Source organism: Drosophila tropicalis, unplaced genomic scaffold (genome assembly GCF_018151085.1).
Source record: "Drosophila tropicalis isolate 14030-0801.00 unplaced genomic scaffold, ASM1815108v1 contig_1187, whole genome shotgun sequence".
Taxonomy (NCBI): Eukaryota; Metazoa; Arthropoda; class Insecta; order Diptera; family Drosophilidae; genus Drosophila; species Drosophila tropicalis.
Window position 1 is genome coordinate 23,743 of NW_027172559.1, and position 144,179 is coordinate 167,921.

Here is a 144,179-nt window from a genome sequence, read left to right on the forward strand (position 1 = left end):
TTGGTATTATTTCTGTGTATTTTCCTAGTAAATGCAGAAATATGAAGTTTGATTTTTCTTTTGTTTATTTTTTATATGTGGATCAACTTTTTTTTTGTTCGTTTTTTTGTTTTTTTTATGCTTTGCAATTAATTTTAATTGTAGTCAATTAGTACTAGTAGTTGTTTTTCCTTTACTTTGTTTGTTGGTTTTTGTTATAATTTAATTGCATTAAATGTAATATTAATATTACAAGATTTTAAATTCCTATATATGTACGTTAAATTTATATATGTATGTTTGTATATATACAAAATTATGTTACAGTAGTTCGAGTGGAGTTTTAAATTTCACCGGAAAGTTGTAAACTTTTTTTGTGTGGTAGGTAGATCCACGTGAAGGGGGGTGAAGGGGCTTAATGGATGGGTGGGGATTTGTGGAATAAGAAGAAAAGTATGTATGCATTTTCAGGTGGCAATCGGACACGTCTCTTTCTGTTAGTGGCAGCATTCAACATTTTTGCTCCATATTTTGTCTGCACTTTATTTTTTGCTTCTCTTTTTTTATTTATTTTTTTTGTTTTTGCTTGTTTCGGTTAGTTAGTTTAGCGGAGAATGGGGGAGAGGAAGGGAATATTTTTTAGTTTAGTTTGACTTAAGTGCTAAAGTTAATGTCATATTTATACAGGGTGGCTCTTTTTTTTTCTTCTTTTTGTTTTTTTCTGTTTAAGTGTAGCAAGTTTTATAAACTCTTTTTTTTCTTAATTTTTTTATTACTTTACTTTAGTAGCTTAAATGTTATATATCGCATACACATATACACATGTATTTGTTTGTATATATATATTTTATACGATTTATGTTAATTCTTTTTATTTGATTTTCATAGTTGGTTCAGTTTGACAAATGTTTTAGTTTGTTTCAGGGAAAAGTTTGTTTGAAAAGTCTGTGAAACAAAATTAAGTAGAAAATAAGAGAAGCTCTTTTGAGCAATAATTAGAGATGACAAAATTCACTACTAAATAAATAACTGGAAAAACTTCCTTTGCAACACATTGAGAACTAAGAACCCGAGCAACTGTTGCATCTGAAAATTTTATGAAACATTTTGGAATCTTTGTTGATATTTTTTTTCCTAATGAAATTGAAGTGAAATTCCTGAAACAATTTACTTTACAATTTTAAAAAAATTAATGTAACCAATAAAAATAAATAAATAGAAAGAATTTTTGTCCGAATATAATATTTTTTCAATTCAATTTTATATGAAATATATCGAATATAAACTACACAAAAACAAGGTGAAAAATAATTAATTTTTTAAAGGAAAACTAAACATTTTAAATTCATTTCAGAATGTTGTTTAACGTGATTAAAAATCTTCTAAATTGTTAAACCCTTTTAAGTTGAGCGACATTGCGACTTCAATGTGTTTGTTAAGGCGATTATAAAAGAAAAATAATTTAAAATTATAAGAAAGTTTATAAAATACCACTAATTTTTTACCATTTCCATTTGCAGAGTAGAGAAATATCTTGTGAAGAAGACAATGTAAAATGATAACTCTATATTATAGAGTTATTTTACGATTTTTTTATGAAAGTTACGGGAATGGGAAACTTAGCAATATGTTTCTGATTTAATTCGAAGAATACTTTTGATGTTGCATCAGGGAAAAAGATTCACTAGATCTTACACCAATAACTTAATACTAAATTGGCTCTATTTAAGTCATTGTTTAAACACTAAAAACTCACACAGACACACATTATTACCATATAATATACTTACATACATTGGATTGGAGAAATGCACATTTAAATTACATACACATTAATTTTTTGTTTTTTTAACTACAACTTAGGGTAATTACTTTTTTGAGTTCTCTATGTTTCTTATAATACAAGTTTCGTTTCATCTATTTTTTCAGATGTTCTGACACCACCACCACCACCACCGGGACCAGCACCACTGCCCATCGCCACCACAGAAAGGACATTCTCTGAGGATGTTGAGGCTGCCCCTATTGTTGCTGCCACGGATCCTGCTGCGGCTGCATCCTGCTGCTGCTGTTTGACTTTCGTCTTATCCTGCACGTACATCGCGGCCAAGGCATTGAAACGTGGACCCCAATTTTGTAAATAGTTAAAGTCTTGATTCTCATCATCGGTGCCTGTGGAAATTGAGAACTTTGTATTAGTAAAAGGGGCTAATCTAGGGGAAGCGAAAACGATATTGGTTCATTTACCCACCTGATGCCAATGAGCTGAGCGATTCCGCTATGCTGCCGCTTCCCTCAAAGGTGAAGTTTCTTAGGTCATCGAAGGGCGGAGCATTCACATCTTTATCCATGCGCACTTTACGCTCCTCCATCAGATAGGCCACATTCAACGCTTGACCCGGTGGCAGCAATGTCATCACAGGGTCTACAATTTATGCTTAAATTAACATCATTTTCAATTTCATCGATAGACTTGACTCACATATAATGGGCATCTTGCAGGTGGCTATATCGGGGGGCATGGATCCACCACCTTGTGCACTGATTGGTATTTGTAATGGAGTTATGTCGAATGCAGTCATATCATCTTCACCGCCACCCTCATCCTCATAGCTGATGACAGTTTCACGTACATCCTTCTCGGGGCCGGAGCGTTTCTTCTTTTTGGTCGTTTTGCGTTTCCGATTGTACAGAACGAAAATCAGGGCAAGGACTGCAACAGAAAATATAAATATATGCAATTTAGTATTTTATTGAGTGACCTTTTGGACTTGGTGTGATAAATTGATAACTAAATCGAGGTCAATTTAAAGCTATACAGTGAGTTAAACCTTTTCTTTCTTTTCTTTTTGCTACATATTTGGGTTACACTCAATAAATAAATAAATTTATACTACCTCTGCGCCCTATAACTTGTGCTACTAAGCAATAATAATAATATGTACTAATTTAAAGGGCAAATTTTCTAACCCATTTTCCTCACTTTTCAATAAATAAGTTTTGTTATTTTAGATTTCGCTTCCTGGAATATCATTTAGATAGTCATTCTCGAATTTCCATTTGGATAATTTCATCTAATTTGCCTTGAACCATTGTTACAATAGATATGGCCAACCACTCCACTCCACCTTCAACCACTTAAACGCTAATGGAAGCCAACACGAGCCTATTAAACTGAACCTGTGCTCTGCGCTCCTTAAAAAGAAAACAAAAAAGAACAACGTACAAAAAATTGCGTAAATAAATATCTATGGATATGGGGAGGAGAGGAAGCCGATGGAGCCACTGTGGGAAGTGCGGAGCCCTGAAGTCTGTTAACTGTCAGAGAAGGAGCTCTGTAACAACAGCAGTTGAAACAAAAACAGAAACAACTCCATTTACATTTAATGAAGGTAATTAAATAAAAAGAAAAATGTTTTTAGGCCAAGAAAGCTGAGAAGAATAAAAGAAAGAGAAAAGAGCAGCGATAGGAGAACAGCGATCAAGTTACCTAAAACAAAATATTTAAGTTAATAATAGACAAGGAAACTTCACTTGCATTTTATTAATGAACTTAACTAGACCAAAAGGCAATGTTGAGTGAAAGCTAGCCTCCCCCCTCCATTGACTTTTTCAGGCAGGCAGCTGGCATTTATAGAAACTAATGAATCCGCTTAAGCCAAAAAACCAAACCAACAAAAAAAAAAAAAAAAAGGAAAAAAACTCGCAGAGAGAACTTAAAAGCCAAAGTCATTTGCAGCAACTGTGAGACAGAAGAGTTTTAATTATTTTTACTTAGCCATGTTTGCTAGGGCCAAAGTTAATATTCCTGTCAACTGAAGCGCAAATGATAAAATGCAAGTCTACTTCCTGTTTTTTTCCCCATCTTTTCCTTTGGCTCAACTTGTTTACACGAAAAACAGAAGGAGAAATAGAGAGCAAGAGAGATAGAAAGAGACCGAGTAAAAGTATAGGAGGAAGAGACCAACTGAAAGCCCCCAGAATATGTTGGAAAAGCATAAAACTTATTAATAACTTTATGCTACTTAAGTAAACTAAAGTCCTCGGCAAAGGCTACAAAAAGAAGAGAAAGAGAGAGCGTCAGAGAAAGACTAAAAAAAAATTCTCAAGTCGAAGTCGAACAAGCAACTGAAACTTAACAACTTTTACGACTAGACAACACTTGAAATGCACATTTCGAATAGGGCAGAGAACCAGACTAAAAATGGCTATGTGTATGTGGCCTGGTCTCTGTTTTTGGCCCCGGGTAATCCGCTTACTTCCTCATCGTCCCCCTTCTTGTGACTCATACTGAATGTTTTTCTTATGTAAGTATCTATGTATGTGTCTCCATGGCCACTTCATGGCAACTTCTCCTACACTGCGCGTCTCAATTCTTGTTGCGAAAGTTTAATGCAACAATTACAAAACTACAAGTACAAAGAAAAAAAAAAAACCTATAACTACTACTAACTACACCGAGACGTGGTTGTAACAAAGTAAAGTTCTATCTCTCCGCCCTCAGCCGTCCGCCAACGGGTAATAGAAACAAAACCAAACCAAAAATACTTCATTATCAGTTCTTTTTGCCCGTATCCCGCCCTTTGAGACACAACGAGGTTAACCCCGGACACATTGTAAAGTGCATTAAATTTGTCTTTTGCAGGCCAAACGAAAAGTTTTTAAATTATCCCTGGCCACAAGGTTCTTCTCTTTGTTGTTTTTGGTTGCTCGTTTTATTAATGGGCCAAAAGTATTTCGTTTGTTCTGGCCAACAAGTGCAAATTAAAAGTACAAAATTTGCAACAATTTCAACAAATATTTGGCAACCTGAGGTTGACGATAATAAAAATAATGAGAAATTGTTAGTAAATTCTTTCATCTAGGTATTACCAACTTTTCTTAACATTTTTTGGCTTTCTGTAATGATTTCTATAAGTCTTATTAAGTTTCTCCCCTGCTTTGGTCATGAGATCTTTTTTATAAAGTTTAGCCATTTTTATTTGAAATTTAAAAATACATATTTCCCTTTAAATTAAACTAGGATTTTTCTTGCCATGGCCATTTCTGCTATTCATCCATCAAGCTTTAATCAACATGGCCCTAAGTGAGTGTGTACAAAAAACTCATACCCCCAGCCCGTCCCCATTATTCTTCACCCTCGGCTGCTTAATATTTTCAGGGGGGGCCAACATAATGCTTTCTTTCTCGTTTTTTTTTGTTTTTATTTTCTTAACTAACCTACATATTACCAAACAACTACAAAATTTTCTGGTAGCAAGAACAAAAGCCATGGTCCTTTTAGTTAGCTTTTGTTTACACTTAACTATAAACTTGACTATTTTTTTTCTTTTTTTTTTTGAGACTCGTGTTTTTTTTTTGTTCTTTGCTGCTTACTGAACTTGATGACCGAAGAGGTCAGGTCAGTAGATGCGGGAGAAGCAGGGGAAAGAAGAGAGAAGTTTTCACTGCTATTTTTGTTTGGCTTATATATATGTATATAATTTTTTTTTGGTTTTTGTTGTTGTTGATGTACCACTTGAAATTTTATGCTAAAATACAGTTCAGCGATTCTAAGATTACAAAGGCAACAAAATGAGAGAGAAAGAGAGAGAGTGAGAGAGAGATAGAGAGTAGGAGGCAAAAGCGTTGACTGTAAATAATGTTAGATAATTATTTAGTTTCATTTTTTTGTTAGCTGCTGCTGCTGTTGTTGTTGTTGCCACTTTAAGACCACAACAATTCCTGTCAGATTTTATGTTTTGTCTGCTGCGCAAACAGAACAAAGAAGACAACTGTGAGATTTTGATAGAACGACGCTTAGATATCCTTGTGCCTATTGCATCCTATATGTGTCTTCCTAATCAGAAATCTTTAAAACTAAACTTGCACTATTTATGGCATTTGGAAAACCTCTTAGAGCAAGTTTAAATCTAGTTAAATATGAAGAGATTTTCTCTATTTTCATTTGTAATTTGTTAGTCTAGAATAGAAGGAAATGATTTGACAATCCTCATCACGGGTTTCATAGTTTAATGACTTTAAACAAACTAATGTATATTTATATATATTTAATTACACCTTACTTAGTAAGTAATGATTTTATAGTCTAAGAAGTGCTGCTAAATTTAAATTCCATTCTTCATCCTAAGCCATTATTGTTCATAATCCTGTTTGCTTCTAAAAATTATTAACATCTGTTTTTATTGGTAGCCCTAATCAAAATCTGGAAGGAGAAGGTGCTGCTATTACATTTAACAAGCCTTTTTCAAAAATTATAATTAAAGAGCTTTTTAGGTGAAATGGATTTAATCCTAACTGAAGTGAATATAAAAGAAAGAGTTGAAAGATTTAAGAAAAAAAAACTGATTACAAACATCTTCTCGTAATTGGATAACTCCGCAAATAATCTACCCTTAATCCAGGGTATAGATATGGTTCTTTCACTTCATAAAATGGAAAAGAAGAATTGTCTGTGCTTTTATTTATTGCGCCTATTTTGCGGTTTAGCAATTTTATGGGCATTTTCTGCTGCTTTTGTTTTCCTTCTCTCCTCTTATTGCCACATCTCACCCTATATCTGTGCCATTTGCCAGAGGCAACTGTGTGTAATTAGCTAGCTTAACAGCAACTAATTAGCTTAAGGTTTACTTTTTACTTAGGCAACTTTAAGCCAACACTCGCGTTTTCGACGCATTTTTTCTTTTTATAGATAAATCAACGTCCAAAAATAAATTGCCTAAAAATGAAAGTGACAAAAGGAAAAAAAAAATGCAAAATGGTTTGCGCTAATTGAAAATCCTTTCAAAATCCTCTAGACTAAAGTGCGTGTGGTACATACAACATGAGATGAAAGGACAGTAAGAGAATGGAAAATAGGGAGCCAGAGAAAGAGAGCAAAACGCATTTGCATTGAACAACAACAAAAAGAAATATCTATCCAAATGGCCAAAGCCACTTAACAACTCGTTTGGGTAAAATCCATTAAGTGGCCTCTCTGAAAATATCTGTCCAACGCGAAATAGTTGAAAATGCATGAAAAGTCTCTGTTGGGTTCTGTTTTTGTCAATTTTTTCCCCTCAGCATTTCGATTTGCCTTCTTGTAAAATGTTGGACAGTTTTGTTTAGATTTAGCCATATTAAATGGGCATGACAGAAATCTTTTGGAGAATTTTGGCTTTATTTATAAAAGCGGTTTCATGGTTAAGTGGCTTTGAGCCATTTTTCCATAGAAATGATGGGAAACTTTCAATTGAAATCTTTACAACCAAGTAATCTATGTAATTTCGGTGTAATTTCTTAATAAATGAGGAATAATTTCATGTACATAAGTACTAGCATTTCTCAATATTCAATAAACGTTTTAGATTTTAGATAGCAAAATGTTTTATTTATACTTTTTGAATTTAATAAGGAACAAGACGGAGAATGTGTAAATATATACTTGTGTAGCGTGGAAGCCATCACCACTATGTTAAAGGAATATCAGAGGGAATGCCTTCAAAGCATTATAATTATAATATAAAATAATAAATAAATAACAATTTCCTTCGCTAGTATCACTAATGAGAAATTTTCAACCTGTTTTTGTATATCCTTTCTATCCATTCCTTTTTTCTATATGTGTATTTATGTATTGGTTTAAAACAATCGAAGGCATTTTGTTTAAACATTTTGGGGGCAAATGTTTTAACAAACTTGCCTTTAATCGATAAGCCTCATTATTCGTCGCTGTGGATTTCGCGTTAACGTATTGCAGCACTTAACCGCTAACAACAAACTTTAAACTTATGCAAAAATGTATTGTGATAAATTTTGTTTAATTCTTGGCCACTAAATATTTTCTTGTCAGTGCTGTTGTTGTTTTTGTATGTTTTACCATTTGCGCAATTTTCAACAAATTGGCCTTGTCTGGGTGTGAAAAACAAGAAGCTAGCAAAGCAAACAAAGAAGAATTGTATCCACTTTATGTTGTTCAAAATTCATGTGAGAGCCCGGAACACCGAATGGCATTCTGGACCGCGGAACGAGCCACCACTAACTCTTACATAGTTACATATGTATGCACATTTGTGTGAGTGTTTATGTTGTGTCTGGGCGGTGGGAGTGGTACCTCCTGTAAATTGCATTTACATGTAAAAACAGTTGGCGAAAACATGGTGAAAACGTGGTGAAAGAAAAGAATTTGTGCGCTTTGAGCTTAAGCCGCTTAATGGACACATACACACACACACACATAAGTGTAAGGGGGGTTGCCAGACTTTATATCCATATATGTATCCATCTATGTTGTACTCACTCAATATGATAATCAGGCAAACGAATATTGCTCCAAGTGCACCCATGCTTAGCTTCAAACGTTGCCCCTCCTGGACTAGCTCACAGTTTTCGCCCCAATATCCCTCGGGGCAAATGCATCGATAACGCAACCGCGGCTCCAGATTGATGCATGTGGCCCCATTCAGGCATGGCATATCCAGACATTCATTTCGATCAACACAGCCCTTGGAATCGGTTGACATAATGCGTCCTTCGCTGCAACTGAAATGAGATGGATGAACGATAGAAAACTTGTTAGCTACTTGGTTCTCATTTTCATCACATCACACTTTTTTCATATCAAAATGAATGAAGTTAAACGTTAAGAGAGAAACCGTAGAATGATGCTCGTGTAAAGAATTAAATTTTAGTAAAGTTAATTAGTTTAGTTAAGTTAAATTTGGTGAGTTTTATATAAAGACTAGAAAACTGTTTTTTCAAATAACTAACAACACTTTCCAACTTGCATCGCTTAGATCAGCGACTCGATTACTCAAATATTTTGCAAAGGAAGGAAAGAACAAGTATAAAAGTATATCCGTTATTCAGAAAGCAGCAAAATATTTAACAATCATAATAGTTTCGGTTATCAGTTTCAGTTTTTTACATCATGGCATCGTTAAGTTAATCACGTTGACCTCGACATGGTTACATTTCTGCATTTAGTCGATTGATTTATCAGTTCGATTCATTATTCTCTAATTTTCCGGTTCCTGTTACGTCTTTAATACGTTTAAAATGAAGGGAAAAAGGAAAATGTGCAAACATACTTTTCCTATTCACCTTCATTCATATTTGGGTCAATATTCGTATTCGAATTGAGTCGACGCCAAGTGACACAAATTCCAGAAGCCCGTCGGCAGCTTCTTCATCTTCTACTTATAATAAAATTCAAATTGAGGCTAAAGTAAGCATAATTTATGACACGTCGACACCTGAAGGAGGTTTGGGTAGACCAGGAGCAGAACTCAACAGAAGAAGGAGCAGCAGCAGCAGCGGCCCAGACCAAGAATATCTGTGTCACTATTTAAATTTATAAAAATAAAAATGGGAAAAAAAATAATACGAACGAAAAGAAAACCAACGACTCTCGAACACGTGTTACCAGAAGGTATAAGAGAAATGACAGAACCAAGCTAACCTTCCCACTCGTTCCACCCATTTTGCTTTATAATGGCTCTAGCAAATGGAGCGAGAAGCTCCTCACAGTGTGGGGGCTTCTGGTACCTAGATGACATGATGCAGAGATTGGGTGTCCTGCTGCTGCTGCTGCCACTACTGATGCTGCTTCTGCTGCTGTCGTCTGTGGCTCAAATGGAGTCACTTGGCAAAACTAATGATGTGGAAAATGTGTCTGAGTGTGAGTAAGTGTAGATATGTGGAGGTATGTAGTGCAAATGGCACCAGCAGAAACTGTGTCTAGGATCAAGAGTCATGGATGACAATTGATATTATTTGTTTTGCATTTCCCTCACTTTCCACCCTACCCTAACGGTACTCGCCAGCTTTGCATAGTCAATTTGTTGATGTCCATGAAGTCACTTTACCCTCATTGTGTTTAGCATTATTTAGTTTTGAAAATAAAAATATATGTTTTGCTTTCCACTTACGTGCACTCATATTCATTCCATAAATCAACACAATCGAACGGATCTGGACAGATGACATTGGAGCATGGCCTATTCGATGGACAATTACGCTCCAAATTTCTAGCCATTGTGGCCTGACCCCATTGGGTGCCATTCATGGCCGGCGGTAAAGGCAAATGTTTGCCGTCCAATCTGAAAATTTTCAATAGAAAAAGTGATTACATTGAAGTGACCATTTATAACTAGGATAAAGCACAGTTATTTAAAAGGCAATTATTATCCGAAACTATCCTTAACTGGCTTAAATATGTATAATTTAAGGAATTTTTTATCAAGCTACTAATGCAAACTCACAAAACTTATAATTAATTTAAGAAAAACCGGTAAAACTTTGAATTTGATTTTTTTGTGGCTTAAAGCATTTACTCGGTTTACTTCTCATTGCTTACCTGATATCGTCGAGACAGCTTTTTTGGAAATCCGATTGCACCTCAAACGTTTTGACGCCCGTATACTCTGCCTTGCCTCCAGCATAAACGCCCTCCTGCTTATCAATGCTCAACCATTGATGGCCTACGTAGTGAAAGGATTCATTGTAACGACGTGACTCGCCTCCATCAAGCTCCATGAGAGCAGCTGAACCATAGCGACTAATGCGTATCACGTGCCATTGCCCATCATTGACAGAAATGGATGTCAAGCCAAGAAGTTGCTCTTCATTTCTCAACGAATTCAGATTATAGCGAAATTGCAGATGTCCTCGTCTAAGCTCCAATATGGCATATTCCCGTTGATGTTGATCACTGACGCGAAATAGTTCACCACTCTGTTCGCGGGTACGAAAACGTAGCTGTAGCTGAGTACTAAATCGATCCGGTTCGAAACTTAGAGCAAATTTCACATAGCTCTGTGGCTTGAAAGTTGTTGGAATGGTGGGAACATTGCAGCCTGGACCCATCCAGCCAGGTTGACAATGACATTTGGCTTGCACCATACTTGCCACACAATTGCCGTGCTCCCAACAGCGTGCCGTATGCTCTGTTTTCAGGCAGACCTCGTCCGTTTGTGGACACGAGGGATAACTGTTTCGGGCTAGGGCAGGAAAGGCCAAATCATAATGCTCTGAATTGTGAATCAAGTTTCGAATGCATCCATCGAAACCTTTAGAAGTGAAGGCGTACTGCCAATTGTATAAAGTCTGATCGAAATATTGTCTATACAAGCCGCCCAATTGTAATGGTTGATTCACATTCAAAGTCTCCGCAAATGGTGGTATCTGACCCCGTGCCTGACAGGCATTGTCATCGAACTCTGGCGAACTTCCATCTTCCATTTCAGAGATCATGGCCGAGCGGCAAAAGTCCACCACCATGCGAACATTTTCCGTATCCCAGAAAATATCCAAACGATGCCAGACGCCATCGTCAAGAGTTTTCTTCGTCTTCACACGCAGCTCCAAAGTACCAGATCCGAAATCGATCAGTAATCTGGGATAGCCCTGTTCTAATTCAATGGCTATAAAGTCACTTAATATTGAATCTTTGATTTTGGGTGGCACAATGGGTCCATTGTATAAGATCAACCCATCAGCCTGTCGAGTAATAAACTCAAGACTTAAGTGGGATTCGGTACAGAGTTCCAGTGGAGGATACCAGGCCCATCCATTGCCGCGAAAACTTCGCGTCGACTGCTGACACCGTGGGCCATTGTAACCCACGGGGCAAGCGACACACTTGGGACCATTACGAGTCTCGACACAGCGACCTCCATTGTAGCAATAGTGTGAGCGACAATTGTAGGAGTTATTGTCTTGAGTTGTTGTGAAATTTCTCGCACGACAAGTGCACTGGGCACTGATCTCGATGCGAACACCCACCAGAGCGGTGCGATTCACACTCACCGTGTAGGGACGTTTGCCCAATTCACTGCGAGAAGTGCAAGAGCTCAAACCGCATTTACCTTTGCCCTCCTGTAGGCATTCGTTGATATTGACCATGGTTATATTGAGGCCCACATCCTGTTCAATCTCCTCACGATGCATTTGAACTATGCCATTCAGTCGCACTGCCTTAAAGTAGGGCTGCTGATGGGCAGATCTTGCCGCAAAATGAACATCAGTTATCGGATGGGGTAAGTCTTTGGTCAACTGCACACTAAATACATCAACATTCTCGCGATCGGTGTACAATAGCTCAGCTAATTTATTTCGAAACCTTTCAAGTTTAGAAAGTTCCACTTCGCCTTTTAAAGGATTCCATGTTCTCACGAAATCCTCATCGGTTATGTGAGCCAATCGCATGGATCCAGCTTGCTGCACTGCCTCAGCCGTAATATCTCTTACCGTGACACTCAAATTGGCCGGTATATCTTCCTGATCGTGCTCACGATCATAGACCTTAAATCTTAATTTGTAATTTCCACGCCGTGTGCCAGCGCGCATTGTTAGTATACCCGTATCCGTATCTAATTTGAAACGTTGATGCTCTTGAGCCTCCCAATAATATTTCTTATCTGGGACATCCCAATCATCAGGATCATTCACATATACCCGCCCTATCGGAGTATCCTGCGATTGTCCTTGATAGTTGTAGACCAAAACCGATTTGCTACCCGCCTGCATTTTATTATCATTCACATCACCAATGGTTAGTATTAGAGTGCTCGTTCCCGTCATAGCTGGAGCACCATTATCCTTGATTTCAATAGGTATGGCAAAGGTTTTCTTGGCCTCACGATCATAGGGTCGAAGTGACGATATAATAGCGACACCATTGCCACCGTCACCTCCTGTAAGGACATTGAGAAAAAGATATTCAATGAATATATGGTACACCAATTTAATTAAATATTCACTAAATTAAACCGAACTGGTATTTGAATTATCGAATGTGAAGATTTATGACTTTTTTTGATAAAAGGATTATATTTTTGTATTATAATAAAAGTAAATAATTCATTGTTCATGCTGATTTTTCAATAAAAAACCCTTTATGAATATTCCATTTTATCAATTAATATATATTAGGTATTAATAAATGCTTTATTCTGTTTTAATCAAAGCAAATTTCATTGCCACTTTATGCTTTACAACATAATAGACACGCATATTGAAGCATTTTTTTTTGCCATGGCTAATTTTGCTACCCATTATCCAGAGTAAAAGGGGATATTAAACTTCATATTGCAACATTGAATTAGCTGAACATGCCAGAATCGCATAATTTATGTTTTATTTAAGCTTAGTATAACAAAGAAGTTAAATTGTAGTCAAAGCCACTAATTGTGACTATAATTTGACCAATTTGAAGCTTGAAGCTTCTAAAAAAAATCTATGAAATATTATTCTTCACTAGAGAGAAACTAAAGCTTTGTTCTTAATGGGTAAGGATGTTTGTTTGTTTTTGATAACAGATATTATTAAGAATTCTGATTATGATGAAAGGATCTGATTTGTTAAAGGATATTCTGCCATCGACTCTCGTTTTTTTTTTTTGTTGGGTAAATACGACAAATGCACTCTTTCACATAATTAATCATCGAATGGGTAATTTCAAAGCCAACTGCATAACAAATATAAATAAATGCATGTACATGCATCCATCTTATTGCCGCCTAGGGCAACATGCACAAAAAAGCAACGAGAACAACTGGAAAAGTGCATTTGAATATTATAGCGATATATGTGAAAACGAATGTGAATAGTAGCATTAAATGTAGCAGCATATTAAATGCATTAGCTTGATTAAAAATTTATCTTTTATAGTGCATTAAATGACAAACAGCCTCGTATGTGTGCTGCGGATAATGCTAAAATGTTTTTTAAATACTAATTACGCATATCATTTAAGTAATTATGCAAATTAATATCGTTCATTTTGTATCATTATGTAGATTTTTCTTTTTTGTTGTCGCTTTGGCATTCATATATTATTTATTTAGTTACCGAAAAATAATTTAATCGGCTTTTTTTTTTTTTTGGGTTCTCAAATCAATTATTTGTTTCGCACCCAGGCAGAGGCGTTTAGCAAATATTCATTTTTATGTCCTTTAGATACTTGAAACCAAAAGCACGCGCCATAAGAAAAACAACAATGAAAACGAAGGAGAAAAACGAAAAAAGAAAAACAAAAACAAATCAATGAGCAAAAAAATGTGCCCTGAAATTCAAACAGGCCAAGCATTGAAAATTGAAAAAATTGAGAGAAGTGAGCTCTAGCCAATGATTTCTAAATGCTCTTTATTGACTTAAAATTTTATATTTATGTAAATAAAAAATAAATGTTCGTAGAAGCATTTTTAAAATTCGGCACTCCTTTCCTTATTTATACATAACAATTTTGAGTGCAATGTATCTCCTAGTTTCTAATTTACCATCTCGATTGACTTACTACAGAAATTTTTGAAAATCAGTTGCAGAAGACTCTCTCTTGTATCAATAAGTTAGGAAATTTAGGATTTCTTTTACCGAAAACAATTCCTATATTTAACTTATCTTGTCTGTTACAAACATTCAGCAAGTTTGATTATACCCGACTATCCTATAGGATAGAAAGTACAATCAAAAGTAAAGGAATAGAGAAGGGGAAACAAACTCTCCTGTCAATGTCAGTCGATGGCATTCAAGTGACACCTCGAATTTTCTTTCATTTACTGGGGTATATATTTTTTTTTTTTTTTGCTAAGAATCTCTTTTATCCAATTTTTTTGTTCGTCTGTTTGGGTACGTTTCAAATAACTTTCATGGAATGGCTACAAAAAAGATGGTACACAGCCTGGACTGATGAAGAGGAAAGCACAAAAATCGACAAAGCAAAATGAAAACAAAAGGCCCAAAAGATGGTCAGACTCGATTGTTCTATGGTTTGCTGTTGGGTTTCGTTTATTTTTTTTCTCCTTTTTTTGGAGTGAGTAACTAACCAACTCCGTGGCACAAACAATGCTGATGATGCTGATTGTCTGGGAAGCATAATTCAATCACCATTACTATGCAAACATCGCTTTGCTTTCGGTTTTAGCGTTTGATTTTGATTGTGCGGCATTGGCGTCGACTGAATGAATGAAATGGTTGAGTTAGTGGCTGAAAGTTACGAGAAAACGGTTCATCACTTTTTGCTGGCTCTAGTAGGAAATTTGCGCAAATTGCATTTCGGCTTGGTTGGCTAACAAAATTGCACTAGATTAGTTGGCAGACTTTTAGTTATGAATGCAAATTTTCTTTCATAAAATGAAAAAAGAAAAATGAAAATAGTTATCGACAATCAAAGTTCAATCGAAAACTTTGCTATTAAGTGCAGATTTCCTATTTACTAGGTACACTTCATCAGACTTTTTGACAATTGCCTTTGGTAAATTCAGTTGCAGGTAAAACTAAAGCTATTATCAGGCAAGAATGCAAACACTCAACACAGACAGAACTGCCAAGAATTGATGCAAAGCTGATTATGTTGTGTATCTAGACATTCAATTTGCAAAAGGGCTCTCCTACGACATGGAAGTCCATACAGTCCTATTCAGTATTAACCATAAGTTGCTTTGGGTTGCAGGTCAAACAAAAAAGCAACGAAACGCATCAAAGCTACGAATAAAATTGGCAGCTAGTTTCCGTTTTTAATGAATGGTTGGGAAATGAAAAAGTGATAGACAATGTAACCTGATTGTTAACTTGAAGAAAGGGATGAAACAGAGTAAGTTTAGTTTACCAAAATAAGGTATAAATTTTCTTCTTAAAGAATGGCTAGGACCAACTTAAGTTTTTAATGTTTGATGCTTAATAAATGAGAGGTATTTACTACAAAACAAAAAAAGTTTGTGAAATTTATTTAGCACTTCTCAATTTTGACTTACTTCGATCGTAATCCACTTTAAAACCAGTTCGTATCTCTTCGCTTGCTAGAGGATCTAATCGAAACGTAAATGGGCCGGCGTTTCCACGCTGTCGATCATCCAAATCTTTGGCTGCTATTTCAATTATTTTTCTTCCCTCGACATTCTCGGGCAAAGTGGGTCGATAATCCTGGGCAAATGTCGGAGCGTTGTCATTCACATCCTTGACAATGACCGTTAGAGTGGCAGTTGCTGTGCGTGCCACTGGATTGCCATCATCGATGGCCAGTATTTGCACATGATGTCGATCCAAAGTTTCTCGATCCAATGGCCTTTGAATGCTTACAGCTCCCTTATTACTAATGGCGAATTGCCGTTGCCGATTTGTGGCACGAACAATTTTATAGTTGACCTTGGAGTGACCACCCTGATCGGCATCTGTGGCACGAAATTGTTCCAGAATTGTGCCAACTTTGGTGTCCTCATAAATGGAGACTTCGATGTGATCACGCTCAAAGCGTGGAACATTATCGTTGATATCTCTCAGTTTGACAACCACCCAGGAGTAGGCCACATGATATTTGTCACTACTATCATCTTCGCCCTTATCGTTCACTTGAATGCGAAAACGGAAACCACTGCTTTGCAATGGATCCTCGTAATCGAGTGGCTGAATGATCTTCAGTGATCCGGTGCCATCGGCATTGCGGACCATGGCAAATTTATCGGCCCCGAAACCACTATTTGGCACAACTTTATATTGAAATGTATTCGTCTCATCCTCATCTTGAACTGTTACAGTCAAAATAGGTGTCTCGGGTATGAAAGTGCCATTCGTTTCATCCACCTCGGTGAACCATTCATCTTTGGTGAATTGTGGTGGCATATCATTGAGATCCCTCACTCGTATTGAGGCGGTGCCAGTGCCTGGAAAAGAAATTGGCAATGTTTAGTTTTGCCTATCAACTTTCGTGCTATTTATTTACTCACCCTTTAGTCCACCACCATCCATGGCCACCACCTGGATGGAGTAGTCCGGGGTACGCTCTCTATCCAAACAGCAAACAGCCGTCTTAATGACACCCGTTTCGGGCTCAATTTCAAAGATGGGCGCACCCGTCTCCTCCTCGATGACATTCTTCTCAATGGAATAGATTAGTTTCGCATTGGTGCTCTCGTTGGGATCGTCATAGTCGATGGCCGACATTGTCATCACTGGACTGCCGGCAGTGCCATTCTCGGTGACATTACCAAAGTATATGCCCTGCGGAAACTGTGGGGCATTGTCATTGATGTCCTTGAGATTAACTTGAATGTCTGCATAGCCGACAAGTCCTTCACCGCCCTCATCCTGGGCGAATACGGTAAAACGCCATTGCGGTCGTCCATTCGGTTGATCACGGTCCAAGGGCTAAAGGAGCAAACGGAACATAGAGAAAGAGGGAGAGAGGTTGTTGGTAAGGCGTTGCTTGATTTGCAAATTATTTGTTACAGGAAACTGTAACTGGCTTTTGCTGATTGGCCCTTCTGCTGTATATTACATTCTAACATTACATGCCACACAAACAAAAGCCATCAATTGCAATGTGTTTTGCTTGTGGGCTGAAAATTATCTTGAATTATGACCCAGATTGCTTTGTATTCTCCTTTTGTCAACTGATGGCAAGGCAATAAAGTAATAAAGTATGGAAAACTTTTCATTGCAATAAAATTCCATTAAAATTATCTTTTTTTAATATTTGGTTTAATTTTTGCTTATAAGAAACTTTGTTCAATAATGACTCAATGCATTGGGCTTTTCTTGTTTTCCTTCAATATAAAAATTAAAAATTTAGTCAAGACGTTTCTTATTTCAAATGAATTACTCTGAGTGCCTTTATTCTACATATCACAGCATCGACTAAGTTAACAGCAGCTGCTAACTACAATTGGATTTCTTCTGGGCTTATTCAAATTATTTAAAAATGGACAAAGTTATTATCCATTAAATTTTGCTGATTAACTACACCCAAAGAACAAGTGCTGATTTGAACGACAACAACAAGTATTATAATTTGATGTATTATTGCAAAATTTTTTAAATGAATAATATGATTTTTTGTCTGATTGATATAATCTTCTTCACGTGATTTGTGCTAGAGTATTCAATGCTTCTTTAACTGTTTGTTAAGTGTAGAAAAGTTGTTAAAGGTTTTACCTATGTAAGTTATCATGGCTATTGAACAGATTGAGCGTTGATCCGTGTTACCACTTTTATTTAAACATTCAGTTTGATTACCTTGACCAGAAATGTAATTGCAATGCTGCACATAAACACACTCACGCATACACACACTGTGATATACATTTACTGTTTCAACCACATTTCAATTCGATTGCTGAAATTCGTTCAGCTTGAAATGGCATTCGCTCAATTAAAGCCAAAAAAAAAAAAAAATAAAAACCAGAGGAAACCAGAAAAAATTGATGGTAGAAAAATCATTTAGCTGCCACGTGACACGCAAAGCAATTGCAATTACAAAATTAAATACCATTCTCCAACTAAAACTAACTAAACTAAAACAACAACAAATTTTAACTCTTTATCCTTCCCCAACCATACAAACTCTTCTCACTCGTGCCCACCATTTTTCTATCGGATCATGGCTTCCTTTCAGTTTTATGCGAACGGACCAACCACGCGCCCAATAACGAACGACGAATGTCATTTACATGTGGTTGGTCGGTTGTAGAGCGTCAAAACCACAAATGCCACATGCTGCCACACCCACTCACACCCTCCCTCCACTCATTTCACCGCCCATTTTCCTGTTCTGACAATAATAAAACAAATAAAGCAAGCCGCCAGCAGCATCGATAGCGGTAGGGTCGGGGGGGCAGCAACATTTGAACATTTTATGCAGAATGCGGCGCCAGGGCTACCACTTTGACTCCGCGTTGTTTTTATGGACTTTGTCTGAAATTAATTGGAGTCTATGTAGCTGACATTCCAACGGTGACAGCAGCTTGTATATGCTGTGTATTTCTCGCTCGTCGTTTTTTTATATCTGCATCTAAATGTCGTTCGCCTGTGTGTGGTTTGACACAGTTTTAAATTAATCATACGCCACCGAAAAATGCCAGCGAAAAGCTTTACACAATTGACACAAAACACCCAAGAGGAAGGACACTCCCCCACCACACCACTCATCCCTTTAACTGCCTTGTCCACCAGTGAGCAATCAAAAATATTCATCGAGTGTTAAAATATTGAAAACATTTTTCCAAGCTTCTCCGGTTTATGGTGGGAAAACGACACAAAAACAAAAAAAAAACTGAAAATACGTGAGCAACTGTGATGTTTCATGTGAAAATATTTCTCTTTCGAAAATTGCTCACTCGGCTCGGTAAGAAAAAAAAACTCTGCACAAAATATACTAAAAGAGCTACAATGAAAGAGATATCATTTCATGGTTTGTGCTACATTTTAAATACAAAAGTGAATACAAAAAATTTAAAGCGAGAATTATTAGGCAAAATAATATTAAGTCTTCTAGGTTATTAAAAGAAAGTATTTTGAAAGCCAAAACGTTTACAAAGTGTTGTGGTTTTTATTCATTGACCGGATCGGATCAATCAATCTTTATTTAGGTAGTCCTAATTTTATGTCTGTGTACCTGAAAAATAAACCGTAAAGCTTTTTTACAAAAAAAAAAAGGTAATATAGGACATATGCTAAGCTAACAATTCAATAAAGACATAAAAATCTCTTTATCCCTTTTACAAATAGTTACTAGACCACAATTCCTGTGCTGCGGACTGGGGCAACTCTATGACCATTCCATTAAAATCATAAAATATCTGACAGAGTGCAAGAACTCTTTCTCGTAAAATGACTCTTCAGCCATCAGACGCCCCCCAACGAGGTATTCCTGTCATCGTTTTCATCTTTTTTCATGTATGTACGTATGTGTGTGTGTGTGTTTGTTTTTTTGTAGCTGTTCACTCGTCACACAGTATAAACTGCACCATTGTGTGCATAAACTGTGGCTCAATTGTAAACTGCCAACGTTTATCCCCCATTGGCAATCATCTCTGTACCCAGCATCTCCACTACCCCCTGACAGGAATTACTCTGCATTTTTTTCGTGCCCCTTTCTCCTATCTTCACCCTCATGATGTCAAGCCATTTGCACGCTCACCTTTGGGGGCCATGTCAGCATCAGAATTTAACTTTTTTCTCTCCACAGTTTTCTTTTTTTATATTCTTTAATGGCATTCATTACGCCATTGCCCATTTTACGGCAAACAAAAAAATATGAGAAAACCCGATGACAATAATATCAAGTTTGAATTAAAAAAAACTTACCTTCAGTACAAAAATATCGCCCGTGGTGCGATTTATATCAAATTTACTATTTGCTGGATTATCTGGGTCAATACCCTGACCAGTAAGGAAATATACAATATTTATTGGTCTATCTACATCGCCATCAGTGGCAGTAACCTGCAAGAAAAAGAGAGGGAGAGTGAGCATTAGAGAAGGAAAACAAAATGTTACCAAAATATCCAAAATAGCACAAACCAAAAAAAAAAAAAAAAAAAAAAATTCAAGAAGTTTTCTTTCTTGGCTGGAAACAAACCTTTGGCTTATACAGTCCAAAGAGTCTATAAATCAAATATGGAAATGAGCCAGATGAGAGAAGAGAGCACAACCAACAACTAAAAAAGCTTTAAATGTCCAATAAAAGGCAAGTTGAACGGTTGAAAAATAGCAACGGAAAACAGAAAGGACTGGGGCCAAGGGAGTCTGTAGAGTGTTGTATAGGTCGCAAATCTGGACAATGGGCGTGGCTTCTTTTTGTGGTTTGTGTTGTAAATTTATTCTTTGATTTTTGTATTTTCGTTCACTGCTCTCGCCAACAACAATCAGAGTCGGGGTCTTAAAACTGCCTTAAAGTCTCGACTGTGGAATTACCTATGTCGCGGCTTATACCTTCATTATAATATTAACATTGTGACTCTTTCCATAACTGAACATCTTCCTCACTAAAGTATTTGTCCTTCATCTTTGCTATTTCTTATTACCCTCATACGATTTCATTTATAAATCCTTCTTTTTACAACTATCCTTATCGACCCTGCACTTTTTTTATCCTTGTCTACAGGGTATTAAAAGAGAAATGCTAATATTACTGAGATTTATGTAATTATTCAATCGGATTTGGGTTCTTTATTTTTATTTTATTATGTTTCTTATTTTCCTTCTTTTTTTTTTGCGGTTGGAAAATTAAATCTGTATTTAGGGCGAAATTCTTGTAAGGTTATTTCTTTTTTTTTTTTGATATATTTTATTTTGGGTAGAACAATAAGCAAATTGGTGGCTAGTTTTTATTTTTGTTTGATTAAAAAAACGGAATTGAAAACCAACATCAAAATAAATCCATTGAAATTGAATTTAAATGCAAATTGATATGATATTAGAATAGAATGGATAGAAAATTAATTTTTACAATTGGAAAATTTAAATAGAATAATAATTGAAAGAAAATCATCAAATAGTAGATTACTTAATGTGCAAGTGTTATTTATTTTTCTTGAAGAATGGAACCATTTTATTTAAAACTCTTCAATATTTTTCCAATTTTTCGTTTCGTATTCTCTGCATAAAACCTTTGTGCATAGTAAATAAGCTTACTATTGTGTGCTTGCATTTGCTATTGCCACAATTCTCCAGGAAGACAATGATGATGACGATGCTGAAGACGATTTTGTTACAAGAAGTATCATCGACAAAACTTCTGTTCATACATGATGCACAACATAAGTCTCTTCCTTTTAGGGAGTTCCTTTCAATTTACTCCTTTTACAATGTATCGCAAAAATAATCTTCTTTTAACAAGTGCAACGAAATGTAGACTATGCTAATTCTGTTTCTACAATCTGATGGAATAGACAAACAGAACGAGTCATCAAACACTTGTCGTGCCAATTAAAAGCAATTATTGCATTGTATACTTTATCTACCCCTTGTGCTCTTCCTTTTTTTCCCAGTTCGTATTCCTCTTTAGATTTGTGTCTCAACTCTGCGTGTTTTTTTTTTTTTTCATTTTTCGTTTCTGTGTGTCATGACAAACTGAATAAACAGAAAAGCTGGAGGGACAACACTCCCGATTTCTATACCCACATTTATGTATGTATATTTCCTTGTTGAACAAAAGTTTAGTCGACAATTACAATGCATGCAAACCCAGTGATGGGCGATTTCCTTGATGGCTCCTCCCATTCCATTCCATCCCATTCCGCACAGTAACGTCATGTGTTAAGTGCCTGCCATCGCAACTCCTCCTCCGCACTCATTCACAATGCAACAATTTACGTTAAATGTTCAACACAATTTGATATGACAAAAGAGTTGTCTACGTGCTGTCATTGCGGGCCATTATTATTGCCCCGGTTTTTCGTGGGAAGGACTCACTCACTGCAAGCCATTGTCCTTTCAATAGCGGCTCACACGCATACTAATGCACACAAGCACACACACACACATCCACAGAGTACAGTCAACAATTTAAAAGCCTTTTTGGCTTTATCTCCATCATTTTTTTTCTCACCCATTTCATGGTTAGCAAAAATATTTGCATTTCATTTTGGTGAGTAAGAAGAAAGGAAAAAATTAACCAAAAAAAATTGCATTTTTCAACCCGCTTCCAGGGAAACGATAAAAAAAGGTGTCGAAGACAGACGATTCTCGATTATTATTGGTAAAACGCAATGGCAATAAAAGGATCCTGGCGCCTGCCGTCTCCACAATGGAAATATATGTACATCTTCTTACTTGAGCATAAATGTGTAATTAAAAATTCAGCGATTGTTGTTGCTCTCCTCTTCGTGGCGCAGGTTCCAACACCCGTTGAGCTGTGCAATTTTAATTTATATTGCACAACAGCAACAAAGCAAACGCAACACAAAATAAAAGGAACAAGTTGGTAGAACAAAACTTTCGCATACTCTAAATAAAGAGAGGGCCTATGCGAATTCTTAAAGTAAATATAGATCAAATCAGAGTTAATTAAGTGGAACCTGACCCTGATACAATTGGCAACAGAAATATTTTGTAATAAACTGATAGAACAGAAAGAACATCGATCAATTGTTTATAATCTGCTGTAAACTATCAACCTAACTAAATTTTACAGGCACGTGGATCCTCGTTGTTCAGATTTTCTTATCGGCAATGTCCTTAAATGAAGTTTCACTTATCTTATCTTTGAAACTTTAGGAAAACTACAAATCTTTATTCTTGCTTTTACAATTTTGGTGTAAATTTTGGTCTATGCTTGTCTTTTAACTTCTGTAGAGTCAAAAGAGTATTACCATATTTTCTTTTAGTAACAATATTTGCACATTTTTTCTCTTCTCTTCTTTTATGGTTAATAAATTATGGCTTTAAATAAAACTCAATATAGTGGTAAGTCTGTGTGGATATGTATGTATTCGAATCGAAAATATCTTTACACATACATATATACCGATATCCTGATGTATGTATGTATATATGAACGTATGTACGTGCATGCAGTTCGTCCTTGCCCCGACTATCACGTTATTAATATTGAATGAGTATTTATTTTGTATTTACGCCTGAATTGTTCGACTTGCTGAACTTTTCTGCATAAATCGTAGGCATCGCACAAAGAGGGCTGAACATTTTCTTCGTGTTTTTCATATACATGAAGAGCATGTAAAGCACGTAAATATATATTGGTTTTTAATGCAAATTTTAAATTGCAACTTGTTGTTCTTTTTCTTTTTTATGATATTGTTGCTGTTTCTGTCAAGATTTTAAATTTTGTAAGAGTCAAAGATAATGAATGTTCAGATCGTCTTAAAATTTAATTGGCAAAGAAGTAATGCTTACCTGTAAAATGCGTTTGGGCAAGTTTCGATCGTCTTCCTCAGTGATTTGTGTGCGATATGTTTGACGATCGAATACCGGTGGATTATCGTTAACATCGCGTACATTGATCACAACGGTGGTGTAGTTATTCTTACGATTTCGCGTTGCCTCCAAGCGTAACTCGTACTGTAAGCAAAAGATCAGATTAGAAAGATCAATTATTTATATACATAAAGGAGGGCTTAGCTTAATAGTACTCGATCGATAAATTTGTTAGATTCCAAAAACAAACACCTAATAAGCCTGGAATAAGGAAATTATCTCAAGATCTTAACTTATTTTCTTCGTAATCTTGGTGAAAAGGTTATTTAGCTTTTTCAAAGTGAACGAGATGGACTTTTAGGCCAAACTACCAGCTACTTGACGACATATAATTCTCAATCCATTTTGATTTCCGTAAATTCAATGCAAACTAAGAGATTTTTGCGACTTTATGGCTTTGACATTTCAAGCATATTTAATTCAGTTGCCGATCCGAGCAGTTACAGAAGGCGAACCAGAAAAAACAAAAGCTAAATCGCATGAATGGAGGCCAAAAAGTTTTTCCAACGTATAAATGTACGTATATACATATACATATACATATACATATACATACTTATTCATATATATATTCTGGTTGCTTTTTTTCATGTTTTCGTTTTTCCTTTTTTTGTTTTTGTTCGTATTTTGTTGTTGCTCTGTGGCAACACATGTTTTTTCATGCTGTGGTTAGGTATTTGTTGCATGTTGTTTGTGGGTGGGGGCAGCTTGACAGGCAGACAACACGGATTTCCAACGGACTGTCAGCAGCTCCTAAAAGGGGGGCACAGGGCGAAGGTCCTGGTCTTGATGGGTGGGTGGCTGGGCAGCAAGAGGGTTAGAAAGAGATAGATAGAGAAGGAGCTATATGTCTATTTTGTGCGTGTGCAGCAATCACGTTAAAAATGCGCAATGGGAAATGTAACGACAGCTGTAGCTCAGCTCACATGGTGGATTTTCTTTCTCTCAGTTTCTTGTTCTGAATTTTTTGATTAATTTTTTTTTTTTTCGTTGTTTGTCTGTCAAAAGTTTTTGTGTTTTGAGAGAAAAGTTTTGCATAGTTTTGCATATATAAATTATGCAGGCAACAAACAAAATGTTGAAGAAAAAAGAACCTAATGCAACTCAAGCTAGGGCTAGTTTTACTATGTATGTATAACAATCTGGGATGTTCTTTTTACTACTTACCCTTGGCCGCGTTTCATAGTCTAGTGGTTGGGCCACATAGATGATGCCGGTTGTATTCTGTACGCCAAAGGCATTTCCTATGTTACCGCCTGTGATCTGGTATCGAATATTCGTCGCTGTAAGGCAAAAAGAAACAAATAATAAGAGTTAATGAAAAATATTCCAAGATACACTAACAAAATTGAAATAAAACTTTACACTTTTGTATAATTTATGACATGAAACAGGTCTATTCAATAAACCCTTTTACTGGGTTTACGATTTAAAATCCATTTTCTTTAACGCATTTTATTTCCCTCCATCAAATATTACTCACATAAGATCAAATGGTTTTAAAGTTCATATATGAAAGTCAAAAGGAGAAGGCAACATCATTAACTTCATTAAAATTACATTTTTTCCCCATCCAAAAGAGTGAAAAGTAGTCTAAAAGCCAGGGCGTGGCCTGTGTCGTTCTTATATAATTTACTTACGCGAAAAAAAAAATGTTAAATTTCCTTTTATGTAAAAGTGTTAAGAGTAAATACAAGAGACAGAAGGATGGTGAGAGGGGCAATCCTTTTCACATGTGGGCCCATTATGTGGGTGGATGGTAGCAGCTGATGCTGACAAAATGAAGTAAAACGGAGTCTTGAAATGATGTTGCTGTTTGTGTTTGGTGCATTTGTGCGGAAATGTGAAAAGACAAACATTAGCGTAAATTAGCGGGGCGTAAATCGCTTAACCTGTTCAACGCAGCTCAACTCACTCACAGAAGTCACGGAATTAGGTGAAATGTATGTGTGTGTGTGTGAGTGTGTTAACTTTACAGCTTTCTGCTCAATTAACAGAAGGGAAGACTTAAATCAAAAGTTTATAAAAGATTTAAAGACGAATACTTAGTCAAATGCCCCCAAGGATAACAGAAAAAGTTAAGCTAGCCCAGGCAGTTAATTGAATTAAATAACTTACCAACTGAAGGCACAGTTTTAAGTCAACAAAATCAAAGAGCTAATTTTTCAATCAAAAGAATACTGATTAAAAATTTGCAAGAAATAGTAATTTCAGGGGTCAGAGGTGAGTAAAAAAATGTAAATTGTCTTGAGATAACAAGGTTACTTTTTTGAAATTTGTATAATTTTGGACAAGGTCAGAGACATCCAAAAGCAAGTTTTTGGCTAACATTGGCCAATACATTTAAATTTTCAATCAATTTATATATTTTGTATATGTCGGATAGTGTTGGTTAAGTGACTTGTAAGTTAAAGCCTACTAGTTAGTTTCAATTGATTGACATGTGTGTCAGTTGTAGCCCTGGAATAAAGGTTAACCTTTACAGCGGATACAGGGTAAATGTTTACTATTACTACTCGAGATTTCAGTGTTGAAAAGTGGAAATATCGGGTAAAGCTAGATTTCAGTGTTGTCAAACGCTATTTTTTATTTGGCGCACTGTTTGACTGCCCTGGTAGCCAAATATTTTAATCTAAACTCTAAAGTCGAGGAATATTCGGCTGCTCTGGCAGCCGAATATTGTATTCTAAACTATATTTGTTCTATAAAATCAAGAAATATTGTAAACTCAACAATATTTTCGTTTGTTGAGAATAGTGCGAACAAAAGATTCAAAATGCCCGCGTATTCGAGTGTCCAAAATTCGGCATTTGGCAACACCATCTCAAAATTGAACAACTTTTTTTAGCCGGAAACAGCTACTTTTAGCTATAGTCCCGCCAAAAATATTAATTTTCTTTTGTTAATTACTCAAAAACTACGAAATAAATCGCCAAGGCGCACCTGAGGTCGTGCTCATGGAATTTTTCTCTTTCGTTTGATACCAAAATTATGTAGTTTAAGCGCGTGTTGGGCCCGAGTAGTAATAGTAAACATTTACCGAAATATGAAAGTGTAAAACATGAGTGAACCAACAATATTGCTAACGTCCCGACATACATATGTATACAACTGAATCAATTTTGGAGCATTAAATATAGGAGTGAAATTTGAATTCAAGCTTTAATTCCGGGAAATTTAAAAAGTAGGATTATCTAACGACATTTTCATTAACACACAATACACAAGGCCCATTTGGGTAAAGGAAATTTCGCCTGCCTTTGGTACCTGGGAATCTACTTATTTTAGTGAGTTTCGAAAAGTGTATAAAGTGTGTTGAATATTATGTGAAACGTTGAATTTTGCCAATGTTTTACATCTTTGTACTTGGACTCATTTTCGATAAACTAAACTAGAAACTTTATTCAATCCCATTAAATTAAACTTTTGTACTCTTCTCGCCTTGTTTGCTGGGGTGTGTTAAATGGTCCCAATGGTCCTTCTCATTCCTTGCTATGTCTTTCGACAATGATATTTATAATTTACGATGTCATGACGCCATTTTTAAATCACTGATAATGATAATAAATTAATATACAAACACCATGGGGAACTCTGGGTAGGAGAGCACCCTAAGAGACCTCTAAATGAACACACACATGGGACTAAAAGCCAGAGCAGTAAACATTTTCTCTTCTCCCACTCCCACTCTCACTCACTCTCATTGTCTTTCGCCTAGATGATGTTTTTCCTTATGTACTTATTTAGCATGAAAAGTCAGTTTAAAAGTGAAATAAAACCATGGAGAAGGAAAAGAAGAAACAACAACAAAAAACAAAGAAAAGAAAACAAAAACGTTTTTCCCGAGCTTTAAGTGTTTTTGTTGTAGGCAAAAAGGTTTCACTTATTGTTGTTCTGCTATAAGGTTATAAAAGTAATCTATAAATAAAGAAATGAGGTGGAATGCATATGAAACTCATTAGATGATGAGTTAAGCTTTAAGGTTAGACTAATTTATGATAGACATTATTACATAAATCAACATGTTTTTGAGTTGTTTGTTTATTTTAAGAAATTACAATGCGCTAGACTCTAATTTTATGGCATCACTAGGCCAATAACTTAGCCATATGATCGGGTGAGATTTTTATATAGGTAATGAATGAATTCTAAATATGAAACTTCATCAATTTAAAGAGGAATTATCAGCGAGGTGGTTCTAAAAATTTCATACTAAAATTTTATGTTAGTTTTAATTGTGTGGGGTCTTTTAAAATGGTAATTAGTCATGACTAAATCTTTTGGGTAGCGACCTAAGCTGGTTGATTCTATGACTACTTCTGCTTTGAACATACGTACATGTAAGAACAGGGTATAAGGAACTCTAGGTAGCCGTTTTTTGTCGCTACCAAAAATGATTGCCTGCTTTTAGGCTTGCACTCTGCAAAGCAATCTTTCTCGGAAAATGTTTAAAACCATCATTTGTCGCACACATGGCGACCGTGACAAGAGCGAAAACAACAAAGTACACACACTGGCATACACATATCGTACATAAATAATTTTTTTTCTCATAAATTTGATATGTAGAAAAAGTTTTTACAGCATTTCTCTCTCAATTCCAAGCCATTTGCTTCAAAAGATGAAGAAAGTATGGAGGGAATAAGGAAAAACAAAATCACATAAAAAAGATTGTGTCTCCTGACCCTCGACGATGCTTGCGACAGAGACTTCAATTCATATTCGATGTGCATTTCATTCTGTTTGTATCTTTCGTTTCGTTTCCTTTTTGGTTTTGCCTTCCTTTCCAATTCGGGTTAATGCTCATTTCTTGTCGTCGCGACGGCGTCAACAAGGAGCTTTCAGTCGTCGTCATTCTTCCTCTGTCATTCTTCAAAGGAGCTGTTGCTGTTTTGCCTATATTGATGAGCAGGGGAAAGACGAGTCCTGGCGAAATTTGTTAAACGTTTTCAATGAGATTTTGAATGTTGCCCGTTCTGCTTGTAGTTTTTCTGTTCCCCTTTCCATTGCCAATGCCTCAACCTCTCCTTATCCTCTTTATATTAACAATAATATTTTTTTTCTTCTTTGGGGAATCAATACTAAACGAAATGTTGCTGCTCGTTTTGCTTGTGTTTGTCTTTGTATTTTATGGATTTATTCATAGAGCCTTTATTTGTTAATATTTCGTAAATATTTGCCCTACATGGCCCATATGCGTAATAATATTTGACAGAGAGCCAGATATAGACAGACAGGCAGAGAGAGTGAGCGAGGCAGACAGATAGAGCATTAAAATAAATAAACGTTTATTATGGCCAACAACGAAGAAAAACGAAAAGAATTACGCACAATATGTATATATACTTATTCGATCCATGTTTTTAATATTTATATAGGCATAAATTCCACATATATAAGGAAATTGCCAAAACCAATTTACAAAATGTTTATGTTTTGACATTGTGTGTGTGTGTGTGTGTGGTGCGCGAATACGCGGAGTATTCGCACATCAAAAAGTCATTGATGGAAACATTTCTATATTTCGCTTGAGTTGTGCTCCATTCCATTGGAATGATTTGTCAAAAATTACAATTGCTATAAATGTATATATTATATACCTACATTGTGTGCTCTTTTGTTCCATCTATTACATTCGATATATGTATGTAGGTATGTATTCCCAACTATTGTGTAAATAAATGACAACAAATCATCATCCCCAAAACTAAATAAAACCAACAAATGTATATGTATAATCTGCATTCAGCTGAGATCCAAAGAAATGTTTCTTAAGTCTCTTATCTCATTTCATCTAACATTTACTATGATGCCCTTTTTCTTTTCCTCTTTAGAATTTTGATTTAAAAATGTAAACATGATACCTAATATTACTTTTTCAGTTTAACTACTTAGACAGACTTAAATACTTAGACAATTAACTGATAGAAATAAGTCCTCCAAAATGGCTAATTTTCTATTCGAAAATCATGCATAACTCAATCTAAATAGCTTGTATTTTTAATATGTTTTTATTTGCAAAATATAAAATTTTTAGAAAGCCACATTTAACTTTTACTTTATACACAAATTTTAAAGCTTTAAACTAAGGAGAAGGATAAAATATTACTTGAATTTTTGTAGATCATTTACCTGCAGATTTAAGAGTCTAAAAATACATTATTGATGGGGCCCTTTAAATTCGCGTAAGCGTAACCATCCTGTTACCTCAAAAAGATACTTTATGGCCTTTCTTTGCCCAGCAGATGGGAAAAATATTTATATCTTTGAAATGTTAATCGCTAGAACGTTGAGCGCCATAACTAAGCCTCATCAAACACAGATGCTCTGCAGCATCATTCTGGGCCATTTGACTACATCCCCTTTCCCTACTGTATATTCATCCCACCCAGGGGAATTACAATTAAAGACACACTCAATTAAATCAATTGCCAAATTATACCAATATAGATAAATCGTATTTGAATTGTTCCATTCCGACAAAGAATATAAATTGGCTTTAATCGCTGGGCATATTGTATGATTCAGTTTTATTGTCAATGATGTTTGAATAAAAGTTTTGTGTTATTTTGTTCGTTTAGTTTCTACTCACACTCATTGTGATCCTTGGCGTTGACAGTGAGCACGGATGTTTGCAAATCGGCACTTTCATCGATTTCAGTCTCGTATAGAAATCTATCGAAATATGGCGGCGAATCGTTTTTGTCAGCAATACCAATGCGTACAAATTTTGTAACTGCAAATAAAAACAAATCAAGCAATAATACATTTAGATAGAAGTATATGTACATACATATGTGTATACATTGAGTAAATGAAATACCCATAACCAGGCATTAATTATACGAAAATTTATTGATTGACAAATTGGCTGCGTGCCACCATTCCCAGCGCTTGCGAGTCATAAAGCTTTCCTTTTTTATGCCCAAAACGTGGCAAGCATATAAAACATTTCACAAGTATCCTGCAAATATCCCCATTCACTCTCTCTAATGAGCATAATTAAATTGTCAAAAAAAGAGAGAGGGAGAGAAAAAATAAAAATAAACACTTAAAAAAGTTTTTATTGGTGCAAGCAAACACAAGTTTTAGAAACTGAAATCTGAGAGCTGAACACTGCAAGTGAAGTTGGAGATTTTGGTTTGGTTTTACACTTTAGTCCTGCTAATGTCTTCGGTAAAACAAAAACTTTTCTTTGCTTAGAGTTGTGCACCAAAACCCAAAACAAAAACGAAAACAAAAACTATAGAGCGTGAGTTAATGAACGAATTTCAAGGTAAATATAAAACTTTGAGTAATGTTCAAGGAATGGAAGCAGGTGGAATACAGAGCTGATGAGGTTTAGAAACTAGGTGAGAAAAATCGATTATGCAACTTTTATATAAAATATTAACAAAAGAATTTCAAAGTAAACTTAAGCATACTTTTCTAATTGATCACATAAAAACTGAGCACTTTCAAAATAAATGAAGCAAGTAAGTCGACTCGTCGACTCGGGTATACCATACACCAGGTGAAACAAATTTTTTTAAATTTCGAAAACCAAATGTACATATGTATGTCTATTAAATTGTTTTTACATGTTTCATAGTATGTGCTATCTCGCTCACTCTACGAACACACGAGCACTCTAGCGCCGCTACTAGCCAACGGCCAATTCTGGCCTTGTGGACCGCGTAGTAAAATACGTTCATACGCATATTTTGCATGTTTCTAGTCCGATTTCAATAAAATTTGGTAGTTTTGTAGAAATAGATAAGATTAATTAGTCTGCCGAATTTGAATGCGATAGTCAAAAAACTACAGGAGAAAATCGGTTTTTTCTTAATTATGGAGGCGGAAGTGGGCGTGGCAAAATATGAAAATATATATACTCTGCGCGAATACTAAGCCAGTATACATACTAAATTTGGTGACTTTAGCTTTGTTTGTTTTTGATAAAATCAGTTTTGTTTGATTTGCGGGGGCGGAAGTGGGCGTGGCAAAATTTTTAAATAGCCAGTTTCTGCGCGTCTATTAAACTAGTCTGCACACCAAATTTGATGTCGGTAGCTGTCATAGTTTTTAAGAAAATCAGTTTTATGTAAATTCCGGGGGCGGAAGGGGGCGTGGCAAAAAGTTTAAACAATTAGTTTCTGCGCGCCAACTAAACGAGTATATAAACCAAATTTGATGTCTCTAGCTGTTATACTTTTTAAGAAAAACAGTTTTATGTGATTCCTGGGGGCGTAAGGGGGCGTGGCCGAAATTCCAATTAACTCTGAACATGTGCATACTACACGAGTATACATACCAAATTTGGTGGCTCTAGCTCTTATAGTCTCCGAGATCTGCGTGTTCATACGGACGGACGGACGGACGGACGGACGGACGGACGGACGGACGGACGGACGGACGGACGGACGGACAGACGGACATGGCTAGATCGACTCGGCTATTCATCCTGATCAAGAATATATATACTTTATAGGGTCGGAGAAGCTTCCTTCTGCCTGTTACATACATTTTGGCGACTTTAATATACCATTTCACCCTATGGGTGTATGGTATAAAAAGAATTACAATCTCAATGTCAGTAGTTTTGTAAATGAGGGAACTTTACCCTCACCAACCCAAGAAAATAAACAAATTTAAATTCTCAAGCAATATTTTTTCTTAAATGCCTGGTTTCCATTTTTCTTTTTTCGTACAGAATACAAAATGTTGCACTTAAAAGCATTTTAAGACTGCCATAATTTTGTTTTGCTCTCTCACATATTCCAATCCTCACCCCTGGAGAATTTTTTGGTGCAAAACAAAAAACGCTTCGTTTTAAATTTCATTCCAAGCGACATGGAGAAGCAATAATCTGTTTTCCCTTCATATTATAATATGTAGACGCAGAAGAAAAGAACGAACCAAAATGTTCTTTGACACAACGAACTTTGAATACACTAAAATGGACTAGCTAGCAAATGGTGCTTCTCTTTTTAAATAAAACACATACATATATATCTGTGAATGAGTTGTTTGCTAAACATATGTATGTATGTACATAAATTCATCCGAGGCGACTTTCTCAAATAAACTTCTAGTTACAGCATCTCGCAAATTTCATATTACCCTTTGCTAGTGTATTAAAATGTTGTAAAAATGTCTGGCACTCACATGGCGTATACATCATATTTTGTTTGATGGCAACAGTTTGCCAGTTTTTGTGCATATAAAGTAAAGTAAGGGGCGCGAAATAACTAGGAATTGGGAGGAAGTAAGGCATTATTGAATGCATTTTGGCCCCCTTCTTCTACCATTCCGTTTTCTGTCTTCCACTTGTGAACTCTCTTCCTGTAACCAACATTTTTAATGCAATTTTGCTAAAGTTTCTTTTTAGATTTCACATCACTTCACTTGCTGGTTTTATAATTTATTTATGCCATTTAATAAAAACACAAAATATGTTGTGAAAATTGTCAAGGGCTCTCGATTCGGCTGACTCTGCAGGCATCCATGCAAGCAACCAGCCAGATGGTTAGGAAACCAGCCATCTGCACTTTAACAACTATTTTCAAATGTTTGCTTGTTTGGTCATCATAAAAGTTATTTTTTGATTGACTTTTGGTGATGCAATCAAACTTTACACATATGCGAGGGTCAATCGGTATGTAAAATAAAATTGTTCGGGTCCATATGGCACAATGGGGGAAAACTGCTAACATAATGTGAAGAATAGTTTCAGGAGCTCGTAACAACTGAATTCAAAAGCTGCTCAATTATATTAAATTAGAAAGCTCATATCAAAATATACTTTACTTAACAGCAATGAAATGAAACACAAAGTAGCAAAAAGTAAATAAATAAAATGAATAATCAAAATGTTAACACAAAACTAAAATTAAAACCGTGAATGTAAGCTTTGCTATTAATGAAACAACCCTTGTTTATGTGAAACGTTTAGGGTGAAATGAATTTTAATCAACTCGTCAGTTAGTTAAGACAAACTTGAAATCTTTTTTGTTCGACTTTGTTTATAAATACTTTATGATTAAAATAGAAAGAGAATAGCAAAAAAAGGAGGTGAAATCATTTCCTTTTATTTTCAATTTAGTCTTAACTAAACAGGCCTGCAAAGAAAATGAGCAGAGAAGGAGAAATAAAAATAAATAAATACTTAACAGCAGTAAACACACTCACACACGCACTCGTCTTTGCTTTTCAACCGTTTGCTCATGCTTCTTTAGCTGGTGTTTTTTTTTTTTTTTTTTTTTTGTCTTTCAAGTTGGTCCTTATGCTGGCAAGGTCCTTTACTTTACTCCTACTTACACAAGTGTGTGTAGCTCTACAATATACTAAATAAATACGCAGCAGGTAAACTTACAGTGGGCAAACAGCAAGTGAAATTGCATTTTTCCTCTTTTTCTTTTTCACCCCGTTTTATTTCTTTTTATTTTCTTGGGGGAGGATAAATGTTGATGATGTTTTTTTTTTTTTTTTGGTTTTTTGGGCTCTTTAGCAGTAACTTGACTTAATTTTTTGGCACTCTGGCAGGGAAATTGCAGGAGACTTGCAAAGGAAACGACTATTTTGATACCCAAAAGTTGCTATTAGAAAATTAAGTCATGTGGGAAAAACATCAACCAAAGTATAAAGGAAATTTTCTTGGCGCTCAGCTTAACTAACGACTAACCTGAATAGTATAAATATTAACGGCTTTTCAAGGTATCAAATATCTATAATCGCGGATAATCTGAACATGTTTTGTTTACTTTAGTGTGTTCAATTTATTGAAAAGTCTTGATTTTTGCACTTGAACTTTGGTTTGCTTCAAGTCCTAGCAACCTTTTTGATATCAAATCTCACGGATACATATATCCCCAACTTGTCTTGAAAACATAAATGTTGAGATCTTCAGCCTCGCTGGTTGGTTAAAGTGGCCTTCTGGTTGTACGTGTAGTTTGGCGCTCTCTATCCTTTTATATTTTTTTTCCTCTTGCTCTGTTTTTGTTGGTGTTAAATTGAGCGGGAAATGAACAGCAGCCGCCAGTCATCAGGCAGCAGCGAGCATCTTCAGTTGAGTCAAAAGGGCTCACTTTAAACTATTAAATATATAAAGGTGAAACTGACAGAGAGAAAGCTAGAGAAAGAGAGCAAAAGGCAGAGCCGTCAGCTATTTATGGCCTCATAACTAGAACACTAACAGGGCATCTCATACCCGCCGCCCCAATGCCATCAACCAGCAGCACTCATATGTCAGTCCATGAATGACTGACACTAGCTTTTCCCCTTAGCAGGGGACCATCCACTTTTCAACTATTCCTTCTCCTTTTTTTAGTTTTTGTTTGTTTTCTTTTTTTTTAGTGTTTGTGTGTGTGTGTTTTTTGGGTCTCTGTTTGGTTTTCTATTTTGACTTATTTTTTTTTTTTGCCTTTTGAAATGTGTGCAAAGTGGCGTCAAATGTCAGAGCTGCTTAAATCAGCCATAGGAAAAACAGGAGAAAATATATATATACAAAGCAGTGAGACAGAAGCCGTCCGTTGCGGGTGCCACATACATAGTTGGATGAAAAGTCAAAAGAAACGAACACACACACACAGAGATACACTAAAAGAGATTCAGTCAGTTGGAGAGACGGAAGTAGCATTTTCCAAAAAGCAACAAAGCGCGGCACATTAAATGTGACAAGGGAAAAATGGGAGGTAAAACGGAAGTTAAAGAAAACATTGGGGAACCAAAGAAAACGAGCAGCAGTGATGAAGGATTCCAAAATGACATATGTTTGCTTCTGCTTATGATAATTTCAAGAAAATTTTGGGCAAATGGAAAATTTTATTTACTTTGATGCGTTCAAGTTACATTAAGCATGTAAATTGTTCAAACCTTTCTATCCTAAACTACAGCGAATGTTAACGAATATTCTCTATGAGTTTGCTTACATAGACATACATTTTAGTGTCCATTAAAAAAAATCTCAACACACATCAGACAAAAAGCAAATTTCAATTAAAAATTTTATTCGAAGAAGGTAAACTTTGTGCATATGTCAGTAACAGTTGCTGTCATAATATCAAAGTGAGCATAGACCACAGCAATAAATTAAAACGAAAACTAATTATAAAGCACACCAGCATAGTAACAAAAGTTCAAAGTCCCCTCAACCCTTCACACGCACACACATGCACACGGACACATTAATTTACATTTACTTATAGAAATTTTATAGAAATAACCTTAAACACTTATGCAGTTTGAACCCTTTCGAAATTGCTAAATACATCAACATTAAAAAAAAAAAACTGTCAGAGGCAGTTAAAAACTTTCTCTTTTCGACTCCCCTTTCTCTTGCTCATTCGATTTTTGTGACATATCACGCATACGCCCAGTGAACCCTTAAAAATTTAACTTCCCTTTTGAATGACACGTGCCCTGACCCTGCCCATTAAGCTAATAATAAATGTCACAAATATAAACACACACACACATAGAGAAGATTGCTTGTATATGTATTAGTTTTGTTTTGCTTTTTTTGTACATATGTAAACATAAATGTTTAGAGATTATCAGAAAGTTTTTTCTAGGTGGTTTTTTTTTTTTAGATTTATATAAATTTATTACCCAATGTTTTGTTTATTTCTCTATCTCTATATCAATTCTCGTAATGGGGATTAAGTTCACAAACACACACACACACACAAATACCCGAAAAACCATGCCATTTATTTATTTATTTGCTTGTTTTATTTGTTTGTTGTTTCTGTGTTGGCGCCCATGAAAACTAAAACTAATTAGTAAATTAAAAGTTGTAATTTATATACAAAAACTAAAAAGGATAAGTTGACATAGATTTTTAAGAGACACGCCTAAGGTCATGAAATTAAATTTGATTTGGCAAGCAAAAGTTTATCTAAATTATGCAAATAGCTTAAGATAGAAATGAAAAAATTTACTTAATTAAGGTCCAGATAGCTTCAATATAAGGCAATAAGCCTACACTTATTTCTACTTCTGGCCATCAATGAATCTTTTTCGTTTAAATAAATTGCTTTGAAGAGAATCTGGATCAAAGTTTACATATTTTTTAGTTAATTCATTGCAAAAAAATTTTATTATTCGTGTAAAGCATAGATAGCTGTAAACTTATTTAACTTAAGGTGCAGAAGGCAATTACGGGCCGCTGTTCCCACATCAAATAGAATACAAAGGTTTTCACACAAACATTTCAAGAGACCTTAAGACACGCATCATTTCAGCACATTCCCCTCACAAACCCTAGAAAACTGTTTTATCCTAAAAATATGTAGGCGAAAGGACTCATTTTCCATTTATTCAAGTATCACGCAAGTTGACATTAGAAAAATATTTTAAAGAAACATTTCTAACTTGATTCTAACTTCCGAAAGTGATTATACCATCTTTTAATTTAGTTACAACTCGGAACCATACAAGTATGCTACACTTTTTTACAATGACTTGAACGGATAATGCTGTTGTTTCTAAAACCTTTTAATATATATAAAAAACATATTAAATTCAAATATTTCTCCTCTATAGCTTGATTTAAAAACATTTTATTGTTGTACTTTTGTCTAAAAGGACTATAAGCGAAAAAGTTTCAATTTTTCTTATATTTGCAGTTAGCATTTAACAAATGATAATTTCAAAGCTGATTCAGCATTAATTCCAAAAAAAAAAAATTATACAAAAAAAGAGAAAACCTTTTTACTATAATCCGGAAAAAAATTACAATTAAATCCATTTAATAAACTCGTTGAATATCAGTCCGTTAGCCATTGACTTTTGGGGGGTCAAAAGGAGAAAAAAAAAACCCAAATAATGCCCTTGGGGGTCAACCTCATTAACTTTGATGCTTTGAGACCGAGTGGCACGTTTTTTTTCCAGTTGAATGTGAGAAATGATGATGATGATTTCACAAATTTTCAATTAAAACTCCCAAAGACCAAAAGAGGAGAGGCCTTTGTGAATATTTGTATTCATTAGCCATCAACACCAAACATCCGTTGATAGAGATGATGACGATGCGGAGGCGCAGAGGGATGATGACGCTGATAATGAAGCCGGAAGTGACCTGCACTTCAACTTTTTCGGTTCGCAGTGCAATCCGCAAAATAAAACAGAAACCCGACGCACACAAAATGATGGTTAATTAAACTTATAAAATGCTTAGAAAAGCAAGGCGTTGATTTTTTTGTTTCTGTGTGTTGTTCAACAACAAAATCCGGCGACTAATTAAAAAGTGTGCGCGGCCGAAAGCAACACAAAACAAAAATGGCTTCTGAATATAAAAGAAGAAAAAACACAACATAAAATATGGCACCTCACTAAGGTATTGTGGCAGGGGGACGGAACATAGAGTACTGTGTTGCTGGTTGGGTGGGCGGCAGGATGAGGGTATGGCAGCGATGACGGCGACAATGTTGATGAGTTGACAAATATTTTGTCAGCCCATAATGAGTTCACAAGCCCAGGGCCGAGGCAAGGTGGACGCTGTTCATTAACAAAGATCCTTGAGAGGACCCTCCATCTGTTGGGGGGCGTCCAACAGATGAGAGCGGAGAATTCGGAAAAGGGGGAGTGGAGTGGATTGTAAAAAGCTTGACCAGCTGCGTGTTAATTACAATTCAACATTCCCATCTGAATTTTAACCGCAAAGGCAAAACTTTATCAGTTAATTCAGATTAATTTTGAAATATTACGCATACGACAAGTGTACGGAAAAAGAAAATACATTTTTTAAATATACATTAAAACCAGTTAATTTATATACATCAGAACTTTGCTTTTAAAATGGAAAGTTTTCACCCACATTATGGTGAAATCTCAACGATATTTTTAAAATTCTTCGCAGAATTTATGATAAGATATATAATAGATACTTTTTAATTCCTTTGATAATATTGTTAATAAAAATCCCTCATATATTTCTTTTTTTCTCTACTGGAGGAGAAATCCTTGCAGCTTTGGATAAAATATTTTTTTGTGGTAAATCAAAGTCTAGACCCAGTCACTCTCAATGGCTGTACATATATATATTCATATATGAGAAAAGCTTTCAAGCTATTACGTTTCCGTCGTTTCAGCCATTAAGTCATTAAAACCAAATATACGCATATAGAATATATATAGAGATATTCTTGCTTAAGTAAAGAGGCACTCGCAGCACAATATATACGTATACATACATACGTATTTGTATATGTATGTGTATAATATGAATGCATATTTAAAAACCTGTGTGAAAAGATAACAACAAACTCAAAGGTGTCGTTTGCTAAGAAACAAACTACGGGGCTTGTGAGTGGGAGAGAGAATGGTGGCACGTGCTGTTGATGTTGATGTTCATGTTGTCTCTTTTCCTGTTGAGAGGTAGGAGAATACATATACAAATTACATTTCATGAAATATGCAGAAACAGGAATAACCAAAGACAAACAAAGTAAAGTAAATAATCATATGCACATTTAACTACACACGCTCACGTACTCACACATACACACACACACATACAGTGAGGTGGCTTAGAACACTTACCCAAATAGGTGCTATTTGTCAAAACCCAAAAGATTTTTAATGGATCGACCATAACTACGCAGGCATAAAATATTCCACTTGATCCAGAGCAAACACCTTCAATTTGTTATTTTCTATTGTAATTAATTTATTATTATTTGATGCCGATGTAGAGACTTCTCCTCTTCTGCTTGTGCTGTTCGTAGTTAAAATGGCAATTTAGCCATATCCGGTTAATTAGTTTCCGTTTGCTTTAGTTATAAGAAATTTGTTGCATTTGTGTTTCATTTGTGATGATTTTGTTGGCATGATTTGATAGCTTTTAATGTTGCTTAATAGACTTTGCATAATCGTTTGGTTTGAATTTTCTTTGGCACTTTTCCTTTAGCTTTCACACTGGGTATACATATAAACAAATTAAACGTTTAGAGTCAAAACTATTGGAAACTTTTGTTTCAATTAGCTGGGCTTTGCATTTTACAGTTTTCTCTTAGCAATTCTCAAATGTTCTTCAAACAAGTTTGCCGGCCATTAGCCATAAGCCAAAGTAACAAACAATAGGCCTAAAAGTACAAACACACACACACCAAAGCCAGGCCAATTAACGTTTAGGCAAATGGGCTTAAGGAGTTTATCCTTGCCACTGAAGCCTTGACCTTATTCCTTAGGCTAAAAGCAAGCTGCTACTTGCTGTTGCCGTTGTTGTTCTTTTGAATATTTTATTACCATTAACCATTCGCTTGAAGATTTTTTAATGCTAAAGTTTTTGTTAACAAAAAGTAATTAGTGACTCAATTGCTTATCAAATGGAGCAGCTTACTGTTAGCGGTTTCACTTAAATTGGTTATATTTATGAAAGAAATTAGCTCTTAACGCCAACTCCATCCCAGTCCAGTCAGTCAGCCGTCTTCTCTTCAGTCTCGTTGTGACTTGTCAAACAATTTGCCATGCAAATTTATACAAATTTTGTTCACTTTTTTTGAGCAGCTGCTGTAATTTAAAGAGCGAGACTCATAGAAGGAAGTTTTTTTTTATACTTCTTTTTTCAAATTGCATTTTTCCGTCCAAGCAAAAAAAGTAGGAATGAGAGCAAACAACAAAAAATGGAGGAAAGTCAAGCTTTGCCGGAAATACAAAAGCATAAACTTTCCGGCCCACAAAAACTAACCGCAAAGACTCAAGAGAAAGACCATGGAGAAAGCAGAAAAAAGTGTGACAGGGTAAGAGAGAGAGAGAGAGAGCGGAACAGACCATAGAGTTAGTAAAAGTCTCAGTGCGGCAATTTGGTAAAATGTCTAAAAAATAAAGCGCAAAATTTGGCGGAAGTTTAATGAATATAAACTTGTCTGATTTCAAAACCAACCAAAAGGCGAAAAAAATAAAATATCGAAAAAGCAAAAGAAAATAAGTCAAGTAAATAAATATTAAAACTTGACCATTAATTAATCTGATAGCATTTCATCTTTTATCCTAAACAAATGAGCTAAAATCTCTTTACAGACACTAATCTAAACTTAACTCAATTGCTTTAAAATTACCATGTTTAATTGCTATAAAGATCACTTTTGTCTCTTAGACAAAATAGTTCCTAATAAATATAATCTTTTTGGGTGGGAACTATATTCTTATTATACGAATAACTTTGGCAATTATAATTTAATCTCCATTTAGGTTTACTACTTTTTGGAAGCTGTTTCATTTTAATCTCCATTCTCTAATGGTCACTTCTAAATTATGATTCTTGTCTCGATTCTCTGTATTTCTTTTACTCGCAATTTCATAAATTACCATTTTTGCCATTGAGTATAAAATTCTGTACACTCTGGGCAACACTTTGGGAGCAACTTCGGGGTGTACTCTCCTCAGTCGCCCCAGACGCATCTACTTTCTATTTCCCAGTTGTATAACAGACATTTGCTAGATGTTGTTGTTGTTTTTGTTACTCTTTATGTTGAACAAATGGTAAAAGTTTTTTTTTACATCTGTGTTTTTACTTTGTTTTCACAATTGTTGACGTACAACACAATTCAAATGAGCGAAGTGACTGACCCAGAGAAAAAGACAGAGAAAGAAAGATGGAGGGAGAACGACGGAGAAAAACCATGTTGAAAACTTAAACTTCAACATCAGCAACAACTTCAACTCGAAATGCAACTGCAACGGCAACTTCAACTTGAGGCAGTCATGGAACATATGCAAAAAGCAACAATGTGAGAAGCAATTATAACCAGAATTTTCCTCAAAGGGAAACACGAGAGAGAGAGAGAGCGAGGGAGAGAGAAAGAAAGAGAAAAAAAAACATAGCCGAACTAACAAGTTTGAGCTGCTACCGAGTTTTGAAATGGGGGCGGCCAGAACGTGCTCATCAGTAAGCTCTGCGGCATCAGAGAATATATGTATATGGTATATCCTATATAGAATCTACAACAATATGCATCTTAACAACTTAGCAACGCATCAAATGCGCTTAACTATTCAATTAGTTGGAAGACAAGTGAAACGAGTAGAACGAGATAAAAGATGGCAGATTACCACAAGCCACAAGGCGGTGAGACAGATGTGGGCGTGGCGGTTGAGAAGCTCTGGAAATAGAGCGAGAGAGGAATAAAGTGGCATTGGCAACTTTTCGCCAAAAACTTTCTTTGCTAAAAACAAAGTAAACAAAATGCGGCAAGCGTTGAAATATGCACACGAAATAATCAATCGGCTCATTCTCTTTCTCTCTCTCGCTCTCTCTTTCTATCTTAGTCTGACTTGGTTTCTGGTAAGCAATGGCAACTTAAATAAAATGTAATTAATTAGTTTCTTTTTTGGGCTTTTTTGGTCTGTGTTTGTTTGCCCAAAGTGTTTACCGAAAAGTTGTGTTAAGTAAACCAAAGACAAGTCAGTTGGAAATTGAAGGCGTAGTTCTGGATTATGCCTTCTTGCATTAATTCGATATATAGTACACAGAACAGGGAGTTTCCTCTCTTTCATTGAAGTATTTTAAGCATAAATAATTCGACAGAAGCTTAAAAGATTAAGCTAAAGTTTTTCACTTAATGTCCAGGAAGAAATTGCAAACACAACAAATAATTTACACAAAATTCAAATTAAACATCAGCTTACAAATGGAAAACTTATTAAAACGACACACTTTGTATGCGGCAGGTAGAAATAATTAAAAGAGATTTTCGTTGATTTAGCTAAATCAAAGTTAATGTCAAACAGAAGAGACATGTCCCTAAAGGCGTTAGTATTATATGGTCCCTTAAAACCAACTCCATCCATTCGGTAGATAAATTTGATAATTTATTGATTTGTATATGGCGAATATATGCATAGATTAATATGCATCGGGACATTCATTAAAGCAAAATTTGTGTAAATGAGAAATTCTTAAGAGAAATCAATCTACCGATAGTTTGTTGCGTCAATCTTTGTCAAGACTGTTTATTGCAGTTTATACAAATTTGGAAATAAAAGCAACAAAAAATACTCGTAGTCATCTCTGACATCAATGTTACCAAATTTTTGTTCTTTACTAGTCGTTTTTTTTTATACACTTTTAAAGTTTATTTGTAATACATTAGGGATCACAGGACCAGTTGAAATTTACTTTTGATTGGTATTTATTTATTCGTAATTTTTATAGACATGCACTTAATCCCCGTGTATTTTGTTTACAATAGATAAAAAAAAATAAGGAAAATGGCTTGTGGAAATGGTTTTCGGCTTGGAACTGACACGCTTGGTCAGCAGAATCAGTCACCGAATATTTTTGGCGCTAGTGCATCAATTCAAACAGCGTTTGGTCAGACAAACAAAGTCAATATGGTAGGATTCTCTAGCCAGACGTCGGGGGCTGCTACAACATCGGTATTTGGAACTATCTCACAGGCCTCAGACGGTACAGGCACAGGCGGGACCAAATATGAGATTCTAATATGCACGGAGACTCCAATAGAGAAAGACGATCCACTTAGTCTTGATGTTAAAATACACAACATTACAGCCACAAAGGAATATATAGGAAAGTCAACGGATGAATTGCGCTGGGAGGACTATCAAGCTGGGCGTCAGGGTCCTGAAATCGCAAGTGCGCTTGGAAATGGGTTTGTCCTGAGCACGCCAGGTGAAGATATCGAAATGAGGGATATTTCAGAAATAAATGTTTTTAGACAGCCTACAGCCATCACCGCCATTGAGAATTTTGGATTCCCATCAGCAAACCCTCTACAAAATTCTTTCTTTGGCACGGCACACGAACTCAATAACTTCATATTGAGATCGACTACAACAGGGACGTTTGTTACACAGACAATTGGCGGATTCTCTAGCCCAAGTGGCGGCCAGACGGGATTTGGCACTGGAACCACTGGAGCTGTACCAACTCGAAACTTGTTACATTCCTCCTTAGTTCAGCTGCCTTCATACTTTTTGGGAGGCTTGCAAAACACAAGTGAATCACTTTTTGGTAACAGTTCATTTGGAGGACTTTTGGGGGAAAATGGATTTGGTAATTTTGCAGCATTGCAGCCCATGAGTCCAATTACTAACTCGAGCATTTCAAATAATTTCATACGGGAAGTGGCTGACGCATCAACCCAATACAAAAATCCTTCAGATTCTAAGACAAAAATTCAAATATCTACCAATTCTACTGCAGCCGAAGCGAATTTTACATCCGGAAGTGACCCGTGCGCGGAGAAACTTGACCGGATAAGGCTCTACAATGACTTGAAAGAGATCGAAGTCGCCGACAATGAATTCAAACTTACACGATCTCCCAAACGATTGCTTTTCAAGCCACTTGATAAATCTCGACCAAAGGTAACATTTAATTTGGATCCGATTGTCGTAAATGCAGTCCATACACTAAAATCTGACATGCATAAGAAAACTTGCGATCATCGAGAAGAGCAACACATTAAACGAACGCATCCAACTGGCATAGTGCTCCAACGAATTGATTACTATACCATACCTTCGCTAAATGATCTATTATCTTATTTGTCGAAGGATGGTTCCTGTGTGGTACCAACTTTCACTGTCGGCAGAGAGGGCTATGGAAATGCTTATTTTAACGAGGAAATCGATGTAGCTGGCTTGAATCTAGATAAGATAGTCCATTTTCACAGAAGGGAAATCAGTATGTATCCGGATGCTACTGAGAAACCAGCCATTGGCCAAGGACTCAATCGTAACTGTCAGGTTACTCTGGATGGAATTTGGCCTCGCAGTAAAAATAGTCGTTTGGATATCAAAGATCCGCGCCGTATAAACGAAATGAACTTCGAGGGAAGGCTACGTCGTGCTAATGCAGAAAGTGATGCGCGTTTTCTCGAATATCGCCCGGAAACCGGAAGCTGGGTATTTCAGGTCAAACATTTCTCTCAATATAGCCTCAATGAGAGTGATGAACTGAATGATACCGAAGTATCCGCCAAGTAGCGCCCAATGCTATATATTGATCCAGTAATTTATATATTTATCTACAACCCTTTATATGTTTCAAATTTTATTATATTTCAAAACCTAATCAAAATTAAATGTTGAAGTAAAGTTATTATTTTGTCTGTTTCTATCTGCAGTAAATCCGAATACCCTACTCTACGAAGCAACTAAAGAACATCGCTCTTGACATCCTATATGGTATTACTTAACGTGTTTTTATGAACAACCAGGACTCTGGGATTCAAGAAAGTCGTTTTTTAATAGACATTACAAACACGGGATTAATTTGGGAAAAATGTAAAATCGCCTTAAATCAAGTTGAATGCAGTTTGCTTAAAATTTTTGTTTAGAATTCTTTGTTGAGAATATTTCTGTTTACAATATTATTAAAAAAAAAAACTAAATTTTCAGTGAATTATTTATCAGCGAGGAAAAATTTGTAAAACTTGTTAAAGCTTTTGGGAAAACTTTTCTTTTAAAAAACTGTAAAACTTATACTTCAACAATCTTAATGCTGCAAATGGAAAAGCTTCCGTGACTTAAAAAAGGACAATTTGAAATACCTTTAAATTTGCAAGATTTTTTTATGGTACACAATTTCGGGTAATATTTAATGAACTTATTAAATAAATTAAATTTGATGTGTGTTAGTCGGATATATGACAGGTTGTGCATAGCAACAGGAGAGACAATTATTGTGCTGAAACGTTGATATGGTAACCTATATTATCGTTTTATAACAGAAATATCTCATTGTCATTGCCAAGAAGAGAAACGTACAAGGGCGAGATTCGATGTTGGTCCTAAAATGCTATTTAATGTAATCTAATCGAATAGAAAGAGAAAAAGACGAAATCGAAGAAGAAAGAATTGGATTGAGACGAATCGGGATGAAGTGAGATGGCCTTCCTTCAGGGGAAGCAGCGTTAAGCACTTGAGCAACGACCAAATAACTAACCGCAAGTGGAGGGCACACACACCACTGACGATGGGACATAGCCAGAGACATGTTGGCCAGAGCATTTCAGGACTCAGAAAGTCCTCGAAAGAAGTGAGAAAATAACATTTTAGCTTTTTCCGGTGTGATGAGGTGAGGGGGGTGTGATGGTGAATGGGTGGTGTGAAGGCGGGACATGTCCCTTTTTGACTTGGCGAAATCCTAAATGCCAGGCTGGTAGCCTGCCATGCCTGTTTGTTGGTTGTCACTCAGCGTCTGTCTTGTTGCTTTTTGGTTAGTCTGACGGTCGGTCCGATGTTTGGTCGTTTGGTTTTATTTTATTTGATTTTGCGCCCTCCCTCTGGCGTTCTATTTGGTACTCCGTGTGTTTCTCCTTATGCAACGTGTCGAGTTGAATTTGGAGTATTTATCGTGCTTTTATTTTGTCAACATTTTCCTTTCTCTTTCTTTTTTTCTTCGTTGCCCGAAAATGAAAATAAATTCAAATGATTTATTTACGAGCATTTGATTTATTTGATTTTCAGCATTTTCCTCTCTCAGTCTCATTTCCCCCTCTCCAAATTTCTATATGTATGTGTGTGTGTGTGTGTGTGTCGTATTGCAGCAATTTCCTCACATTTCTACCTCGGTCCCCTGTAAATCCGTCATCCAGCTAACATTATCCCATCGCAGCATGAAAATTGTATTGTATTTGCTCAACTCGGTTGAGTTCAATTCAGTTGAGTTGGTGATACTCTGGCAACATTGGAAAATTTATTTTATGCGCAATGTTTATTTGATTTTTTCCTCCACTCTCTTTTTTAGTCAATAAAAATTCCTGCACTAAATACAATAAAGAAATGTACACGCATATATGTATGTATCTATATATCACACATGTGTGGAAATTATATATGGCTATGCGGGGGAGCTCTGATGGAATGCTCTTTTTATGAGCTTCAACTGTCGATGGAAATTAAAAAGCTGTATTAAATTATTAAACAAGAAGAGATCTTCTCTGCGATTCAGCTAGAGATAGAAACATTTAATTGAATTAATATTACAATTCCTTCTTAAAGTCAATCTGTGACGATGAATGGGCGGTGTAAATTTAAGTTTCCAATTCAAATTTTAATCGGCCGCCTGAAAAGCCATTACATCTTTCAAACCCTCTCACCGCTCTTATTTTCTAATCTTTGTTCAAACTAATAATATCTATCTAATCGTCAAAGCAATTATACAATCTGCTAAATATTTGAGTAAAGCCCTTTCCGCTTTAAAATCGAATCCTAGACTAACTTGACAGTCTTAACAAGATAGTCATAAGGAAACAAATCTAAAATTTGTTGATTATGTCAAAAGGAAAACCACTGCAAAAGAAATTATTCTTCTTCTTTCATTGATTTGTAAAGGATAAAAAAAAAACTACTTAAAAATGTTCATAAATACAATAAAAACTACGATTGAAATACGAATGAGTATTTTATATTATAGATATCAATTTTTATTAAAGCATTCTTTCTTATTGATTCTTATTAATTTTTTTTTTTTTTTTTTTTTGGTAAATTTATTTGATAAACAGTTTGTTCTTTTATTGACTGATTAAAATTCTCTTGAAAGACAAACAAATTAAAAACTTTTGCCAAAGTCGAAATAGAAACAAAGTGTAAATCTCATCAATTTCACTCGACATTATTGGCTTTATTTATTTGTTTGTGAACATTTTCTACTAAAGAAGGGGCCGAACGGAAAAGACACAAACTGCACAAACTGACACATGCCAGAGGCGAACGAAAAAAGTGTGGCAAAGTTTATTTTTGGCTTTGTTTTTTTGTTTGTTTGTGTCTCTAATGGCGTACAGAAATCGGTTTTTATATATATAGTATAGTAATATACACTCATACATATATTTATTGATGTATGTAGGTATAAGTATTTTCGTAGTCTGGTTTAGTTGGCACAAGTGTTTATGATATTTTGATTTTATTGCAGAAGAAACTTTCTTGTTCTAAATGGCCAAAAGAAGTTTGATAAGTTTGTGTGAAGGCGTAAGTGAAAAGATTTTTTTGGTGTCGTCCTTATGAGACTACCAATACAGGGTCAGCAATCAATCAGTGTATGAAGCGCTGATATAGTATTGCCAATCGAGTATACTTACTCAGAATATACACTCTCTAACATAGTGAGGATAATTGAAGAACATTTATAATACTCCAAACACTAATTTAAATTTGAAAGGTCATAACTTGATATAAGCTTAGGAATCTTTAACAAATTCAAATTCAACTAAATGTCTGTCTTAGATAGGATATATGACAATGACCCATTAAATTAAACTACACAACAAACATTTCAAAAAACTTAAAGTTTCTTCTGTAGTTAATAGCTTTTAAAAAGAACAATTAACGCTAATAAGCCGAGAACAATAGAACACTCACCCCATTCAACATTGAAGCCAAAAAACGACATGAACAAAATGAAAATGTTAAGTAGTTAAAAGAGAGGCCACTAAATTACATATATTTTAGTCAATTAGATGAAAGGATAAAGGGGAAGAGCACCCTGTACCCAACTGGTGGGTAAAATAATTTCTGCCATGTGACATAAGGATTTTGCTTGGCACAAAAAAAGAACAACTTTTTCTTTTATTAAGATTAAAAATGACAAAAGCGCAGTTTGTGCTCAACTTGGAGCAGAAGATGGAAGAAAAACTTACATTTTTGGCGGCCTGCTGATAAGCTAAAACCAGAAATTCTTGGCCCCCTTTCATTTTGCCATTGCCATTTGCCATTCCCTTTGCCCATTCTCCCAAATCCGCATTCCCACATTCTGCCATTCTGTTCTCGTGTTGTATATTCCGTATTCAAGTGGGTGTCACGCATAAATTTCATAAATATAAGTGTCATTATTTCTGCCTTGCCATTTTTGTGGCCAAACATTTTTTGCCGCTTTCGTTTTGAGCGAGACAAAGTCTCATCAGACACAGACGCGGCCACACCCCATGACCTACGCTCCTCTACTCCACTCCATCCTCTATAATTCTCCATCCTCTTTTAGCGCCACTATGCCCTTGCCCTTTGTCACGTGCCAAAACTTTTGCCCATATACACAAAACTCATCTAAATGGCGCAATTGTGCACAAAGCTCACATGAAATTATATTTTCCCCATTCCCCCATACTCCACTTAGAGATGAGATCGTGAGGCGAAAGATTACAAAAAGTAAGTGCTCCAAACAGCAAGCAGCACACATTTTCATTATGTAACATAATAATTGAATATATTTAAGCTGAAAATGTCAACCGTTTTTTAATTATTAAATGAAATTTTATAATTTGTCAAGTATCTTTTTGAGCTCATTAAGTTAAAAACGACGAGTAAGATATGTATCGTTGATGTCCTTTTATTGATCATCCTTTTTTTTTTTGAATATCGAGTTCAGCTGTTGAAAAGTCTTTCCTTTCCTAGCTTTTAATTGAATAATTTTCAATAAAAGATGACCACAGAAAAAATTTACTCAGGCTAATAAGTTTTTACTGCATCACATCAGATTTAAGATCTAGGCCCTTCATGAATCTTATCAGATTCGTTCCAAATTAAAAGTAACGAACAATCTGATTATCAGAAAAGTCCATTGATTATAAAAATTAGTTTAAGAAAACAAACTTCTCTCTAACAACTTCTCCATGGTAAAGATCAGCGTATTCTGTATTGTCAGATATAAATCAACAAAGGAGACATCGGATTTGAGAATATAACTTTTATTTATTTGGCAGTATTTCTATAACTTTTTCATTTTTTTCTTGCCATTGAGTCACGCTGTCAACCATAGTCGTTTGAGGCAATCGGTTATCATCGCTGTCAAAGCGGCAAAGTTGAATGCCTTTTACGAAACTGGGATGAGTTTGCCAACTGCTGCTACGGCTGATGCTATTGCTGTAACTGTTGGTGGTGTTGTTGCTGCTGCCAGTTAAAGTGACATCAATCAATGGGCGAGGCCAACACCCACTTACACACACACACACACAGATACAGCGCACATACGCACACTCGCCTTATCAGCAGTGAAGCATGTAATACCCATGGCTCTCGTCGATTGTGTTTGGCTCGTTATATGGGTGGGAATAAGGACCACGTGGCGTATGAGTGTTGGCAACGCCAATTGATGACAGAATGGAAGTAAATCAATTATTATAGAACAGCAACAACAACCGCATTAAATAAGTAAAAAGTTCAACAATAAAATGTATGTATATCGTTTGACAAATTGTTGTTGTCATTAAAACGTAAAGAAAAGAAGCAAGAAAAGTTGTCATCACAAAGGACTTGTGATTTGGTTTCTCTCTTCTTAAGGACATATACATTTTTTTTTTATAATTCTCGATGCTTATCGTGTATAAAAAGGAAAACATAATAAATTTGTTCGGCAATATAAATAAGAGTGAGCTCAGAAAGAGAGAGAGAGAGAACGGGTGCTAGATCAATAAACCCGATAAGCCGAAAGGAAACTTTAGTCAAAATACTTTTTATGACCAACCTTATTTACAGTTTAACATTCATTTTCTCAAGATTTATTTGCCCTGATTTCTAGCAATAAATATGCAAATTTTCTTTTGCCAAAATACAAAAAAAAAATGAATGTAGGAACCGGTGATCAGGCACCGATAGACAATAAAAGAACCAGAAGCGGTCATCGTTTCTAAAGCCAGTTCGTAGTGCTAAGCCAGCATATAATAATAAAAGACGGTCACACTGACTTCTAAGTTTGCAACGATAGCGAGCACACGTTTCGGGACAGACCTACAGTCCGTTTATTTTCTCAAAGCCATAATCTTTAATTGTAACACTAACATCAATGCCAATAACGAAACCGGAATATAAATAAATACCACAAATTGGGGGCTCGTCCGGGATGGCAGCTTAAAAGTGAAACAATTAATATTGGCTATTGAATTTTACAAATTCGTTAAAACTTGTAAAATTCTAAGAAAGAGGGAGACAGCAAGTGACGCTGCCTCGAAGAAACGTTCACGTGAGAGGAAGAGAGATAGCTGCAGTAAAAGCGCGGTATCGGCGAGCAACAAGAACTAGAAAACTTGGCCGACGAGGGAGACAGCAAGTGACGCTGACATAAGGAAACTGCAGAAGGAGTGAGAAAGCTGATCAGAAAGGTGGTTCTGGAATTTTCGCAGCACGTGACGAAATATTCGTGAGGTTTGGCCGAAGAAGGTACCATTGGGATATACCAACAATCAAAAGGCAAGGCAGGAACGGATCGAAGGGCACAATAGAGAGCGCTGGAGAAGTGTACGGCGCTAGAGAGGATTGTGGCTACAACGATTCCGGTTGCAAGATTGATTAAAGGTTGCAAAATCGATACAAGGCTGCCACAACGGAGGCTGTGTAAATTGCTGGAGAAGTGTACAGTAGTTTACCAGTGTTGGTGGTAATAACGTTTCGAGGCTTTGTTAACTGTTGCAGAAGTGTACAGCGGTTAGCCAAGGCTGGACGCAACGAAACTTGAAGTCTACAGAAACTAGCGTTGAGTTCTAGGAGTGAACTGCGTTAGTGGTGGCGGTGGACAAAATCTGGTGACGGCGGCGTGAGAAAGTTTTGGCAGTGGCAACAACTCGAAGGTTGGCGAGAAACTGCAGTATTGTTGCTAAGAGGGGATTTCGGATGGAATTTGGCGATAAGACGAATAACATCGATCAATAGAAGACGACGACAAAGCAGAGCGACGTGGGACCAACGAAAGACGGGAAAAGCGTATGTTATTCAGAACTAGCGAAAACTGATAACAATTTTCAAAGCTAGAAAATAATACTAACATAGTATAAGAAGAATTGTACGTAATTTTAAGTTTGAGATGGAGCTTGCAGAGATTCTGGCTCTAAGCGTGGTGGCTTTGCGATCGAAATTATCCGAACTAGGGCTCCCTACGACTGGCAGGAAACGGGATTTGCAGAATAGTTTACTCACCTATTATGGTTTGCAGGAGGAAGATGAGGAATCAGACGATCAGTCAGTTATAACAGCGAATGGGGAACTAGAGATTGCAGCGGGAAACGTAGTTAGACCCGAGAGATCATGGTTTACTTTGAAAGATGTTGAGGACAGCGTGTCACAGTATTCTGGTTCAGATATTCCTAACATTGCTCAATGGATTGAAGAACTAGAAGAATGTGCAGCCACGGTACAGTGGAACGAATTACAGTTATTTGTGTATGGAAAACAGTTATTGTGCGGGGCGGCAAAATCTTTCATAAGAAGTCAGAGAAATATTAAAAACTGGAGATCCTTGAAAACAGCTCTTCGTGCTGAGTTTAGTGTAAGAATATCTTCAGCTGCAGTCCATAAGAAGTTGAATCAGCGCCAACAGAAGAAAGGCGAAACTCTAAATGAATATTTATATGCATTGATGGAAATTGCGAAGCCGGTAGACGTAGATGAGGAGAGTCTGATAGAGTACTTCGTTAAAGGTATTCCGGATACAAAAACTAACAAAATGATGTTATTCCAAGCTCGTAATATTTCAGAGTTAAAGTTTCAAATCGAAGTTTATAAGAAGGGACGTGATTCATACAAGGCAGCAAACAGATTTGAAAGTAAGGCATATGGTTCAAGTGAAGCACAGGCAGTACAGGCTCGAGAGAGAAAATGTTTTGGTTGCGGAGAGGCGACTCACTTAAGAAAAGATTGTCCTAGGTACGATCGAAAGTGTTTCAAATGCGGTCAGCCAGGTCATCGTGCAGCTCAGTGTAGCATCGAAACACAGATTAAACGAGAGAAGCAAGCAAATGTTATTCAACATGACAAAGTTAAAGTTTGCTCGAGTACGTTCACCCCGTCTGGGTTAGAACTAAAGAATGTTAGCTATGAGAATATCGAATTTAAAGGGCTCATAGATACAGGAGCAGATATGTGCTTGATTCGTCGAAGTGTTTTTTGGAAGCTAGGAGTTAAACAACTAACAGGTTCTGGAAAGTGTTTGGTAGGAATAGGAGATGCGAAAATTTTAACGTTTGGTAGTTTCTCTTTAATGGTGATCATCGACAAAATTAAAATAGTAGTTGAGTTTCATGTAGTTCCCGATGAGGACATGGGGTTTGACGCTATTTTGGGAAGAACGATTCTTGATAGTGTTGACATGAAGGTAACAAAAAATGGCACTCAGTTTTTAATTAGCAATGAGAAAAAGGTAGTAGAAGAAAAGACTGAATCTGTTGAGGATTGGATGAAGCAATTTGAAGATGTCTGCACAGTTTTTGAAGGGAAGGACGAAATCGGTTTAGAGTTGTCTCATTTAAATCAAGAACAGGCTAAAGAGGTCGAAATGATAGTTGAGCGATACAAGCCAAAACGCAATCCTGATGCGAAGACCGAAATGAGAATTATTTTGAAAGATGATATTCCCGTATACCAACACCCAAGACGGTTGGCCTACTGCGATCAGCAGATTGTAGACAATCAGATACAAGAATGGCTTGAGGAAGGAATTATTCGAGATAGTACATCGATGTATGCATCCCCTATAGTATTGGTAGCAAAGTCAAACGGAGCTAAAAGGTTGTGCTGCGATTATAGAAAATTGAATGAAAAGATAATTCGCGATAATTTTCCGATAGTTTTGATGGACAGTGTAATTGATCAATTGCAAGGAGGAAAAGTTTTTACTACACTGGACTTGAAAAATGGATATTTTCATGTACCAGTAGAAGCAAGTTCGCAAAAGTTCACTGCATTTGTTACTCAGAAAGGACAGTACGAATTCTTATATGTACCGTTTGGTATCTCAAACTCTCCAGCGGTCTTTACGAGATTCATGATGGCAGCAATGCAGGAGTTGATTCAGAAAGGTATAGCGATCGTATAAATGGATGACATAATCATTCCAAGCAAAGACATTGAAGAGGGAATGTCAAGAATTAAATTAGTTTTGGGGGTAGCCGAGAAGAATGGATTACAGCTAAACTGGAAAAAGTGTCAGATTCTTCAAAATCAAGTCAATTTTCTAGGATACGTGATTAGTGAAGGGATAATAAAACCGAGTGAAGAGAAAATTTCGTCGGTACAAAATTTCCCAAGACCGCAGGATAAGAAAGCAGTGCAAAGGTTTCTCGGTTTAACATCGTATTTCCGAAAATTCATTGAGGGATATGCTTTAATGGCGAAGCCACTTTCCGATTTGCTAAGGAAGGATAGTAAATTTGTGTTCAGCGAGATCGAGGAGATATCATTTGAACGATTGAAGGCAGCATTAACGAGTGAGTCGGTATTGAAGTTATATAATCCGAAAGCGCAAACAGAGGTCCATGCTGACGCGTCAAAATATGGTTATGGGGCAATTCTAATGCAGAAAGATACTAAGGATAATTTGTTCCATCCAATTCAGTACATGAGTCGAAAAACGAAAGCATGTGAGCAGAACTATCATTCATACGAGCTAGAAGTTCTAGCCATAATTGAGGCTCTAAAGAAGTGGCGAGTTTACATTCTTGGCTTGCAGTTCACTATAGTTACAGACTGTAATGCATTTACTATGACCATGAAAAAACAGGAAGTTCCCTTGAGAGTAGCCCGGTGGGCCATGTTCTTGCAGGATTTTAGTTACAGTCTAGAGCATCGGTCAGGATCAAGGATGAGGCATGTAGATGCTTTGAGTCGAGTCGCCTGTTATTCAATATCGGATAGTATTATTCATCGTCTGAAAGAAGCTCAATTGGTTGATGATTGGACAAATGCTGTAAGAAGTCTAGTTGAAAAGGGCGTGTATGAGGATTTCTATATTTTGAATGAGGTCTTGTTCAAAGATGCCAATAAGCAGTTGATCGTAGTACCCGAGCAGATGGAGAATGAAATTATCTTACTTGCCCATAAACAAGGACATTTCTCAGCAAAGAAAACACAGTTATTGGTCGAAAAATCATACTTCATTCGAAAATTGAAAGGAAAAGTTACACGAATAGTTGAGAGTTGCGTACAGTGTATAATAACAAATGCGAAAATGGGTAGAAAAGAAGGGTATCTGACAGCGATTGATAAGGGAGATCAGCCGCTAGTTACGTTTCATATTGACCATGTGGGGCCGATGGACCTCACTAAGAAGAGGTACAATCATTTGTTAGTAGTTGTTGATGGTTTCAGTAAGTTCGTATGGTTATATCCTACCCGAAGTACCGGGGCAGACGAAGTCGTAAATCATTTGGAAAAACAAGCAAATATATTCGGTAACCCAGTGAGAGTAGTGACCGATAGGGGAACGGCGTTTACGTCACATTTGTTTGAACAGTATTGTAAGGACAATAACATACAACATTTATTAATTACAACTGGTGTTCCGCGGGGAAACGGAAGATCGAAAGGATATATAGGCCTAACGATTTAGTAGCGATAAAGCGGACACAGTACGGGGTAGGTCTTAAGCTTAAAGGAAAATACTTCGGTCCGTACAAGGTCGTATCAGTCCAGAAACATGGAAGATATGAGGTTGAAAAAATAGGAGATACGGAAGGACCAACTAAAACATCCACTGTGGCCGAGTTCATGAAACCTTGGGAAACTTCATTCGAGTCGAATGAAACGTCAGGAAGGCCGAATGTAGGAACCGGTGATCAGGCACCGATAGACAATAAAAGAACCAGAAGCGGTCATCGTTTCTAAAGCCAGTTCGTAGTGCTAAGCCAGCATATAATAATAAAAGACGGTCACACTGACTTCTAAGTTTGCAACGATAGCGAGCACACGTTTCGGGACAGACCTACAGTCCGTTTATTTTCTCAAAGCCATAATCTTTAATTGTAACACTAACATCAATGCCAATAACGAAACCGGAATATAAATAAATACCACATGAATGAAAAAAATATGAGCAACAAAGAAAGAAAAACTGCAAAAAAGAACAACATGTAAGAAAACTCATAAAAAATGCATTATGAAAGGACTTTACTTTACAAGAAAGGAGAAACGTAAGTAAAAAGAAAGGGGTAAATCCTAGGCAAACAGAAATCGAAAAAGCTATAAAACTGCACAAAAAGTCGCCACAAACTAAAACAAAAGAACATTTTTTCCACAAGAGTTCGTTTTCCCTTAAAGTTTTCACACAGAAAAAAAAAATAAACCTAGGTAAGACGACATTTTCCAACAAACAACAATGTTAAGTGGAGCAAGTGAAAATATGCACAGAAAGTCCTTTAATACGCTCAAAGTAAAAATAATTTTGCCTCAAGAAAATTGTTTATGAAAATATTAAAAAGAAAAGTAAGATTTCAAGCATAACAATTATTAATAATATGATAATTACAAATAAACTATATAAATTATTTGTTCACATGCTCAAAAACTATCGCCGAGTATTATGAAAAATAAAACATATAAAATACCTATATTTTTGAGAATTTTTATCTTATCAAAAGAAGAAGTCAGGTACTGTTTTTTTCACCAAGTGACAACCTAAGTACTTAAATCTGACATACATTAAATGTAGTTTGTCAAATTAAGTGGAGACTGAAAACTTTTTAAGCCAAGCTAAGACTTTTAAATCGATGTAATCAGAATTTTTTTCTCTTTCGGTTCAAATAGAATTTAAAAATGTTTCCAGAAATAATTACTAAGTGTGATGGCAAAGAGCTTTTATTTTTCATGACATTTTTCTTTTATTTTTTTGCTGAGTTTATTTCCGTTATCAACTGGAATACTTAATAAGAATACTTAAGCTTTAGTTAAGCCAATTCTCTACTTTTGCCTGCAGTAGTTACACTTTGACTTTTCACTCATAATGTGGCCGACTTATGCACACTCAATATTTTTGGGTAACTTTAAACCAGCTTTAACAAGTTTCCTTTGCATCCCAAAAAGAGTTAGGCCAAAAGAGGAGTTGAAGGTGGCCAATGAAATTTGCCAACTTATGGCTTTGCAACTTTTCACTTGCTTCTACGTCTTCTTTTACCTAGTTCCTTGCAGCATATAAAAATCCCCAGTTAAAATGTCTGTTTGTATGTGTGTGTCCTAGAAAAACTCGTTCATCAAATCATTTTATGGTAACTACCTAACAGATTTTTGTGTGCGAGAAAGAGAACGAGTGATGGAGAGAAATCCTGCCGATGCAATGTCTCATATGCAGCAGCGGCAACAACAACAACAATGAGTAGTTGCATCTGAAGGAGCGACTTGGCTAAATGGGTCACACGGTTGAGTGCATTTTTCGGGCGGCATCAAAAGATGTCGAAGAAGTTTCTCCCCACTCACCCACTGCACCCCCTTAAGTGTCCCCTTTAGTCGTTTGCCTATGAAATATGCTAATGATCAACTTGAGACATGTTGAAATTATTGTTAGGCAGCAACCTTCAATAGTCAAAGATGCTCTGACTACACATTTCAGTACTTAAAAGATGAAAATGCTTAAATGCTTAATTTTAATGTAACATACGCAGTTCGAAAATTTAAAAACATCTTTGCTATAATTACTGCTTGAAGAAAGCCTCTTCGAACGTAAATATATTCTTGATTATCGAAATAAGATGACTTTATTTGTCTTTGACAGTCCATCTGTCAACCGTAACTATAGACGGTTCTATGTATGTACCGCAGGCACTATTTGTATCTTGTAACCGAAGTTTTCCCGAGCCTCTGGATAAATATTTTTTTGAGCTTGGAGCCGGATAAGAGAAATGTCGAGAGGGTCGTCAAGTACAAAAAAAACAAAAAAAAAACGAATTGTTAAGAAGGCTAAATTTTGAAATAATCTTATAAATGCTTTTCAACTTAAGCCAATCTTTACCATGTCCCATTATTCTCTTTTTTTTCTAAATAAGCCTTTTGAGTGAAGATTTTTGGGCATTGATGGAAGATCTCTGACTCAGCCTATCATAATGCTTTAAGTTGGTAAGTATGGCAGTAGCAAGTCGCGACACCGGCATATATATACCCTGTCGGCTGCTTTTACAGTTGTTGGAATAAAATAAAAAATCGCTAGATCAATTTGAAGCCGAATTTAAATTTTATAGTTTAACAAGTTTTTTAAACTGTATCAAAAGGGAATACTGGTCTAACTATTGAGTATTTGATTATACGTATACATATCTTTCAAAGTGGTAGTGTTCTTTTTGCTTAGTTAACTTCTTACCATCATGTTTGTACCTTTTGCAAGGGTATTCAATTGGAAAGTCAACTTTGGACAATCATGCAACAAAAGAACAGAACTAAAACCATATTTGAAAGAAGTTTTATTTCTGCTACATATCTTATAAAGTTTAATATCTGGAATTCAAAGTTCTTTTCCCTGCTCCATATAGCCACTTTCTCTGAGTATAAGCTCTCAGTGTACATATGTAGGTATGTCTATGCATAAGGCCAAGTTTTTATGAAGTGTTTCGGGTCTGGGCGAACGGCGAAAGTTTCATCCTTTTCTGCTGTTCTTTGATGCCTGCTAATTAATTCCATTGGCGCTTTGCTTCATTACGGGAGTCATGTGTTTTTTTTGTGTTCTTTATGAACATTTTACATCATTTTTGCTTTCCCTTTTTTTTTTGGCTTTTCAACTGTTGCCGATGGCAACATTTTCGCACTTTGTCTGATGGATGGCTGAATGAGAAGTAAATTAATTCCCATAAATTTAATTAGCTACACTGTTCTAATGTTCTTATGTTAAGTATAAAAAATATAGCCAGTCTGAGACCAAAATTGTTATCATGTCTGGGGGGGTGGTTAAACGGTGGTATTAGAATCATCCCATTGAGGACTTATTCACCTAGAAGGTGAACATTTCTACAGCAAATGCCAAAAATAAAATTAGATATATCAAAAATAGTATTTTTGCTAATGCAGTCTATGAATCGTTCATTATTTGTATTAATATTTAAAGTCTTTAATTGGTTTTCTTTTTTTGTGGCAAATAAATCGTTAGCGTTAGTGTAGAATTATTTGATGGCCTTAAGATACGAGACAAAAATTGTCGAAGTCTGTCAATCATGAGGATGTTGATGATGTCTTGTCAGTTTTATTGCCTTTAACTAAACGTAGTTTTTATTATTATGATATTTATTTGACTTGGTATTCAGTGTTTGAGTCGTTTTTTTTTTTTGCCTCCGTTTTATGACCGAGTAACTACATGAAACGTGCTTTTGGCTTTGGCTAATATAACAAAAGGAATTTGTCTTGAGGACATTAGAAGGAGCAGCAGGAGCAAGAGAATCAGTAGAAGCATCATCATTGGAACCAATGATTACATTATGCGATAATGTTGCCTCATAAAGAGCCCGGCTGGAGGGTGACAAACCATGAACAGAAAAATGGCAATGGATGGGTAAGGGAGGATATGGAGGAGAGTTAGGTATGAGGAGGGACAAGATATGGCAACTATTCTCCTTGCCGTAATAAGCTGTAAAAGTGACGCACACGGACACGCACACACACACACACACATACAGTTGACCTGATTTTGTCGGCACATTCTTTGTGCGGATTTCTTTTGGTGGCTGCATCCCCTTTGCACCCCATGCTTTCTATCTCAGTCCTGGCCAACTTAATTCAAGTTTAAAATTATAAACTAACGATTCGCCAAGCATGCCACAGAGCAGCGCAAGGATTAAGTTTGAAGCACTGAACCATGCCACAGAGAATCCAACTATCCTGTGCATTCGTCCTTGCATTTGATCCTACAGCAACAGCAACAACGACACACAACAGAACACAACAAGAGACACATACACACACACACACACACACATATATACAACAACTGCCAACACCCACACTCAGCAAGTGGCAAATGGGGAAAATGTGACTATATATGTATGGAGTTTCTTCTTCCAAGTTTTTTTTTTTTTCTACTGCTGGAAAACGTGGCACGGTTTCCCTTGTAGTTAGCTGGTTGAAGGGGGCAAAAAAAAAAAACAAAAATTCGAAAGAGATAAAAGCTCACACGTACAAATGTGCAGCTCGAATGGCAACAACATTGCAATTAAAACGAGTAGCAAAAGTAGCAAAATCCAAGCGTGAGAATGAGGGATACCTAGGGCACACAACGAGTGAGGCGAGAGGCAAAGTGGATGAGGGAGAAAATGTGGAATATTTGTTGACTAAATTCAGGCAGTAGGTGTGACTAAGCTTATTGTCATGGGGCTGCAAAAGTTGAATCACTTACTACGCTCTGCCACAAAATTGGCTGGAATAACTGCTATGCTGAATCGATGAAATTGTTGGCTAGAAGTAACTAAAGAAATGAAATATTAGAATGTTTGGGTATTTAAAACGATTTTTTAAACTCTATAATTAGAAATTCGTCGATAAGATATGTATCTCTGCAACTACATATAAAGGAAGTTCATTAAAATTCAATTCAGTTCATCTATTCAATGTATATCAAAAACCAATATGCACATTGATTTAGATCTCGCGCTCGGTTTATTGCCTAATTCAAATTAAATTTGCCTAACCGCCATGGGTGAAAAACCTTGACAAATAAACAGCAACAATTTAATCAACAACAGCAAAAACAACAACAACAGCGACTTAATTAAATTTCCACACCCTTCACATTTAAGTATACTTGAAGCGTAACATTGCCACGCTCCCACCACAGGACTCTCTGTCTATTACGGCAAGACTGAGCAACTTTTTAACTTTTGCCAACTTTTTCTATTCCTTCCTCTTCATTCCTTTGCATTCTACGCTTTTTGTTAGAAGCGAATATCAAAAGAAAAAGAGCAGAAATATGTTTTTAATTTGCGTTTGCGTTTTAATCACAGTAATTAGATTTTTTTATCCAAATTAATTGGTCGTACTCATTCCATTGAGTGTCTAACTGTCTATCCGCCCGTTTCGGCCTGTTTTTCCATCATTTTGTCTGTTTGTTGAACTGTCAAGAAGCTGTCTGTTTAGCTGTCAACTGTCTGTAGTCCCTGACAACCGTTTTGGGTTAGGTGGAAAATTAGCATGAAAATGAGCAGGTAGCATCTAATTAGTTTAAGCCAACAGCCAAAAACAAAAAAATCTGTTAAATTAAAAAAACACACACACAACAACAACGACATTTATGCACCTGAGGACGGTATGCACAAAAAAATTGGGTCAATAAAATGCAAGTAATGCATAAAAATGGGCACACAGTTTCCATATAAGCTACAACAACAGAAAAAGTCAGTAAAGAAATTTAGATTATTTAAAACACGAAGGTTCCATACTCTCTCGGCTTTTAGGAAAGACCGTGCAAAATATAAAGTTATTTCATGTCATGAAAAATTGAGACAAGCCCATCATATAGAAAGTAAGGGATTGTGAAAGAGTAACAGATGGATAATGACAAAAAGATACAAAGTATTTTCTACGATAGAAATACATTTTGGCATGTCTCTTGTCCAATTGCATATGCTTCGGTAAGAGTATAGAGAAAACCGTCGAAAATAAAATAAATAAAAAATTTAATTGGTTTGTTTCCCATGCCCACCGCCCACTCTTTCCCCAGATCCTTTTTGGACAGCTGAGCAAACTGTTCCCCCAAAAAGTATGCTACATCTTTATACATGTGCATGAAAGTGGGAATACGTGGCGGGAAAGGGGTGTGGCAATGGGAACTGAAAACACTTTTATTAACATGCCAAATAAAAATATTACATCAAAATGAAGTGTCTCAGTCCAGAGTGCCCAATCGGTTGAATGTGTTGGGGGACATTTGTTTGCCAACTGTGTCCATGAGGTTTCAGATAAAGGTGGTATGGATGAAAAGGCAGACAGAGAGGCAGAGGCGGAGCATATGAGGATGCCAGTGGCAGTGCCGGGACGACCACAGCAAAGCAAATAAAACGTGATGTGCTTTATTAAATTCATAGGCCAGGCCCAAATCAACGGGAAGGCAAATAGCTGGCTAAGATGTTTCATTTTTGGAGCGCAACGTGAGAGATTTACATAAAATCTGCCCCACTCGGCTAAATATAGAAAAGAATTTTAACCCAAATTGAGATATTAAAGAGCTAAGAAAGAAATACAGAATTTTAATGGGTCGATAATTTAATAAAAATACGTTGGATCACAGATATTATAAAGGGTCTTGTAAGCTTTAAATGTTTATTTAATTTGTTTAAAGATTGTTGAGATAATATATATTTTTAAATTTAAGAACGATTTAAGCCACTAACTTAAAAATTGTGAAAATATTTGACGGTTTATTAAAGATTCATATCAGATTCTCTATTGGACAAACTGCATGTACTTTAAAATAAAAATTGCATCAGCAACATGAAACTTGCAACTTTTATCTGTTAGGTCAACATTTACGACACCTGTCCAAATGGCCCCAAATGAAAGAAGCTTTTCCAGTTTTTCTCTCGCAATCTCTGTCTCTTTCTTTCTCTCAATCCCTTATGCTGCTTGAGGATTGGTTCAACCTAGACACACACATACCCCCGCCATGTAAATTCCATGTTTCATAGCCATTTTGTTTTTGCTTTTTCCCTTTTCAGTTTTTCCCCCACCCAATCCCTTTTATTTTAAAGCACTTTGCACTGGACTGGTAAGATTACAGTTTTCAGTCCCTGCTTATGGCCTTTGATGTGGGACCAAGTACTTTGCTTCAACTTCAATGGATAAATACAACCAAAGAAAGAAAGATAGAGCGAAGAGAGAGAGAGAGAGAAAATATTGTTTAAGCATTGTTTCGATAAATTTATTACACTTAACTACCGCAAATATCTACAGCCAATTACAAGGCCATGGGGCATATGGAACAACATTTCTCGCATGTCAACAAATCTTAAACCGCAATAGAAGAGGCTCTGAAGCAACGGCAATCAGCCATGTGAGCAATATTTGTGGCCAAAGGCCAAAATTCAGCAGCGAAATCCTCACACAGACCCGCAGCAACAACCACAGAGAAGGGAGATAAGCATTCCTGTGATTTATAGCATCTAATTGCTCACGACTAGACCAATTCGCTTTACGTGCCCCAATAACTTTTGGCTAGAGGTTGGCTGATTGGTTGGGTGGCTTTTTGGTGCCGAATTGGGTGGTTGCAATGGGCGGTTGGGCCGTTCACACCTCAGCAAATTTCGTTTGATATGAGTGAGCATTATGCTGGCTTCTACTGGCTCCTAGGCTGCTTGGCTGCCTCGCCACCGTAAACTGTCGATGGAATCAATTTTCAATACATTTGCGGTTATCCAAGCTGCTGCCGCCAATCAATTTTAAAGCCATCGAACGACAACCATCGCGGCCTTTACCCCCTGGCCACCCTGTTATCATGCTTCATTAAAAACAATTTGTTGTTGGCTGGCAAATTGCTTGCCAAAAAACCAACAAACTATCTCTACATGGTTTTTGGTTGGTTATCAATTTGATTTATGTGAATGCATACGAACGAAAAGGTGAAAACATCAATAATAAATATTTTATTTAGCATATAAATCAAACTAAGTGGTTTTAAGTGAATGACATTTTATTTTTATTTGTTTTAAAAGATTTTTCGGTTGGCTTTTTGCTGTTTCATGATACTCCAATTCTTTTGAACAATCGATTCAATAAATTTTTAATAATTAACCACATTGGATTAGCCAATATTGACCGACTTGAGATTAATTTTATAACAAAAAACCAAAGAACTTTAGACTGGCTTTGAATATCTTTACTTTTTTAACGACTTTGAATTATAAATGAATAATCTTTGCATTATTTTTGAATGAAAGAAGTTTTTTGTGCTGTTTTTGTAAGTTTTTTTTTCTTACTTTTGAGGAGGTGCCTTACTTACTGAAACTGAATTTTCCTGAATTTCGATTTAAGTTTTCATCATAAAACAACATTTCTTTTTGTTGTGGTTGGAGAATAATTTTTTTCTGAATGTAATAAAAGTTTTTCTATATAAACAAATAGTTTGAGTATAATATTTTTTGCAACAACTGCCAAAGTTTTATGCCTTAATGAGATGAATTTACGGTTAAAGAATTCATCCCGAAAGACAATGCTGGAAATTTAAATTTACAGGGATTTTGTTTAGTTTACACGTATATTAAACAGGTCCATGCCATTGATTAAAGAGAAAATACCTTCCAAATTTGTTTCTTTCAAGTCTTCTGTTGGCCGGGGACACAGAGAGAAAGAGAACGATAGTGGCAACAATAAGAAAGGTAGAAAGCACGCGTAATCATAATACCAAACATCTTTTCATTTTTATAAGCCTCAACCTTAACAACAAGAGAGCCACAAAATATAATGGCAACACGCACACATGATACACACACTCACACGCTTAGGTATGAACACACACGAACACACAAATGCAGTGAGTTGGCAGCAAATGAACCCCAAATGATAAATTAAGAGGCATCTCACTTGCTTTCACCTGCAGGAAATGAAGTGAAAGTGAAAGCGGTAAACCTGAGGTGTGAAAGTACAGAGATTTCAATTTGCTGGAGTTCGTTTATTTAACCGTTCCTGTATATTTTTTTGAGTGTATGCGAGTGTGTGTGTGTTGGTATGTTGTGTGTAATTACATTTAATTATGCACACACACACACACACACACACAAACAAATGCAAAAATCTTGTCTCTCTGTCATAACCCAAAAGCCATTTGCAACGGAAAACATTTCAAATCAATTAAGGACCAGCAGTAGCAGGAGGAAGGCCAAAAGTTATGTGCCAAGGGGGGAGGTGGAGGTGGAGGTGTAGAAGGACGTTACGGTTCACATCCGGTTCATTTGGCTGATTTATGCAACTTAATTAGTAAAAGGCATTAATTATCAGAAAGATAGAAGTGCCCACTCCACTTATTATAATATTATTAAGTTAAGTTTTCGTCATCAAAGGCATGAGAGGCCTAGGCATAATTACTACTTATTATTATATTTTGGGCATAAACCAAATAAGTAGTTGGTGTTCGCTTCACCCAAAACGTCCCCTCAATTAGGCCGAAAACGAAAATTTCATCTCAGCAAACGACCCGCAAGGCAAACTTTTTGTTAGCTTAGAGTGTTGATTGATAAATTGATTGATTGACAACAGATCGTTAGCGTGTGCATGTGTGTGTTTGTGTGTGCTTCTGCTTTTCCGCTTCCGTTTATATCATAAATTGAGATTAATCATGGCTTTTGATGGCCCTCGTTTTATCTTTTTTTGTTCCTTTTATTCCTATTTGTCGTTGTTACTGGCTAGGCACTTAAGCGGCTTAACATTCGACGCTCTTATCAATCGATTTGTTCGATTTATAATTATAATTGTTTACACATGTATTTAGAGTTAAATTAATCAAGTTTGATTAATGTTTTATTTTACGTTGCTGTTTTTTTCATTCGATTCGGATGAAACTTGATAAATTGGCACTTTGGTTTGGCATATGATAAATCAGGTGAAAAGTTGATATTTTTTCTGGACCGTTTTTAATTAAACAAAATATGTTTAATTTGTATAATAAAATATTTAATTTTTTTTGTTTTGCTTTTAAATTATTATACATATTACTATATTTCAATTTACTTTTTCTTTTAATTTATAATAATCTATTAATGACTGGTATTACAGCATTTCTCAATTTAGAATTTATTGCAGGTAAATTATTGGAAATTGACTTATGTGTTATTAAAGGAATTTAGTTATTCTTGGCTTTAAAAGAGATTGGAAAAAAACTTTTAGATAAGCCATTTGTATGTATTTTTTGAAAATTTTTTTAGCGAAGAATTTAAGTAGTAGAAGTAGAAATTGTGCATTAAAAAAGTGAAAACAGTTGCTTTATTCTTTATATTTTAAAGAAGTTCGACTAAATATTATTTGTAATGCAATTGAATTTTAATTCTGATTATTAAAATTAAAGAAATCTAAGCCAAAGCTAATCTAAAGCTTTGTCAGATTTTTTCTAGCCAGTAGCATATTCATTTCGATTATTCAAAATTGGCTTTATTAGTTTTATGTTTTTCTGTTAAATTTTGTTTTTGATTGATACATAAACAATAGTATTTCAAAATTTTTATATAATTTGTTTTTTTTTTGTTTATATGCAATAAACTTTTGTTTTGTCATTGAAAACGTTTTGTTGGTGTCATTTTTTGGATGACATTTTGATTAAACGAGGAGTTTCATAAAGTAGTTTTAGTGGGTGTTTTTAGTTGCCACTCATGCTATAGTTATTTATTTGAAAGGCTTCAATTTAAATGTTTAAATTGTCCAGTGTTTTTTGTCTATTCTTTTTTTTTGATTTATTTCAAGTTTTTCAAATGTATTTAGATTCGTTTTATATCTGAGAACAATGTGCGAAATCTTTTGTTGACTTTATGACACTTTATTCAGCAAACGATTGAACTATGAACTTTTTGAAATATTTTTAAAATAAATAATGTGTATATAAGCGTTTTTTGTTATTGTTTTTTTCTGATTTAACTTTTAATATTTACATTGGTTTTTATATTTGTGTTTATTTCACTTGATTTTCGTTAATATTCACTCTTTTGTGTCTGTTTGTATATTTTATTTAAACATTACACATTAAATATATATGTAAGTACATAATACTATGTATACATAAGTACAAGTATATAAGTATTTTCCTTGCGCTAGGATTTTTTTTTAAATTTTTCACCAGACACATTTTAGTAAATTTTACTAATATTATTATTTTTTTTGCATTTTAATTGAAGTATTTATATTATTTTGTTTTCCTTTTTTGTGGTCATAGAATTTTCATTATATTCGAATAAAAATTGACAGTTGTTTCACTCTCAAAAATTGTAAACAATTTGCATTAATTAATGACATATTTCAGAAGTATTTCACAAACAATTCGTGGGACATTAATCATACAACTCTGTTTGGGGAAAGGGAGTGGTTCGGGCAGAGAATATTAATTAAAGCAGCATTCACACACCATTTGTGTGAAGGCGTAGAATAGGGAATGCGAAATGTTGTTTGTTGTTTTTTTTTTTTTTTTTTTTTGTGTGTTTTTTTTACACCACATTTATTAGAGGCGAATTTTCATTTCATTTCATTTCATTTGATTGCATTGCATTTCATTTTGTGTTGCGTTTATCAGTATACACAGATCAGAAATTGCCACCATTAAACATTAAACGTGAAACATTCAACATTAATATAATTTATCATCTTGCATATTTATTATTGTGAAAAGGACGATGCCTAAAAAGGACGAGCGCACTCATTTACAGATTGCCTTATAACTTTACATTTGGGTGTAATTTTTCACTCGAAACCACCGCACACGCATCACACAGCACAGGACATCACATCACAGAAACAACATTTGCGTACAGCGTAATGTTAAGCTATTAACCGAACCGACTGAATTGTCCTGCTGTGAATTCGATTTGCACGTGAACAACTACCGTCCGTTTGCCGTAAATGCTGTCGCAGCGTCGTCAACAATTCAAAGTGTACTGAACCAAACTTCGAACGTTTGGGATGCTGCTGCTGCTGGAAGACAGCAGCCATAACAGCAGCCAAAAGCCAGCAACAGTAGCAGTTGGGGGCGTGGTATATAACCGCCTTGTGTGATAACAAGGAATTCATGTGACAGTGCTCTTAAATTTCACTAGGTTAGTAGGTTGCCGGTTAATAAGGACATTTGCTCTTCCTCAAAAGTGAATGTCGGCAATGTAAATTCTACAGTGAAAGAGAGCGAACAGATAAGAAAAATGTTAAAGTTAACATTAGCCGGCGGCAATGTTAATTCAACAAGTTAGGCCTGACTAAGAGAACCATAACTTAAAAGAGCCCCAAAATGTATGCTACATTATTTTGAGGAATCTTATAATTCTGTTTTATTTCATATTTTTAACTCATAAAAAGCAAAATGATCTTCTTAATGATAGAAGCCATGCAAATAATTCGTAATTCTTAAAATTGCAATATTATTGTCAGCCTTTTCTATAAATATTTAAAAAAAGAGTGTTAAGAAGAATTAAAATTAAATGCCCTATTACATGTAAACATTAGGAGTATTTTAAATAAGCCCGCTCCTCGTCTCAGTGAATTTCCCCGATAACCGAATTTGGGCACACTAAAAGGGTATAATACGCTAAGGCGGGGTACGGGCACACTCTCTTGAATATAGTGAATAAGACCGCATGTGCACTTAATTTGAAAATAAATAAAATCCGGAAATATAAAATCAATCCCAAGGGATTAATTACTTTAAAAAGTAGAGAGTTTACAAATCAGGTGTGGAGTTTGCCCTAAAAAACGTATTTTCATGAAATACACCGAGATTATTAAATTAAACAAAACCGCATTGTTTGAGTTGCTAGCGGCCAAGGAAGTACCTTGCGACAAAGAAGCGTCAATTTACCAATTGCGAGCATTGGTAAAACAAGTCATGGCACAGAATCAGTCTGGAGAGAGTGATGTACCCGAAGAGCAGGCAGTCAGCCCAGCAGTGTCTGCAAATGTGCTTGCCGGACAACTTGTGGATGTTGGTCCGGAGCCTCTTATTGAGCAGCGCGGCGTGGGAAACATTGAGCAGCCAAGTACACCGGATCAAGTGGGTGCTAACCAGTCGCCGACGATGTCTCGTGAGACCTCTGTAGGACCAGACGCGAACGTGCATGTTCGTGAAAGCGCACAAGCGAGCGAAACCGACGAATTGTCTTCGATTCTTAGTAGCATCGAATTGTATACAGCACGTAAAAACCTGGCGGAGCTAAAAACACGTGTTATGGAGCTGGAGGAGAACTTAGGCGGACCGCAATATAATTGCCGCATGAACTTGAAAGATGTCGAAACTACTGTACCTAAATTCTCTGGTGATGGTGATCTGTCCATTCACGTATGGATTCGTGAGCTGGAGAAAGCAGCAAGAGTGTATGTACTGAGTGATGCCCAATGTTGGTCGTTGGGCAACCGACTGCTGGAGGGATCTGCTAAAGCATACATGACATATGAAAAGACTACAACCTGGAGCGAGCTGAAGGATGCCCTTGTGAAGGTATTTGGCCTACAAATGACAAACTACGAGATTGCTAACCAGATGAGGAAGCGCTCAATTGGCAAAGGAGAGACACTCTTGCAGTATTTCATCATTATGCGAAATATTGCTCAGCAGGGCAATTTTGAAGACACCGATGTGGTCAAATACATTGTTGACGGACTACAAGATCGAACCGGATTGTCAGCTCCTTTGTATTATTGTACTTCTCTGAATGAATTGCGAGAGAAGATGATGCGTTTTCAATCAGTTCAGCCACCAGCCAAAAACTACGTTCCTCAGGCTCGTCAGACTTCAGACCGTTTGCAGGCCATTACGCCTGCTGCAAAGGATAAGAGATGTTTCAATTGCCGCCAGATTGGTCACCTAATGTTTGACTGTCCACGCCCGGAGAGACCAAAAGGAAGTTGCTATCGGTGCTTCAAAGTGGGCCATCAGTACCGGAATTGTCCAATGCGAACCCAGATCGCCGCCATGAGCTCTAGTGAAGACCCGGACACCATTGATGATAAGTCATTTATTCAATTAGTAAGTTTAAGAATATCTTGTAAAGAGGGATGCACTGATGTTAATAATATTTTTGCCCTATTAGATTCCGGAAGCCCAGTAAGTTTTGCCAGTAGAGCGTTGATGCCGCATTTAGATTGCGATAAATTAGTTAAAAGTTCTTTTCATGGACTGAGCGGTGGCTCTATTCTGACTTTTGGAACAGTCAAATGTTTAGTTCTGTTTTGCAAAAAATATTATGAAATTCAATTTTTAGTTATTCCCGATAATATTATGCCGACGCAACTACTTCTTGGTAGAGACGCCTTGAATAAAATAGGTCTTAAGTTCTCATTGATTGAAAATGTAAGAAAGTATGAAAAGAATTCTGCATCATTAAAGAGTACCATTGCTTTTGTTTACAAATCCTTCTGTGCATCCCTGTTTACTAAATATCCTAAGCATAATACCATTAGTAATAACACCACTGATCTAGATAGTAATTGTAATAACCCTAATGTAAACACGAATGCATCCCCGTTTCGAGAATGGCTAACAGAGTTGCAAACTGTTTGTGCAACGCTGTCAGATACCGGGAATACTACTGTTGGCAGTGAATTTGGATTAGGCGCGATGCGTGAGTGCCGAGACATTGTGCATGAGCATTACATTGACCGATTTTCAATTAATTACGGGTTGCCTAAATATATGATGAGAATATGTCTGACAGATACAACACCATTTCATAGTAGTCCTAGAAGGTTATCATATTACGAAAGAGGAATCGTTTCTAAAACGGTTAGTGAGTTGTTAGCCAATAATGTAATCCGACCAAGCAACTCCCCCTATGCGTCCGCCATCGTCCTAGTGCGAAAAAAGGATGGCAATATACGAATGTGCGTTGATTATCGAGGTTTAAATAAGAAGACTGTGAGGGATAATTTTCCATTGCCTTTGATAGAAGATTGCCTAGAATACCTGGAGAGCAAGACCGTTTTCTCCGTCATAGATTTGAAAAGTGGCTTTTACCATGTAGGCATGGAAGAGGATTCAATTAAATACACAGCATTCGTTACACCCGATGGGCAGTTCGAATATCTGAGAATGCCTTTTGGTCTAAAGAACGGACCAGCTGTATTTCAGAGATTTATATCGAACATACTTAGTGATATGATTAGAGATCGAGAACTTGTAGTATATATGGACGACATTATTCTTGCCACCCGCACCGTAGATCAGCATCTTAAGTTGTTAGCAAAACTGTTAGATCGTTTTATTCAGTACAATTTAGAGCTCAATTTGAAGAAAAGCATTTTCCTACAGAAGAGCATAGATTATTTAGGATATGAAGTCAGTGAAAAGGGAATTTTACCAAATAATACACATTTAAAAGCTATTCAAGAATACCCAGAACCACTTAACAGCAAAGCGTTACACTCGTGCTTAGGCTTATTCTCTTATTTTCGCAAATTTGTTCCGAATTTCTCCAGCATAGCTAAACCGTTAACTGAGTTGCTTAAACAAGGTGGTCCATTTCCGATGAACAAAACCGCTAAAAATGTATTTCTTACATTAAGATCCGCCTTATCCAGTCCGCCCATATTAGCTATCTTTAACCCTAACTACGAAACTGAGTTGCATACTGATGCCAGTTCAAATGGTTTCGGTGCCTCTTTGATGCAAAGACAGACTGATGGCAAAATGCATCCAGTCTCTTATTATTCCCGAAAGGCGACAGCCGCCGAGTCCCGTTATCACAGTTTTGAGCTTGAAACTTTGGCCATAATATATGCCGTGCGCCGATTTCGCGTTTATTTAGAACACAGACCATTTTTGATCGTTACCGATTGTAATTCATTGGTCCAAACCTTGAGTAAAAAATCAATAAATCCCCGCATTGCGCGGTGGTCGTTGGAATTGGAAAACTTTGATTATACCATTGCTCACAGACCCGGTTCAAACATGGGCCATGTAGATGCATTAAGTCGGCAAACCGAGTTGTTAGAGAATATTGTAGAAGGTGATTTTGATCCTTGCGATTTATTAGTGAAGAGAGACCAGAATGCCCCAATTGAACCTTGTGAACCGCATATTACTTTTGAGGAAAGTTGCGTAAAACCGTGTGAGATAGACCCGTGTGAGATAAAACCGTTTGAGACAAAACCGTGTGAGATAGACCTGTGTGAGAAAAACCCGTGTGAGAAAAACCCGTGTAAGATAGACCCGTTTGAGAAAAACCCGTGTAAGATAGACCCGTGTGAGATAAACCCGTGTAAAATAGAACCATGTGCTCCTTTAGGGAAGAATTATTTAGGACCGTTCGGGACAAACCCGTGTGTTCATTTAGCGAAGAGTTGTTTCAGACCGTGTGAGCTATGTTTAGAAAGAAGTCGGCTAAAACTGGTTAAGAATAAACCTTGCGTTTCTTTAAATGAAAGTTCTGTTGATCCGAGATTGAGTAACCAAATCGAAAGAAGTGACCAGCTCGATCGAAATGAGTCGGCAAACCTGGTTGGTGTAGTGGGTGCGTCTCCGCAAGATGTTGATTTATTATTGCAGTCAGAACAAATAAGAGATCCGGATATCCGTAAACTAAGAGAAAAGTTAGAAAAATCCAATGATGTTGGATTTGAGTTAATAGATGGTATAGTGTACAAAAGAAATGCTAAGGAAAGACTGTGTTTGTATGCACCGGCTCGCATGCAAGGGGAATTAATAAGAAGGTGTCACGAGAAACTAGGTCATTTAGGCGTTGAGAAATGTGTAAACAATTTGAAAGAAAAGTACTGGTTCCCATTAATGAATCCAAAGGTTGAGTCGTTTATAAAAGATTGTCTGCCGTGTATTCTACATAGTGTTCCAAGAACTATACATAATAGAACCTTGCATAGTATTCCGAAAAGTCCGATTCCATTTGATACTATCCATGTTGACCACTTAGGTCCCTTACCGAGTGTTACATCAAAAAGAAAGCACCTTTTGGTAGTGATTGACGCATTTACAAAGTTTGTCAAATTGTATCCCGTAAATTCCACTAGTACCAAAGAAGTAACCGCCGCGTTAGAAAAATATTTTGATTATTATAGCCGACCAAGAAGAGTTATATCCGACAGAGGTACGTGTTTTACGTCGTTTGAGTTTGCTGAGTTTGTAGAAAATCGAAATATTGACCACATTAAAGTAGCGACTGCTGCCCCTCAAGCCAATGGGCAGGTCGAACGTGTGAACCGTGTGTTGACCCCAATGTTGGGAAAGCTGTCAGAACCTTTAGCCCAAGCCGATTGGTATAAATTAGTTAATCGTGTCGAGTTCGCTATTAATAACTCAGTGCAGTGTAGTACCGGTAAAACTCCGTCAATGTTGTTGTTTGGTTGCGATCAGCGAGGCCCCTTAGTAGACGAATTAACCGAGTATCTTGACGAGAAATTTAGTTCAGAAAACCCCTGTAACCTTGAGGCCACTAGGCAAGAGGCAAGTGCGAAAATTCAATTATCGCAGGAGCGCAATGAAAAGCGGTACGCCTTAAGGCATAGGGCACCATTATCCTATAGAGTCAATGATTTTGTTGCCATTCGCAATGTAGATGTCACTCCCGGGTCGTGCAAAAAGTTCGCTCCTAAATACCGTGGTCCTTATAAAATAAATCGAGTTCTTCCAAATGACCGTTACGAAGTCACCGATATTGACGATTGTCAACTTACTCAATTGCCCTACAAAGGTATCTTAGAATCAGCCCGACTCAAGCCGTGGATGCATGCGTGTGATAAAACTGTGAGTTTCTGTTTGTAATATGTATCTGATAAGCAGTATTTATATGTATATTGTATGTATTGTATATATGTATATTGTATGTTTTATGTTTGTTGAATTGTATGATCGAGGTCGATCAAATGTCAGGATTGGCCGAATGTAAACATTAGGAGTATTTTAAATAAGCCCGCTCCTCGTCTCAGTGAATTTCCCCGATAACCGAATTTGGGCACACTAAAAGGGTATAATACGCTAAGGCGGGGTACGGGCACACTCTCTTGAATATAGTGAATAAGACCGCATGTGCACTTAATTTGAAAATAAATAAAATCCGGAAATATAAAATCAATCCCAAGGGATTAATTACTTTAAAAAGTAGAGAGTTTACATACAATATGTATTTCCTGAACTATTTTTGGTTACAAATATATGTATATTTTTAGGCATTTGCTTATATATCGTAGTTAAGTGTTTGAGAGAAATGAAAGTTCTTTACTTTCTTCAGATTTTTCTCTTAAACTGTTTAGTTGTACAGAGGGAAATTTTCTGCTAACCTAATGTTAAGTTCTCTTTTCATATTGTCATTTTCTCTTTTGGTTGTGTCAGTCCAACTGCATTGAAGTTTGAAAAATCAAAAGTTAAATCCCGAGAAGTTTGCAAGAGATTTGTAAAGTATTTGTCAAAACGAAAAGTTAAACTCAATTTGCAATTAATACTGCAGCTGTCATTAGTCAAAGACAATGGCTAATTTAGGGTAAATTTTTAGCTAATCTAAGCAAGAATTTACAAAGAGGCCTTAAAGATGGCTTAAAGAAGCGGCCATATTTCATGAGACCTGCATAATTTAAGGCCCATTTAAGCTACCTACATTGAGTGTTTGTGGGAGTGTATGTGAAGCATGCTTTTCATCTGAGTGCGTGTGTGTGTGAAAAAGTCGTCCGTTACTTTATATTTAATAAAAACAATGTTCAGGTCCTGCACCTGTTCAGCATTGTTGCTGTCAAAGGCATTATCCTAGGGAGTTTTCTGCCTTTGGGCTTCATATGACAAAAATTACCATGGGCAGGGAAGTTACCGGAAGTTAAAAGCTTTCACAGCCAGATAAATCCACTCGCACATACGTAATATAAGAAGTGTAATCACAACCAAAAAAAAAAAAACTTGCATAAAAAAGAAAACAGACACTGTTTATTTAATTTGAATAATTTATATATATTTTTTGCCAACCAGAATTGTTTAACATTTACAAATATTTATTTAGTACTTACGTAATTTTAAATACGAGTGAAGTATTTGCACTTACCTGAAAAAGAAAGAAAGAAAACAATAACAAACTGGTTAGATAAATGTTGTGGCCAAAGAATATAAACAAATGGGTATAGGGTCGATTTATATGTTCCCTGTATTAAGCTTAAAATTAATTGTGTGCAAAATAAGTACATTTTTTTATCGGAAAACCAAAGACATCATGGCAAGCCTTATCAATATAACATGTTCTGTAGAACATTTGGCAAACTTGTCTTATCTTAGAGCTGAAAATCTAATACGCCTATCTTTTCTGCATTCAATTTACAGGGTATACATAATTTGTGCGCAAATATTTATTTATTACAAATTGACAATTTGACATAACTCTGTTGATTTTATTGCAAAACTTTCGCTTAATGCCCAAAGGGTCCTGACTAATGTATCATACGCTCCTAAAATGTCTTCAGACTGGTCCATTTAAAATTCGATTCTATTTGATTAGCGTTCAACTTTGAATTGAGCATCTGCACAAATCATTTGGTATTTTGCTTATCATTTTGGAACTTGCTGCATCCGCAAAGCAGAACGCTATGGCTATGTAGATGATACATTTGGCAATGGATTTATGGCCGCTGGTTTCACCAAGGCCCCTGATTCGAAATATGCAAAATATGTCGAAGCTAAATGGATATCAAATGGAGGCCAGGCATCGCAATGCACGGGAGAGGCACAGGAGGCAAATATTTTTGCTGGCAGGCAAAACATCTTGGGCAACACAGAGTCTATTGCACTCTTGTTCTCCTCTTCTCTCTCTCTCTTTCTCCCTCTACTTTTCTCTCACTCTAGCACTTAAGTTGCAACAAAGAAAAGGCAGTCGCGGTGCCTCCGCCTTGCGATGTCTGGACAGAAACCGCAGAAATGCATTAAGTTCCACTGAGTCAGGGGCGTAGGTAATAATATCCAATACAAAATGTGACTAGAAATCCGAAATAATCTCTTGTGTATTTCTAGAAACTTTGTAGGCATCTCAACTTTAACTGCAAATACAAGTAAAATTGTTGAGAGATTTGCTTAGAACTGCTAATATTGTCTTTCTCAACTAATTAAATGTCGGTAAAAGATTTTGATATTATTAATTAGTGTAATTGACATTTTAAGAAAGGAATGGAAAATATATTCCTTCAGTAGATCAGTTTAATAAAAGTTTTGAAGTTGACAAATTGCTCTCTTTATTTAATATTCAATGAAAAATTGCTCCTGAACATCTAAAGACAAACATAATAAGTGTGTTTTAAAATGGTAAATGGTAAATTTTAGTATTTTGTTTCATCCAAAAACAAGTGTGAAAAAACACATATTGAGATTTCTCCTACAATCAGTGCAGAGTTCAACTTAAAATATAATATTGCATACTTTTGCGGCTTCCAGTTGAAATTTTTCAATTTAATTTACTAAAGCTTCTATATGACCAAACCCCTTTTCGGTTACAACCATTTGCTCTGTTTGCCAAATGTTTTTGGGCCATGTTTGTTAGCAATAGATGTTTTGGCCTAAACGCATATAAGTGCTAGGCTAATATCAAACGGAAGTGCCAAACACAGACAAACACACACATCGCTCACTCTGTCAGTCTCTCTCTCTCTCTTTCTCTCTAACCCTCTTTACCGCTCCCACAACATGTAGATACATCTGAATCACACAAATGCTATACATCTTGAGTGGAAGCTTACTGGTTGGTTAGAGTTGGTTGGAGTTGAATATGGGCCTGGAGTTGAAGTAAAGGGGCAACCGCCGTTTGGCTTACGATTCTTGCACTTGGCCTTTTCGGGGTTTCCGTTCACATTTCTATGTGAGAAATGCATGTGGAAAATGGCTTGGACTGCATTTGTAACTGTAACCAAGCTTTACCTAACTTGTATTTGCCTCTCTCCCTCTCTCTTTCTCTCTGTCGTAGTGTGTGTTTGTGTATGTGTAAGGCATTTCCTGCCTTGAGCCATCAACTAAATAGCATTCATTTACGTTGATTTATACCAACTAAGAGAGAGAGAGAGAGAGAAGAGTATATAAAGAGGAAAAGGGATTCTGAGTAGGAGTGGTAGCAGATTCTTTCTGCTAAAATTTATGCTCGCCTAAAATGACACTTTTAAAGTTGGCAATAAAAATCCTGGGCCCCCGGGATTATTTATAGTTTTGCAGTCAGCGATGTAATTACTTTTTCAACACGCACATCATCATCATCATCATTACTCTGAAGATGATGATGACGATCTTGATGATTACCGCTGATGTTGATAATGGGAATGGGTCAATGGCAGCCATTGTTGCATTAGTTTTGCCCGCAGTTCTATTGTCAACTGCAAATTGCAATTGATAAATTGGCATTTGGAGTTGCTTTCTTGCATCTTTTCTACGTCTCCCACTTCCACTTCTTCTGTGTACTTTATCCACTGCTTCTCTCTTCTTCTATCTCTATTTCTGTCATTGACAGTTCAATGTGCTCACTGATGCGCAAATATCAACTGCCAATATACACATACACACACACACACACCAACACCAGACACCCTATCACACACTTTGCTTTTCATTTTACTTTTTCTTTCGTTTTCCTAGAAGTTTTTTTTCCAGCTTTTGCTCTTTTTATGGCAGTTCGTGACCGAGTTGCAGTGTTGCTTTAAAACTATTTCTCTCTTCTTTTTTTTTTCGTTTAGCTCAATGTGTTTTTTTTTTTCTCACAAATATATATTCTTTTTTGGGTTTTTGTGTGTTCTTTGAAATTGAATTAGTGCCATTGGCAGAAGCAGAGAGTTTATCCACTAAACTCTGACCCAAGTGTAATGGATGTGTTAATTTGTATAGCTTTTACTCTCGACTTTTGTGGTCATCAGTGTTGCATTGAAATCTAGTTACAAATAGTCAACAAACATCCCAAATGCACTGACCATGCTGAAATTCGATAATCAATTTATGCTTAATGCTATACAGAATACAAAACTTACGCAAATCATTGATTATGTCAATGATTCAAAAACGGTATGTTCAGACGATGTCTGGCTGGGAATGAACTGCTCGAAGGATTGCGTCCAAATGTAGCTTGAAATGTATAAGTAATTACAGTCAAAACCACAGATGTTAACAAATTTCGTATGTGGCGAAGCTTGAATTATTAAATACGGTAAAATAGAATTAAGTTATTTTCTACAACTACTTAAAAGGTACAATCTTTGGCTTAGAACCAATTTTGAAATTTGTACAATGTTTCAACAACATAGTGTATTTAATATTTGAAGATGAACTGTATTATGAAAATCTTTAAATTTAATTATTTTTGTAATATTTGTTATTGTTTTTCAATTTCTCAAGAATAATTCAAAACACTGAGTTAGTTACATAAATTAAAATAAACTTTATTTGCAAAGACCATGTAACTATCAGGTTCTTTATCTACGGAATTAGCTCACACAAATTGCAAATCTTAAAGCAATTCCTTTTATTTAAATTTGTTCAAGTCAAATTTAAGTCATAGCACTAACATTTAAAATCATTTAAAACGCGTTTAGAAGTGCACACTTAGGTCAAGACGTAGTATGAGTATTTCCAACTGCAATAACCATAAACTATTTGCACAAAACTTTACTCAGAAAGTAAAAAACATAGAATCCCGCCTTCTCTCTCCCTCTATTTTGGTTTTCTGTTTTTCTCTCTCTCTCTCTCTCTCTCTGAGGCTCTTTTGCTCAGTGCGACAGAAAAAGCCGCAAAACTTTCAAAAAGTCCTACACTAATCGTTTGACAAGGCAACCAGAGAGTTAGGCACCAAAAAAAAAAAAAACAGAGCAGACGAAAATGAGAACTAAAAGAGGGGAGAATATGCAATACAATATTTTTATGTCCTTGTAAAAGGGGTTCATTTATTTTACTGAGAAGTTTGAAGGCCAAAAAGATAAATATATATTTGACTGTAGAATTTGGATCGAAAGCGAGAATAATGAATTATATTCTATTAGAATAATCATCTCTCTAAAATTGCATTAAAAAAGAAAGACCTGAACTGATGAATTCATTTTTAATATAATAATGTTTCATACGAATTTTATGTGCAATCAATGAATGCTAAAACTGTTAAGAGTATAGAACACTCAGCATTAAATATTTGTTAAGTTTCCTTTTGTTTTTTTGCCTTCAAGCTGCAGCTATTGTTTTTAGCCAACTTTTTGTAAGGATTCTCGTAAGAATTGCTCACGTCTCTCTCTCTCTCTCTCTCTCTTTCCCTTTCTTTACTCTTTGCCTCTCTTGCTCGCAACTGTTACTGTGGTTTTTTACGACTGACAAAAAACGCAACATTTTATTATTTTGTAACATTTTATTTCCGTTTAAAGTTTTTTGGGTTTGTTTTTTCTTTTTGTGACCCAGCGGGGGGTTAACTGAGCTAAGCCTAAGTCACCGAAATTTTCATTCCACCTTCCCTCCATTCCTCTTGAAAACTTTGTACCCATCTTTGTGGTTAGAAAATTATTGCTGAAGTTAGCTTCTTTTTTTCGTTTGCTTATTTCATTTCAGTTAAACGTTTTATTATTGCATAAATACTTTAATTACTTTTGCAAAAGATTTACATCTATAACCATTTTATGCTCTAATTACAAATGTGAATGCTTAACCGCTAAACCATATGCCAAATGACCTCTTTTTGTGTAAGGTCGGTGGTAAGATTATCAGCTAAGCTGGAGAACTTTTCCAACTGGGTTAAGGTGATTTAAATAAAATACCAATCTTCCGGAATGTTAGTTGGGACGAGATATTCTGTATCTTTTAAAAGAAATTAAGTACTCTAGGTCACAAGAATAGAATAAGAAATTATTTCTTTAAATTCAACTGGCATAGCTATATTTAGTCAGTTCAGTTTCTCTAATCTAAAGAAACTTCGACAAGTATTTGCTGATTTCTGAATATAAACTCCAAGCCCTTCTTAAGGTAGCAAATAAAAACATCCATATAAGATAATTTAAATAATAATTTTGAAAAATACATAATACGAATGTGGTATACCTTTATATCAAAAGGCATCACTCGGTAACAGAAATGTTCATCTCAATGTCCATAAAACTACAAATATAAATAAAGGTCCATGCCATTTTCCATAAACATTGTCACACACAAGAAAATTGAGGGAAAAGCCAGCTAGCTGGCAGTTACGGAGAAAAGTGTGGCATACATAGAGGGGTTAGATCGAATGGAAAACTAAACTCAAATAGAACATAACATAACAAAACACGTAGAGAAATGTGCAATAAGCTAACAATATACTAAAGGCGACAAATGCCAACAACGACGAAAGTGGAAAGTGGCCAAATAAAATCCATAAATCGCCACACAATGCACCAACAGCAACGACAAGGATGTGCAAGGATATGTGTGTGTTAGAGAGGGAGAGAGAGCGAGATAGACACACACACACAAAATGAAAAGGAAATACCATTTGCGACTCCATTTTACAATTGTTGCACTATGTACTGCGTTACCCATTGCATTGCATCTCTTGCCAGAGGACAATTTTTTGGACTCGTTCATCTCCTTTTTAATAAAAATGGCAGCAGCAAAAGAGGAAAGAAGATAAAAGTCTGGACTAAGCTCAGCCAAGTGTAGTCAAGGCAAACCAGTATGAAAGAGAACTGTAGTTAGAGGGAGGTGCAGTACATAGACGAATGGAATATGCCAATATCAAAAGCCGTCGAATCGTCGCTCCTGCTGGACATGGACTGGGCACTTGACCACATTTTGAAAAGAGTTATGAATATTGCAGCAAGGTCTTGTCCTCCTCTTACTTCGGTTGAAACGGCTCTATAGAAATTGTTATTTTTCTTATTTATTTCAATTTATGAGATTTTTATACGTTTACACAGACATAGATGCACACACACATTCACACAAGCATAAATACATGCTAACTTTTGTGGCTTGACTTTATGAGAAAGAGTGCATCGACAAGACGAAGCTATATTGCTTCTAAATTAAGTTTTGTTTCTCTAGATGTCCGACTAACAACATTTATTTTCTAGCTAATAGGTAGAATATATACTTTTGTTTCTGTTTCTAACGAATGAGGTTTTGAAATAAGTTCCAAGTAAGTTCCTTTAAGTTAACTATAGAGGTTACATTTTCAATTTATATTCTATCACTTTTCCAACTATATCGGATAAATAAAAATAACATTTTACACAAGTTCTTTAAAAACTTGTACACAAAATATTGTCCAAATGTAGAATTAATTGTTACATTGCTTTCAAAAAAGATTTATCTTAATTAAATTCAACTTAATGCCAATTCTTTTATTCCATTGCGTGTATGTTTTCGTGAATTATTTTTAAAACAGATTTCATTAATTAGTCCAACTTTTTCCCCCAAAATCGTTTTACACTCGAATGAATCTGTGACATTCTGCAAATGAATACATATCTGTTGTCATTAGATTTCATTTATTTACAAAAAAAAAAAAAATGTATGTACCCTTTGAATTCATAATAAAAATCCAAGAATCCTTCACCTCACCTGTCTCTTGCAGAAAAAAAATAACCTTTACAAAACTCATCTTTCTGCATGGGAATTTTCCAATTAGCAAAAAAAGCAACCTTTTAAGAATTATTTATATTTATATGTATTTTTTGTTTTTTTTTTGTTCAGAGAGAAAACATGCTGAAATTAATAAAGAACCCATTTCATTTAATGTTGGAAATATGTTACGAACGAACAAACACAAACGGCGAAGAGACAATTCGGTATTATGAGACAACCTTTAGAAAAATACCAAAACCGAAAGTACGATAATTATGCCACATTTAGCAGTTTAGCAAAGGCAACATTCGAACGCATTCCCAAAAAGGCCGCTTTAATGACGGCGACACAAAAATAAAAAAAGTGAAAGTAAAAAAAAGGGTTACAAGCAAGCAAGAACAAAAACACAGAAAAAAAAAGCGAACTGAAATAAAACCCTTTGCCGATATGTATATATATAAAACATACGGCGGAAATTACAAGAGCCACGCCAGTTGGCGACACAGAAGGAAGAAGTAGAAAAAAAGAGTGAGTAGCGCAACGACAAGGACCTCCAAATGCAAAATGAAATCGAAAACTCGGCGAAAATGTGTCAAGCGGGAGGTAGCCAAGGGGTTGCCCACATTAAAGTGTATCACCGTGTTTGTGTGTGTGTGTGTGGGTGTGTGGTGTATTGTGCGTGAGTGTGCGTATACGTATGCCTGTTGGGTTGTTAAAGTTGTTGTTATTTCGGTTTTTTATAAAACTCGTTAGTATGCGCAACGAAACGAAAAATCAACAATTTCTATTTTGATTATTTTTTCACCACTGTGCTAAATAGGCAAGCATTAGAATGAAAGCTTAGGTATTTGAGTTTTTATCGTAATACCCTGTTTAAATTTTCAAAATGGACAAAATAATAAAACCGTTTTTCGTAATGAACTTGAAACAATTTTTTTAATTAATTCAAAAGCTTGAGTTAGAAATAGTATTACGAATTCATGTGTCAAAAATTAGATTTATACATTTTGGCATTTCTTTATAACTTAAGCAAATCGAAATTAAATTTTATCCACGGTTTTTACACTAGAAATTTTCAGAAAATAATTTCAATGTGATTTTAATTTCAATTTGTAACATATTATTTCAAATTGAAAATTTCTTTCAATTAGCAATTGATAATAAATAAATTTGTGTTTTAATTGGCTGAACATATACATAAAAGCAATCTAACATCAGGATGCATTTTATTTACTGATTTGTGTAAACATAATTTAACAATAACTATAAAATCCATTTTTAATGCATAATCTTTTTTCATATGTTCTTCTTAAAGGCACGACCATTCTATTTTTGATTATATTATCGATACCCTTAGGTGTTAGAATCAAATCATTTAGACTTAAATTTGAATGTAGTTGGCATTCTAAAATGTGCTTAGTTTCGAACTCTTTAAATCAAAAGAAAATGTCTTTGCATAATATAATGCACTAATGGGTATCAAAAGAGTCTACTCCGTATCCGCAAATAGTTTCATTTGATATGCATACCCTTCTTATGTTAGAGGGCCTCACGCCCCACCCAACCCTCCGACTGCCCACTACACTACCAATTTCCCAAAGCTTTTCCTGAAACCTAACCAGGCATATTTAATAAGCATTTGAATGAGCAAAGTTGGAATAACCCCAAAAAAAAGGAAGAACAGGAAAAAGTTTTCAATGCATAATTTTCATTTTCAGACAGAAGTTTTGAATGGCCCCCAGTTAGACACTCAGTTCGGCGCTTTATCCGACCGCCCCTCCATCCAACAAACATTTCAATAAAAATAACAACAACAACCACAACAACGACAGCGAATAGTGAAAATGAAATATATAAAACCATATGACACAGAAACATTTTTTATGGTTTAATGGCCTTAATCATAAAAATGGATTTAAATAAAATTTGCTGACCCCGGCAAGTTAAATTAATGGCAAAAGCTTAAGAACTGCATCCCCGCATCCCCTCAACAAATACATACAGGAGGAAATCCTCTAAAATTAATGATGGCAGCAAAAAAAATGGCAGAAGGAAAAAACATGCAAATTCAATAACTGAAACCGAAACGCTTTTCAAATGAATTATTAAAATCATTTTGTCTACAATTTTTGTCAAAAGGCCACAAGAAAAAAAAAAAATATTTTTGGCTTTTCTTGTTCTTTTTTTTTTTAGTTAAGAATAAGGCAAGGTGACCATTTGGCTTTATGTGGGTCAAAATTTGTGCGTTGTGTAGGCCATCCTGCATATCAAGTATACGCCAGGTTAGCTTGAGTTTTGGATTTCAAACTGAAATTTCAACTATTTTGCAAGTCAACTAAGCTTTGGCCCACAACTCAAGGCACTTATACAACAGCAATAATAACAACAACAGTGAACCAAAAGAGAAGCACAAACAAACACACATAACGAGAGATAGAGGCAGAGGGAGAGGGCACGTAGAAACAGGAAAAGGAAGATGAAGATGAGCCAGCAGCAGCCGGAAGGTGGCTTTCACTTTTATGGCTCACCGTCATAGTTGTTGTTCTGTCTCTTGTTGGAGGTGGAGCACTGGCTTCCTGAGTGGTAGTGTTTTTTTTTTTTAGTTCCTCAGTTTGGGCCTTCCTTTGTTTGCCAACAGGCCACAAAAAATAATTGCCCGAGCCCACAATTTCTGCGTAGTCTTTGGTTCTTGCCTTTGTTTTTAGAAATTTGGGACTCAAATTGTTTCCTTTTGGTGGTCAGTTAGTGGCTTTTCTAAATGCTTTGATCATAATGATTAGGCTAATAGTTAGAATTAATTAAGGGTTAACGTTCCCACTAGTTGAGGAATTTATGTGAGAGAAAAGTTTTCAAACGATTTTTCGCCTTTTGAAGGTCTAAGAAGTAAATAAAAGAAACATAGAAAGGAAAAAGAAGAGAAGACTTTAAAAAACTAAATATATTTAAGGAGTTCAAAAATGGAAATGGAAAGCATTTTGAATTATTACATTATTTTTTTCAGATTGTTTATCCTTATGGTTTATCAGAGCTAACCTTATAACCTTATGCTGAAAGATATATGTATGTGATGGCAAAGAGAAGAAACAAGTTACTTGGTTTCATCTTAACTAACAGAAAAAGACACTTCACAGCTTTGAACTATTGACATTTCGATTAATATATATGCCGAACATTTGTGAATTTTTATTTTGACAACGACAAGCAATAAAAAAACGTTTTATAAGTGTATTTGTCCAATGAAATATTCAGTTGGGTTTGATTTCTGCATAGACATTTGTCCTAAAATTATTCTTTCGAATTTGACTCTGTACTTTTCATTTTTCTTTTTTTGGATTATTGGATTTTCAACAGTTTCACAAAAATCAAAGTTTTTTGAAACTCGGGTGTCAATTGACCAAGTTTACCGCAATTATGCAATGCCCTAGGGTAAAGCAGAGGAAGAAAAGTCTTTTGTAAAATGGCAGAAAAAGTTTTTCCAATCGAATTGCTGTCAACTAAAATGTCAGTTAACTTTGTGTATCTGTAGAACGAGTGAAGCACAAACTAAATGGCTTTAAGTCATGGAGAATGAGCCACACCACGAATATGCCTTGAATCGTCAACATCATCATCATCATCATCACATTTCTGTCGACTTAAGTCACATAAATCAATTAGTTGAAATTAGTGATGCATGAGAGTGAGTGAGTGAGGGAGGGAGAAACTGTGGGAATTTCATGATTAGGGGAGAAAAGTCAGTCCGGCTCAACCGATTTTGGTGGCCTAATGCGCTTAGTAGTAGCATGGTTTGAAATATTTAGGTTAAGCTTCCCTTTCTAAGTAACTTCTATAGTAGATTGCGCATACGCAACGTCTGCTGCCACATACAGCATACGTTGCTCACTCGCTCACTTATGCATATGCATGCACTTTCTCAAAGAAGCCAGCAAACCACACACAGTTTCCCCTAACTGAATACAGGTGCATGTGTGTGACAGCAAAGAGATGTAAGAAAAGATACGAAAAGATTTCTCCCTATGTTACTGAGCCAAAAGTTGCAAGTTAAGCTAGTTTTGGGTTTGCACTTCTCATGAATTAATAATGCCATCACAAAGCGCTTTTGCCTTGGGTAACATTTCATTTGCAGGTTTCCATTTGAAGTTTAATTTTCCATTCGGTAAGAGATATGATCGTTAGCTACTTTAATGCTTCTTTAAAATAAAACTCCTTGTCAAAGTGTTTGACAGGCAACGTATACGTCCCATTCCATAGCTCCCAAACAGAAAGAGAAACCAAAAAAATGTAAAAAAAAATCTTCGCTCAATCTGACAGCCACTCTGGCTCGTGCTGCATCATTCAATGCATATTGCATTCTGCATATTGAGTATGCAGAATTCTTCTTTTTTTCGCATTTTTGGGTCACTGGAATAATGTTGATGTTGGTTGGGTGTAGCCTAACGCATGTGTGGCATGTGTGCGAGAGTACGTCCGTATGTAGTAATTTACATGCCTGTCTATTTTGTAAGCTTAGAGGTCGTTTGCTGTCAAATAAGAGGCAAATATATATAGATACATGGCAGATTCTACACTTTCCAAACAACTTGTCACATAGATAGCAGCATACTAAATCTACATATTAAACTAATTAGTTTACGGCTAATAAGCATAACAGAGTCGCAGCTTGACATGTAGCAACATTAAGATTTAAAAATTTGAATCAATATTTGAGTTTAAATTATTAATTTGTAGATACTTTAATAATCCAAGAACTCTTATCGTAAAATGATATGAAAGTTACGTTCATCTGAGAGTGAAATACATTTGACTTTTTGGCTTTTTTGAGTGTATAAAGTTCTGTGGATGCCATAGGCAACCTTCAAAACAGTTGCATGCATTTTTCAATTTCTCGAATCCGGTTTTTCGCTTTTTTTTTTTTTTTTTGGGGTTTCTATTTCTTTTTTCTTTTCTTTCTTGCTGGCTGGCAAAATTTCACCACATGACATTCATCATAAAACAGAGGGCAAAGGCTGTGCGAAGAAGGGCGGAAGGCCTTCCTGCTGTGTGTGTGTGTGTGTGTGTGTGTTAGCAAGAAGAACGATAGAGAGCAAAGGACAGAGGAAGGGAGGGAAGGCCGCAATATGGGTTAGAAACCAAAAGACAGAGAGGGACACAGAGCAAGCCAAAACAAACATTGGAAAATTTATGTCGTCTCATAAATTTGTAGCATAATTCTGCATGCTGCCGACGCCACTAGCACTCGAAAATGTTTGGCTGCAATTTTCATAGTTCCCAAAAACCCAGAACCACTCCTCCCACTAGCCACACTACTACAAGCATCCTCCCCGTTCTTTTGAACCATGTTTGTACTGGTCTAACGAAGCGCGTAAATGCAATTTCTTTCAAATTTTTTTCTTTCTGTTTGTTGCCGTTGTTTGGTTTTTATTTTTTTTGGCTGGCCTCTTCTGGCTTTGCAAAGGGAATCTCTAATATTTTTATAGGAACAAAATATCGTACAAAATGTACACTTTGTATAATTATGTTGCAGCTTAATATTGAAAAAGAATACCTTTTACCATTCCTTTTCAATATAGAAAATATAATATTAAAAAAAATCGTTAAATCCCATCAAATAGAAATCGTATTAGAAGGACCAACACGCGCTTCGCCGTAATCGGAAATGTGTTGAAAGAGTGCAGAGGCTTTGCCTCGGCCTATATGTGTCCCTTTTGGGAAAATCGTTCCAGTTTTGCGTTTTTTCGGCTTCTCAAACCGCAGGATGCATGACGGCAGGGACACCCTCTGGCCCCGTTAATGACAGGCAAATCTTCATCCATGGAGCTCAAAAACCGCGCGCACTCTACTCAGCCCAGAAAGTAAAATTCAAGCGTGTCCAAGCGAAAGTAGCAGGCGACCAACACGTCACATGCATAAATGCAACTTCATCCTCCCATTTTCTCCACCCCCGCCCACAGTTGCCACGTCCATGAATGACATCCTGCCAGTAGCAAAAGACACAATGCAACAGAGTTTTTGTTGCCGCTTGCTGCTATTGCTGTTGGTGTTGTATCTCTAAAATATCGTTGTGCTCTTCTCTGACATGACAGTGACTTCAGCTGCAATACCAACAACAGCAACATCAACTTAGCTTTTGTGTCTATAATTTCTAACAACCAGGCTGGTATATGTGTGTGGTATGCGTGCACACCAAGTGCAGGCTGCCGATCACTTAGACCAGAAACAAACAACCGACAAAACACTGTCAACGATTACTGCTCCTCCCCCAATTTTAGATGCTGTTGCAGCTGCATAAAACACATTAAACATGCCGTAAACTCAACTCTTCATATTAAGTGGAAAACAGAAGAAAATTTGGAAATGGCAAAATCGAGTTACCCAGCGTAAGTGGAGCTTTTTCTCCTGCGGCAAACTTGTTTGCACTGTTGTTTATGCAAGTCACTTTTTGAAAATTTAAAATAAACTATCTAGCTAATTATTTTAGTGGAGGATAAATTGAGAAAAGAATTGAGTAGTTTCAAAAGTAAAATCTCGATTTTAGGGATAGAAATTTCCCACATATTCAGTCAGATTGGGTTAAACAACACATTGGCTTTCGGCTTAATAAGATTATTACAATCTTTAAAATTAAATATCACAGAATTGTTGTTATTTTTCCTTGCTAAATTACCATATAACTTTTCTTTACCTTTTACTTTAAGATATTTAATTGGTTTCGCAACATTTCATAGAATTAAATTAAAAGATAATACGAATTTAATGTAGGTACTGCTCTTGGTCTAAAGAAACAATTCGCAGCCTAACGTTTCAAAGTTAAATCTTGAAAATTGGATTATTATGGGATACAAACAATGCTTCGTCTCAAATATTTCTCATTACAGCCTATGGGTCCATGTCATGTTAATTTCAATCATCTATGTATTTAAGGTAACTAATTTTGCACACACACACATACACACTCACAAACACACTGGCCTACACATGGCCAGCAAACAGGCTATTTTGGTCACACAGAGATATGTCAATAATGCGACCAAGTCAAGTTATTTGATGTGCAAAATGCCAGAAATCAATGGGATTTCAGTGGAAACCTTTTTTGTCCCACCCACCGAGTATGTGAGGTGGGGATACGAAAGAAAGAGATGGATTCAATTCGAATTGAGTTCAGACGCAAGGCCATTTTCAACAGACACAAATCATTGAAAGAGATGGAGGCATGCTTCATGGCCATGTGACATGGCAATTGCCATTCAAAAGTGGGCATACTCAATGTCAGAGGAATCTTTATGACAATGTTGCGACTGCAATTGTCAGAGGCAAAAAAAAGTAAAATAAGAATAGGCACAATTGTAAAATGGTAAATGGAAAAACCAAAGGCGGGGCAAATCTACCTGCATTAAAAAAGTTTAGCTACAGATTGTGAAATGATTACATTTCAAGGCGATTTAAAGCCACATACAGAAAACACTCATAACAATGCCAAATCGAAATGAAACGAAACGAAGATAAATGCCACAACGGGGCAGCTATCCCAACACATGCACACACAGTGAGAGAGAGCAGAGAGAACCTTGTATATGAATGAATGAATGATGTACAGTCTCTGATACAGAGAATGGCTGAGTGGGCGTGGCAGTAGTGGGTTAAGGGTCCCCTCACGCATCAACTGAGTGACACACTAACTGCATGAGTGAGTGCATTGAATGCCTGCTCGAATGCCTTCCCCACTGACTGACTGACTGACTGACTGAACTCTTTCTTCTTCCTTTATCATTTTCTCTCTCTCTCTCTCTCTCTCTCTCTTTCTCTCTCTCTTCGTGCTTCCCGTTGCCAATGCGAGTAAGTTATTGTGCGAGACATCAAATGAATTGTTGTTTATTTGTCTCACACTCACACACATACACACCCTGACAAATAGCTGACGTATATTTCAAGCCATTTAACTGCTCGACGTTTTATGCAACAGTAAATTGAAATAAAGGGGTATCCTTCACTGCCAAAGCAACGGCCAGTGACCTCGTTGACACTACATTGTAGTCCTAATAAGCATAAAGAATCCATTCCCCTTAACTTAACCGAGGTTGGCCTTCAAAAAAAGTATTTATCAATTAATTTTATAAAGCCGTAGTAGTTACAATTATTAACCAGTATATTATATGTGGATAATTTGCAACATTCTCTTACAAATTTCTATCATATTTTTAAGCTTTTCAGTTTTATGCTGAGTTTTTTATTTGCTCTATAGATTTTCATTTAAAGTACTTCTATCTAAAAGACTTAGTTTAGTGTCGCATTGCTTCGCAGCCTAAGTTCGACTAGTTTAATATGATATTTAGAAGCTATATTTATCTCAACTCTATCAATCCATATTCACTAGCACTCAATTGCTTCTTTCTGAATTCAACCTTACTTAATTTTTATACCCTTGCAAAAAGGGTATATTAATTTTGGTCAGAAGTGTGCAACGCATAGAACGAAGCATCTCCGACCATACAAAGTATATATATTCTTGATCAGCACGACGAGACGAGTTCAACTAGCCATGTCCGTCCGTCCGTCCGTCCGTCCGTCCGTCCGTCCGTCCGTCCGTCTGGATCAACGCAAACTCCTCCTAGACCGTAAGAGCTACAGAGCTGAAATTTTGCACGTAGGCTTGTATATACTGCAGGGGTTGTATATCTCGGATTCAAACCCCAAAGTCACGAACAGTGACTTTTCTCAATAACTTCGTTATTTTCTATGCTATTATCGTGAAACTTTATATTAGAGAGATTATTACGCCTATAAACTACTGTGCCAAATTTGATCAAGATCGGGTGACTATATCATATAGCTCCCATAGGAGCGATCGGTCGAAAACAGTGACTTTTGTAAATAACTTCGTTACTTTTAACGCGATTGCTTTCAAATTAAACACTTGTTAGTTTAATATATCTGTTAATGACTGTGCCAAGTTTGATCAAGATCGGGTGACTATATCATATAGCTCCCAAAGGAACGATCGGTGGAAAACAGTGACTTTGATCAATATCTTCGTTATTTCCTATGATTGTAGGCCATTCTTTCGCAAACATAAGCCTTTTTAGATAAAACGTTCTTCCACATTGATGGCTAATATGTAAGGAAAGAGTTACCAAAAGGTTGCAAGGGTATACAAACTTTGACGCGGTCGAAGTTAGCCCCGGCCCTCTGGTTATATTAAATTTCTGCCATAAAAGTATTTGTGGTACTCTTTAATAGAAAATAATTAAGAGCTAGTATAATTAATTATTAATTTTTATACTTGTTGGTATTATTAACAAATGATGTAGAAACAAGCACACGCAGAAGCCCTTCACTTCACATCAAATTTGATTATATGGAAAATAATTTTATAAATTTCTCGGAAAATATTTGCATCTCTCTTAAAAATAGGGTGGAGGGGAGAAAAGTGAGCATATTAGAAAAATTGGCCACAAAATGCAAATGTTGCATAGAGTACAAAACGGAAGCTGATTCGTGTTCATATGGGTGTGTATGTGTGTGTGTGTGTGTGTTTCGGTGGGTGGGTGCTCTTTCTCTCATGCATATCAAAATACATTTACAAAATATTTATGCAAATATTTTTGATAGCCAAACATTGTAACACCATAAATTTTGATGTGAAAGCTTTTGTTATAATTTTTTGGATGTGCGCGCATATTAATGTCGGCCGTCAGTAACTGCTTTGTTCACCTCTGATGTTGGCAGTGAGCCACCAAAATATCGAATTAATTATTTTTCGTGCGAAATATGGAGAACATTTATTTATATAATGGATATTATGTGTTCATGATGATGTGCAATAGGAATTTAATTTTCCTTTAATTCAAATGTCCAGGGCAAAAATGATCAATTATCATTTGGAAATATCACTGAAAGAAGTTAAGCATTAAATTATATTGGATTGAGTATACGCCAAGTTGTCCAATAAATTTGCCCAGACAAAGGCATAATTTGCGGTGACATTTGAATCGAACGAACACAAAAAAAAACAACAACATCCACGAGAATAGTCAGAGAAAAAGAGAAACGGAAAAAACTGAGACCAACAAACAAATGAGAGATAAAAACAAAAACCGATAGAAGAAAAACTTTAATGCGACAATTTGCAGCTGACACAAAAGCCAGAAATGGAGACAAGACGACAAAGGGAAGGAGGCAACAAAAGAAGAGAAGAAGAACACCGTTGCAAGCTGTGTGAGGCGAACCGGAAGTAAAAGTTCTCTAGAGCAACTTGCTGACTCTGAATGAAAATGAAGTTGTTGGAATAAACCAAACGTAATGATTGTAAGAGACTGAGAGAAAGAGAGAGAGAGAGAGAGAGATGAAAAGGGACAGAGGCAGATTGGAGATAGAAGGAAGCTAGAGTGCGACTTCTTGATTGTGACAAGGCGTTCAAATGATGATAAATGTCCAACTAGCAGCAGCAGGCGACACAAATTTGTCAGCCTTTCTCCAACTCCCCTTCTTCTCATTCTATATATAGCTCTTTGATTTCTTATCATTGAAATAGTTTTTGCGTGCAAATGCATAGAAATTTTATATTAACATCTTGATTTACAGACAACATTTGTCTTTGAGTTATCAACCGAAAAATTTCATATAAATATTTTATATGCCTGACCCAAATCAAAAATGACTAATAACCAAAAGTGTCAAAGGCAATCATAAACTGACAAAACAACATAACGAGGTGTGTCTTAGAACTCTTCGAAATAACATTTTTTAACTCTTATGTTTTAAATAAATATTTAAAATTTTTGTGTGGAATCTAACTGAACAAAGGTTTCCAAATATTAAATAAAACGATTTCTTGAAATATATTTCCTTAATATCATAATCCAAATCAGAATGCTTCAAGTTAATTCTTTGTTGCTTTCCGTTGCTTGGAGCCTATTGAAAGTTCAATTACAAGTTTTTTCAGCACCCCTCGTTAAACTAAATAGACTTAAAAGATGTTATTAATAAATCTATCAAATAGAATGCAAATTTTCATAACTTTTCACCTGGAAGCACTTAGCCTTCTTTTGATTGTCATCTGTTTTGTATTGTTGTGTCCCCGCCATTTGCCACTGACCTTTTGAATTTCTCTTTGACTTTTGCTTACTTATTCATGCCCTTCTATTGTTTACCCACCTCATTTCTTGCCACCCACTCGTTCTCCCTATTTACTTGTTTAAGCTGCTACTTATTTAATTTTCATGTAAAGTTGCTGATGCAATTTTTAAAAAGTAAACTTTTCCTTTTCCTTTCTTGGTTGCTTTGGCTTAAAGTTAACTTTAGGTGGCTTTAGTATTAGAGAGACATTCCGCAGACTTTGGTTGGGTTTTTTGGGGAAAGTTTTTACATAATTGAATTTCTTTTACTACAGGTTAAGAAATAAACAAATTCACCCCTCTGTCTTTCTCAGTACTCCAACTTCAAGGAATGGCATTTTGGTTTGGCTATAAAGCACTTTAATTAACTTGCGGACGCGAAGCATTTCAAAAGTTTCGAGCCACTCAACTTTGAACCGCAAAGCAGTTTCTGCTCGTATATCTTAGCCCCAAAAATGGAATGTAGAATGCAGCCAATAAAAGACACACATACACACACGCACACACATGCAGGATACACAGGTATGCTAGTTATCTTGCTCTTGCTGTTACTGCGGTGGCCCTAAAAACAGTTACTGCAATTAATTTTCTGTCATTACTACACCACGGCTGCTCATTTGCGGTAGATTCGGGTTTAGTTTCACTTGGCCTGTCATTTGATTTAGTTACTCTCCAACCTGGTTTTGATTTAATTAAGTTGCGGCCAAAAGAAATATGAGGAAATCTTTTGACAAAATATTTTCCCTCAATAACGCATGGATAAACAATCAGGAATGTGACTTGGTCTATGGGGCAACTCCCTAAAGTATGCAAACAAATTTCTTTTCCTTTTATTTGTTGTATTTTGCCTTTTTTTTATCAAAACAGAAAACTTAAATAAAGCAAACAAATTGATGGGTGGCAACACCACACCATAAGAAACCCTCCTCCTAAAATGACCCAACAATTTTGCGGGAGGAAGAGATAGTGTAAGGAAGAAGAAACATAACAAGATGAAGGCAATGTTAATGGCGTTTGGTTTTCGCCCAGTATCTTTTGCGCCCCAAAGCAAAATTTATTGGCTCAACATTCATTCATCAGTGAGACAGGCACAGGACGAACTCATCAGACTGTAATAATTTGCTATCAGAGAGTGTCACGAACGTGGCTTTTGATGGGCATCAGCGGGGTGGCGAGGCGTACTGTGATGGCAGCCCAGTGAACTAGTGTCAACTAAACGCCTTTGGGTAACGGCGAGCACTGCAGGAGATGGAGACGGTTAGAAACTCAGCTTAGCAGTCAAAGTGAAATTGAATAAAGGCACGAACGATATGAAACGGGTAACGGGGCGAAGGTTTTGGGGCAAGAGAGAGACTTTAGCATCCAAAGTGGCATAAATAACAAGTGACAATCAGTTGTGCGACTCGCTATATACCCTGGACTACACATTTAATAGAACTATTTATTAAGAATACCTTTAAACATCAAGAAATGTATTTACAATACTCAGAGTTAAGGTGCTTAAGATATTTTTAATATCTACAAATCATTTGAAGGGAAACGTATTAAGTATATGTATTTCTAATCAGAACGACAAAACTGGTTTTTGTAGCAGGGTCCATCTTAGCACAAATATCTCCTTATCTATTGAATTCGGATAAAACCGCTAAAATTCTAATTGAAATATAATAATTTTTAAAGGGTATGTTAGGTTATGCCTTTTGCTACCCTAAAAAGCCAAATCACATGGAACAGGCAAAACAACAAGATAGTAAACACACACAAACACACTTGGGAAGATAAAGTAAGAGATAGAGGAAAAAGGAGAGGGAGATATGGAGAGAAAAAAAAAGAAAAATGGAGAGTGAGAGCTCATTCAGAGTGTTGCTATTGGAAGGATGTGCAATGGCAGTGTAATGTCAAGTGTGCGGAAGCATAAAACAAACTCCTAACGGGTTAGATGTTCGCCTCGTTCTTTTTTTTGTGTTTTTGCTGGACCTCCTACAAGCCCCTCTGTTGGGTGGGTGGGTCTGATGTGCGTGTGTGTAGGGGTTAGTTTTCATGTGTTTTTTTCTCATCATTTTTTTTTTTTTTGTTTTGTTTGCGTGTGTGTTTGTGAGTGTGCGTGTATTTGTCTATGTCAAGTGTCAACATTTACTTCGTGACAACACAAATTGCGGCTGTGGCCATTATAGAAAGACCCAAACGAGAAGTGGAAACCAGACCAAAAACAAGCCACAAGTGTTAGATGAGTTTCAGGAGTATCTCATTCTCTTGTCGTTTCTGACTGTCGCTCTCGCTCTCTCTTTGTCTCTCTCTGAAAAGATCGGCTATGTGAGCATGTATTTATACTTGAGATTTTTCATTTTAGATGCGGTCGCTAACTTGCCGCGCTTTTCAGTTTCTCGCTGAAAAGATAGTTTTTGCTATCACTTTGCACATTTATTAGATGAAGCCACAATAATAAAAACCTCAGTACACTCTCTCCAGCTAGCACAAATTATAGTTTCTAGCTGACTTTTGTTCCCTGACCTCGTCTAGTTCTCTTTCTCATCCTGCTTCTCGTCCTGGCCCTGAGTCTGCAGTTTTGCTGATGTGTTAACATTCTCACAATGGTTTTTGTGGGTTAGTTTTGTCTGACTGCATCTCAACATTTCCATCTCTCTATCTCTCTCTCGTAATTTCTAATTTGTTTATGTTATGTTGCACTTGCCACACACGAACGTACATATATATTTCATACATATACATATATATGTATATATATATATGTACAGATATAGTTAGTCGTGTGGATGTCTTTATTTTGCATGACATTTGACATTTGTGGTTGTCAAATTGAATTATGAATTGCGCGAATAGAAAACAATTCTAAATAGAGCAAAACATATATGTACAACAATAAAACTTAAACTAAATTTCAGGAAAAACTCTAAAAGCAAATATTAATTACTGAATTTTAAAGAAGAAATACATGACATTAAGGAAATATTACCACAATTTCAGGAATTTATTCATTTTCATAAATGCAAAAATAAAGAACAATTCATTAATATAAATTTGAAAATTGAAAGACTTTAATTAGAGCTTTAAACTTTTAAGGACAATATAAATCCATTGTATGCCACGGACAAACCAAATCAATTTTTCTTAGACATAAATAATTTAAAATAAACCTGATGGAACTTACTTATCTTTCTTAAAGCTAATAAAACCAATTTAGTTTTTACATATCTGTAATCTATTCTATCTGTACAAAATTCGGAAAATAATTTTTAAACATAAAGAAATTTTTTGATCTGCAGAAGAAGCCTAAAAAGGACCTACATAGATTTTATATAATTATCCTCATTTTATTAATGGTCTGTTAAATGTTTTTGCAAAAAAAAAAAACTAAAAAACCTTTGCTGACAGTTAAGAGTATATTTACTCTCTTAAAATATTGTATGACAGTTTATATTTTTATGGAAAAGAAAATTATAAAATGAAAATAAAACTTATAGCGATTAATTTACCCATATTTCAAAAGCTACTATATTATTTTTTTTCGAAAACTGAAGTGTCCAAATTATATCCTGGGTTGACAGAATGTCCTTAAAAGTACATTCTTTCTGTATTTCGAAAGCTGTGCTTATGATTATATATATTTGGTCGCTTTATTTTATAGAAAGTACATAAACCAAAAATTGAGTCTTATACTTCTAACTAAACAGAGTTGCTAGAAGAAAGTTATATTTAAAAACTAAATTAGTGAATCTTTATTCGAAATTTTTTGACATTGTTACAAAAAGGGATAAAAAAGCTCAACGAAAAGTCTTCTACATATGTATGTATTTTTATGGAACAAAAATGTCTTATCACTTCGATAACTGAAAAATTTGCTGTGCTTTTCGAAAAAGTCTCCTACGTATCTCTTATACCTCTATTTAAATGGACTTATTGTGTCTTATAAAGCTCTTCGCTGAAGTTTATAAGTGTAGTTAATATTGCCAGGTACGATAGTGTTGTTTTCTGACCGAAATGTCCAAAAGTCTTCTAAAGGTCTACTATAGTAAGCAATGCAAAAGCTCCCAAAAAAGTCTACAAAAGATTGCCCAAGGACATGAAAAGCTTTAATGCTCTTCTAAAAAGCTACTTCTGGAAAAAATCACAAGGGTTAAGTTTCGTTAAGCTTAATCGTATAAACTTCTGCCTATGAGAATTTTTTGAAGTCTGCCATAAAAATATGTTCGCCTACTTTGGAAAGGAAGAGAGTTTTCTTTAACTTTCCTATCAAGACGCCTGCAAATGATACTCGTACATTCATTTCAAATTTTAGCCACATGGCTTAACCACAAAGGCTTCTTCGAATACTTCAGACAAACTTTGTTCAAATGTTTTTGCCTCAAAGAAAAATATACACAAAAAGGCGAAAGACAGAGAGAATGGTGTCAAAGGCAAGCACACGTGAGAAAAACTGCATGAATTATCAAACAGATTGCTTTGGTTTTCATTTCTTTAGTCAGAAAAGTTTAATTGTTCATGCCAGGCCTGAACAGACATTGCCAGACCAGCGAGTCCAAAAAAGTCAAAGTGTCTCAAGTGTAGAGTAATTATGCCATAGATAAGGCCAGAGATGGGTAACGACTTACTCATTTTAGTTCGTTTTGTTTCTTTTTTTTGGCATGCAAATTTATTGTAATTTAGAGCAGAGAACTGCACAAAAACTGCCAAAAAGCTTTTTCTTTATCTTAACGAAAACGTTTGCACGACATTTGCCCATGTCTGCAGCGAAACTGTTGCCATATATATAAACCCATCAATGCCATCAATCACCTGGTATATACACACACACACACATGAGATCTTCCTCCTCCACGTCTACCTTAGATAAATATCTTTATTAAGAGGTAGTAACATCTTTGGCAATGTCATTGAATGGAAGAATGTTACGAATTGCAATCAATATTGCATTTGAATTTGTCCTTTATATCTGAATATTAATCAAAGTGGAATGTCTTTTAATAGGTATTGCGGCCAGATGGGAATTAATGAGGGGTGGGATAAAAACTTTCCGTTTGAAATATGCCAGAAATTTTCATTTTCTTCATACTCTGTCTAATCAACTTTTGTGCAAGTTAATTTATAATTAATTTCATAATTAAACACCCACCGAGAACACACACACATACACACACAGACATTCCCACCCGTCTTTGGAGTAGCTTGAGTAGGGCAGCAACTTTTAAGCAACTTACTCTAAGAGAGAAAGTAGGTGAAAGTCCTAAACAAATCAGCCTAGCAAAAATTATTAAGCAAAAAAAAAAAAAAAAAGAAGAAAAAGAATGTTTCTCTAACTAAAGAGAAGAAGTTAAATATGAACGGCGAAAACAAGAAAAAAGGCAAAAAAAGTAGCAGCTAAAAAAAAGTGCATAAAATTTACATTAAGACGAAGTTTGTGTGCCCTTTCAAAGTCGAAACTTAGAGGAAAAATATTAAAATAATTTCTTTCCATCACAGATTCTTTCTGCCAATAGAAACCGTTGAGGGGTACATATTTAATAACTAATAGTAGATTATATTGATTTGAATATCTATAAATTTAATCGAGCATAAGCTTGTTAAAATAATTTTCCAAGAGATATTGTCATATATTTATAGATTCCATCATCTCGCCCAGTCAATGGATACGTTTGCCTTAAAGAGTATTACAAATTATAAGAGGCCTTTGCTAACTTTTAACCCTTTTCTATCTTTTCTGTTTTTTCACAGTTTTCCTTCAGTTTTTATATATATATATGTATATTTTTTGTTTTTTCTTGTTTGCAATGCGTTGAAAGTTTGAAATTAGCCCTAGAAGTTTGCGTTTTCATCGGGGTGTAAAAATATATATATCTAAAAATATGTACATTTGCACGTATATATACCTAGTAGCAACTTGGCAGATAAAGTGAGTGAAAAATGAACTAAAGTGAAGTTTTAGAGTGGCCTTGGTTGGGTACGTCACACTTACCAATTAACAAAAGTTTCCAAATATGCATTTGTATGTCGAATGCTGTTGAGTCCATTCAAAAATGAAGAAAATGCAGACAATTTATAGAAGCTTGAAGGCCTCTATTTGATTTTTAGGATTGATTTCTTTGTTGGGTTTCTGTGGTTATTGCTTGATTTTGGTTTTTCTATTTTATAATCAAGTTTTCCCTCCTTCCTTCCCTCCAGAGTTTTTTCTTTGTTTTTGCTTCCTATTTGGTTTTAAAGTTGCCGATAGATTTGCGGCTCGAATGGCTGTTGTCGCCTTGGCCAAAAGAAGAGCGACGGCATCTTGTTGGAAAAGTTTGTGATTTTAATTGTTGCTACTATTTCGCCTTCCTTCGCTCCGCTTGGCTTGCTGAGACTTTGCTTTTTCACAAGGCAATTAAACTTTTTAGTTCACTTGGATTGGTTCTCTCTGGCAATCGTGCAGAGTAAATGACTGACCCCGTTTAGATTTTTAAGCGTCCTGTGTCCCCTTTTTGCAGTGTTTCTCTTGTTTCTCTCGTTTTCTGTTTTATCTCTTTGTTGGCTATCGCCTGTTCTATCGTATCTCTTTTGCTCTTGACTATTTTCAGTCTGTTGCCAATTTTATACAATTTTCTGAGGCAATTTTCACTGGCTTTACGTTTTTGGCTCCTGTAATTAATGCGCTTTGCCTTTGGTTTGATTTAACCACTGCAACGAGAGAGATATGAACAAAAATTTTTATCAGTTTTTCAATTGTGTTCATAAAAAAATGTTATTTATTAAAATTTTTTTTTTTTTTTTTTTTTTGTTTCACCCCACTTGCGTTCTTTGTTTCCTTTTTTTTTATTTTATATTTAATTTTTTTTGTCGTTTATTTTTTTAATTAATGAAAAGAACCAGGGACATAACGGCTCCTTCTCGTTTATGTTCCAGCTTAAATGCCCATACAAAATATTGTCATAATAAATATTGAAAAATGCAAATTGTTAATGCACATGCAAGTTCATACACACACACACACACAAACGTACATACATGTATATATATATATAGTGGCTCTTATTCACAAAAAGGCGACAAACTGAAATATTAAGTGTGATTTAAAATGTTATAAATACAAAGCAATAATAAAATTAAATACCAAACAGTCAGATGAATCTTTTCTGTCCAGTTTGAAGCCATTTTTACCCTATCAAAGTTAAGATAAATTAATTATAGAATTCTTAAACAATGCACTTAACAATTGAATTGAAATTTTTTCTTTAACAATTAATTCTTCGATTTATTTTTCTACAAGAGAATAACTGGCTCAAACCAATTAATGCATCAAATGATATTGACATTTGGATAAATCCCAATTTAAGTTTAAAAGCATGAATATAATTTTAAATATTTTCACTTGCCTCTTTTTTTAAATGTATAGTTTCAAAAATCGTTGAATTTTAATCAGAATCACTAACAAATGGAAACTATGAGTTAAATAAACACGTTTGAATACAAGTTCTTAATCGTAAAAATTGTATATTGTCAGAAATACATTATTCCCAACAGAGCACAGGGTATCCTGAACGCGTATATACTACAACGTTAACGGTAAAAAATGTAAAAAAAAAAAAAAAAATGTTTACGTGTCACAAACATTGAAACAATTTTTCATATTTGACATTTATGTAAATAATTAAAACCAGCTAAAAGAGCATAAGAAGAGAAGAAAATGAAGAGAAGTATGTAGGCATAATTAATAAATTAAATAAAAAAGAATTCCAATTGTATTTATTGAAATGCTCAACAATGTATAATGAAGCCGAGTAACTTTAAGCCCCATTTGGGGGTAAAACTCTCGCCTTGGGGAGGAAAAAGTCGGCTCATCGTCTAGTCTAATGTTTTGTCTTTCAGTTTTTTTTTTTCGTTTTTGTATGCCATGAATTACTTTTCTTGACGTTTTGTTTTCTAACAACCGCCAAAGACAATGCCATTCGCATTTGCCTTGTCTATGTGTGCCCTCTTCCCTCATACACACACATACACTAAGTCAAACATACACGCACAGACTAGTAGAGGACTCAGTCCCAGAACTCATGTCACTCGCTTGCTATTTAATTTATGAAGTAGAGCGCGTAAAAATTGTGCATTGTGGCACAACTTGCAGGCAAAAGATACAATGAGAAAGCAGAGAAAAAAAAGAGAAGAAAATCAAGGAAGACGGGGAAGAGGAGGGCTTTTGGCTGGGGAAGAAAACTGCGAGAGAGGAGCGGGAAAATTATCTTGTACTCCATGCATATTCTATTCTCTGTTTGTTTGCTTCAACAAAAGGCAGTTTCAGCAATCGGTGAGAAAAAAAAAAAATTATAAAAGAAAGAATCGTCCAACCAAACGGCATTATTATCATTATGGAACTCATACGGGGTAAAAGAGTAGGATCAAGAAACAAAGCGACATAAAAGCCTTCTCGGCGATTAGACTAAATGCACCTAAAATTTTTATCTGTCAGTTAAAGAGTCTTAAAAATATTAGGAAAATTCCTGCTGAACTAAAACTATTGCACTTTAGTCAAACACTTTCTAATGCAACTTTCAATTAAGAAACTTAAAACTTGAATGAAAATAATGTACCAAATACATCTCTGGGACTCTCATATTATTTCGAGATGCTATAGGTTAATAAAAATAAAATGTCCATGTATTTATTTAATAAAAAGGTCATTCAAAAATTTTCTAAGCTTTAAACAAAATTCTTTTCTTTTTAAAGTTTACGAACTTTTTCTTCCCAATGTTTACTATGTTAGCCTAATTTTATGTTTTAATAATAATTAAAAGAATTAATCAAAAACTTATTAATGATCAAATGGTTGGGTACGACTTTTATCCACTTTACCCTCCCTGCATGAAATATTGTAGGTCTTCTGTTTATCGGTTTTCTGCCCTTCTAGTCTTTACTTTGGATATACTTGATATTCAGCTATTTAAGTATACTAAATACTCTGCTTGACCTATTAAATTAGCAGCAAGTCGAAAAACTTTGCCACACGCGCAGAAAAAAAGAAGAAAAAAAACCTACTCATGTATTATATCTATATGAATATGCAAAGTACCAAAAGTTTCGATTGAACTGCAAGTAATTTAACGCCACTTGAAGAAGAAAATGAAGAGCAGAAGAGCTTAAGGCCAGGCAAGGCCAATCTCTCGAAGACTATAAATCACAAGTTATTAATGCTTAACGTGTTAGCTGTAATGCTCAATTTCCCCCTTAGTTGCACCATCATCATCATCGTCCTCGTCATCATCGTCGTCGTCGTCCTTGTCGTCATCAAGTTTAACCGCGTGTCATCGTTTCCAAGTTTTGCCTATCCCACCTAATTAGTTGTGGCCCCAAAATTCATATTAAACATTTCTGGTTAGCAAATTAGCAAATTGAGTACATGGAAAAGTTGTTCTTATAAAAAATGTAGGGAGCAAACTAGTGTAGTGATTTTCATTTAAGTTAAATTTGATTTATTTGCCAAGTGGATTCAAAACAATTGACATGACCACTGACACGTGTAATCCTATAGCCATAATCCATGGCACATGTACAAGTGCGAGAGTTTGGAGAACGAAAAATGACAAAAACTTGACTAGACATTGAGTTGAATCTCATGTTTGCTGCAAGCTTGGCATTGTCATTGTCATGGCAAATCTTGCCACATCACGTCGCGTCAACGAAACACCAACCCAAATATGAAACCAGATTACTACAGAGACACCCACACAAATAGAACAAGGGAGTGGGTGGGGTAGGTGGTAGAGACAGCGATACAGAAACGTAGACAAAAGCATGAAATATGGACTCTGGTTTACTATAACGACTACCCCATGCAAGCCATGTTCAACTATTCCTTTTAGAAATTTTGAGTAGATGTTTTAGCTAGTTGTGACTCGGTGAGTTGGCATTCTTCGTAAATACATACTTTCTGCTGTCAGTTCGGTGCATGTCACATATTTTTGGAAATGGAAACTAAGATTTTTACTATATCAACTTATTCTAGATTCTTATAGAGAAATTTAAATTATCCTAAATCTAAGAGCGTTTTCATTTGCATCAATTCAATTTAAAAGTATTCCATTTCAAGTACTTTATTGCAACAATTCCAGACTAACTTCAATAAATCCACTGAATTATTTAGTTTTATCTTATTCCCTCCCAGCAGCGCCAAAAACTAACCCAAAATAAAGGAACAAAATAAACTTTGCTGCAATCTGAAACATTTTTCTTTTACATCTGTCGTCTTTTCCTCTGCTGTTACTGTTACTGTTGTTGATTTCTTTTCCGGGCATGTCCTTAAACCAATTTCCCATGCAATTGTCGCTACTGACATGAGAGACATAAAAAGATGTACACTACGAAAAAGAAAACCAAATTGGCCATTCTTATTGCTCTTAGGTGATTGTTTATTGTTAATCAAATTGCAGTAGTTAAGTCAAAGGAAATGGAAACAATAAAAAAGTTTTACTTTCATTATACGTAATCTTGCAAGAGAATGAGGCCAACTGATTCTCTCTTAAACTTTCTTAATAGGATTGGAAAACGTTTAAAGATCGATAATTTTGTTTTAGTAAACATGTCTTTCTTGATAAGAAGCACTCAAGGGAGACATATATAAATTATCCCCACTGGGAACTTTATCGATATGGATATATGGATATTCACTATTGATAAACGCAAGAGAAACGCTCATCTAATGAAATTTTTCTTTTTGGTTTTGGGTTTGTTTATGATGCGCATTGATAATATTTTTGCAAGTGTAGCATTCAGTTCATATGGAATCAGAAGCTATGCGTATATGAACCACTATTTCAGGGAGGTAAAGGGCCAAGTGATTCCATTGCGGTTTGACAGCATGATGGCATATCTGCTTCACATCGGTTTTAGCTCCTCTATACTCATCTGTACTCTTGTTGTTTTTTTTTTCTTTTTTTGGTGTACGAATGAGTGAGAGTTGGTTGGTTAGCTGGCAACGCCCCAACTATTTTCGTATGCGAAAATGCTAGTGACAAACTTGTCCAACGGAGCGGATGAGTTGAATGGCAATGCGGTTGTCTCTGTAATTGTCAAAATTTCCACACACACACACACACACACACAGACACCCGCGCACACATGTACATACATGCACACGCATTCCAACTCTTCGTTTGAGGGGAAAGTCTGAATTGGATGCGGGAAAAGTCAATGGGATAATTATGAACCAATGGCGTAGAGATAGACATACACAACAGTGCAGATGTGATTTAGCTTAGCCGAGCGGTACAAATGAGATTTATTCAAATTTTACCAATTTCATGTGTCTTTATTGGTTTTTCCATTCGGAAAATGACGTTCCCCCCTGTTGCGAGAGGAAAAACAATTACAAGGTTGATTTTCCTTCCTGTGGCTAAAATATCCCATTCGTTGCCACATAAAAAATCCATATAGTTACAAGTGGCTTGCATGTTACCAGCGAATTAATAAACCACATAACCACTCAGAGAGAGTGAGTGGTGCACACCCAAGGGCAGGCTACACGCAACATGATATCTATAGCCACACCTCCCCCGAAACCCTGCTGATGTGCGTACATCTGCTGTTGCTTCTGGCTCATTCCACTTTTGGACCAAGGACTAATGAGTGAACATAAAACCAAACTGTGATTTTCCTTTACCATTTTCCTTTTCCCCATACTTTTTTTCTTTGCCAATTTATGCGCCTTGCAGGTTAATGATATGGATATATATACTCCATACTTATATATAAGTATATACCTACATATAAGTTTGGATGGGGCACTAATTATGCTCACATCGTGGAGGTCGGAGGTCAGGGTTTGCATTAGTTGTATTATTCTAATGAGTCAGACTACAAATTAATCGCATAAAAATGAGCAAACGTAATAAAACCAAATGAAGTGTGTGAGGGAACAAAATCGTTTTGGAAAATGTTGCAGCATTAACACTTTCTTGGTCCCTTGCATTTCTTTCTCACTCGCTCTCTGTCTCTCTCTCTCTTTGTCTCCCCTCCTTCTCACTTCGCTGTCAGGTAATTGAACCTTAATTTCCACACTTTAGCAATAATTGCAACCTCTTATTGCCTTCTTTAACCATTATGCCAGGCCAATTTCAACTGCAACAATTGTGAGTATAACAATCTTACACTTTACAAAAAGGATTTTGTAAATGGCAAGGACTTGAAGATACTCCGTACTTATGTGTATTTTAACGTAACTTGCTTTTGATAATCCTATGCCACATTTAACAGATCACTGAAATAATCTTTCTTTATTATTTTAATTTATGATAAAAATGGATTTATTTATATAGAATGAAAACCTTAATCAATTGAGCTGAGAGACTAAAAATTTTGAAAACTAACTGAATGCTAAAGCTTATTATGCCTAATATACCCTTCTAACATGCACAATGGGTATGAGAATGCAACACTTTCATTGCAAAAAGCTTTTAATTTTTAATAACAAGCAATTTAAATTGAAGTCGCCGCATTTCGAGAGCACGAGTCAATGTGCGGGAAATCCAGAACAGTTTTCACTTAATTTTCCCCATGTCATTACTTGAGTCAACATGCAATCAATTTGATATATTGTTTGGGTAAATGCAATAATGACAGAGTGAGAAAGGGAGAGAGAGAGAGAAGAAAGGGCTTGGAAAATCCATTCGTGTGTAAAAACAAAATGCCAATTATGGCATTTTAAATTATGGCAATTAGAACAAATTAAATTATATCCAAATTGTTGTTCAAATCAAAATTGATGGAATATTAAGTGGATTAGCAAATCTACAAGTATTTTTTTTTTTGGTTCCCAATTATAATATTAATAACTTATTACCGCTAAAATACATTAGTAATTAAGTGTTGATTTGTGGAAAAGTTTAAGAATTTGACAAAATTTAAACGGTTGGAAAATTATCAGTGTTTAGTAAATTAAGTCTTAAGATCTTCAGATTTCTATCAAGTCATAAGCACTATCAGATGGCCTAACAAAGTCTTTTACTAATTTCAAATTACTACAAGATGTTTAACGTGACTTAACCTTTCTAACAACATTTATAAAACTTATTTACTAACTTGTGTTTAACAACTAAAAATGGTAGAAAATTTATTATTTTTATTTAGTTTCATAGTCTTGTTTTTTAATATGTCTCAATGCAACACTAATTTCTAAGTTGTTGGCCGTTTTAAAATTAGTTAATGCATCAGCAGGAATAGCTGAAACAAAAAGTGAAAGTAAGTAGTCCCATTTTGTTAACAAGTTGCCTAGCATTGAGAAAATCATTGTGCAATCAATTGAAAGCAAAGTATATGTTGCTCTGATTCTGAAAACGGTCAAAAGAATTATGATTTCTACCACAACAATGGGAAAATTCTGTTTGGAATTTTTGCTGTTGCTTTAGGAAAAAGTTGATCACGTAATTGATGATGATGTAATGTGCGTTGTGTGTGTCTGTGTGTGTGTTGTGTTGAGTTCAGCCAATTGCCAGTTTGGTGGTCAATTGGGAAAAGCCAGATGAGACGAACTGAGGAAAGAGAAGCTGTTCTGAGTGATTTTGCAATTAACACAAAAAGTTCGTCCCTCTCTTTACCTTAACTAGGTCTCTATGTTTGTGCGTGTAGTGTGGAGTGGAGTGGAGTGGAGGAAGAGTCGGCAGTCAGGTCAAAGTTGGTTCGGCACGTGGGATGTCATTTGGTTGCCTGACTGAATTTTGGCCTTTTTGGGTATTGTTCTTGTTGCTGGAATGGGACGTGACAATAAAGCGCCGAACCGTTAAACTATTGTGTACCATAAGGATTAATGACATTTACATAATTTGCTCATGTGTGAGTGCCAACGGGAGGAGAGTTTGTAGGACGGACAAGCACGCAGCTGGGAGATGACCCATCAGCGTGCAAACCAAAAACACAGCAAATGGGTAGGAGATGAGGGCAAATAGCAGCAGCAGAAGCAACAGCAGCATTTGGGCATTTCGCACGAACAGCTGCTGCAACATGATTGAGCTTTCAATTTGCTAGTCGAAACTAGAACCACAAACCCATCGAACCAGCCACCTACCCATTGACCAATCCAACGATCCTTGCCCCATTGCTCTGAAAATTCAACCATCAAACTGCTGATTTTGAAATTATATTTTTGATGGAAATTTAAAGGGGCAATGATTTTAAAAGACTTTGCTTAAATTTAATTATTTGTATTTGGAATTCAATTATTCTCCAAGTTGGCAATTGATTAGATTGAATCTTTAAATATTTATAGAGCAATCAATCACATATTGAATCGAATCAATACTTCTGCTTAAGAGGCAGAAGAGCGAGAAATTAAACATTTAGTTCTGACGTTCACTTTTGGGTCACTCAATTAAATGAGTGCACTCCTCATTGAAGCACTTGCAGCACTTTTGCCAATAAGGTAAAATCCTTCGATTACCCAGTGGAACTCACAGGAGAAGCCAAATGAGTGTGCAAAAAAAAAAAAAAATAATAATAGAGCGAGAGAGCACAAAGAGGAAACGTAAGAGCAGACTTTGCTGTCTATGGACCTGTCCTGCCAGTCCTCGTCCTGTTGCTGTTGTTGGTCAACGTCTTTGTTGCCTCTACTCCTTAAGTTGCCTTTTTGATTAAAAGGACATTGCAAAATAAAGTAGAGCAAAGTATGTGCTAACGATAAAATAGATGAAAAGAAAACACAAAAAAAAGAGGAATAAAAGTGGTTCAGGTATGTAATTGTTAAGTGCTCATTAGAAATGCTCGAGAATGAAGCAACGAACGAATCAGTGGGTGGAATATAAGCTCGAATGTTGCCGAAGTGCATTCTCAATTAAATAGAGCAAAATATTTTGGCTGCATCTGCTCTCTACCATTTCTCTGTAGGGCTCTAGTTCAATAAACTAGTAAATTTACGACTTAAACTAATAGCTTTTCGCTTATTCATTAAACCGTAGAAGCAAGATAAAGCAACAGTATTAACTAGAAGCCAAAAAAACATTCAACATGGTTGGAAAATGTATTCGAATATATTTTTCAACGTCTATTCCAGCATCTGAACCCAAAACCCCTTGAATGAAATGAGTATTTAAACAATATACTTAAGCAACAGTGAACATTACTTGCTGCTTTCATCAGTAGCACTCAACTTAGGTATAAGCTGCCGATGTCAAGGCAAAACAAGAAATAAAAAGGTTTATTTGAAAATGTATCCAAAAATTATTTCAAATCATACATGTCAGTCTTTATTTTTAGATAATTGAAAACAAGTAAGCCGACATGGTTGACCGCTTGAGTGCATAGCTAATGGACTACGAAAACTAGATATTTACTTCAGTTTCAATTGCCACTCGGATTCAAACGGTTGTTCAAATGAGTTTTAAATGTTTATTTTTCGTCATTATTATTTTTTTCGCATACCAAATTGTTCAGGTATTCAATTCAAATATCAATTTAACAGCATGCAAATGTCTTTAACAAACTTCTTATAGACTTCATCGCGAATCGAACTTACAAATATGAAATGCCTTGTATCCGACAGAACATTTATGGGCGTCGAATACTGTCGAATCAAATCTGTGAATCGCACATATAAGTATTTTTCCCTTAAATTTAATCTTTTTAAAGTACCAGTGGAAAATGCTACGGTAAGTTGGACGGGCTTAACTAAGACATCTTCAGAAAATTATAGTGAAAATCTATTTTTCAGGTTAACATTGTGCTTTACAAACGATTTAATGATTACAAACCATTCCTATACAATGTCACCATTGATACGTGCAGATTTCTAGCGTCTAGGAATAGAAACCCATTTTTTAATATATTATACGGCTTGTTTAGTCAGCAGTCTAATGCAAATCACTCATGTCCATATGACGTAAGTGCTTTGGTTTCAACTAATGTTTAAGCGGATTGAATATGTTTTTAATTACTTCCCACAGCACGATATCATTGTGGATAAGGTAACAGTTGATTTTCTGAATCACCATGTGGCAAGGTTTATTCCAATTCCTTCAGGGGACTATGCTGTATTCAGTAATTGGTATGCTTATGGAATTCATCGATGCGAAATCCGAATCTATGGGACGCTATCATAGAAGAATAAAGCAAAAATAATCACTACAAATGTTTTTCAAAGAATATTAAAAATAAAGCTTGTTTCAATTTATGTAACTCCCTATAGCTAGTGGAATCTAAGCCCTATTCAAACTACATTTTATTGAAATATTTTAATATGAAAGCATATCTCATATTAAATTCTTTGCAGACAGACAACTCAAATCAGATCGACTGAAATGTTAGTGCTCATTAAACAAATTTATCCCTTATAAAGACATAAACTCTTCAGTTTGCCTATTATAAAAATTTTTCAGATTTTAATATACCATTTTACCCCATGGGTAACTTGTATAAAAATAAATATTGAATATATTTGCCAAGCGCTCCGTTTACTTGTTTCCTGTTAGCAACAATATGTTTACCGCAAATGCTGAGCACCAAAAATAAACTTTCAAAACAACAAATTGCCATTTTGGTTTAAGCCAAATTGTTATCATCTGCCAAATCTAGGCAATTTAATAAAAAATAAAGACATTTGCCTCAATTTCATTCCCTCTCTCTTTGTCAAACCTGTTTTTTCTTTCAATCTCATGTGAGTGTGTGTGGGTTTTTTTACTTTTGCCCTAGTCGTTAGACAAATTTGTATATCTAAATCGTGATACATATCGAAAGCCACAATCGGTTGGCCTCAATTGAAGAGAGAAATGAAGGCATAGAAACAGAAAAGAATGAAAAGTAAGTAAAGCAAAAGCTTGAGGAAATGGATGCCTTGGGGCCTTGCAACACTTTCAACTCAATACTGGAATTAAATGAATAATGGCAAGGCCATGGCAGAAAATGTGTGAGAAGCCAGCAATTCCATCAGTTGATTGCCATTATCAACTCCTTGTGTTGTTGCTGTTGTTGTTCAGTTGCAGGTGAGGGGCACCATCCCAATAATGGTTTGCATCCACAATTCATTTGTTGATTGGAAAATGAGTTAACACTTAAGCAAATCATTTTCTGTTTTTCAACCCATCAACACATATACATTCATACATACACAACGAAAATTCAAAATGAAGTGAAGACTTAGTGCATTTACTACGAAGACAACTCCCTTAGGCATGGACACGTAACACATTGCGTATGAGCAATCTTCTTAATCTTGTTAGTGCATTGTTTAGCTTGTTTATTAGATCATCACAAAATATGCACTGAGAGAATTGATTCACGAACATGGTAGGGTTTATAAAGGTAGTTTGAATTAATTCTGAAATAATTGGCAAAAGGATAAAAATTGATGAGCGAATCAATGTCAGCAAGAACTTAATTCAGTTAGACTAGAGTGAAGAGAGATTGGTTTATAGATAATTAACTATGTATATTTATGATAGACAAATTAAGTCTTTGAAAGAAAATCAAACACCTGCAAATTGTTTGGAATGTATATTTTTCTCAGTGTAAAAATATAGACTTTTACTGCTTCTCGGTTCTGCATTCAGCAAGCGAATCAGTAGTGAGAGAATCAGAGAGGAATTGAAAGACCGACCCTCGTTGAGGTGGTAAAGAAAATTTGATTTTAAATTGGCAGAAAACCCAAACCAAAACCTAAAACCACTTCAGTCCAAGCCAAAAGAAAACTTCCATCTATTGAAGCCTGTTCGTTTCCTCTTCCATCACTCCATCCACCCCCCTCTTCCTGTACACACTCAATTTGCTGGCTAATTTAATATGCAGGTTGCAAAAACCCGAAACGAATAAGAAATCTACAGTCCGGAGTATCTAAGCAAGTTCACCCTGTCTCATGCCTTGTAATTGGATTTGAAAAGTTATTGTCTTTCAGGTTGTTGCATTTGAAATATCGAAAAACTTTTATTGTATAATCTTTCCCCCTCCCCATTTCAGCTTCCTGCCATCTTGCTTCTTCTGTCCACTTTGTATGCCTTTCGAAAGGGTTTTTGCTGTATGAGATATGCATGTTAAGCCATGTCTGACCAAGCGTAGAAAAGTTTTAAATGACTTTTGCTTACTTTTTTTCGGTATGGACAGACAAGAAAACACATTCTATTTGCACTCGTATAAAACAATAACTTTTGCCCATGTAAGTTTAGTTTAATTAAAAGAAAAAAACGATGCCGAAAAAAAAAGAATTGAGAATTGTCAACTTTTGCTTGGCAAGTTTTGCCAGTTGACAAAAACTATTTCAATTTATGTAACGTTGCACGTCTTGGTCTTTGGTCTTTGAGTTCGACTTGGACTTAGACTTGGGAGTTGCCCAACTGGAGCAGAGAAGAGAATTTTGTTGTGCAACTTCCTATTTGATAACAAATTTTCGTTAAATTTATTTAATTTAGATTTTAAAATTCATTTTCCTAACAACCTTTCACCTTTGCAATTATACGCAACAAAAACAACAAAAAATAACGAGCACAACAAGCGACAACAAAGTGAAAAACTCCTTCTTCATACTTGGCATAACTTGTCATCTACAGAAAATTACTTCATACATACAAACAAAATGGAAAAAAATGAGGAGAACTGAAAGGAGAATGAAAAAGAGAAGACAAGAATTTCCCCTTACACAAAAGTTTTATTTGGCCATCTTTTTTCCCTGTTGTTTACCTCAAATATATACACACACACACACACACACACACACACACACACACTTTTTCAAAAGAAGCATGAAAATGGTTCCTGCTGTGCCTCGTCAGACGACTATCAGGCTGATATCCTTTCTGCTGCTACTTTTTTTTCTTCGCCCTCGGTGTCTGAGTTTCAAGCTCAAACCGCCAACTGTTTGTTAAGCGTTTCTTTACTTTGTGGTTATGATACCCTCGGAACGGAGAGAATTATAGGACAATTATATTGTTATTGGTCTTTACTTAAATCTAACAACGATTAACCCTAGCAGTAGAACGGCAAACGAGATCTTCAGGTTACATTGACCAGTCATTACTGACATTAGGTTTAGCAGCACTTGATATTAAAAATTACCTTTCAAGTTTATGAAATGGAAATGAAACTCTATTTTGTATTTTCCCAAAAATCGTTTAAAATCTATGAAAAATATGTGCTTAATCCAAACACGCCGAAACTTTAGAACGAGTTACCAATGCAGCAAAATGGAAACGTTATAGAAAATAGTTTGACATTATGCATAATACAAAAGACACTTTATTCTTTAGTGTCTGGAGTGGAAAGTCCTAAAGCGGCTATTTTTAGTAGTATATCCACAGAGAGGGTAATTTAATAGTCTTTTTAGAGAGTAGGATATCTCCTTATTCTTTACTAAAATTTCACCGCACAATTTCCTGCCGCCACAAACACGCAGTCAAACACACATACATATGCACAGAATGTGGCGCATAGTGGCTTGTCATTATAACTCCGCCATATAAACGATTTTGTTGTTTTTCACTACCTTTAGCTAACTCTCTGTTTTAGAGCATGCATAATATTTATAATGAAAAATGTGCATAAGTTTCCCGTTCACTTGAACTGTTTTAAAAGTTAGTTGAACCTGCCGCTTCTTCCAGTGTAATTCCAAAACCGTTTGATAACGTTGGATGTACGTATGTGTGTGTATATGAGTGGGCGTGTGCTATCAGCTGCTTCCTGTTGTTAAGTTTCGACAAAAGTTAGAAACTTCAACACATCCTTTTGAATTTCTCTCCTCTTCTGTCTGTTTGTGAAGTAGGTTGCCAACTAACCGTGCAAATTTAATATCGAGCAACATTCCAATCAATTTTTCAGCTTATTGTTATGACCGAAATGAAAATGCATTGTCTATGCCATTTCTTTCGGTTCCTGGCTTATTTTCTTCTTTTTTTTGTGGAAACTGTGCTTCTAATCGGCTCGCAAAAACGTTCTGAATACATGGCAAACAGAAAAGCAGAGGAAACAAAACAAAGTGCATCAGTGGTTTTCCACTTGGTTTCCACTTCTGGTTTGTTGTTTTCCCATTTCTGTTGTTGCATCAAATTGTTAGTTTGTTTGTTTGTTTGTTTGCTCGAATGTTCCTTTTTTTTTTTTTTGGTTGTAGCCCCTCAAGGAGTTGCCTAATAACAATTCAATTTGCTCACAAGTGCCAAGAACCTTTGTTCGTTGCAGAGTTCACAGCCGAAACTGTTGCACACAGATGTTCTTCTTAAGAGTGAGTGCTCATACGTTCCGAAACAGGATTAAATCTCAATCTCTATTTTGGGAGATATTAAAGTGATGCAAGAATTAGGCAAACATTGCTTTAAATATTCGCAAATAAGCTAACGAAGTTCTTTAAAAACTATTTTATTTTGGTTATTCATTAAACAAGAAAATTTGTAAACGATAACCCAAAAAATATTGAAGACCTCTTTGTTTTTTTTTTTTTTTTTTTTTTTTGTTTTCCCTTTATTAAGCAATCAGTATACACATTAAAATCAAATGTAAACATTTTGCTTACAAGCAAAATGTAATTTTTTAATTTTCCTTTTAAACAATTTTTGCTCTTTACTTACCCTTTATTGGATTTTCTTTTTTCCTGCAACAAAAAAGAGAGAAAAAGAGCGAGAATTAGATAACTTAATAGGGGATTTACATTTTACACTTAGTATCTTTAACACTTTGCAGCAGACAAACAGACAGACAGACAATCATTCATCTAATGAAATTCCGGCCAAGTGTTTCCTTTAAAAAAGAATACATATAAAAACCTTTAAGTTCTCGGCTAGCTTGTTATTTTTTTTTTTTTTTTTGTATGTTGTTGGCATTCACAATGATGGTCCTTGTTGTCGTTGTTGCTGTTGTTGGCCATTTCAGATTACGTTTGTTGTGTAGTTTAGTTGGCAGCAACCGACACATGCCTACAGACATGGTCTTATAAATATACTTACATACATACATACATGTATATTTATAATAAAAAATCATACATGAGCGCACAGACAATGAGACAATAGATGAAGGCAGACAACAACAACAACAATTGCAAAAAATTGCTATAAGGATGTTTGAAATGAAAGCAAACGCCCATACCGACCCCACACAGAAAGCTTGTTTGGGAATTTTCACTGCATAGAGTCAGGGAGTCAGTGGCAGAGCTCAGAAGCCGTCATTAACTGCGTGCTTCTGTGTGTGCCTGTGTGTGGGAACACGTGTGAGTGTGTTTGTATTGGTAGAGTTATGTAAGCGAACACGGTAGGCACCAAAAGGGGTTAAAGTGCTGTGAGTTTACCCAAAAATATTCTCAACAAAAGACATCATTAGAATTGTATTTGTATTATGTGAAGTCCATATTGGTTTGGTTTAGTTTTATGTGCCAACAAATATATAGCCAACACATAACTTAAAGAAAATCTTTGCTTCTTCATCCAAAAAAAAAACTATTTTCAATATTGTAACCAATGATTCAAGACAAGTTTCTATAAAAGTCAACCTCAGCAAACCAAACTATGTAGATAAAAATTTGGTCAGTCCAATTATGTACATCCTATTTAGAATTTCAATCATATAGTGGTAGGTACAGATAGCCACATTGGCCTAAAACAATTTTAATAAGTAACTCCTGAAATGAGACAATTGCAATCTAAATTCTTGATAATAAGATTTTGTTGATATTTTTCCAGAACTCAATAACCATTAATTTTTTAATGCAGCATTTAAAAATTTTTAGTTTAAAACAAACTTAAACTTTAAACTTGATAAACAAACCGTTTAAATTTTATTTTGTTGAATTTTGTAATTTGAAAAGAATAAAATTAGCTAACTGTGATGAATGTGGGATTTTTTTTTGAAGTTTTTCGGCCTACGCCTATGATACCCGCACCTATACATACACACACACACATACAAATCTCTAAATACATATATATGTACATACATAGTCATGGCAACTGCACACCTCATCTAACCATTCATTGACATCATTTCGTATTGTAGATAACATTCAGCCAAATGCACAGAAGAAGAACTTCTCCCCGACCACGCCCCGGCATCCCTGCCACCCCCCGCAGTCGCACCAACTCACTATATCTCCCTTTTCTGTACCTTCGTCAGGCTGAGAGGCAGGCAGACAACAACAACAATTCCACCTTTTTGCCAAACGAACGATATAATGAAATTTTCGAAATATCCATGATGATTTGCGGTAGCCATGATTGTTGGCTAGAAAATGACTTCTTTCTCCTCCTCTTTCTCTGCCTCTTGTGTGTATATATTTTCGTCTGTATATGTGTGTAAACGTGTGTGGGTGTGTATTTCCTGGTTCCACACATCCGGTTTTGGTCTACAGTTAGTTTTGGACTATACAATACAAGTTTATACACATAGATTCTAAGTAGGCCAAACCAAAAGGCAAACTAACTGCTGACATTTCTTCTTTTCAGTTTCCGTTGAACCCCGAGTGAATAAAATGAAGAAATTATAGATAATAATGAGGTGGAAATTTAAGGTCATCTAATATGTATGCAATGTAAGAAAAGGTATTTGTTAAAATATGTATATAACCACCGCAGTATGTCTATCTCTTTCATATTATTCTAGAATGATCCGATCTGTGAATTGTAACGGACATTCTTTCATTTCTGCTTTACGTTCTTATTCTCGCTGCCTGCGCTGCAGCGAATATTCTTATGCATAAGTTTAGTCTCTAATAAACCTCTACTCGAATAGTATTATTGTATTATATTGACTTCAATTTAACATTGACTCAATTCACTACACAACTCATGTTTAAGAGCCGAATGAAAACCAAAGACTAGTAATAAAATAGGTCAGATCGTATCTGTCAGTGCAATTTTAATTTTCTACACCTTAGAGTCGGAACGATATATCGACTTTAAGCCATAAATAAACAAATGAATGAATTAAAGTGAAATACTTATTTTTTAGTGGGAGTCATTTTAATATTTTTAATTCCTTCAATCCATTTCCATTTGCTTTTTTTCAACTTTTTTCTAACTATTAGGATGTTTATTAATAATGAAGGCTTTTCTATCAATGGTTTCTAAAAGATATCTACATCATAGTGGTTACTTTCAATTACGTAATAAATAGAATTATTGCCAATAAGTCCCTAAAAAATTAAGGACTTTAAGTTGATTCTAACATACAGGCAGAGAGACCATCCTAGAGTTATTAACTTGGCTCTTTATGCTGATTAAGAACATATTTTAAGTCTGTAACATACAAACATCTGACTTATTTTAGAGTGAATTAAACCAACTAGTACTTAGAATACTGGTTTTATTTTTGATAACCGTAGTTGTCTATTCACTCGTATAAATATTCTTAAATCCTTTTTTTTTTTTTAACACTCCAAAGACATTTTTGCAATTACATTTATGTTACGGTTATGGTAAGCCCTTATTTTTTGGTTTATATTGAATTGCACTCTCGATGACATAAATGCTACTTATCTCTATGTATTTCAACTTGATGACAACAGCAACAACAACGACAAAAATATAAAAACTAAATGGACAAAAATGCACACAACGGACTATTCTCAATATCGCCTAGTCCTTGTCGGCGACAGACTTTACGTTCTTCTCTTCATCCTCGACTCGGTGTAGTAATCCGAAACGTGTTTTTAATGGCATTTTTCCATGCATTTATCGTTTTGTGGATGTAAATTCAAACTGGCAGCACAATAATTTTATTATTTATGATCATGATGATAAAAACGAAGATGATGTTGATGTTGACTACGATGATGATGATGATGATGATGCAGAGACTTGACTACTGCTAAAAAGTTGTAACAAAATTATTTTATTGTAAATTTTGTGGAACGAATGAATATTATGTATGAATGTATGTAACATAGCATGTGGAATGGAAATGGTTGAACATGGTGAGAAGTTTTTGTCGGTTTTTCCATGCAATCATAAATTTTTGTGTGCCATGCAAAATAACGTAATAACATTAAATATGCAAATGCCTTTTGTCAGCCAGACCGAACCAGACCAGAACAGGAACCTCAGCAACCCTACTACATGCATTTACTCATAGTGAAAATCAACAGGAAAATCATACATACATATATGTATGTCTAAAGAAATTTGGTATAAATTCAATGAACAGAAAACTTTGATTTTTTTTCCGTGAAGGTAAAATGTTCTTTCCTCCAAATCCATAAATAAAAATTAATTAATTAAAAAACTCGCCATTTCTTAATTCAATTTTGCGAGACTTCAAGAATTTTTTTTACATTTTTACCCTACTTTTATGTTTTTCTAGTTTGTCGGTTAGTCAACTTCGCACATTTATTTATATTTTCATTCATTCGTTCACAGACTGAGTTCCTATAGCTTTTTTTTTTGAATTTTTTTTTTTATAGTTTGTGCCGCCATTCAGAAACGTCATGCCGCCGTCGACTTTATTGCATACCCTCACTCAAATATTATGGAGGGCAAGACACACACACGCACACGCAGAGAAAGACACACAATTTGCAATTTGCATAAAGTGAAAATGATGCACATTTCTGTTTTTCCTACGACAATTTGCCTTTATTGATTTTTCTTTGATTTTCTTCACTCACAGATTCACAGTTCACATTCACTTCAGTTCCGACTCGTGCTCAAGCAGCTCACTTCGAAGTTCTCTATGCATTTTCGAGATGGCGAAGCGAATGAAGAAGGAAGAAACTTGTGGGGCACACTACTTTTACATACATATGTTTTGAATGACGTTGAGTGCTGCTATGCAAACATTTTCTAACGAACACTTAGTGCAAATAGATTGGAAAGGCGAACGAACACAAATAAAAGTTTAAAAGAATGTGTGAGCTCGTGTGTGTGTGTGTATATGTAGAGATACATTTGTGTGCTGAAACTTGCAGTCCTCGCCTTCTCAATACAGATTTTATACATTCGTTTCTTAACATTTTTATTGCATGCCAATTACTTCTTATTTTATACATTCCTCCTTGGCTTCTACTGCATTGCCAACACAATCACAGTATGCAGTAGCAGCATTTTCAATTTCATTAAAATTCCAAAACAATTACATTTAAGTTGACATTATAGTAAAGCCAGGAAAAAGAATTTTCCTATTGCCACAGGCTTGGTTTATTTGCATATCAAATTATAAAATTCGCAAACCCTAAAATGATTATGGCCAGATGGCAAGTGATTGACTCTAATTTAAGAAAAGATTTATCAAAATCTTATGTAATACATAAAGACTTAAAACCGACTGGCCTTAGAGCCGACTTTAGTGATTATTAACCTGTTATAAAAAATTATGGAAATGAGTAACCATAAAAGTCAATTAAAGTAAGTGGGTTTTCACTTGGTGACACCAATAAAAAAAGATATACAAATTGATACAAAAAGAAAATTAAATTAATGAATGAACTGAACTGAATTGATTAAGGCAATTTTTCCAATTTTTTTCTTTTATCGAAATCATTTAGTTTTGACATACAACACATAAACGAGGAACAGTTGGAATTAAAAGTTGACTATAGTCAAAATACCAATTGAAAACAAATTAGTCGTCGCAGTTGGCGATAGGCTTTGTGTGATCCATTTGGTTGACCTCTATTCTCCAAACTACCCAATACGATCTATGATTTTCAGTCATTCGTTCTCCGCTACAGAATTTTTATTTTTAAATATTGAAAATATAAGTGAATGATGAGTTTTCCCTTCTACTAATTAGTTTCTTCATTTCCACTCAACCAGAGACTGTATTTACTTATTTTTTTCCCTAATTGAAGAAAGTTTTAGTCATAACTTATATAAAATATAAGGTGGAGCATCAATAAAGTATATTAGTCAACAACCCAAGTTTTTGAGCATTTCCTTACCCCCTCCCTTGGGATGAGAAAGTTGCTCAAGAGAGAGGATTTATTCACGTTTATCCAACCATGTGAGACAGTTGAAGAAAGAGTAAGTGAGAGTTCTAATAAGATTACAAACAACTTTTAGCAGCAATTAAAAATGAAACAACAACAAAAAAATTCTAGCTAACTTGCTAAGCTCAAAAGAGTTGCGTTGCAGTAAAGTTTTCTCACACAGTTTTCCCAACAAGCTGTTCTCTATCTTTCGAGCAGGAGTTATCATTTCCCACGCTCAGCTGCTGTTTACATTTCATTCAGGTCCAGGAACTTGGGCAAGTTAAGTTTGCAAATATTACTGAAAATTTGTTGTTGGCGTTGTTACTTTTGTTGTATTCCAAAAACGCACATATTGGTCAATAAAGTTGGTTGCAAAATATTTTACCACGCCCAAAACTCCAATCTTTTGGCCAACAGCACAAGCATACCGCATACATAACTTTTGCACTTTACCTATCAGAAGGGAAAAACTTGTACTTGTATAACATAGCTTTTGCCTTTCCCTTGGTCCTACCACCACATCCTTTTCGCTAACGTGCCATTTTGACTTTGATCTGCAGCTGTAGTTGTTGTGGGTACACGTTGTTCATTTTGGTTGCCAGTTTTGGTACTTTTATACCCAAAAGAATAAAACAGTATAATAAAGTCACTTGGAATTTATATCTAAAAGATTTAAAAAGTAACCACTTTTCTGTCTCGTCGTCGCTAAATATTTTTAATACATTTATTATTTACTTAGTTAAATCACGTTGGAAAAATCAACTATGTACATTAGGAAAATATTTCTTTTATACTCTATTTACATATTTTAGAAAAGCATTTCTAAAATTTTTATAAATTTTATTCTAATCTATGATAAATCAGTTTAATTTTTGTATACACTTTCTTTTTAAGCGAGAAGAGTTCAAGAGTATTTTAAAGTCGGTATTTTAAAAATAGTAGGTACTGAAGTTTAAGCTTTGTAATGGTTTTTAGTTTTTTGGTGCTGGATATTTTGGGGAAACTTTTAATTGATTCAATCGCCTGTGAATATTTTCTGCTGCATGTAAGCCAAATAGCTCAACTGTCACACTTGCCATTTCATGTTCCATTTGGCATTTCTCTCTCTGTCTGCTCTACATTCTCTCTCCCTTGCCATTTACTTTTGCACTGTGCTCCCTGCTTGACTGCGAAATTAGTTTGGGGATTAAATTTGTAGTTTAATAGGATTGCTCATTAGGTAGCATTTCGGTTGCCAGTATTGACCTAGAATATTTTGGTCAGTAATAGCTAACCCCAACCGGGATCTCATTCCAGCTAACTTGAAAATTCGAGCTACGGACGTGTGTATGTGTATGGACAACACATATACATATAAATGTATCTATGCAAAACAGCATGTTTCCTTGCCCTAAATGGACTTTCCTCATTAGTTGAAAATGGAAATTGAGGAATTGAATCGAAGTGTATCAGAATGTTGGTCACAAGCAAACTAAAATTCGTTCAACCTCACCAATGTGAACCGGTAGCTTAATTTAACTTAGCTTGGTCTCTACTCCCAGCCTAAATATTTGAAAATATTAAGTCGAACCCTTTGGAATTTTATTTATTAATTAGTAGGGAAAACTTCAATGTAATATCTGAGTTCACAGGTACCTACAGTTGATCGGCTATAATGTTTAACAAGTTGTTAGTGAAATATGTTCATAAGCACACATTCTAGAAGCTCTTTTAATCAGATACTGACATTTTGAAAATTTAAGGAGGATATAATTTTATTCTCAAGTATTTTTGCGCTTTTAAGATGCTTTGAAGTATGAGACTTTTGCGTGAAAGTAAACTATACCTCTCTATTACCCCCTTTGGGGGCTGTGTTGTAACGGCAATATGTCGCGAGTTGCATGTCGCTGCCGACTCTGTAACTGTATCTTATATGAAGCATCATCATTTATTTATGCGTGGCACAGCGTTTCGTTGTATGGCTGTCACGTCGCGTCTTGACGAAGGGAAAAAGGAGAGACAGCAGCATAGCCATGGATGCAATCCAAAAAGGGATGACAACACCTGACAAGATTCCTTTTCAACGGGCTAGATTTCGCATGGATGTTATGCTATTGGTGGTGGCAGTGGTGTTGGTGTTAATAACACGTCAACAGCCACCAAACACAAAGAGCACATCAAGTATACACCACGTTACACCATGATACCTCCTGCCCACGACGACGGCGACGACGATGATGAAGAAGGCAGACAGCAGAAGTGCAGCTAAACGCACTTTATGGCCCAACATTGTGCTATTACCTGCTGCTGCTGCTGCTCTTGCAATTCCTGCTTGGGCCATGGCAAATTGCAATTAATTAATTGAAGTGCTTGAGCTGACTTGGGCTGCTGAGATGCTGCTGCGGATGTTGCAGTCACCGCGTGTTGCCTATTAATGACTGCGGCATACACATACATTTAAACATCCATGAAAGATCCATCTTATTTATGTGTCTTAATAGTGGCCTCATCAGACACACACAAACAGGCACATCGTGTCACATTAAACATGACAGAAACTGAAAGAAATTTTCTTTTGAATAAAAATCTTAATGAAGGCAAATTACACGAAATAAATTTTGCTTCATTCATTTGCTATGGGATATTATGGAAATGTTCATTATGTTATACAAAAGATAATAATCTATATCTCCGACCTTCGATCCGCCTATTTATGGTTTTTTATATTTGAAATTATTTCTTTACTTTAGTTAATCAACGGTAAAACTAAATGGAGTGCTAGCCCGAATTAAAAACTATTAAGAAGGAAAAATAAGGCTAACTCAATACCAATACTGAAAATTTCATTGCAGTACTATTAAATGACTACACTTGTTTTCAATTGATACTTCAAAACTATAAACTTTAAACTACTTTCAAAGACTTTCGTATAAACGTAGTAAAATCATCACCATGTGCCACTCTTTTGGTTGACTTCACTGTATTATCACAAGATTCAAAAGATAAGCCCTTAAAAAAGAGAGACATTCAGGGTATAAAGAATTCATTACGCCTCAATATCATTTTTCCTTTCACTCGCAATTATAAATTCAGAATCAATATTGTTAAATATTCTTTACCTTTATTAAATAACATGAAAATTAATCGAGTATACATATCAGACTTTTTCGTCATATTGATTGCCAGCATATGTATGCTGTCTTATTAAAGACCGGAGCCTGCTGTGCAAATTTTCACATCGGATGAAGTTACAATAACGTTTTTTTTTTTGTTATTTGGTTTGCCAGGTGTGTAATATTGAAAACCAATCAACTACAACAACTAACGAATCAAAAATATGAAATAAACGAAAAATTAAAACATTTTTAGCCACATTTAATATTCATTGAAAACGAAACAAAATTGAATATGAATAAATGCATTAGACAAAATTTGAATATGAGTTTGCCTATTCATTACATTTCGAGGTCATAACGAAAAACCAACAAGATTTTTTTTGTCATCAATATTATTTTCGATTGAGTTGAATTAGTTTTAAATTGAAAGTTGACAAAGTCCAAAATCCAAAAATTTATAATTAAAATATGAAAACGCATAAAATTACTGAAGTAATTTCAAAGGGATTGCCGGCGATAGAGTACAACAGGAGAGAACATAACTCGAATTGGTTTATGGACTAAGTGACAGTCCCTTGTTGCTAGTTTCTAGCTATCAACCTCAAATTACCCAATGAGGTTTCTTAATCAGCAACACGGGCTGGGCACAATTCTAATTGGTGTTAAGGAGAGGCTTTCTCTATCAGTGAAAGCATTGAAGGTATTGCTGAGTGCTGCTTCAATGCATTAATCGACCTAAATCAAGGGTAACTTCTCCTAAAAGGTTTTTCAGATTTTTATGCCCAATGTTGAAGATACTGTTAATTTTAAAAATATCAAAGAAGTTAAATTCGGCTATGCCGAAGTTTATATACCCTTGCAGTCCTTGACAATAATAATTTCACATGTTCAAAATTTGTTTTCTGCAACTCAATTCATTAATATACAAACAAAACAATTTTACTCTTCATACTATGTACAATTTGTTCTTCTTCTTCCCTCATTCCCTAAGCAAGCAACGCACGCATACACATACAGTTTATGTAGCGTTGCGTCTGTGTGTGTATGCATGTGCTCTGTTGATTTGATGATGACGTAGTAGGCAGCAAGCAGAGCTGCCGGCAGCGATTGAACCGATTTATATAGACTGTAACTTGTGTTCTATTTATCCGATCAGGGTCAAATTTTGGGATCTGAGATTTTATATCAAATTCTATTATATTGGTGAATTTCATGGGGATACTCCAATTTTTGCAAAAATTTTTGTTCCAGAGCTATATGATATAGTAGTCCGATCCCAAAGATTTTCATACTTTATCTCACCCGGGTAAAAAAAGCTCCCAAAAAAATTTCATCCCGATAGCTCTTAAGATGGCTGAGTAAAACGCGTACGCACCGACGGACAGACGGACAGACGGACATGGCTATATCGACTTAGCTTCTCATGCTGATCAAGAATATATATACTTTATGGGGTCGGAAACGTCTCCTTCTGTGCGTTACAAACATCTGACCAATTTTATAATACCCTCTGCAAGGGTATAATAGAAAGTGCCTCCTGGCTGTATTGATAACAAAAAACAGTAATATTTAACATGCATAACTTTTGTATGATAATTTTTTTTTTATGTCCAGACTTAAAGATCTCTTTGCTTTTTAACTTCTTTCATAACTATATCAGTTCTCCGATATACATATACTTAATCATCATCATATTATTTAAGGTAGAGATAAAATGTTTTTTTTTTTTTTTTTTTTGTTGTTTACATTTTTGTCATTACCGTTAGACTCATAGAGACCTAAATATTAGATTAGGCTTTAATGCGTTTTCTAATTTTCCGCTCTCAGCCTAAGCGTATTTTTATCCCCCATTTAAAGACAACATCAAATATTTTCCCTTATTATAAATTTTCCAAAATATTTTCACTGCACCGGAAGATAACAAAAATTTTCAAATATTTTTTACCATGTTTGCATGGATTTAGTTCAACATGCGGTAAATAAATGTATATACATACATATCTATTCATATATATTGCAGTTTTACATAATTATTTTAGTTTTTAGAGCCTGTGGCAGTGGTTGGGAAGTTAAGGGGGAGGGCGTCATCGGATGTGGTCGCTTAACAGCGTTTGTGTGTTTTATTTTATTCGGTTTACTGATGCAACTGGCATATTATTTTATACTGCACACCAAAACATACTCAGACTCACACACATACACACACACACAAACATGCACATGCATAGGATATGCACACATAGTTTTTGGTTTTTGTGTGTTTGGCCGTTTGGAAATTCAATAAAACGCATTGCCAGGCCAAGTCATGGCTAATGATTTGGTTTCCTGTGTCCCATGTCCTGTGTATCCGGTATGTGTGCTGTGTGTTTGTCGGTGTGTGCGTGTGTGTGTTTGTGTCAGTGTGTTAAATTTATGGCTTGCCAAGTGGTTAATTGTGAATGCAAACTGGCGGTTGGCTTGCTGAAATTCCGCGAAATTGTTTGGCACTGCGTTTGGGGTTTACTTAAAGAGAAAGAGCGAGAGAGAGAGAGAGCACGAAAGAGTGAGAAAGGAGGAAGAATAGAAAAAGTCAGAGCTAGAGCACTTCAGGATTCTGGCCACATATCTAAACACTTAATATCCCGTGTGTCTGGCAAGGCCTTTTGATTAAATGCCCATTTCAAGCAGATGCATCTATCAGCCATAATGAATTCAATTAATTTACTCCTCCCATCATTGTTACCATCTCCACACCTTTTGTTCCTAATGCCGAAAATCTACACATGCCATATTTTTATCCCCATCTCCCCCCAAATCCTTCGCCTACGACCCCCTTGTTGTCTGGGCATCATTATGATGACTGATTGCTGTGTCAGTGTCTGCCGTTGCTTGTGTCGAAGGAAGATGCTTTTCTTTTGCTTCGACCCACCACGTTCCTTTGCGGTTTTATTAATGTGTGCTAAATGTCCTGTCTACTCATATATATGTCTATAGCATATACTCTGTGTATATACGCACTTGTTCATTGTCTCAATGGCTTATTTTTATTATGGTCTATCATGAACTCTCGCTTTTATAAATGATTTGTTTGCCCAACAAGCTAGCATCATCTAGATGACTATGACGATGAGGACGCCAAGGCCAAACTGAGAGAGATTCATCTTAACTCAAGTGTATGTTTGTTTATTACAAGTATATTGTGTATATACATACACATTTATATGTATATATACTAAGTATATGAATGTACTTGTATAAATCTCAAGTGCCAAAACAATTTTCATATGATTTTCTTTCTTCTTCCGCGTATGAATAGAAGAGACAATAACCTCAAGTTGCTTGACGGATGACATAACGATCCAAAACAAAATTGGGGTTAATAATGAACTATGACTTTGATATTGCACTTAAAATAAATATTTGATTTTTGTTATTTGTTTAATAAAAAGCCTTAAGTAGATGACAGTGATTTGTTATGTACATAAATATTTATTTACTTCTTTAATTTTTCTACTTCTACAATTGCAAAAACCGAATAACAACAAGGACACAATTAATAAGCCAAAAGATGATAAACCAAGATTAAGTCTATTACCGATATAAATAACAAATTCCCCTAGCCAGCCTTAATGCCACATTTTGCCACTAGATTCTAAAATACCAATATGGATTGCAGTTAAAATTTTTAGAATTTTTGCCAAACATCGAAATAAGATATCATTGTCCCTTTTGGCTTTATATCTATCCTATTGGAGATGATCTTCCATGTCCTTGACATTGATTTTAAGTCAAAGATTGCTTCATTTAATAACAATATAATTTTAATAATAGCATTATAACATTTTGAATAAAAGCAAATAAGTATCTTCAAGTTGACTCCGGTTTTTTGTCGCATTTTCCATGTCGAATGGGTTAATTCTGGATATTTAGATCGGGACGGAACAATTGTTGACTGAAAACTACATAACATTTATAGAAAACTGGAATGTAATGTAACTTTTGATTAATAAGTTTTTCTTTAAAGGTTAACCAAACTAAATACGAACAAAATAACATTAAGAATATTGAAATTGCTCGCAAACGGAAAACTGTGATATAAATTCCTTCAGCCATTATTTTCCTGTGCGAAAAATCACTTTTATTCAGAAAAATGAAAAAAAAATATTTAATAAAATTTTATTTTTCTAAGAAATAATCATATAGAAACTGATGATACCTTCGATATAAAGCTCGGAGCTTACTTTATATAAAGTTGGCACAAAATTTAAATTTTTTGAAAGTAATAAGTCAAGGAGAATAATTATGACTGAGCAATGAAATTTGAACTGATAAAGGTAAATGGAATATCGATTATAATTATTAATGATTAAACCAATAAAGATGCCCTCATATGGGAAACGACTCCATATTTAACCATATCTCCATCTTCAGGCCAATAATCGACTGCAAGAGAGCCAGAGATAGAGCCACTGAGCATATGAAGTAAACACACACAACACACAAGTTCAGTTGAGGCGAACAATCAACGATTTCACGCTGATTAAAATCGCACAATTTTCACAGCAGTTCACATACACGCGCACACACACATACACACACAAACAGAGACAACTACCAAATACAAAAGAGAAAATTAAACGCAACCAAACAAGAGACAACGAGGAGGAAATCGTAGGGTGGATATGAATGGAATGTGGAGGGCGAGGGGGAGGTCACTAAGATAACTGAGCTTCAGGGAGCATATCATTCGATTCGGCCACCATGGTAAAAACAATTGCAATTGCCATGGACAATATAGAGAGAGAGAGTCAGAAACAGAGGGGGGAAATGTCGTCCAACTGTTTGGCATTTGCCCATGTGGGTGCAACAGTAGTTGGAGGCGAGAATTTATGCTTTGTCCTAGGGGCAAGACTACATAAAGGAATGGGAACGGGCAAAAAGACACACATACAATCAAACCAAAACGAAACGCAAAACCAGATAAAGAGAAAGAAATAGAGATAGAGAAAGAGGGACAGCAAGGAGGAATCGGACAATTGCCCCATGAAGTTTGAGCCTTGGCCTGACTGACCCCTTACTGCATTTATGCTTTTACCTTTTAAGATAGGTTTCTGTTATGTTTGCCGCTGCTCCACAACTCATTAAAACGGTGGAATTTCTACCCACTTGCCCCGCATTTCCTCTTTTTGCCACTGTCTTTCACTGCTTCCATATGAGTTATGTGTTGCGCAATTAAAATTTGCGCTATGCTGGCGCACTACAAAATGTTTCTTCTTTTTTGGCAAGCACTTAAAATTAAAAATTACAATTACATTTAACTTGGCACAAGTTACACAGACAGAAAGAGATAGAGAGAAGAATAAAGAAATGGAGAGACAAACAAAAAATTGTGAAAAATTGTAAATGAGTGTTGAGAAAAAGTAAACGACTTGAATATACCATGGAAATGTAATCAAATAACTTGATATGGTTCGAAATTAACTACAAATCTTTCGGCAATAATTCTTCCAGATTACAACTTTTTGACTTACTTTTTTGACTCAAATGAAACATTAATGAAAATAATGTACTAAGCCTTAACTTTTCTAAAATCTGTATCATTTATACATTTTACTTGATACGTTCACAGTCTGTTGAAAAAACGTTAGACTGACTTGCGATAGGCTATTTCTATTACTTCTAGCCAACTCCAAAGATGTAAGAGGTATTAAAGAAGGTTCAAAAAGTTGGCAAAAGAAATGAATGAAATAGAAACACAGGTTTGCCATTTGCTTTTCCTTCCTTTTTCTCATTGTTTTAGCTGGTAGAATTCATTAAGTGCCAAATAGACGCATTATGTTTGTTTGTTTTTTCGTTTTGCCTCCCAAAACAAACAGAACTTTTTGAACAAATATTTTATGGCAAATAATTTTGGCAGCGAATTTAGCTCAACAAGAAACATCTTTCTCCCCTTCTCTTTCTGGCCCTGTATCACCTCATCTATCCTATAAATTTTTAATTGAATAAATTTTGGGTGCACAATTTTTGTTCCAAAAATTTTTTTCGTCTCGCCTGTCAACGACAGCAGCAAAATCGGAAATTGAACTAATTATATATTAGTTCGCTTTGGGCGTATGTGTTTGTGGTCGAAGAGCGGTTTGTGCAAGGGACGTGGTCATGTGGATGTGCACGTGGGCGTTTGATTGTGGATACATTGGCTTTTTGGTTGACCAAATAAAAGTGCATGCATATAAATTGGCTAACCAAATGGGTTTAAATGAAGATGCAAATCGAAACAAATCGATTGGATCATGATGAAACGAGAAAAATTCAAATTCATCAAGTTGTATAAATTTAGTTTGGTCGTTTAAAAGAATTTTATTTTTTGGGTTACTGAACTAATTTTTCAAGGCAATAAATATACGATTATTGCGAAAAACATTTAACAGTTACCTTAAAAAATAGAAATATTTTGTCGAACGTTTGTAATTAAACTAAATCCAATAATCGAACAAGTTTCTTTTACAAATATGAAATTAAGGCACAAAATTTTGTAGTCAATAGTATTGACTCAATATCTTTCCTTTATTTTAGTTGAATTTTATTGACGAAGTCTTTGCGCCTTCTTAAGAATATTTCTTTTCGAATCTCAAGAGAAGAACATAACATTTAGTGGATCTCTTTGGCTAAAATATTATTGTATGATTTTGAAATTTTGTATAAGTTTTGAACAACCTTAAAGCAATGTCTTCCGATTTAGGAGAGCGGTTAGCAAACAGGATTTTCATACAGGTCTGAGAATAATAAACTAATAAATAGCTGTTAAATTTTTAAAAATTTTTAAAAACTGTTAATCGTTTTGACGATGTAGGCCACTTCAATCATATTTAAAAAATATAAAACTAATAACTTTTCGCTAACTTTTCACTAACTTTTCGTTGAATTCAATTAAAAACCTTCAACATTTGGTTTATTAATGGCCAATTAATTTTCAAAAGATTTATATTTATACCTAGACATACATACATACATACATATATAATCATTGTTACTGTACACATATTTCGAGTGCATTAAATATTCACGCCCTCTGTGGTCACACTACTTACTAGTACCAAGTTCAAAGAGCCATAAAATTCCAGTCTAATTACCACAAATCGCCCGCAACTAATTTAATAATAGCAACAAACAACTTGCCCCAATAAGAGGGTAAGCGAGATGGACAATCTACAGATAGAGAGTAGGAGAATGGAATGCCGGGGTAGAGAGATTGTGACGGAGTGGCAGCTGCATAAACTGGCCTCAATGGCCATTAAAAACTTCTCGTACTACTTCTACTACTCAGCGAGCAGTCGGAACAAACGTATATGTTCTTATATAAGTATTTTCCACCAAATTGATGAAAACTTTTGCCAGCTTTCTGAGCCATTCGCCACCGCTTCCTTTACTTCACCTCATCAGCACTTGAAACTGCCCCCAAGTACCAAATCTCTCCCTCTCTCTTTCTCCCTCTTCACAACAACAAACAATTCAGTCAAGAGCCCGGTGGAAGGGAGGGGAAAAACACTTTATGGAGGCCAAACACTCGTAACCTCAAAGCGTAGACGATGACGATGGCGATGACGACGACGGCGGGACATAAAACAATTGAACTTACGTAGTGAATAAGGAAGCAAAACCAAAAGAAAAAAATTCAAAATATATACATAAAAAAAAAAAAACACTGAGAAATTAAGTGACACTTAAAAAAGGAAAACGAGACAACACGAAAAAATGCTTCATAAAATCAAAGTGAGGAAAAATGTATGGGACATAAATCGTAAAATTTCCCTAAGCTGTGATTAATTGCCCGTCAGTGTGTGTCAGGGGCACCTTAACAATATCATTAAAAGTTGCCCCAGCTGTCGTCAATGTCATCTTCATTTGGCATTATGATAATAATTGGCACTGGTCACACCTCACACCGTTTCTCTTGCCGTTTTTCTCTCCGCCTGTCAATAAGCCCTGTCAAATATGCAGGTCAGTGGGACTTTCTCCACCTCTCTTACCCCGAAAATTGATGGAGGAAAAAATATCATAAAATTCCAAAAAAAAAAAGAACTCTTGATTGTGGGAAGATTGTCTTGTCTTTCTGTTTCTCTGATAAGGGACAAGAGCTCCAGAGAAACAAGTTTGATAAAGTTTAATGAAATTTTCATTTTTTCAAAGTTACTCGACAAAATGATGAATGAAGTTGTGATTTCTGATTGACGGCTTATAGGAACACGTGCTTAGGTTAGAATATTAAAAGGAAAACGGCTTTGAATATGATTTGAAAAGGGTTAAAGATTCCTTATCATCAAATGAGGAATTTATGTCTAAATTTTGATATGAAGCCCCATTTAGACATATTTCTGAAGACCTGGTATTAACACTTTTGAACAAATTGTTCAACTCGAATGAAATGTTTACTAAATAAACACATTTAACTTATTTATACATTGTATGGTAATAATAACTCAAAGGGATAGTTGATTTCTTAACCTTAATTAAGTGTTAAAACCAGAATGCCCTTAAATAAGATTAACTTATTAACTTAGCATCAACTAACTAAAAAAATTCAGCATTGTTTTAATTAAAATATAATTTAAGATCACACTTAGTGCAATCGATAAGAAGAGTTAATTTATGTACTTACATTTGCAAGAGAAAACCCAAAGATATATGACTGAAAAGAGAAAGACAAAAGAAACCTATATAATATTATTAAGAAATAATGAGCAGAGTGCTTATATCTAGTTTTCGATGTTATCATTAAGATTTTATTTCAATTCGAACCACAATTTATTATGTTCTTCGAATTGTAATTTCGGTTTTCATCTCTTCTAATCATCTTGAAACTCTGTTGACAATACCCCAGAAAACGAAAATGAACATAAAGTCCAAAAGCAAATGGCTTAGAAAATGTTCAACAACAATTGCCATAAATAAATTTCGCTTGTTCGCTTGGAAAGTCAATATGAACGAGGAGTCTAGAGAGAGAGATAGAGGGGGGATGAAAATAAATAGAATATCGAGGACAACGGGGAAATGAAGGACCACGATGGAAAATGGCTAAGATGCTGCTGACAATAAGCAAATAAGATTTGGCTCAAAAATTTATTTAATTTCATTTTATTGGATGAAAAAGTCAAAGGCAAAGCAAAAGTTTCCTTACACACAAAGCCAGATCGAGAGATGAGAAGGGGAGAGAAAAGCAAGAGGAACGGCGGAAAAGAGAAATCATTAATCTTTTTACGCTGAATCAGCGTAGAGTAGCTCAGAGTCCGTCTGTTTGGCCAGACAAACAACAAAAACAACAACAGCAAAAAAAATAGCCAATTTCATGCCAAGTCATTGGCAGAGGCCAACCAGACTGTGGCCCATTTGCAAATGAGTCGCCAGCATAATGACCAAAAACCGGAGGCTTGATATTTAACCAACAGCAACAGAAACAACAGCAAAAACTCGACAACAATTTTGCACAGTTCATTGGGTTTCTCCTTATTTGTGTGCACATACTTACCCTCTGAAAAGTCATCGTCCTATGCATAGTAAGGGCTGGATGGTTTTTTCTCTCCCATCATTACACAGTATGATCAGCTCTATCCATTATATGATACTTTAGGAAACTTGTTCAATATATCGATAAAATAAAATCACCATTTCGGATAAAATTAAATTCTATAACAAAAATTTGCTTTTTTTAGTATACTTTAAAATTAAAAGGACTTTAGTAACCAATACGAAGAGAGAAAAAGATATTCCCCAAACTAATTGCAATGAATCTTTTACCTAATAGCTAAAGAAAAAAAGTTTTTAAAACTATTACTAAAACCATAAATTGACTGAATTAGTAAGAAGTCATTTTAACTATTTACCTAGGGTAGCTAGACTTCGTTTTCATAACTGAAACATGATTAAACATCGCAGTATTTCAATGTTCCTTAATTTATTTATAATTGCTTGGCATATTGACATTATGTTATGTTTCCATTTGTTTTTTTTTTTTTTGTTGTAGCTTTAGAAATTTTGAGTAAATTTTTAAAGCAAGAAAGGTTGTTTAAACAATTGACAAACAAACGGCAAACATTCTCTGTTCTGTGTTGTCCTCTTAAGGACAATAAAAAAGTGGCATAAGATTCGAAGTGGGCTTGAGATATATGCGTCTGTTAACTGTTAACTTGTTCATTACCCTAATGGAGCGTCGTTTTGTTTTTTCTTTTTTGTAGCTGCCGTTTCCTTCCTTCTCCGGCTTTTTTGTTAGCTCTTGAATTCCTTGTGTTTGTCCTTGTCCTTGGTGGGGTCCTTTTCTTGGCCTGCGTTTTGTTGACCTCTTTTAAAGGTTGTTGATTGTTTGGCAATTTTTATTTTTCATTTCAACTATGTGTGGGAGGAGGTAGGCCGGAGGTTGTGTAGGCCGCGTCATTAATAGAGAAACATTTGTTATATTTCATTTAAATGACATTTTAATTAATGTCAACATTTTGTTATAAACAGCAAAATGTCAACTCTCATTATGGGACACTCAACAAGCAAAAGAGACACAACAATAATCAGAGAGGGGGACACTAAGGTGTAGTAATTAATTCTCATTATGGCCATCGTAAAATCGATTTCAAGTGTATAATTTTTTAAGTACCTACGCTTTGACAAAACGTATAATTATTGCAATTAATGACAGATTGCAGAAGTTGTGGGTATATATAGTGCAGTTTGTCGTACAGGTTAGTAAAAAATTTTCATTGGAATACGTACTCTAACTAATATGTTTTACTTCTTGAATCTAAATTCGAACTTCCACGATATGGGTTTTTTCTAATATGAATAAAGATTTGTAATAAAACTTTTTTTTGGTAAAAGTCGAAATTTTTTTAATCTTAATACGGACGTTAGCCCAAAAACTAGTTGCGAATCGCGGTATTATATATGTGTCAATAGAATGAATAGCTTACAACTCAAAAATTTGTATTTTTGAAAAAGTTATATACCAACAAGAGAACATCATAAAATTTCGTATCTTAATTGATCAGTGCAAACTATACTGTCAGAGATTTTCAAACATCATAAGGAAACGTTTCAAATTGACAAACTTTATAATTTGTATCCTTTAGCGAATGTCCGTATATATTAACTAACTGTTTACTTGATATAGGTTCTGGTTTTTCTCTTTCAATTTTGATTAATTTGATATATCTGCTATGTCTAGACTATAAACAAACAAATAAACAGACACACACACACATACATAGAGAATACAAAAAAAGAGAGCTAGCTGTAGGGGAAAATCAAGTCAACTACTAATCGCAGATTAATGCCAATTTTAATCCCCAGCAAAGTCGCTGCTGACAGTTGAAACTTTGCCAAAAGCGAAATGTCAGTTCGCCAGACACATTTGCCGCCCTCATACTCGCGCACACAGTGTGTGAGAACTCTATGAAAATTGTACACAGGAGACCCACAAAAAAAGGAAAGTAGAAGAAACAGGATTTTTTTCTGTTCGTCCTTTACGTTTTCTTTTTTTCGGTTAAAAAACTTTTAGTTACAATAAATTATATGCAACAGTTTAAAAAAAAAAACAAGAAGAAACCAAACGAAACCAAACGAAACCAAAAATAAAGTCGAAAGAGTTAACGATGTTGGGCAAATAAAGCACTTGAGGGAATTGCACATAAAACGACTCGTCCGCCGACTGAATGACTCACTGACTGACTGACGGACTGAGGGATTGTATGGGAATGGGTTTTTACCTTCGGGGATATGATGAAGGCAGAAAAATCTTTTCATTTGGGAGACGCCTAAATCTACACGCACAGGTAACACAAAAAATAGAAAACGAAACGAACAGCAAAAAAAAAAAAAAAAAAGGGAAAAGGGACAAATCCCAATATGCCAGGCACTTTATATTGCAATCCCTTTAAATAAGATTTTTATATGTGTATATAAATTGTATATATTTTTTGTTAGGCCAAGACATGAATGGCAAGTTAGTCCGTACGTCTGTCCCTTGTCTACGTGCCAAGGCGCAAATAAACCAAACAAAAAATTCATATGTTCAAGAAAAGTAGATGACAGTATGTTACCACAACCGAAAAAGGACTACTCTTTAATAAAGTTGACGCGTCTTTACTTCTATTGAGGTGTTATGCCATTAAATTGCAATTAAATTTTCTTTTACGTTTACAAATCAGAGAGATTTGCAGGATATAGAGGAAAACCCCGTAATAAAAACTCAAAGTCCTAAATTTTGTGAGTTTATTTAAGTTTTTATATGAATCAAATATCTTATTTGTAACATAAGTGTACAAAAAGGGCTTAAATTTTGTCAAGTTACTGAAAAAAGCAATATAGCCTTGAATATACTCTTTTAATGCTGAAAACTACTCTTTGTTTCTTTGATTGTATTATATTAAAAAGGTCAAAAAGCAGTTTAAGCTAGAAAAGGTTCTCGACTTATGCAAGCAGAAAAAATTATTGTGGGGATGAAAAATTTATATATGTATGTAAAGTAAAGTAATAATCTCAAGATAAAATACTGTTCCAACCCAGTAGGAATTTCTTAGTAAACATTAGTTACACAATAAAAAGTACTAATTAAAATAAAACTAATCAAAACCAGACTCAAGTTACAAGTTATTCTTTGGCTCAACACATTTACTAATAAATGTTAACCTAGATAAGACTTTCACACCGTTAGCTTAGAGTTCAATAACGAAATTGGTTAACCTCTATTATAGGTTCTCTTAACAATGAGCAACGGGTGGATAACAGGCGAACAATGTTGTCACCCACATATGGATGTAGAATGAATCCTTTTGCTACCCTCTTGAAACTAGCAAATAAAATATGGAATTACTTAACAGCCATGCCAAAGAGCGAATCCATTGTGTGTGCTTGTGTGTGTGAAACTGTATTTGTACGGGTGTGTATATGTGTATACTTTGTCTATCTGTTTGGTGGCTGGATGGTTCCATCTTCTTTTGTGCTCTTGGATTTTATTTGCTCTGATGTGATTTGTTTAGCCAGTGAGAACTCTCATCCCAGTGTCGGTTGTGTGTCTTTAAAACTCTGACATTTCTGACTTCAAACACCGCGAACCCTTTGCCGCACCTGTCTGCCACTCTATCCAATTTACCCTCTCGTTTTTCTTACACTCTCACTCCGGGTGTGTGTGTGTGTGTGTGTATCTCTGTCTATGTTGGTTGAGTGATTTTCAAGGGTTTAACAAGAGGGGACAACAAAAGTGCTACATGTGTTCGCACAGGATAAGGCTTTAAAAAGTAATTTTGCTTGTTCCAGATGATGTTTACGCTGCGTATGATTGATATTTTATTCCTTTAAGGCAAATGAATTTGTTGACAAACTTTGCCATTAAATATATTTTTTTCCATCTCCTGAAAACTTTCTCTCTTTTATCTTAATCAATAATTTATGTCAACATTTGATTTGTTCAACTTTTTGCTTTTGCCAAAAAAGAAAATAAATAAATAAAAATAACCAAAAACTTTTAACTATCTGAGAAAAAAAATATTTGTCATCATTAAAATAAGAGAAAATAAAAAAAAAACTTTGTTGTTTGTCCTAAATTTTTCGCTTCATAAACTCCAAAGAAGAAGGATTGAAGAAAAAAAAAAAAAAAAGAGAAGAAGAGAAAACTCATCAGAAATTCAAGATGCGTGGATTTGTGCGCTTATGAAAACTTGATGCCATCATGATGACACTCATTGTTTTGAATGAATGAAAGGAAAAGTGTGTGGCAAATGACATGACATGTGAAAGAGATGGAGGAAATTTCACGAAAATTTTCAAGCACAACTCGAGCAAAAAGCTCTTATGAAATTGCAAAAGGCGTATCTTTTGGTATACCCAGTAGCTCTAAGAGGAGTTGGGTATGCTAACTCAACAAACATTGGACAATCATTTAAACTCTCATGATGCTGTAGGCAATTGCTGATAGAAACGAATCAAAGTGTGTATATAACAAGCTTACTCCTTTGACGAGGGCTGTTTTGAATTTCCTTGAGTATAATTTAAGAATTATTCTTCAGCTTGAAATCTTAAGTGCAGTACATTTTGCACTGTCTATCAGAGAGTACTTTTCTCTGGAAACACGACATTCTTAAGGAGACCTCACAGTCTACTCCGCGATTAGGCACATGAAACTTTTCTCTTTATATGGTTCGACATTTCATTACGCCCTTCAACGCAAGTACTCCCCTTTCCTATACCCCACACACATATTCACATCTATCTCTTAAGCAGCAAATGACTTTCCAGCATTCATTTCCTTATTTTTCCCGGTTTTTGTGTAAGCCAAACTCCGGAACCGACTTCCTTCAGATCGTCGTCTGTCAGGTGTTTTTGTTGTTCCGTTGAGAAAAAAAAATAAGAAAAAGTTTTGCAATGAAAAATTCAGCTGCTTCTGCTGACTTCTTTTTCTGCTGATGATGACGACAACCAAATGAAAAACTAACTAATGCTTGGCTGATGTTTTGTTTATGAAAATGCAACGCCGTTTTGGAGTTATTATCCTTTTTTCTGTTTGTCTCAGTCTAAATTAGATTGCTAACCCGTTTAAAAGCGCTACAGGACAAAGATTTGGTCCTGAATTTATCAAATTGTAGTTTCAAAAAAACTTTGTAAAAGCAAAAACAAATGCGGAGCAATTTTTTCTGCACCGAATCCAAAGACAATTGTAATGTCTAAAAGATTTTTAACATAAGTATTTATGTATGTTTCGTCAACAAAAACGAAAATCAAAGGTTACAGTGAAATCTTCAATTGTAACCCATGATTTAGGATTCTAATCAAAAAACAAAACTTATAATGTAGAATCCACTTTATTTAATGGAGTCAAAATTTGGTTTGGGCATAAATTTAATATTCGTTCTTAAAATTTCCCTAATTTAATCATTATGACATACTTTAATTTATTGTCTTTAATTTACCAAAATTACATGACTATTAAGGTTAAATACCCATATAATTTCGAGCACTATAGTGAAAATGCATAATTGATTTTCAACAAAAAATTTAAAATGAAATGGCTGTTTAATTTTTTTTTTTTTTTTTTTTTTTTTTTGACGCTGATGATATGATGACACTTCAGTTACAGTCAGTTTCAGTGGTCAATGGGCAGTGGACAGATGAACGACAGACAGTTACTTCAGTTGGTGTCCAACTCGCTTTGAGTACCGACAATTACGCAATTTTAATGAACGTCCACAGACCAATTGGGCGAACCACAAACAAGTTGAAAATTATGCTTTCATAATGGTTTCCTCTCCAAGTGGTTACGCCGTAGGAGGCATCATCATCATCGTCATCATCAACATCATACGTAGTCGCATCAAAGCCACTATGGAATGGGGCAATGCTATTGACAGGTGCCAGGACAGTTAAAATGTTTACCAACCCAACTGTCTCCATATTCAGCACATGCTACTCGCTCTCGAAACGTAAGTTTTTTTTCTTTTTAAATTTTTTTGGAGTGCCATAATGCAGCCAATTAATTATTTGCCCAGGGCTTTAGCCGCAGGCGTGTTGACTGACAGCTGGCCATATTATTATTGTGCATGTTTCAGTATTGTTGTATGCATCTGCATTCTGCATCCTTATGCTGCAGATCGTGCTCGTGCTCCTTCTGATGCTGCAATGCGTGATTTATATTTTAATATGGATTGCTTTCATTATGCATTTTTCACATTCTTCTCTCTCTCTCTCTCTCTCTCCCTCTCTCTGTCTCTCTGTATATCCTTCTTTATCTTTTTCTGTCCTCTAGTAATTGTAATTTCTGTTATTTAAAAATTTATGGCCATCAATGGAAAGTGAATGAGACCCCAGAGCAGCAGCCCGAGGAAAAATACTGCAATACCAACAGAAGGAGAGCATCAGAGGCAGCAGCAGCAGTTGCAGTAGCTGCTGATGTAAGTGGGTGTAAAAATTGCGCAGAAAATATATAATTGCATTTTCCTTTTGCCAGGAACGCAAGGATGCCAGAAAATTGAAAATAAGTAAGCAAACCAGCATGGAAACGAGTTCATTGGGCCCTCAGCCGGCCCCCACAAAAGCCAAAAAGTAAGCTGAAAATAAAGACGCTTGATTTTAGCTTATGTCTGGCATTAATTAAGAACAGAAACATCTTAACACACTTCACAGCAAGAAAAATAGAGAGTCCACAGAGAGTCTTGAACTTTATTAAATTATATACTTTAATTGAAGTAAAGGGGCTGGAACATGCACATTTCGATTTTTAAATTAATGGAGAAGTTTTACTCTACTTTATATTTCTTTTCAAGGGAATTATATTACTTAAGCTATGAGACTACTTTAAGGAAATTTTATAAAAGGTTTGAAATCTGACAGAAGAACTGTATATTCTGGCGACTTCTTAAATTATGGCGTGAAAATATTTCAATAAGCAATGTTAATTTCACATATATGTGGGACAGGATGGTCCGAAATTGTACTGAACTTTCACAAATATTGGTTGATTTTAGCTTATGCGTGACATTAATTAAGAACAGGAAACTTATTTTACTTTAACCAGAAACTTTCACTCCACCCACATTGAAGTCAGAGTCTCCGGTACTCGAAACTTATTAATTCCTTAGCTGATTTGCTCAATGGCTAAGCCGTTAGCAGCAGTTAACATCATTAGACATTGCCTGTCAATACACACACACACACACACACTAATATATGTAGGAATTTATTTTATTCACTATATTTATTTTGTAGTATTTTAGTTTATTTTAATGTAAAACTATTTATTTGATTATTTTAATTAGATTTAGTTGGAAATTAGTCGTCTTTACAGCTTCGCGTCGTTTCGTCTTTCGTCTTTTTTGCAACCGCTCTCGCTCGTCTTTTCGGTTCGACTGCTCGTCTTTAGCTCAATTCGCCTCGCTCAACAGAGTTGCCAGACCCAATCCCACAACTCGGCCATCCTAGTACGCATTCGCCTCGAATGCATCCTGGTCGTCTATGTCACAGGGAACCCACGGCTTCATATAGGACGCGCAGGTCGTAGTTCGCCTAGGACCATCGTTGAACAATGTATCTTTGACCACGTCGTATGTATCTCTGGCCTTTACCATGGTAATGCGGTACGGACCTAAATATTTGGGCTTCAGCTTCAAACCTCCTCCAAGTTGGGTTCTTTTAATAGCTACCAGATCACCGACTTTGTATATGGAAGCAGGTCTGCGACGTAAATTGTAGGTCTTCTTATTTTCTTCTTGCATACGAAGGATCTGCTGCTTCGCTATATTCCGTAGATCATCTCTGTTGTCGTTAAAAATCTGAATCATCTCATCGTGAATTATTTCTTTCAGCTTAAGGTCGTCTTTTGTGTGCATCTTTGTACCAATCAGTAGTTCGAACGGCGTTGAATGTGTGCTTCTGCTGTACGTTGAGTTAATCGTTTGTTGCACTTTGCCGACAAACTTATACCATTGCTAGGGTCTTCTATCGAAATCTTAGACAACACGGATATAATAACAGCGTTAAGGCGTTCGACTTGTCCGTTCGCTTGTGGAAGACCAGTCGTAACTGCGTGAAGTTCGATATTTTCTGCCTTGCAATACTCTTTAAACTCTTCAGAAGTAAACGCAGAACCTCTGTCAGAAATAATTTGAACTGGATTTCCAAAAATTAAACTTTGTTGTTGTAGTCTTGTGATTACTTCCTTCGTAGATGTCGTTTTCGTCGGGTACAACCAGCAAAATTTTGTAAAGCCATCGATAACTGCAAGAATGTGCTTATACTGCTTGTGAGTTGACTCTAAGGGTCCAAGAAAATCGATGTGGAACGTCTGAAAGGGCAGTTCTTCTTTCGGCAGTGGATGCAGTTCTCCTTCTTTTTTACCAAGCTTTCGATTAAGTGTTATACATGGAATGCAGCATCTTATTTGGTGTTGTATTTTTTCTTCTAATTTTGGGATATAATACTCCTTTGCAATTATTTCCTTCGTCTTTTTCACAGAAAAGTGACCTCTTTCGTGAGCATGTTTAATAATTTCCCGTTGCAGAGTAGAGGGAACTACAATTAATTCTTCATCATCAACCAACTTATAAAGTATGCCAGCTTTCATAAAATAGTTGTTATGAGAAGTTTTCTGAGCAAGGATATCGATTATAGCCTTCAATTGGTCGTCTTGTGCTTGGACATTCTTTAATTTACTGTGTATGTAATCTTCTGATATAATCATAACAGGGTAGCGACTAAGCGCATCCGCATGACGTATACGATTTCCTGCACGGTGCTCAACATCAAAATCAAATTCTTGGATCTCAAGAATCCATCGTGCGACTCTAGTGCACACATCTTTTTTATCCATCGTCTTTGCAAACGCATTACAATCGCTTATGACTTTAAAATGCATACCTAGAAGGTAAACTCGGAACTTACGAAATGCTTGAACTACCGCCAAAATCTCTAATTCGTAGCTTGTGAATTTTCTTTCCGCTTCAGTCGTCTTTTTGCTCATGTAGTATACAGGGTGCAATTCTTTATCATCAGGTAACTTTTGTAATAAAATTGCTCCGAAGCCATCAATCGATGCGTCTGTATGTACTTCTGTTTCAAACTTGGGGTTAAATATTTGCAAAACAGGTTTCTGTGTTATCAATTCTTTTAGCAAATTAAAAGATTTTATCTGACTCTCGTTGAATCTAAAAATTGCGTCGTTTTTTAATAAATCAGTAAGAGGCTTGGCTATAATCGAAAAATCTGCAATGAACTTGCGAAAATAACCAACCAGGCCAAGAAAACTTTGGAGCTGCTTTTGATTCATCGGCATAGGAAATTTTTTTACAGCTTTGGTCTTTGCGTCTGAGATACATATCTTCTGATTCTTTATAGTATGCCCCAAAAATTCTATTTCTCTCTTCAAAAAGCAACATTTCTTTAAGTTAATGACTAAACCATATTCTTCACATCGCTTCAAAACATTTCTCAGATTGGAGACGGCTTCTTCTTCAGTTTTACCAGGGATTATAATGTCGTCGACGTATGGAATAGCCGTACCAGCACGGGTTAAATCACGAAAAATGGCATTAACGTGTCTCTGAAATACTCCAGGGAGTTCGTCAATCCAAAAGGAACTTTTAAAAACTGATACTGTCCGTTGTGTGTAACGAATGAGGTGAATCTTCGACTCTCTTTTTCAACATCTACATGGAAAAATCCATTCTTTAAATCGATTGTGCTGAAAACCGTTGCTCCTTGTAGCCGATCCAATTGATCTTCAATCAGAGGTAATGGAAAATGGTCTTTTACTATTACCTTGTTTATTCTTCTATAGTCAATGCACAGACGTGGAGTGCCATCGCGTTTTTTTACTAATACGACCGGACTGCTGAATTCAGACTCGGATTGTTCTATTATTTCGTCTTTCAGCCACTGATCGACTTGGTCATCGATTATGCACCGTTCAGCAAAAGCGAATCTGCGTGGTCTCGAATAAATTGGACTATCGTCTTTTAATACAATACGCATTTCAACATTTGTCGATTTTAACTTTTCCGGCTTATAGTTTTTGATAAGTTCGTTCACTTCGCACTTTGTACTTTTTGATGCATTTGAGTCAATGTCAATTTCGTCGTTTTCGACCTTTATTCTCATTACCGAACTTAATTCCGTTTCATCATTATATTTCCCGATTTGTACGCCATCACGATTGATTTTTATTTCGGCTTGCTTACAAAAGTCTTCTCCCAAAATCACTTCAACATCTAGGAATTCAGATGATACCACTAAAAAAACCAAATCAAACTGTTCTTGGCTTACGGAAAGCCTTCCCGTAAACGAACCGATAGGTACCACTCTCTTTTTATCTCCGAAACCGTATAGAACTTTATCAACTCTAGCCAGCTTAGGTTTTTTCAAACGATTATAAATTGTTTCGGATACGATATTATATTTGCTACCAGTATCAAGCAAGGCTATACACTTTTCATTGTTGATTGACACTTCTTTACACATAAACATATGATCAGCTGATATTTTATTAGTATTACGAACGTCTGTGCTATTTTCAGGCTTTTTATTTGGACAGTCTTTTGCTATGTGACCAAAATTATTGCAACCAAAACACTTTCTTCCTTTACTCTTATTGTCACAATTCTCAGATATATGTCCTTTTTGCCCACAGTTATAGCATTTTATACCACTTTCTTTATTTTCGTATTTCATTACACTTTCTTTTTTGATTTGAACGTTCTTAGACTCACTCTTTTGATTACTCGACTTTTCCCGCATTTTTTCATAACATTTTATTTTCTCTTTAAACTCTTTTAGGTTATTAGCATTGTACAATATTGCTTTGTTCATACTCAAGTCATTAATTCCGTCATTTACATACTGCATAAGAGCACTGTTCTCTATATTACCCCGTGATGCCATCTCTTTCATTTTCAACAAATATTCTTGAACACTTTCACCTTTCTTTATTTTTCGTTCTGACAATTGCTTATGTAACTCCGCGCTATTTATTACTGTTTTAAACTCATTTAAAAGTGATTCTTTTAATGTCGACCAATTTTTAATTCCGCGTTCACTCAGAATAAACATTTTAGCAAGTCCTTTAATAGCTCTTTTAGCAAAAACAAATTTTTGTAAACTATCCCATTGCATCAAGTCAGCCATGTCTTCGAAATCCTCAATCCATACTTCAACTGATAAAGTTTCATCGCCATGGAAAGGTCGTAAAGAGTCCTCAACGTCACGAAAACTCAAAGCGAACCTCGGTGGTGGCATGTTGACATTCACTGCACTTTGCGTATCAATATTGTTGGCCACGACTGTAGAGTTTGCCCGATTCGTTTTGTTTCGCATATTTTCGTTTGTTGCAGCTGTTCTAAAATTCGTTTCGTCGCTCACCACTGACAACATTTCGTCTTCGTCTTGCATATTGCCTACATCGCCATCTCTTTCGCACTCATCGTCGTCATCTTCGTTTTGATCATTCTCTGTGTCAAGGTCAGCTAGCAAATTTCCAACTTGCAAATTGCGAAATAAATGGGAAGTTAGATTCGATTTATCATGCGATAAACCCAAAACGTTACAAATAATCACTAGATCGTTATTTGTTAAGTTCTTTTCCACATAAGACACTTTACTTTTATATAAATCGCTGTTGCAATCAAAATCAAACCCTTCAAACTTTCTCAATCTTTGGCGATTTGCACGATCGCCTTCTTCTTCGTAAATAAACTTGTGAAACAATGTAATATTAGATTTCTTTTCAGTTTTCAGTGCCTCTTGCACATTCCCAAAGTCTTCAAGTTTGCTCATAGTTCTTTCTCTTTCGCACACACACTAATATATATGTATATATACGTCGTTTGCCACGTCACCACAGTTATCGTCGTATTCAAACACTTTCTCGTCGTTCGTTGAAAATTTTTTACCGTTTATTTGCCGCTTTTTCGTCGTAAGCCGCCACTTTTTCGTCGTTTGATGCTAATTCTTATTCGTTTTGCGCTTTTTTTTTTTTTTTCTCGTCGTTTGATTCCACTGTTGCGTCGTTTTGTGTAAGTTTGTCTCTTTCTCACTCACTACTTTTTATTTCTTTATACATACATAAGTTGAGCCATGCCTTCTTTGTAGGTTGAGTCATGCCTATTTTGTAGGTTGAGTCATGCCTATTTTGTAGGTTGAGTCCCCATATTTGTAGGAATTTATTTTATTCACTATATTTATTTTGTAGTATTTTAGTTTATTTTAATGTAAAACTATTTATTTGATTATTTTAATTAGATTTAGTTGGAAATTAGTCGTCTTTACAGCTTCGCGTCGTTTCGTCTTTCGTCTTTTTTGCAACCGCTCTCGCTCGTCTTTTCGGTTCGACTGCTCGTCTTTAGCTCAATTCGCCTCGCTCAACAGAGTTGCCAGACCCAACCCCCCAAAAAAAAAAAAGGAGAGGGAAGAGAAAAATTTTCCCCCCCCCCCAAAAAAAAAAAAAAAAAAAAAAAAAAAAAAAAAAAAAAAAAAAAAAAAAAAATTTTTTGAAAAAGTAAAAAAAAAAAAATAAAAAATTAAAAAAAAAAACTAAAGCCAAAGCTAAAGCTAAACTAAGTTGTCTTTTGGGGAGGTGGGTAGGAAAATCTTTAAGAGGTTTTAGGACCAAATGGCATATCGACATGGTTAACAACGTGCGACAGGTAAAGGTAAAGAAAAAAAAAACAATATGGCATGGGGTAAAGAAAAACTCAATAAATTGGCAGTAAGCGTTAAGCAGACAATTACTTGGGGATTAGACTTATATTTTAGAAAGACAGAAACCAGAGAAGGGAAACAGAAAACAGATTGAATTAGAAAGGGAAGAGAACAAATGGTAAAATGCTCACTTTCACATTATGAAAATTGCCTATAAAAAACTTAAGTGCCATTTTTTCTTTAAATTTTATTCTCCATTCACACTTTACTGATTTAAGTGAATTGTTTATGTATTATTGCTACCTGAGGGTATAGTAAATATATGATTGATAGAAAGTTTAGAAGATCGCCTTACGAACCAATATGAACTTTATGGTTTCTTTTTTTCAGATCCTTGCAGACAAATTATATAAAATGTGTACATTCAAGGATCGGAAGGCAATAAAAGAGTTCATTCTATCTTTAGCATTATTTGAAGTATGCATCTTGCTAATAAACCGTTTAGTTCCTTCAGGTAATAACATTTCATGGAGGATCCCACTTGGATGGGTACGGTCTAAAAGGGAAAAGTTGTGTCCTTCTCATTATATTTTATTGTTAAATATACTACTAATTGCATTCTGATTATATGTATTTCACTTATACACTTACACATTTCGAATATAAAGAGAAGCTCACAAAATCCGACTTCAAACTAGAAGTCATTTAAATTTCTTTATTTGGATATTATCTATATATTTTATTGCATATGTCTGGAATGGTTTAACACCACTAACAACTTTGAAGCGAATTTAAAATTTAATGTCAGGAAAACTTAAGCTCCAGCAAAAATAAAAAGGATTTATATTGATTTTTTTGGATCGAGATGGATCAATAAATTACTAAGTATAAGAAATTTTTAAAACTAGTTTTCAGCAGTTTAATTTTTATTATTGTTTATTTTCCTTAGATATTTTGAAATTTACCCCCAGTACAATGTCAACTAAGTGGACATATTTTCGTTATTCACTCACTTGTTATTAGCATAGTTGACATTTGCCATGCTGTAAAACTTATATATTAAATTGCCGATTGAACCCTTTTGGCCCCTAGACTGGATTTAGCACCCCAGTCGGACAATTGCAACAGCAGAACAAGGCAACTTGCAAGGCAATATCCCATCTTCCATGTTTTTTTTTTTTTTTTTGAATCCTTGGATTGAGGCTAATGGCCTTGCATTCAGAATAGGAGCAGCAGCATCAGGAGCAGAAGCAGTAGCAGCTGTTGTCATTTTGTCCTTGTTTTTATAAGCTTTCTTGCTTGTAATCAGTTAAGGATATTCATGGACATGACTATGATTTTAGTGCACACACACAGAGAGAGATACAGGGTAAACTTGGACCCCCGCCTGGCGCCAAGTCACAGCAGCAGGTCTCGGCGCGCGTGTTACATACAATCAAAAACAAAACAAAAAAAAAAAATAAAACAACGATTTAGAGACAGAGGCGAGAAGAAAAAGCGGCTATTGCTGCAACGCT

General features: G+C 35.4%; 3 protein-coding genes across 4 annotated transcripts; 2 read left to right on the plus strand and 1 right to left on the minus strand.

Moving 5' to 3' along the window:
• Positions 1-1,501: 1,501 nt before the first annotated feature.
• On the minus strand, positions 1,502-97,768 carry LOC137575766 (putative neural-cadherin 2). Of its 2 annotated transcripts, XM_068288466.1 has the most exons (14): positions 66,702-66,827; positions 39,193-39,567; positions 30,263-30,406; positions 24,838-24,953; positions 23,590-23,754; positions 20,038-20,175; positions 16,680-17,100; positions 15,711-16,616; positions 10,316-12,653; positions 9,888-10,058; positions 8,258-8,499; positions 2,462-2,692; positions 2,231-2,404; positions 1,502-2,151 (listed from the first exon to the last, which is right to left on the minus strand). In XM_068288466.1, the coding sequence occupies exons 2-14, from the start codon at positions 39,242-39,244 to the stop codon at positions 1,874-1,876; spliced, it is 5,376 nt and encodes a 1,791-aa protein (XP_068144567.1). In that variant the 5' UTR covers positions 39,245-39,567; positions 66,702-66,827; the 3' UTR covers positions 1,502-1,873. The 2 variants fall into 2 exon arrangements, with proteins under 2 accessions (XP_068144567.1, XP_068144558.1); XM_068288457.1 differs by lacking the exons at positions 39,193-39,567; positions 66,702-66,827 and adding an exon at positions 97,571-97,768.
• LOC137576622 (nuclear pore complex protein Nup98-Nup96-like) lies at positions 42,648-44,719 on the plus strand. The gene is made up of 2 exons (XM_068289854.1): positions 42,648-42,778; positions 42,843-44,719. The coding sequence occupies exon 2, from the start codon at positions 42,862-42,864 to the stop codon at positions 44,602-44,604; it is 1,743 nt and encodes a 580-aa protein (XP_068145955.1). The 5' UTR covers positions 42,648-42,778; positions 42,843-42,861; the 3' UTR covers positions 44,605-44,719.
• A 9,313-nt stretch (positions 97,769-107,081) lies between the features above and the next one.
• Positions 107,082-119,678, plus strand: LOC137577383 (uncharacterized). Its single transcript, XM_068290826.1, has 4 exons — positions 107,082-107,210; positions 107,273-107,440; positions 107,505-107,605; positions 119,537-119,678. The coding sequence occupies exons 1-4, from the start codon at positions 107,082-107,084 to the stop codon at positions 119,676-119,678; spliced, it is 540 nt and encodes a 179-aa protein (XP_068146927.1).
• Positions 119,679-144,179: the final 24,501 nt, after the last annotated feature.

Excerpts from the sequence above, each read along its gene's own strand:
- LOC137575766 (XM_068288457.1), bottom strand. The coding sequence starts at position 97,625 with ATGGACTCAACAGCATTCGACATACAAATGCATATTTGGAAACTTTTG. Across the intron at positions 16,617-16,679 it reads GGATGGTGGTGGACTAAAGG|GCACTGGCACCGCCTCAATA; the intron begins GTGAGTAAATAA and ends TTTCTTTTCCAG. Across the intron at positions 10,059-10,315 it reads AGCTGTCTCGACGATATCAG|ATTGGACGGCAAACATTTGC; the intron begins GTAAGCAATGAG and ends GAAAATTTTCAG.
- LOC137577383 (XM_068290826.1), top strand. The coding sequence starts at position 107,082 with ATGAAATGCCTTGTATCCGACAGAACATTTATGGGCGTCGAATACTGT. Across the intron at positions 107,211-107,272 it reads TACCAGTGGAAAATGCTACG|GTTAACATTGTGCTTTACAA; the intron begins GTAAGTTGGACG and ends TCTATTTTTCAG. Across the intron at positions 107,606-119,536 it reads TATGCTGTATTCAGTAATTG|TGGTGTTGGTGTTAATAACA; the intron begins GTATGCTTATGG and ends TGGTGGTGGCAG.
- LOC137576622 (XM_068289854.1), top strand. The coding sequence starts at position 42,862 with ATGGCTTGTGGAAATGGTTTTCGGCTTGGAACTGACACGCTTGGTCAG.